Raw genomic sequence first — 144,179 nt, forward strand, 5'->3', positions numbered from 1 at the left:
ATGCAACTTTCCAAAATATATAAAAATTAGCAGTGAGCGCAACTCCAAGTTCTCCCCTGTATCAGCACCACAATGAAATTAGCTTCAGAGTTCAATCACAAAATCAATTCAAGGTCCTGTAAGGTTGTTGAGTCATTTTTGCATTTTAATTTAATATTTCAGTGTGAAAATACTAGAGAAAAAGTTTATCTGTAGACTGATCTCAGTTCTGCAAAAACCAAAGGGCTTTTTTGAATTTCATAGTTTTCGGCCCTACAGAAGTCTGACATGCATGAGAAACACTGTCTAAAATCAGGATCATTTGCACTTCCTTTGTGTATACACAGTTACATATGTACACACAGACAGACGGATACATACAAATATCACATATCCTGAGCTGACTAGCAGTTAGTTTCAGCTGCAACTACAACCACACAGGAGCTCTTCGGCATACATCATTCTGACTTGGCTGGGACAACAATTGCAAATCAGACAGGCGACATATGAGCTGGAGGCCTCTTAATCGTGACTTGAAGTCTTTTTGCTGCAAATGCACACCCACCATACCTAGATTTAACGAGAGAGTGACACCTCTTGAAACCCTGTACAGAAGTGCTGTAGGAAAAAAGAGAGTTCTCTTGTTTTTCGTGGATATCCTTTGAAACTGCCATTGTGGTTTTTGCCATCAAACACCACCAGGATCTATAAAGACACCAATTTTTACACACACCTACCTCTTTCCATTAACAAAATATTACACTGCAATTCCTACAACCCCAGCCACAGATTTAACATGTTTCCATTTCAGTGCCTGAACTTACCCGTACACTTTTCATATTTTCCCTTTGAAAGTTCAGAAGGAGAGGGGGGGTTTGGGGGGGGGAAGCGGAGCTCCAAGGATGTAGGTTAAAAAAAATATATCCATACATTCTGCTGTTAAGGTTAGGAATTCGTTTCATCCATTAAAGGAGATCCCTTCCAGCATAAAACAGTTTGAGTGGCACTCATCAAGGTCCTTTAAAGTGACACGACCAAAGTGTGTCAGTTGGCAGAAAGAACTGTACAGCTGTCACCAAATACAAAAAAAAGAGGGGCTGAATCCTCCTATTCTGTGTCTTGATCTTGAACCTAGAGCTACATGATCCACTTTTCATTTCAGCACAACAGGGATTACAAAATCCTGACCTGAGTTATATGCTATACAAAGAACTACGATCATTGAGAAAACTCAAACACTCCTGGTGCGGTTCACTGGAAAGACCCCATCGGCGTTATCACAAAGCTACAACAAAATATGCATTACAAAAAAATCATTCATCAGGAGGGGGAAATGGCACAGGGTCAGGTGGAGAAATATAAAAAAACAAAAAACAAAACCACCAACCAGTATAGACACAGGTTCATTGCATACTGTGAAAACAAGCAAAGAACCTAGCTTTTGAAAAACTCACAAAAGGTGTTTAAAAAACCCAGGCTCTACTGCTCCCTTCCCTCCTCCCCCCCCCAACATATTTTACTCCACACGCTCAGTGTGACACAGAGCTGGTATTCAACTGGGGCTCACAACAATGATGGGAGGGGAATGCACAAGCCCCTTAGCAGAACACTGCCTGCCCTCCATGTATACGGCAGCCAGGAACAGTACTCTTCCTCCCTCTCTGCTTTGGTTATGGTTCAGTGCGCCAAAGCAGCCTTTTGTCTGGCAGGTGATGAGTGTGGAGAGGGCTGAAGTCGATCGGCTGAAGCAGAGTTGCTCAGGCTAGACTGAAGGTAAACCGTCTTGTGAAAGAGTCTGTTGCTGAGGAAGACCACCAAGGAAAAGAGGCGCAGCTGGAAGTGGCTGGAACACAAGGGGGAGAAATGGCTATTAGCTCCCAGCCAAAGGCTTTCTGGTCCAAATTAAGATTTGAGCACTTTGACCTTTCACTGCAAGAGTTCTGCCTTGCATCAGTTAATGAAAAAAACAGCACAATTCATGTGCTTCTCTTCAGGCCACTCCCTCCCCAAGCCACACCCCTCATTCGCCCTGGCCCACACTCTAGTGCTTTTGCATGCCTGGCATGTCTCCTTGGAATGATGATTTCTCTTGTTTGCCTGGAGAGAGAGTGCATGTTTGCGTGCATGGGCGTAGGCAGGCGGGCAGTTGCCCCCCTTAGAAGCAGGGCCGCTGGCCAGCCTGCCCCGCTGCCTGGTGCCGTCTCCCTTCTCCCTGGCTGGCTGTGGGGCGGGTGGAGGGAAAGCCAGCCAAACGCTTTGCGCGGCTCTGGGGCTTTCCCTCCACCCACCCCACAGCCAGCCGGCTAGAAGGGACGCTTTCCCTCCACCCGCCCCGGTTGATCGCGGAGGGGGAGGAGGGGGTCGGAACAACCTGATTTCAGGCTGATCCTGGCGCCCCCTCGCCCCTGCCGGTCATTCCTGCATGGCTGGAATGAAGCTCCACTGTGCAAAAGTAAGAATCACATACTTTGTTCCACCCACTTTTGTCTCTGGTATGCGGCCTCTGGAAAACTGGCCCTAAGGGAATGCAGCCCTCGGCTGGAAAAAAGGTTTCTCAGCCCTGTTCTAAGGGGACCTAGCACTGAAATTCTGTCTTTTGAGTGCAATTGTTTAGGCTCAGAAATATTATACGCAGGTGCACATGCTCTTTTGTGCTTAACTTTCTGCAGCCCTACTCCCAAGCGGTCTAAAAGTAACACTTTCAAAACTGTTTATTTAATTAATTTGCATACTGCCCTTCATCTGAAGATCACAGGGCTGTTCACAACACAAAACATACAATATATGCCTATGTGCGTGCACTCTAAGGGCCATAACACAACCTAAGGGCATTTCACGCAGCCATAACTGAAGTACTTTATGAGCAGACTGTAGGACATTCAGGGTTTATAGATCTTTGTAGCTGAGCACAGTTGGGAGCAACTGTATACACTACGGTATGCATCAGATAGGATAGTGTCTTCAGCAATTTGCTTTACTGAGATTCAAGTCTCAGCGTTCCACAAAAGTCGTCTCCGCAAGTGGCACCTGTAGTCATTTTGGGAATCTTAACTCTGTCCCGGTTACTCTACACAGAAGATAAATGCCTCTTTTGACTCTCTCTCTCTCCACTCAACACTCCAGTTTCTGCTGGTCAAATAGCAAGCACACCCCACACCAGAAATACTGAGAATGTTAAACTTGCCATCAGGGCTCCCAAAGTTATCTAGTTCACCAACAGAGGGGTAAACAAAATCACAAAGATGGCAAGAAGCAGTTAGCCGCGTGAAGAACTGAACAGATTTCATAGCCAACTGGTAGACTTCTTTCCCATCATTTCATACAGGAAGAGAGAATACATACTATGCTTTCCCTGGTGTCTTTGCTTCATTGGCGCTGATGATAAACAGAGGGAAAAGAATGGAGAACAGGCAGCCACTAGAAAAGAAATAAGAAATTAATCAGAGCATTCTTATTATGAGATTGTTTCTGTTCACACACGTGCACCTATTGGCACAAGATACAGAACTACTGCTAGGGGGTATCTCTGTAGATCTGTGAAAGTCAACCTATGAGCAAATAACATTGTGCAAGTTGAACACAAGCATATATCCACATTGTGGAATTGGGTAGCGGAGACAAGACAACTGCGAATGCAGATTCGGGGCAAATTCTTATCGCACAAGCAAGTCTAATCATTGTCCTTTGCCACGTTTTGCTGCAACCCTTTTTAATGTTAAGAAATCCAACTATGAAATTGGTCAGAGATCCAGCTCTTTTCCCACACTCAATATTCACCAACACCAATTTGAGAAAACAATTAGAGGTACTAATCCTACTCAAACCACCACTATTAATGATTCACTCACACCTTGCAGTCCACTGCACTAATGCAAAGGCCTTAGAAGAGTTTCATGCTCAGTACACTCCTTCCCCAGGCAAGTGCCCAGCCCCCTATCTATGCTGATGCTACTCAATACACCACTATAAAGGGTAGGTGCAACAGCTGGATGCCAACCCCTTCACAAATCCATGGATCTCAGCACTACATCTGTGTGATCTTGGCCCAAGACACTGGTGGATCAGAATTTCTGTGAAAGAGCTGAAGTCCTCTTTCATACAAATCTTATTCTTAGATTCCACTTTTTCATTACCGGTAGCATGCTATGTGGTAAAGGGGAATAAAACTCTTGAAAGAGGGTATCTATTTTCCAGACCAGGCACCCCCAAACTCAGCCCTCCAGCTGTTTTGGGACTACAACTCCCATCATCCCCAGCTAACAGGACCAGTGGTCAGGGATGATGGGAACTGTAGTCCCAAAACAGCTGGAGGGCCGAGTTTGGGGGGGGGCCTGCTCTAGACTCAATAATTGTCTTTACACCTTATCTCCCTGCCCCACACCAGTATCATCTATTCTGTTTTCTTATCATTCACTCAATATTACTTGCACTAATCAGTTTTTCCCCAAACTGGTGCCCTCTAGATAGTTATTGAACTACCACTCCCATCAGACCCTGCCAGCATAGTCAATAGTCATGTATGATGCAAGTTGGATTCAAAAGTATCTTGAGGGCACCAGGTTGGGGGTGGCTGCTTTAACCCCACACCTTCCCTTCCTGTTCCACTGCTTTATCTTGTGTACATTTGATTTTACATTTGCCTGCTGTAATATCAAAATAAAATATACCCGAACAAATCACCTGATAATGTAAGAAGACTGCATTGCAGTGAGGAAGGCCAGTGGTAAGCCAAATCCAAAGTAATAAGGCCAGTTTCTTTCGATGTTGGATAATCGTTGATGCATTTCAATTCCTGACATGACAAAAGCCAATCACAATGTGTTAAAAGGAGGCAAAGACACATAGATACTGGATTTCACATTCCTAGATCTCTTTGCAACAACATCAAAAGGGCGGAAGCCCCTCAAACGCCATTTGCAAACTTGCGCAGTCGAACTCACAGTGTTTCGCAACAAATGGAAGTTTCACAACGATACCAAAAACTTGGGTCATACGTTGTGGTATGGTCTTTTGCCAGCACACAGCTGGGGCATGCTTACTAAGGAATGTGTCTCAATGAATTTGCAGGAATTACTTCTGGATAAGTACACACACACACACACTGCATTCCTCCATAAAGTTCAGAGTGACATTTTTAGAAACTCACGATAACCCAGTGAAGCAGATTAGACTGAAATACCGCAACATTCTCAACGTCTTTCCCAATCTGCTTCGCAGATCAGCAGAGAAAGGAACCTGACCTTGACCTGACCCCAACATCCTAGACACACCACCAGAGGGACAGTTCATAGATGATCAAAATCTCATTTGTGGTGGTAAACATTTATATCCATTAAGCACATGGGATGGGTGGATTGCACTAAAAGCTCCCATGACAGTGTCATAAATCTCGAGGGCTGGTGCTGAGACTCTTCCATATAAGTCACCCTCAACTGCCACGGAGACCCCAGGAACAAAAGAAAGGTAAATATGTATGGACCGGCCTAAAGCTTTAAAGAAAACTCAGCCATTTGAATAAGGAAGCAAAGAGAAGCACTTACCTTTGTTAAACCAACGATACTCAAAGCAGTACAGTGAGTAAAGCAGCGACATATGAAGCAGGCTAATTAACTGGCCAATGATATCAATGGGAAACAGGCTTACAATCATCCCCTGCATAAGGCAAGAAGGAATCAACTTAAAAAGAGGCATTCGTATCTGCAAAGCAGGTATCTTCCAATCACAACAGAAGCGCCATCATTTAGCCCCCCAAAAGCCAAAAAATTAAGGGACTAGAAGCTTTTGTTTCTCTCATCCATTAATTGCCACCCATACACTCTATTATTTGGGCACGACTAAAGTTTAAACCATCATTCCTGCAAGGCAACAGCTGCTTAAGTAATCATTCTTAAGAGGTTACAGCGGCAGCAGGAGAGGTACTCAGTTCACACCCTTGAGTCATCTGGAAATATTTTACCTGCATGCAGCTTCCTGAGCAGCTTTCTACTTTAGGTACCTCACGGTCTGAATCCAGAATTTGGTCTCTTAAAAGCCTGACTGATGCCAGGTTTTGCCTCATAGCTCACATCCACACTATTCATTTAAAGAATATGGCTTCCCTCCCCACCCCCAAATCCTGGGAACTGTCAGCTTTGCGAGGGATAAACTACAGTTCCCATAATGCTTGGGAGAAGTAATGACTGCGAAAAGTGGTATAAATATACTTTACATGTACAGTGTGGATGTACAAGGCCTAGGACCATATTCAGGTCCCAATTTTTACTATTCTGTTAAGTGTCTGTGCAGCCAGTCCAAGCCTTCCTTGCTATTTTTTAATTTAATTTTATTAACAACAACAACAACAACAACAACAACAACAACAACAAAAACGGTGCAAATCTAACAAAAAGAAAAGAAACAAAGAATCAAAAATGTAAACCATAAAGCTTCACAGCCTGGAAGGACAAAAATACAAAGATACACCGCAGCTCTAAAGGGACTATAAAGCATTAACTCATACAAATATTCCCTTTACAAATAAAAGATTCATAAAAACGAAAGTATTCTCCACCTATGAGTTCCATTATTACTGAGAATAAAAGTTTTATTTAGTCTTAAATTTGCCAGACATTTGCCAGACAGTACTAAGCAACTGGGTTGTTATTAAGAGATGCCAGGCCTTTCTTGCTCTTACCTGGATGAGGAAAAGAGCTTGCAGTAAGAGATTAAACAGCATGTCAGCAATGATTTTACTAACGCTGGGGAAAGGCTGGGGCTTTCTTCCTGATACCTCGAAAGCCAGATCAGCAATGTCCTGAAACACAGGGAAATGTTTTTGATCCTCTGACTACTTAGGATCACAGTCATCACAACGCAGCTTGTACAAGGAACAAAAACAGGCATAGTAAATATAAACCATCTTGGGTAAAACATCTGTAGTTGGTTTTTAAAAAAGAAAACACAGAATATCTCATCAGAAAACCAAGGATTTCATTCATGTTCTTTCCTAAGGTAAGAGTCAGTAGCATTTGTTACTGTCCTGCATTTCAACACTGCTGCTTTAGCTTCCAAGGTGCTGTTTCCCACTCTTAAGAAATGAAATATGAAAGCTTTCAATACACTACTCAAAACAGGCGGCAGTAAGGGCAGTAATAGACTTCTCCTAATACTATCACTTTACTTTGTTCTGCTTTGGAAACTGATGAGATTCCACCCTCCTCCAGGCCGCTCACAACCAATCATGAGGTGCACATCATCTGTACATAATCACACATGTATTCATTTTCCCTTTACATACTGCTGAATTTGCAATATGCACCCCGAAAGGGGGCCAAGCTGGGACAGCATACTTAGGGGGAGCGGCCTTAAAAATACTGGATGTATGTGTGTATATTTAAGTGTGTCTGATTGCATGCAGTGTGTGTGTGTGTGTGTGTGTGTGTGTGTGTGTGTGTGTGTGTGTGTACAGATATAAATAGATACAGTCATACCTCGGTTTAAGTCCGCTGCGGTTTGAGTACTTTTGGTTTGAGTACTCCGCAGACCCGGAAGTGTTTACTTCCAGGTTCTGCAGCGTGTGCATGAGCAGAAGTGATCTGCACAGTGTGCGCATGTGCAGAAGCAGTCTGCGCAGCATGCGCATGTGCAGAAGCGATCTGAGGAGCATGCGCATGCGCAGAAACACTCTATCGGCGCTTCGCACATGCACGCTATTACTGCTCCATTTAAGAACTTTTCTGGGAGCGAACGGCTCCCCAGAACCAATTGTGTACTTAAACCGCGGTACCACATTATGGACCAGCCAAATGAGATACACCCTTAAGCTACAATCCTAAACATACTAGAGAATAAGCACCACTGAATACAGTGTTCTTATTTCTGAATAAATTAGTAAAAGATTTTGCTGTTAGTGAGACAAGTACTGAGATCATCCATTGATAAGCATTGCACAAAAGGGAGTATCATCTTCCTGGCAAGGTCACCTACCTGAAACCAGATGGCATTGACGACTTTACTCAGCACAAAGAGGGGAAGAACCCAAAGGGCACTGAAGATGGAGGTGAGGATAAATTCCAGCCAGGACCAGACATCACCATGTAAGGAGGGGTCACCTTCCAGAGACAAAGATACAAAAATCAGCCACCCAATGTCCGGGACCAAAGTACTGTGAATTCTACAAGGCTCGTGACAGGAGCCAAAAAGCTACTTCAGGTGCACTGAAGGAGATGGCAAAAGCTAGCAGTTCCCACTCAGCCTGTTTTTGAGTGGCAGACGCCTGTATACCAGGTCCCAAATTATTTTTGAAGATTCCCATCAGTTTCCAAAGAGGTTTGGCATGCAGGGCTAGTAGCTGCTGTTCCAGAAACAAATCCACGGCCCCTCAGGTTGCCATGAGTTGATGACTGGCTAACCAAGATGCAAACAATTGTCTCCTGGCAGTTTTAATTGATTTAACGAAATTTATTTATATACACCACTTGATTGCAGTGAAACCTCTAACGGGTTCACAAGAAATGTTAAAATTATCAATAAAAAGTTTAAAACATTTAAAGGAAACTAAAATTAACAGCAAAAAAAAGATCAAAAACATATCGACATTTACTTGCCAGGATAGGCTTGCCTAAAGAAGAATATTCTAAGCAAGCACCAAAGAACTGTACAGGAAAGCCTGATACCAATAATCAACCACAGCAGATCTCTGAGCAGAGGTTATATGCTGATAGGGTCTCACTTCCATCACCAAGCATGTTGCAGCCTTCTGCACCAACTGAAGTTTCTAGGTCAAGCACCACTGAAGCCCCACACTGAGGGCATTGCAGTAATTCAATATTGAAGTCACCAGTGCCTGAACTACTGTGGTCAACAGTTAACGTTGTCTTACCAGGTGCAGCTAATAAAAGGCACTTCTAATACTTACCGATTATTTGTGCTGTGGCTGACTGAAGTACAGGTATAAATACCTGATAGAACAAGAGGAGACTAAGCTAAGAAGAAGAAGCAAAGAAGGAAATCAGTACAGTTTAACATGTTTGTACAGACATGCTCCATTCTACAATTTAGCAATAATTCTGAAATCCCCAATACCGAATATAAGCTGCACCTGCAAATAAGCCACACCTTTAAAATTGAAGGGGGGGGGGAGAAAAAAAAGACAATACCCAAATATAAGCCACTCCCTTAAAATTGGATTGCAGGCTGAAATTCGCTGCCATTGGTAGAACTGTAACTCCGTTCAATTTAAGCCTTTGATCTTGCAAGTCTGCAAAAGTTATTGTACAATCGCTAAAATCACAAATCGCTATTCAATTGCTACAATTCCGCAGGCACTCACACCCACAAATGGCAAATGAGCAGTCTCAAGCTCGCAAATGGGCAATAAAACATTTTTTGTTCCATTTTACCATATGTTGTTTTAGCAGCAATATCGTAAAAGCCCATTTTTATAAAGTCGTGAATTTAAGCCGCACTTTAACTTTTCGCAGTCAGAATTTGGGAATAAAGTGAGGCTTATATTCAGGCCAATACAGTATATTTGCAAATTAGTTTACCCTTTCAAAGCAGGCACCCCCAAACGTCAGCCCTCCAGATGTTTTGGACTACAATTCCCATCATCCCTGACCACTGGTCCTGTTAGCTAGGGATCATGGGAGTTGTTTGGGGATGCCTGCTTTCAAAGTCTACAGTTTCCTCCAGGTGTGTATTATTCTTCTCCACATACAGACAGGTGTACAAGAAGACACACACAAGGGATTGCCCATGCACCTTGAAGCACCTTGAACAACTCTTTTCTTCTTTTTTCTTTTGTTAAGGAAGTTGCTGGGAACATTTGGCCTTCCAGAAGTTACTGAACTACAACTCCAATCTGCCCCAACAAGTGTGGCCAATGGCCAGGGATGATGGGAGTTGTAATTCAGCAACTTCTGGAAAGAGCCAAAAGGTTCCCCAACCCTGTTTTAAGGAGAGGCAGTTACAGAGATGGCCGCCATGGGGGGGTTGTTGCCATGGCCCCCAAATTCTGCCCCCTGACCACTAGAAACCAGGCAGTAACACTCTTTACATTTTTATATGTCTTTAATATGTCTGCATGCACACAGCAGAGTAAGAGCTAGAAACAAAGAGCACCAGGAGTAGTGTTCTGACTTTTCCTCTAAATACAGCCAAAATCCATATTAGGTGGGTTCCTTTTTGGTGCTTCCATACTAAAACTTCACCAGCCAAGACACACTCTAAATGGAAATTTAAAACCCACAATAAATAATCAAGGCTGTGAACATCCATTATACTAACCACAAAGACAGAAGACTGAGCTGGTTCTTATACACAATTCAGTTCAGTGGTGTTCTTCCCAAGACCACTTCTAGATCTGAATGTGCAGAAGTTTTTGAGGTTTGAGAAAAAGGCTCACAAATGAAAGGACTGGTTTATGAAGGCAACGATTCCCCAAAAATGTAAGTCTAGACATTCTGGTGGCTCATATACATTTTGTAGGCTGGCCAGAAGGAAGCTGGCAATGATTACTGGCAACAAAGCAGCAGAAGAATTAAGTAGGGCACATATCCAAATCCCTTTTTCAGGAACCCTCTGAAAAAATAAAATGTGATTTGAGATAGTAAAACATTGGCAAACCAATCTAACATGGAAGATTTAAGTCACTTATTGGTTTGCTCCCCGATTTGCAAGATTCCTGCATGAAAGCCAGCAAACATGTAATGAAGCCACACAATCATTTCAAATGATGTTCAGATGTTTAAAACAACAAAAATATACTAACCCAGAATACACCGCCATTCCATGCACAACACTGAACTATTCGGCTTACTATCCGGGGCTCACTAGAGAGAAACAAGGGGAATGTGTGAGAGCTTCTGAAAAGTGATGATGTGAATGTACATTCTGCCCAATTCTCTCTCAAACAGGGTAAAAATCCAGAATACCTACCTTAAATTACTCTTGTCAAATTCCCACTTATCCACAACCTAGTGGTTGGTTTGATAACTTTAGATGTTGAAACTGAGCCGATGTGGACCAGATCAGTTCCGTGGATGGGAGACCACCAGGACACCCATTTCTGAGTAGAATAATAAATCTACTTTTTAATTCTCTTTTTGCCAAAGCCCACCATATTTAGAAATACACACAGGTCCTGCTATCCACACACTCACTATCCAAAAATTCACTTATCCATACTTAAAAAGAATTATGTCCAAGCCTCGCTATGCACTCCACTGATTCACTTATCTGAACAACCAGTTTCCTTTGTTCTGTGGTTTTTTCCTTGTCGGTAGCAGCAATGTTCAGGCAGAAACCATGGAGGTAGGGAGAGGGATTGGGTGAATCGGAGAGCAGGAGAGATAGGGCAAATTGGTTTTTTTCCCCCTTTTGTTGCAACCGCTTCAGAAAGAAACCAATGAAAATGCAGCGAGGGAGGCTTAGAAATATTTCCATAGGAAATAATGGAAATCACAGGCTCGTTATGCAAACACTCGCCTAACAAACGATCTCCATGGAAAACATTGTGTTTGGTAAGGGGGATATGCGTGTATAAAATACACGGTTCCAACTTCTATATATCCCATGGTGCCATTGCCATATATTTTCAGGCATTCCTACTTTGGTTTGTGAAATATTTCTTATCTTTGTATATTGAAAGTGGGAGTGTGATCCAACTCCAAACCCTCCCAAACTCACTTCTCCTGCTTCCTCTCTTCACTCTGTGCCCTTCGCTGGGCAAGAACACTGCTTGCTCTTCTTTTTCGCTGCTCTTCCCTTTTCTGCTGGATTCGAGCATCCAACTTGGAGATTGTCCAGATCCCCCATATGGAGTCTTTAATTCCCTATACAAAGAGGGAGAGAGAGAGAGAGAGAAAATGCAGTCGTATGCAGAACTCAAACACCTTATGACTCAAACGTTTTGGCTCCCGAACGCTGCAAACCCGGAAGTGACAGTTCCGGTTTGCGAACGTTCTTTGGAACCCGAACGTCCGGCGCAGGTTCCACGGCTTCCAATTGGCTGCAGGAGCTTCCCACAGCCAATCAGAAGCTGCACCTTGGTTTCTGAACGTTTTGGAAGTTGGACGGATTTCCGGAACGGATTCCATTCGACTTCCGAGATAGGACTGTAATCAGGCCCAAATTCAGCAAGTTTTTGGGAAACTGTGGAGGGAAAAATGAATAGGTGAGTTTTACAAATTAATCAATAACCTTGTGACAACTCTGATTTACGAACTACGGGATGAATTTAGGAAGAAGAAAGCTCACTTGTTTTACCAGCTCAAATATGAGCCATACCCTCTTCCCATCTTATTGACCAAATCCCAGTGGAGGTCTGACATGAATATTTACTCAGGGAAACCTACTTGGAGTGGGACAACTAAACCATGAGAATTTATACAGGTGAAACTTTATTTAAGAATGATAAGATTTTTGTTGAAAAATGGGTTTCCATTCTTAACAAATGTTTGAATGCTATGCCGGAGGCAAGAGAAAACACAAAAGCTAAGTATACAGTGGTACCTCAGGTTACAGACGCTTCAGGTTACAAACTGCGCTAATCCAGAAATAGTACCTCGGATTAAGAACTTTGCTTCAGGATGAGAATCGCGCAACGACAGCACGGCGGCAGTGGGAGGCCCCATTAGCTAAAGTGGTGCCTCAGGTTAAGAACAGTTTCAGGTTAAGAACGGACCTCCGGAACAAATTAAGTTCTTAACCCGAGGTACCGCTGTAAGGAGGACTTTGACAAACTTATTCTCAAGATGGATCGGGTTGTATTTCCTGTTCTAAATGTCGGTCCTTAATTGCCTCTCCTCAATTAGACAATGTGAAAAGAGTTGTGTTAGTTATGCTTATATGATGTACTGTATAAAGAATTTATATAGTCAAACACAGCCAGTTACGTTGTGGGTATATTTGATATTTGCCTGAGAGAAAGAGGCTTGCTTGGCACCTTAGAAAACTAGAATCCACAAATCTTAATATCCAACTGGAAATACTTGGTATCTAATTTTAGCCTATAAACACACTTTAAAAATAGGTGGCCATAATAAAAAGGAAACACTTACCCTGATGAGATCATTAAGGAAGATCTTGACACTGTCGGCCATCTCTACTCCAGCCTTGCCTCCACATCTAGAACTATCAACTACAGGGTGAAGTGAAGAAGTGAAGCCAGAACTGTCTCATTGTGGAGAGGTGGGAAACTGGTCGAGCCTTATAGGAGAGAGAAAAGCAGAGATTGCCATGACTGAATAAACAAAACACATTTGTGATGGATTATAAATAAAACAGTTGCATTCATTTGAATCATTCTCAGCTGCAGTGCATAACAGATGTTTAAAAGTGTTCCAACTCCCAAGACCAGGGGTCCCCAAACTAAGGCCCGGGGGCCGGATGCAGCCCAATCACCTTCTAAATCTGGCCCACAGACGGTCCGGGAATCAGCATGTTTTTACATGAGTATAATGTGTCCTTTTATATAAAATGCATCTCTGGGTTATTTGTGGGGCATAGGAATTCGTTCATATATTTTTTTTCAAAATATAGTCCGGCCCCCCACAAGGTCTAAGGGACAGTGGACTGGCCCCCTGCTGAAAAAGTTTGCTGACCCCTGCCCAAGACTATATGAGAAATAATGAGATCTCTGATTTGTATGAAGTTCTGAGATAATTTTTAACTTTGCTGCTTGCAACCTACACTCAAGTAGTGATGTCAAAGATTCTGCAAAACATTCCAGCTACTGTAACAACCACAAGTAATTGGGTATTCACACACTGCCCAAGCATTCAGCTGTTGTGGTTTGCATGTGGGGTGCTGTGAAGCATGTTGGCAGTGTTTTAGGAGGTGGTTTCCATCATAGGTGGGGAATTAATACCTACATGCAGTTCCCTCATCCACATGCAAAACCACTCCAAAACATTTGCGTCCTTTAACCTAACTCTCCAAATCTTCCTTTATCTCTACATCACTCTTTCCCTTCACCAAAAAAAATAATACATATGTTCCAAGGAGGCAGGGAGGTAAAGAGTCACAAAACGCGTTTTTCACGTACTTATTCTGAATCTCCGCTTTCTCAGCTATGAAATTACACGCATAATATAAAACAAAGCAATGGTCTATAGATGTCCTTGCACTTTTAAGACTAAAATAGTGGCCAAACCTAACCACGGAGAATATTTATTGTGAGTGCAGAAGGTGGCAAAGCGTATGGAAATCCCATTACACAACGGAGAAGGCTCTTCAATGAAAATAAACCTGAAGCCAACAAACGATAAATGTCTGTAATTAGTGAACACTTAAAAGGAAATAAAAGTCTTCCATATTCAAAATGGCTAAGCAATTTATTCTAGTGCGCATGAAATTCGAATAAAATGTAAGCTTCTAATATGTCAATGTTGTACACTCCTTGTGCTGCTTCTTCACACTGTATGCTCACTGTACATCTCACTTGACAAAATGGTGTAAAGAAAAAAAGGAAGCTCTCTGCCTCAAGTAATCTACAAACTACATTTAGACAGCAGACAGTGAATCAAGGTGGGGGGAGCGGGCAGAGGAGCACCACGAGAAATGTAATCTGGGCTAACTGTGAGTAAATGCATTTTAAAATGCTTAAACTAAGTCTGAATTCAGGCATCCAACCATGGGTAACAATGCTTTGTCATATTTTAGTGTGGTGTCTGAATTGACAAACTATCGTTTGGGGTTGGCTGGAAAGCTAGCATCAGAAAACATTGTTTTCAAACTATAGTTTGTGTGGTTTGGCATAATATCTGAACTGAAAAACTGCTAGGCTTCTGAAATCTCTGGAAATACTGTCAATTCATTAATTACCAAAAGAGTCAAATCAGCTCTGTGTGAAATGCTATTTCCATTGTTGTTGTTGTTTAGTCGTTTAGTCGTGTCCGACTCTTCGTGACCCCATGGACCAGAACACGCCAGGCACTCCTGTCTTGCACTGCCTCCCGCAGTTTGGTCAAATTCATGTTCGTAGCTTCGAGAACACTGTCCAACCATCTCATCCTCTGTCGTCCCCTTCTCCTTGTGCCCTCCATCTTTCCCAACATCAGGGTCTTTGCCACGGAGTCTTCTCTTCTTATGAGGTGGCCAAAGTATTGGAGCCTCAGCTTCAGGATCTGTCCTTCCAGTGAGCACTCAGGGCTGATTTCCTTCAGAATGGATAGGTTTGATCTTCTTGCAGTCCATGAGACTCTCAAGAGTCTCCTCCAGCACCATAATTCAAAAACATCAATTCTTCGGCGATCAGCCTTCTTTATGGTCCAGCTCTCACTTCCATACATCACTACTGGGAAAACCATAGCTTTAACTATACGGACCTTTGTCGGCAAGGTGATGTCTCTGCTTTTTAAGATGCTGTCTAGGTTTGTCATTGCTTTTCTCCCAAGAAGCAGGCGTCTTTTAATTTCGTGACTGCTGTCACCATCTTCAGTGATCAAGGAGCCCAAGAAAGTAAAATATCTCACTGCCTCCATTTCTTCCCCTTCTATTTGCCTGGAGGTGATGGGACCAGTGGCCATGATCTTGGTTTTTTTTTATGTTGAGCTTCACACCATATTTTGCGCTCTCCTCTTTCACCCTCATTAAAAGGTTCTTTAATTCCTCCTCACTTTCTGCCATCAAGGTTGTGTAATCTGCATATCTGAGGTTGTTGATATTTCTTCCGGCAATCTTAATTCCGGCTTGGGATTCATCTAGTCCAGCCTTTCGCATGATGAATGCTGCATATAAGTTAAATAAGCAGGGAGACAATATACAACCTTGTCGTACTCCTTTCCCAATTTTGAACCAATCAGTTGTTCCATATCCAGTTCTAACTGTAGCTTCTTGTCCCACATAGAGATTTCTCAGGAGACATTTCCATTGTAGTTCAAGTAAATAAAGGTAAAGGTAAAGGGACCCCTGACCATTAGGTCCAATCGTGACCGACTCTGGGGTTGCGGCACTCATCTTGCGTTATTGGCCAAGGGAGCCGGCATACAGCTTTCAGGTCTTGTGGCCAGCATGACAAAGCCACTTCTGGTGAACCAGAGCAGCACAAGGAAATGCCATTTACCTTCCCGCTGTAGCGGTACCTATTTATCTACTTGCAATTTGACATGGTTTCGAACTGCTAGGTTGGCAGGAGCTGGGACCGAACAACAGGAGCTCACCCCGTCTCGGGGATTCGAACTGCCGACCTTCTGATCAGCAAGCCCTAGGCTCTGTGGTTTAACCTACAGCGCCACCCGTGTCCCAAGTTTTACCTTTATTCAAATCACAACTAACATGATCTCTATCAGTGAAATCATTCTTTTTAGCAATTTTTGGAGATAAAGAAAATGGAAAAAAACAAACAACTGGCATTTATAAAGAAACTATTTGTAACCCATCTTGAACAAAATCATATTGTTCCTAGTCTTGCACTGGATTCTCAAGTTCCATATTAATATATGCCTTCATATACAGTCGTACCTCGGGTTACGACCACCTCTGTTTGTGAACAGTTCGGGTTACGAACTGCGCAAACCCGGAAGTGTTTTCGCCCCCCGCGCGCGTATAAGCCGCGATCGCGCGCTTTGCGCATGCGCAAAGCGCGAAAATCGCAAAAAACGCGCTTTGCGCATGCGCAAAATGGCGGCGCCCATCACGCTCGGTTTGCGAACTATTCGGGTTACGAACTGCGATCCGGAACGGATCGCGTTCGTAACCCGAGGTATTACTGTACACATTTTGCCTCCAGCGTTCCGCAAAAGGTAATTAGAAGGAATGTCAGGAAAGCACACGTTCCTGTTCAGAGCAGAATGTGTGTGTGCTTTCTTTGTGTTTCATTTGCTCAGCACAGGTTTAGACTTGTTAGACCACTAATGGTTCAGTCACTCCAAAGTGAACAATTAGACATAGAACCTCTATGTCATTAGAAAGTTTCTCTTTAGGGTATGTCTGCACTACTACAGACTGAAATCAGTTTTACACAGTTAGCGAAAGGCTCCCATCCAGAGCCCATGGGAAGCATAGTTCTGTGAAGGTACAAAGAATCTGTTAGCAAGTAAGTTTTTCATTCTCATAAAACTATTGTTCCCACAACCCCACTGGAGAATCTGGGTTCATTAGACCCCTTTCAAACTGGTTTAAAATGTTAATTGCCAAGAACTGGAAACTACAAACACTACCAACGATTGACGACTGGCAGATGAAGATGATGGAGTTTATGGAACTGGCTGAGATGACTGGGAGAATCCGCAACCAGGGAGAAGAAGCGATGGAAGAAGAGTGGAAAGATTTTAATTTATATCTTAAAAAAATATGCTAAAGTAAATTATTAAGATAGAAATTAAGTGTAAAAGAGCTGTGGAAATTTTTAATATATAAGATGATAGAGGAAAAATAGGACTTATAAGGTGATTAAAATGATATAGAATTTGCTAAACATAATTTTAACAAAGGACCACAGGGAGGGAAACCCGAGGGGGTCCCTATTGACAATGTGATGGGAATAAGGAATCAACAATTCGACTTTGTATTTTTCTTTTTTGTCTATTCTTTTTCTGTAGTGTTCCTTTTGTCTTGCTTTTTGTGCTTTTTCTTTTTGTGTACTTCGGAAAACTATAATAAAAAATATTATAAAAAACTGGTTTAAAATGAGCAGTATAAATTTGGCCTTAGCATCCCATACATATACAGCAATTCCATTAAGTTTAGTGAGCATAGTTTTGAATGACACATTTGTATTTGTTTTTGTTTAGTCGTTTAGTCGTGTCTGACTCTTTGTCACCCCATGGACCATAGCACACCAGGCACTCCTGTCTTCCACTGCCTCCCACAGTTTGGTCAAACTCATGTTAGTAGCTTCAAGAACACTGTCCAACCATCTCGTCCTCTGTTGTCCCCTTCTCCTTGTGTCCTCAATCTTTCCCAACATCAGGGTCTTTTCCAGGGAGTCTTCTCTTCTCATGAGGTGGCCAAAGTATTGGAGCCTCAGCTTCAGGATCTTTCCTTCCAGTGAGCACTCATATTGAATGGCAACTAAAATCCCTTCCAAATTAAGCCCCAGCTTGCTCATATTTTAAATAAGGATGGCACTACTTTCTCACCACTGCAAGGAGCTTTAATAGTTAGATGCAAAGCATGCTTATGAATTATAGGGTCTCACAGGTCCGCACTAATGGGCATTATCTCTTCCTAACAAAAGCTATTCAGTCTGAAACAAGTATTTGTCCATCTCCGGTATATGAAATACTGCCTAACACCACCTAGGGACTACAGTATGCAAGCACAGCTCACTGAATCATCCTACTTGAGAACAAAATTACTGTGTTGATCTCACTATCCATTCATCCTCTTGCCAAAAAAGAATTTGTGCTGTTCCTAGCAAGTTGCCAAGTGCTCCAGTTAAAATAATGTCCACAAAAACCTGAAGAAAGTTTCTTAGTAATCCTTACATTAGCCGTGTCTTTTAGATTTTTCCCATATTAGCCATGATGGGCTGAGAGAACCAAGCCCACGTAGCAAATTTGTGGCTGTGGCAATACTTGAACTAGGGACTTCCTGGTTCAGGCTAAAATCCTAGCCACACTTACCTGGGAGTAAGCCCCACTGATTTCAACAGGACTTACTTCTGAGTATATATGGTTAGGACTCAGTCTCCTAGTTGCTGTCAGAAGCTCAGATTTCACACAGGACAAACAGGCCACTCTGGAACCACGTGATGGAGGGTGGGGCTTATAAATTATACAAATAGGTGCTAGTTTCAGAAAATCATAAAACAATCAGCAGTGATATGCACCCCATCTTCCACCTTTAGCACCAAGGAACAGCCGCTCCACCTCAAAATGGCAATTTAGGTCATTTCATGAGAAAAAGCTGCACACTTCAACAGTAAATTGATCTCAGAAACACCCAGAAAAAGATGGGAATGGAGGTTGGGGGCAATGCAAAAAGAGGGTAAGATTCCAGCACTGAAGCTAAATTAGAGAGAAAAGGGGCAGCTCAACCACAGCAGACGAGGGGAACTGGGTGCAGCAGCGTTGGATTGCAGGGGGGCAGATGCAAGATTTAAAGGGTTTGGGTGTACATGGGAAGTGAATAGAAACAAAAGGTTTGAAGGGTGTGTGTGTTTTGTGGTCCTCCAAAACAGAAAAGACAGAAGGATGCCTGTCACAGCAAACAGAGAGAAGGTGCCAGAGCAACAAAGCAGCGACTGGAGGAGGAGTGTAAGGTTTAAATATGGGGAAAGATCTGGGGTTATGTATTGCAGGCCAGGGAGAAGAGATGGGATGGCGAGCACAAATAAAAAGGGCATTATGCTATTAAAGCAAAAGAAGGGGTGGGGGGTGGGGAGGTATTGCAGGTAACAATTGCATGCAATTATTAGAGAGAGTGTTTCTGAGAACAAGGTAATTTATTATACCCCAGAGGGGCGGGGTATAAATAATAAAATTATTATGATTAAAATTATGAATAGAAAAAAGGTGTGATGTTGTCAAAAAGGAAATAGTAGGAGGATATTTGCTTTAGGAGGCAGGCATGGAGGAACCGGATCGAGGGTCCCTAGTCTAAGCTTGCAACTAGGAAAGGAGGGACCGGGGAGGGGAAACCCCCAGAAGAGAGAATTAGGGGGAGAGGCGGGGGAGGGTAAAGGTGTGTCGCAAGCCACACACACACACACACACGGGGGGGGGGCCTTCGATACTTGCCGGCCTAGGGCGCTCGGAGTCCGTGGCGGCGGCGGCTGACCCGACCCAGGCAATTGACAAGCAGCTGCCTCGGCCGCCAGAAAAGGCTGACTGAGCTGAATAACAAGCTCCTTGGGCAGCGCCGACCGGGAAGCTACTGCGCAGGCGCGGCGCGCCGGGCACCAGCCCCCCGCCTCTCTCCGGATTACAAGGAGCGAGACGGCCGGCTTGGGTTTGATGGAGCCGCGCATGCGTCCTTCCGCGGATTCTCACCCGCACCCCCTTCCCCGAGGTAAAGAGCAAGCGCAGTAAAGGAGGAGGAGACGGAAGAGGGAAGTTCCTCAGCTCCTCAGAGGGCGGGGGGGGGGGAAGAGATGCAGCGTTGCTATGGAGACGCCCCTGCTCAGTCTCTCACAGACCTGCTTTGACAAATAAAAATAAAAATTAAGAGCATCGCAATGTGTGGTTCGTTTGCTTTTTGCTGTGCTCTTTTTTTGCAGGTTGTCTTAAAACACACATGCATAAAGTTCTCCCTGTTGAAATATTTATTCCTCCACCCCGTGCCAACAAGCCAAGCCTGAGAACTACATTGCTCTTTTATTTTGAAAGCTGTGGTAAATATTTGTAAAACGGTGACAGGGAAATCAATAATCAGGTGTCTTTGCAATCCTACGAAGTTTCATGTCTGGAGAAAATACGCACACGCACATATATAGCCTCTGCAATATTCGGTTGCATCCCCTTTGTAGAAAATAAGTAAATACAAGCCATATTAACTCAAGTACTAAGCGGTTGAAGTCGACAGCACTTTCTGTCAAGGCTGCATAGCATTGCTGCCTCAGCAAATAAAAAACCATTTGAACTCAGCTGGCCTTCTGAGTAAACATGTACTTGCACCGATGTTCTCCTGAAAACATTTCAATCCATGGGCAGAGGAAATACACGGGCCAATATTTAGTTCCATGTTAAACAGTAATACCAACCCATCTGTCATCTCAGAGTCATCATCACAAAAAAAAGTGGATTAAAATCCCAATTCCACAACAAGCATATATGCATTCAGCTCTTATATGCATTCAACTCATATATGCATTCCAACAGTTCAGCTTTTGGAGAGACACTATTGAATTGTACCCCTCCTGGAATATTACCAGTGGTTTTCAGCCTTTCTTTACTTTTAGGAAATCTCTGCAGCATCAACTTGTCTGCTATGGAGCCCCAGGTCCCCAAACATATTGTAGAGGAGACCGAAATACATTCTGGGGTGCAAATTAGAGCTCACAGTACCTACAGGGCCTATTGGGTTTCACCATAAACTTGTGTGAACAAAATAAGTCACACACACACACACACACACTTAAGATTTTCTTATGGCTGCAGGTTGTTGGAACCTTTCAGGGAAGCTTGTTTCTTATTACTGATCTTCCTTATTGAAAAAAATCCTTAAAAGTTTTTGAGAAATCCTATGATTTCCTACAACACAGTCTGAAAACTACCAGTGAATCTGTGTCAGAGAAGAAGGAAATTTTAGAAGTTGTGGCACCTAGCTAGATCTGCAATGTTTATCACTTGTTTAAGTAGCTTCTCTTGCATAGTATTCAGATACTGTATAACAAATATAAAGGAAGAATGGAAACCCAATATTGTCGACACCAACTGGCAGCAGCTCTCAGTTTTTTCAGGCAAGGGTCTCTTCCAGCCCTAGTTGGGAGATTCTGGAAACTGAACCTGGGACCCTATGCATCCAAGAGCTCTACCACAGAGCTACGACCTGTCCTGCTTCATTATCAGACCATTTCCATTTTATTTGTTAAATCTTTATTAAGTTTCTTTTGCATCTATTGCACAAAAGGAGCACATCATATTTTCTTAGCTGTACTAAATGAATGACATTTTTCATTGTCCACATGTGCAACAAGATACTGTATACCAGGCACCCCCAAACTTCGGCCCTCCAGATGTTTTGGACTAGAATTCCCATCATCCCTGACCACTGGTCCTCTTAGCTAGGGATCATGGGAGTTGTAGGCCAAAACATCTGGAGGGCCGCAGTTTGGGGGTGCCTGCTGTATACCATTAGTTTTTTGCAGCACTGTTTTAAATTCATCCACTATTTTTTTAAAAAAGGGGGGGGGCACAATCAATCTTGAGTTGGATTATAGCTACTAACAATGTACTTCTGTGTTTACTGAGAAGTAAAGCTCACTGTGTTCAGGGCTGCTTATCCCCAGGTAAATTGGTTTATATATAATCACATACCCTTTAACATTTCTCCGATGAAAATAGGGACATCCCATTCCATAATGATAATTTTACTATTTATACCCCACACATCTTACTGGGTTTCCCCAGACACTCTGGGCAGCTTTGAACATATATAAAAACATAATAAAACATTAAACATTAAGAAAAAATCTATACAGAATTGCCTTCAGGCTGCTGGGGGGGGGGTCGGATAACTTCATACCCTCCAACATTTCTCCAATGAAAATAGGGACATCCTAAGGAAAAGTGGGACATTCCGGGATCAAATCAGAAAATGGGACAGCTTCTGTAAATCAGCGATGTCCCTGGAAAATAGGGACACTTAGAGGGTCTGTAATCACCAGCACAAAAACACACACAGTTTATATTCCACCACGCATATGCACAAGATTCTCTAGCACAGCTCTGTAATGCGTAAAACCCGCACCCTTGCCCTGCCTGAGACACAACCTGCTTTTGCTTTAATCAAAAACTGAAAACGAAAGGACCCGTCAGTTTTCCGCCCTTAGAACCTCAGTACTGTGCTAACCGAGCCCCCGTTATTTACAGCCCCTCTTTCTCCTGGTCCAAACTTACCTCCGGAGGCTCTCCAAACAGACCTCATCCAGGTGTCCGCACACCTGTCAGTCTCTGCCGTTCTGTTCTGTGCAAACAGCTCCCCTGTCCAAGGCCAGAGACATCTTTGTACACAGCCAGTGCCCTCTGGGAAACGTAGTTCTGAGCCTTCCTTGCTTTGCATAACAGAAGGGTTGTGTCACTTTTACACAGCCTTGAGTGGCCGCAGAGAGCAATCTGGGAGCAGTAGTTCAATCTAATGGGTCCTTCTCCGCTTTCTCGGCGTCCAATGAGAAATCTTCTGCGCGTTGCCCCCAGGCATCCGGGATCCCATCGCAGCGCCGTGTTCTCTGCATAGATTGAGAGCGAGCACCGTCTGCTGCGGATACTTCCGCAATTGCTATCAATGCCCAAACCTTCCATTTTAGCATGCCTGAAAAGACCGGTTGGGGGGAATCCTCCGTTTAGGCTGTAATCCTACGCTCACCGGGATGGGGGAGGTAGTTCCCCGTTAATGGGACTTACTTCCGAGTAGGCATGCACAAGCTTGTGCTCTTAACCTACCTCTGAGTAGGGCTAGGTGATTCCCAGGTTCTCCCATGTGCGGATGGCATAACGATGTGCTTAAATATAGGAAGGAAGAAGGGAGGAGGAACAAGCTCAGAAATCCTTTGCACTTTTACCATATAGCCTGACCAGAGGGATAGCTAGCATGATTTGAACTGGCAGTGTGCTGAAATGGTTAGAGGACCAATGAGAAGACCCAGGTTTAAATTGTCACTTGAACATATTTTTCAAGTGACAATTTGAAATTCAGCTTTACCAGCTGAATCTGGGCCCCATTTAACGTGCTGTTTTTAATCTATGACTCCCAAAATGGCTTGGGACCAGGATACCTGAAATTATCCATGCACACCTTAATCCATCCATCTACTGTGTGGTTGAAGTTTGCTGGCAGCTACTGTTTCAGCAGAGTCCAGAATAACAGTATCTAATCCCCCTTTCAGGCCATCTAGCAGCTAATAGCTAAATTACACACACACACGTGTGTGTGTGTGTGTGTGTGTGTGTGTGTGTGTGTGTGGTAGCCAGAACAGTACACAGTACTGCAAATGAGATTTATATAAGGGCCAGGCCCGTCCTAGCCATAGCGGCTAGTGGCGCGGAGAACCATGGCGTCGGGCGCTGGAAGGGCGCCAAGTGAGCGCAGGGTTCTGGCGATCTGACCAGGACTGCGCTCCAGGAGCTGAGAGGCTGCACCGCATCTCTCTCCTTCTCCGAGGACTCCGTGCTGCGCCTCCTTCTCGTTTCCCCAGCGCTGGGTTCCGCTCAGTCGAACTTCGCCACCAGCGCGCGCACAGTGCACGAGCAGCTCTTGCTGGTCCCGCGGTGCGCGCGCTGGTGGCGAAGCTTGATTGAGCGGAACCCAGCGCTGGGGAAACAAGAAGGAGGCGCAGCGCGGAGTCCTTGGAGGTGGCCTCCCGCTGCTGCCACGGTCCGCTTGGCACTCCCTTGGAGAGGCTCTGGAGGGGGGCGCTGGAGGGACCTTAGCGCCAGGGTGCTGGATGGGCTTAAGACGGCCCTGATAAGGGCATTAAAATACTGGCAATCCCTTTCCTAATAATCCCAAGCATGGAATTTGCCTTTCTCAGACTTGCCACATACACTTGAGTTATTTTAATTGAGCTCATCCAGGGTGATCCCAAGATCTCTTTTGTAGTAAGTCACTGCCAGTAGCGGGCATTGAGGTGGTGCACAGCTGCTCACATGACTTCCAGGTGGTCACATTGCTTCACCTTCCTGGGAGGTAGAGAGGTGAGGTGTGGCAAGGTTGGTGCAGTTCAAGCCCACTGCCAGAACCAATCTGGACCTCCCACCAATGGGCTTGCTATGTTTGGGCTTCTGGTTGGCCTCTGTGAGAAGGGAATGCTGGACTACCTGGGCTACCTTTGGCCTGATACACATCACCACACTTTAATAGTTCACTGCACTTTGAACACCGTCAGAGTGAAATTCAGTTGGGATCCAAAAGCTTATCTGGTTGAAATTTGTGTTCCTGTATCTTCAACAGCATTGATATACCTGCACTACTGTTGAGTCTCCTTTAAAGCATCTGTGCATAATTTTTTTGATCTATGAAAAAATAAATTGAAACAAACTGAAGGGGAAGGGGCTTTTTAGAATTCTGTCTAGAGTTGCTGCCTCTTAACTGCTCCTGAGCAGGTATAACTTGACTTCTGATATAGGGGGAAATCGGTCAGGCCTCCTTCCCATTCTATGATATTACCTGCTGTCCAGGGTTTCAGACAGGAGTCTTTCCTAACCCTGCCTACTGATTCGAGGGCTTGAACGTGAGATCATGTGCATATACAGTACCTTTTTGGAAGGTGAAAAGGGGATAGATTAATTGGGTAATTCAATTGTCAGTTAGAAAGTAGAATCCATTTGGGACATAGGGATCTTCCTTATACTTTCAGATCATTTTTAATATTGTGGTGAAAGTGCCATCTACCTACTGCTGTTGAATGGCAATATCTTAAATTACAGCACCTTTTGGTGTCTATTTATGGACTGGCACCTCTGAGTGTTTGAGGAAAGAATTGGAAATTTACAGAAAGTTAAACCCATACTTGTTGTTGTTGTTTACTCGTTTAGTCGTGTCCGACTCTTCGTGACCCCATGGACCAGAGCACGCCAGGCACTCCTGTCTTCCACTGCCTCCTGCAGTTTGGTCAAATTCATTTTCGTGGTTTCAAGAACACTGTCCATACTACTTGTTTATTATGTTTGTTGGAAAGTTGTAGACGGGGCTCAAGTTCTTAGATGCTCAAGTTCCCTGTGCAGTAGGGTGTTACAATGTTAAAACCAGTCTAACCAATTGAAAGTTGCTTTAGCATCTATATGTATTGTTGCTTTAGTTTTAAAATTGAGAACAAGTCAATAAAAATGGATGTTTCTGGTAAGGAACAAGTTAGTTCAGAAAGATGCTCATGACAATGCCTCTCTGAGGCATAGTATGTGGGTTTTGATCAGAAATTGTTGTTTGCGTATTCATTGTTTTGGAAAAATCATTGATATTTGCCAGTGCTCTCATCTATATATATAAAAATGTAAAATGTCCATGTTTGTGTGTCTCCACTTTTCTCCGAAACCACTTGACCGATTGCGTTGAAATTTGGACATGTCACATACGAATACGTGAGTGTTTCCATATACTTAGATTATACAGATGTCACACCTGTCACAGGTAAAAACATTTCTTTTGGTAAGACAACAAAAACAGGAACAGGAGAGGTTGCAAAACATCACCCTCTAGCGATGTCTCCACTGGTACTGCAGCTACCAAAGCTTCCCTCTCCAAAGCAGCTCAGCTCAGGTTTGCAGGGACCCCCTGCTGGACAAGAGTGAAACTGCAGACTGAGCTAAGTGGAGGTGTCGGCTTGCCTGGGTGGGGGGTGGGGGGAAGACGGGGTCGGGACGAGGTGGGGGGGGGAGTCACAGAGATGAGCCACAGCAACGCGTGGCTGGGTACAGCTAGTATTCTTATATTTCTGTGATGTGGTGGACAGCAAAAGTAGATCCTTATAGTTGTGAAAAGACTTTTATATTTCAGTGTTGGAAGGATATACACCCATCATTTGCTTTTCAGTTGCCTTTTTATATTTGAAACATGTTATCTTATCATCAGTGCTATTTGGATATTTGTTTGGACATATGAACTGCTTATGGTATATTAATACATGTTTCAATTAGGATAGATGGGTTGTTCTTATACTGATGATGTGTTTTATGCTGTTTTTAAGTTGTTTTTAATCAATGTTTTTATATCTGTTGTTAGCTGCCCTGAGCCCGGTTTTTAAACTGGGAAGGGTGGGGTATAAATAAAAAAATTATTATTGTTTATTATTATTATTGCTAATGTAAGCTAATGTAAGCTGATTTCACTCCTTTCTTTTTTTTCCCCTTCCTGCTATATTTGCAACAAGGAAAAGTACTCTAAATATATGGAACAAGAAGAACAATTTGCCTGAGAAAATGGTTCTTCCCAGAGGTCTAATATTGGAAACTTTTGTTTAGGAAAATAGCTTGGAGCTTATACTTTATAAAAGTATAAAGGCATTGTGGCATTAACTCGGATTCCATAAGGTCCCCTCCATAGTACAGTAGCTGTTTCCCTATAACTCTGTTGGGTCTGGATGTAGTTAGATTGTTTATTCCTTTGAAGATTACATATTGAGGGGCCCCTCAGACTTCCTTTTTATTACACATTCATGATGATTTGTGCTCACAGTGCTAATGGGGTGGTCATACGCAATCTCACTTTGAATGCTGTTTCCACATGCAAAAGTTCTGGGGTGGTCACACCGCTTCATTTTGAAGCCGTGCATATCCTGTAACTGAAATCATTTTTGTCCTGCTTTTGTTGCACTATAGCTCCTCTGGACACCAGTAATGAGGTAGCATCAGGGAAGCCTCGCAGAACAAACAACTAATGAAACAAAATGGACATTTGATAAAAAAGAGACTGAGGACAGTGACACTCAAAGAGCAGACTACAATTTGCTGAAGAAAAGTTGAGTTCATTGGCAAGAAATTCCCACAAAGTTTGGTACAGCTGCAAGAGAGTCAGCATTCTTTCACTTGGTGCCTTTGTTCCATGAGAGGACACAATGAAAGATTAATCAGGGGTATCGTTGTCTGGGGTCATAGTTTTCACGTGGAGCTGAGGGGGGGAAAGGAGAGCTGGTCATAAAGGGCTGTACCCAACATTAGTCCAATTCAGATAATAGAAGCATTGAAATTAATGCACATGACCAACTTAGGTTCAGTGAGTCAACTGAGAGTAGAAATTAATTGGATACAACCTAAAGAAAACTGAAGGAAGGTTGCACATTGTTCTTAAATATGAAGGTGAGGCATAGGCTATTTCAACTCCTGAGCTCCAAGTAGCCATTAGGGGCTGGTCTTTTTATGGAGTTGGCATCAGTCCTCGTCTGTTAGCCCTTGCCCACAACACCATACCATACAATGAAAAACGACGACCACATTCCAGCTAATCACTGGAAACGTTCTACAATGGACAACACGGTGGCAAAAAAATTAACAAGAGGTTTTTTGCTCAAGTACCTTGATGTTACTAAGTAAAAAGAAAAGAAAAAGTCATTAGTTTTGTGTGTTGTTGTTTACTAGTCTGCTATTTTTCAACATTCCTTTGAGGCAATTCTCCATACTTTAGCCCTCGTCATACAGTAATAAGAATAAGAGTAAGAATAATTTTATTATTTATTCCCCGCCCATCTGGCTGGGTTTCCCCAGCCACTCTGGGTGGCTCCCAGCAGAATAATGAAAACACAATAAAACATCAAACATTAAAAACTTCCCTAAAGTAGCAGAACAAAACCCTGTTGATCTTGCTGCATTGTTCATTTGAAGACACTTACAAGTCTCCCTGCACTCTAGGGCTGCGTGCACACAATACTTTACATTCAAAACACAATCTTTCCCTCAAATAGTTCTGAACATTGTTGTTTACCCCTCACAGAGTTGCTATTCCCAGCAACCCTTACTACCATGCCCAGAATTATCTGGGGGAAAGAATGTACTTTAAAGGTGTTGCAAGAACATAGCCTAGATCACTGCAGTTTGCAGTTTATTTGGATCCCTTCCAGTCGGGATTCAGGCCTCACCATGGGACTGAAACTGCCTTGGTCGCACTGGTTGATGATCTCCGGCGGGCTAGGGACAAAGGTAAGAGCTGTTTCCTAGTCCTGCTGGATCTCTCAGCGGCTTTTGACACCATCGACCATAACATCCTTCTGGACCGTCTAGAGGGGCTGGGAGCTGGGGGCACTGTCATACAGTGGTTCCACTCATTCCTCCTGGGCCATGTTCAGAAAGTGGTGGTGGGGGATGCGTGTTCAGACCCCTGGGCTCTCACTTGTGGGATGCCTCAGGGATCTGTCCTCTCCATGCTTTTTAACATCTACATGCAGCCACTGGGAGAGATCATCAGGGGGTTTGGGCTGGATGTTCATCAGTATGCTGATGATACCCAGCTCTACCTCTCTTTCAAATCAGAACCAGTGAAGGCGGTGAAGGTCCTGTGTGAGTGTCTGGAGGCAATGGAGGATGGATGGCGGCTAACACATTGAGGTTGCATCCTGACAAGACAGAAGTCCTGTTTGTGGGGGACAGGATGTGGGCAGGTGTGAAGGACTTCCTGGTCCTGAGTGGGGTAACTGTGCCCCTGAAGGACCAAGTGTGCAGCCTGGGAGTCATTTTGGACTCACAGCTGTCCATGGAGGCTCAGGTCAATTCTGTGTCCAGGGCAGCTGTTTATCAGCTCCATCTGGTACGCAGGCCAAGACCCTACCTGCCTGCGGACTGTCTCGCCAGAGTGATGCATGCTCTAGTTATCTCTCGCTTGGACTACTGCAATGCGCTCTATGTGGGGTACCTTTGAAGGTGACCTGGAAACTACAATTAATCCAGAATGTGGCAGCTAGACTGGTGACTGGGAGCGGCCGCCGAGACCACATAACACCGGTCCTGAAGGACCTACATTGGCTCCCAGTACATTTCCAAGCACAATTCAAAGTGTTGGTTCTGACCTTTAAAGCCCTAAACGGCCTTGGTCCAGTATACCTGAAGGAGCGTCTCCACCCCCATTGTTCTACCCGGACACTAAGGTCCAGCGCCAAGGGCCTTCTGGAGGTTCTCTCGCTACGAGAAGCCAAGTTACAGGGAACCAGGCAGAGGGCCTTCTCGGTAGTGGCACCCACCCTGTGGAACGCCCTCCCACCAGAGGTCAAAGAGAACAAGGCAGCCCTGTTTAGGGAAGCTTTTAATGTTTGATGGATTTCTGTATTTTAATGTTTTGTTGGAAGCCCCCCAGAGTGGCTGGGGGAATTATTATTATTATTATTATTATTATTATTATTATTATTATTATTATTATTATTACAGAAGAGCTTCTCTTGCCAATTCCAAATATTATCAGAAGCCTGCTGCACAGAAACTCGGAGCAGGGCCTTGAGTGTGGCTGCCCCTGTTCTGTGGAATAGCATTGCTGTTGAGATACCCCAGGTGCCTGCTATCTGCACTTTTTGAAAAGAACGGAAAGCCTTTTCGTCCCAACAAGCTGTCCAGCCAGATGAATGGGTCTGTTTCTGAGTGTCTATTTTGCATTTCTTAAAAATTATTTTTAAATACATCTGCTTTGTTGTGTATTTTCAACTGCTTCTTGCTGTTTCAATTGTATATCGGGATGATTGTGTAGAATGTGATGAATAAAATGGATGACAATAATAATAATCGTCTGGGATCCTGTATGATTGGTGTTCCTGATTGCTGGGAAGGCTTATAGGCATGTCCAAGCAGATATGGACACAAGCTTCCTTCAGACCTTGCCGCTTCAAATGGTAAATACTGGAACAGAGCTGGCAAGAGAGCTGGACCAACACCTCCAACATAGTTTCACCTTAAATGTAAAGGGACCCCTAACCATTAGGTCCAATTGCGGATGACTCTGGGGTTGCGGCGCTCATCTCGCTTTACTCGCCGAGGGAGCCAGCGTACAGCTTCCAGGTCATGTGGCCAGCATGACTAAGCCACTTCTGGCAAACCAGAGCAGCACATGGAAATGCCATTTACCTTCCCACTGTAGCAGTACCTATTTATCTACTTGCACTTTGATGTGCTTTTGAACTGTTAGGTTGGCAGGAGCAGGGACCGAACAACGGGAGCTCGCCCCGTCACAGGGATTTGAACCGCCGACCTTCTGATCAGCAAGCCCTAGGCTCTGTGGTTAAATCAGGCCTTTTGGGACAGACAACAGCTCAACAAATACATGAGAGCCTCAAGCAGAACAATCCAGTCCCACATACCCGAGCACTTTATAAAAATGTTGATTTCATGAATTGCCATATTTTCCCATGTATAAGACATCCCCCATGTATAAGACGCCCCCTATTTTTTTGAACCCAAAATTAAGAAAATGAAACCCTAAAATAGAAGTGAAAATCTGGATGATTGGCAGTGGCAAGTTGTTGATCTTTTGGGGGGTGATCGCCCTCAAAGTTCCCAGTGCACCGTGGTGCAGAAGCAAAGGCAGCGACTGGGGGGGGCACCACATGCTTCCCCTTTATGGCAGCTGCTGCTGCGGGGAAGCAGGCTCCCAAGCAGGATGCCAAGGAAGAGCCGGGGGAAGCAGCGGCCGCTCTGCGTCGGGCCATGCCGTCAAGCAAACTGAACTGAGGAAGGAGGTGAGCGCACTGGGGGCAGGGTGGGAGTTTGAGAAGGGAAGAGGGGGGGAAGGAAAGAAGGGGGGCAAGGAGAGGTAGCTGAGGTAGCTCTCGGCGGCGGCTGCTCTTGATCCTTCAGAAGCTGAGCCAGTCACCAGCATGCAGGCCAAAGAGGGGGAAGAAGGGGCGGCAGCAGGGCAGGAGGGACCGCCTCAACCCGCCCTGGCCAAAATCCCAGACATATGCTTAAATATTTTAAAAGTTCCCCCAGATGCCCATGTTCCATGTACAAGATAACCCCCAATTTTTTTACTAATTTCAAAAAGCAAAAAACCTCATCTTATTCACGGGAAAATACGGTATCTTATTTTGTTCCTTAGAGGCTGGGCATTCCCATAGTCTACTGTACTAGAGCAACTCTAGGAATGCTCATGCAATGCTTCGGGGGTGGGGAGGAAGTGGCAAATTATCATCCCTGCAGCGGTGCCATGCCATTGCCTATGTGTTTCCCAACCTTGGGTCTCCAGCTGTTTTTGGACTACAACTCCCATCATCCCTAGCTAGCAAGACCAGCGGTCAGGATGATGGGAGTTGTAGTCTCAAAACATCTGGAGGGCCGAGGTTGGGAAACACCAACCTATACGAGGGATGGGCCTCCAGATTTTGTTGGAATCCAACTCCCATGATCCTGAGTGAGGATGGCTGATGGTACTAGATGATGTGAGTTGTAGTCCAACATCTGGAGGCCCACAGGTTCCCCATTCCTGGTCTAGACCTTGCACTGCTTACTTTATTTCTTTTTGGGAGGCTCTACACTCTACACGCCCTCCCCTCTGGCACTGTAGGCTTGCATGCCCCTTGGTACTCTTTTAAAAGCAGCAGTAAAAAGGAAGATGGCGAACCACACCCCCATACTCTATACTGAAACCGGGTGTCCATCCCACCAAACCCCAGCACACCTGTTACCTCTTCCATTAGATAAGGACAAAATACTGCATTGCTGGAAATAGAAGTTACAGGTAGGTAGCCATGTTGGTCTGCCGTAGTCGAAACAAAATTAAACAATTCCTTCCAGTAGTACCTTAGAGACCAGTGTACTGTTTCTGAAGAAGTGTGCATGCACACGAAAGCTCATACCAATAACAAACTTAGTTGGTCTCTAAGGTGCTACTGGAAGGGTTTTTTTATATTTTGTTTGGAAATATAAGTCTTACGGATAATACTAAAATAAAAGTAGGTGCTGTCGATTGTCTTTTTGTCTTACCATAACTTTCGCACTGACGGATGCAATCAATCCGTTCTGTAAAGTTGTTCTCATTGCCTTTACAGCCACCATAGATAAACAGCTCACATCTATTAGTCTTGGTATTATAGAAATAGCGACGAATGTAGAATCCACAGGGTCCGCTGACTACAGGGAGCATACATCTCCTAGGCATATATACTGGAGGGGGGAAGAAACAAAGGCAAAATGCTCATATATATAAGCACACCATTTGAAAAAGAGAACATTATGGCAAAAGCAAATTATTATTATAAAATATGATAGCCATAATCTTAAGGAACATTGCAGAAGGTTGTAATTGAAGTGGAAGCTTGCTGCTCAATATCTATATCTAACTTTTAAATATACAAAATATTTCAGTCATTTCCAACTAAATAAGGATCATTCCCAACTAACCTCTATTCTAGAATAGACCCATTGAAATTAATAGCACTATATCAGCCATATCAGCCATGTCTATTATGTTCAGTGGGTGTTCTCTGAGTAGGAGTAGTCTTGGATACAACCCTAAGTTTATATCCAAACACCTGCTGTAGCTATACTACTGAATAATGATTAGAACTCGTCTCACTGAAAGGATCTCTCGGTCTCAATGCAACGTGGTCTGCGTACAGTGCTATTCTGCTCTAGCTTTCTCCAGTTCCCTGTGCCCAGTGGTCACTGGTGCCCACTGGGACTTCTGGGGAGGAAGACATGGACTCCAACAGTATCACCAAATTGTAGAGTTGGAAGGGACCACGAGGGTCTCATCTAGTTCAACTTCCTGCAGTGCAGGAATCTTTTGCAGAACATGGGGCTCAAACCCACGACCCTGAGATTAAGGGCCTCACGCTCTGTCGACTGAGCTACCTCAGCAGTCAGCAGGTGGAGCCAGCGGCAAGGACAGCCAGTCCCATCTCCTGGATTGGTTGTAAGTATCACAATATGTAGGCAGCTGTGGGCTGGCTGATGGCTGTTGGACCAGGGTTTCCCCTGCCTTTGCGGCTGCAGTGGGCATTTTAGTGCAAAGATGAGGAAGCTGTGATGCTCCAGATGCCAGACTACAACAGCATGATGGGAGTTGTAGTCCAACAGCATCTGGAAAGCCACAGCTTCTTCTCCAGACTTGATTGAACAATTGCTAGAATCTCAATACTGAATATAAGGGCTGAGTTCAAGGGCTTTCCTTCTTTTTCTTTGAAACCTGTGTTTCTTCCTTTCCAGAACAATAAGATTAATCCCCTCTGAGGATTTTTAAAAAAGCGAATACAGTCAACTAGCTATCACCCCCCCCAAAAAAAAACATCTCATAGCAGAAGACTCTCTTCCTTTCCTATAGCAAGGCAACTCAGTTGGGGCCAAATTCACACCATGCATTTCAAGTGTTATGAGTCATGGCTTCCCCACTAAGAATCCTGGAAACTAGTTTGTTCAGGGTGCAGAGAGTTGTCAGGACACCCTACCCTCCTCAGAAAGCTAGTTTCCAAGGTTCCCTGTGAAGAAGGATTGGTTGTTAAATCTCTGCGAAGGGAGGAGGGTTCTTTTAACAACACTCAGCACCCTTAACAAACCACAGTTCCCAGAATTCTTTGGGGGAAGCCATGACACTTTAAAGTGGTATCATAGTGCTTTTTAAAATGCTTGGCATGGGTGTGGCCTAGGAAAGAACAGGCAATTGCATCGCTGGAGTTCGAACGACACTTGTCCATGACTAATGGTTAGAATAAAGTGTAGAACATTTGGGGCTGTTTGGGAAAGCCCACACATTTATTTGCGCTTACCAACATCTGCACACTCTCGAACACATTGTCTAAAATCCAGGAAGTTGTTGTTATTGCCTCCAGAGCCATAATAAAAGAACATTGTACACTTCTTCTTTTTGAAATTATAGAAATATCTTATTGAGGTTTTTCTGCCCCTTACTCCCCTGTTTAGCGGGAGTTTGCATTTATTAGGCAGCAAGTCTGGAAAAAAAGAAGAGAGAAGAAGGCAAGGCTCCTATCTGAAATTTCATCTTTTGAAACACAGAAGATGAACACAGTATTGGAAGATGTCATGTTTCTGATTCCAACCCCTGAGAAGTGAGAAATGAGGGACTTCTGGAAAGGGATCTAGTGCTGACCATGAGAGATGAGCAAAATCACTGGTGTGAGAGTTTGCTTTCCCTCCTCCCTCTACAGCCCCTTTTGCCCTTTGCGCCATGTTTCTTAGATTGTCATCATGTGGGCAGGGACTGTCTTGTTTTTGTTTTTTGTTTTTATTGATCTGAATGAAAGCCAATTTGGGTAAAAAATGCTTTTAATAAATAAAATCACACAGACCAAAAAGGGTTCTAGTTCTGAGTAGGCTGCATTCATGGATCTGCTATAACCATCTTTCATTTTATTTATTGTTTAAATGTCTGGTCCTACCTTTCCACATTATCTCCAATGCCATCATAGCATCTGGTGATTAGATACAGTGGTACCTTGGTTTACAAACACAATTGGTTCCGGAAGTCAGTACTTAACCTGAAGTGTACTTAACCTGAAGCGAACTTTCCCATTGAAAGTAATGGAAAGTGGATTAATCCGTTCCAGACAGGTCCGCGGAGTACTTAAACTGAAAATACTCAAACCGAGGCGTACTTAAACCGAGGTATGACTGTATATGGGGGAAAGTAGAGTTGCAAAAAAAGAATCCTGATTTTTTTTCTTGCCCCTTCTTCAGTAAGTGGCCCCATTTTTCCATATTGTATAGAAAAGAGAAAATAATGGAAGAAATGAGTAATTTAATAGCCCTTTCCTCCAGGAAAGAAAGTGGATTAAATGATGAGCAATTCATCAGAGATCTTCCAGGGGGACAGACCAGTGTGCCAATCAAACAGTCTGAAACTGGGGGGGGGGGAGGCACCAAGGGAAGACCTCAAGGGTGCTATTCCACCCAAGGGCATCATACTGGTGACCCCTGCAGTAGACTGCTCAGCATGTTAAGAATAACAGGCTCTTGGTTGTCCAGATGAGACCCCAAAGGTAGCATTCTCCCTTACCAAACCTTTCACATTCCCAAATGCAATCCACCGGATTCATGAAGTTATTGGCATTGCCTCCACAGCCACCGTAAACGAATACTTCACACTTCTTGGTATGGAGATCAAAGTAAAAACTTGGAAAGCTTGCTTTGCATCTTCCTGTTTCTGCAGGGAGTTTGCATTTTGACGGATATCCTCCTAGAGCCAAGAGAAAGAGAAAGAGAAACTTCCTTATCACATCCTGAGGAAGCTTCCACATGGAAGTTTATTGTGGACGCACTTGCTAATACATGCAAGTTTTACGTACAGTAGTTTCTATACAATTTTGTCCTCATTAAAATGCCATCACACATTCTTTTTCCGTTTAATCCAGATTTACCCTTTCTGTGGAAAATCCAAAAAAAGTCCCCCCCCCAAAAGAGAAACAGTACGGAAATTGTAGCTCTGGATTAAATTTAGGTGAGGGGTGGAGACATTGGATTGCAACACCCATGCAATTTTACCTCTGGTCACATCCACCACTAGGATGGAGCAGTTACAGGTAGGTAGCCGTGTTGGTCTGAGTCGAAATAAAATAAAAAATTTCCTTCAGTAGCACCTTAAAGACCAACTAAGTTTTTATTTTGGTATGAGCTTTCGTGTGCATGCACACTTCTCATTCAGCCCTTTGGCAGAAAGACAATTCCCAACCCCTGCAGCACAATGCCCATGGGTTGTATCCAATGTTAGCTCTACTCAGAGTAGACCCACTGAAGGTAATGGACATGGCTTAGTTAATTTCAGTGGGTCTACCCTTACTTTTACGTGATAAAATATATCCTTTTCTACAACAAAATGGTACTTGTTCCCAAGGAAATTGGTTTAGCATTAAGGCAGCAGAAACAAACTACAATTCATTTCTGTAGTCGTGATAGTGCTACCATTTGAATAAGGTTTGTAATCACACACACTCAGAAACTTTCTTGTTTTCTTTTATCACACTTGGCAAACTTTTGTTTGTTGCTCAGCCTGTCAGCAATGCAGAAGCATTTTTAAAGCATGAAAATGAGGGGGAGAAGAGAAATATAAAGTATGTGTGTTGCACCTGAACATGGCCATCCAAAAGAAAATTAAAAAAAATTCCTTCCAGTAGCACCTTAGAGACCAACTAAGTTTGTCATTAGTATGAGCTTTCGTGTGCAAACACACTTCTTCAGATACCATGCACACGAAAGCTCATACCAATGACAAACTTAGTTGGTCTCTAAGGTGCTACTGGAAGGATTTGTTTTGTTTTGTTTCGACTATGGCAGACCAACTCGGCTACCTACCTGTATCCAAAAGAAGTCTCCCATACAACAATTGAGGGGTTATCCACACTCCCTCTTGTACTGCTGCTTCCCCTGGGGTCACTTGTCCACCCATGGCGTTTGCTTGGGTGATCTGTGCAGTCACTCACTCACCCGGGCCGCCAGCCATCCATCCAGCCAGTCTCCCTCTTCTTGCCCTCCCAAGCTGCTGCAATGACTTAGTCACTTTTCAGAATTCTGTCATCAGACTGTAGTTTGCATCGCCATCTATCGCCATCCATATGAACTACTGCACAACAATACTTAACATTTTTAATGTATGCGAGATATACCGTAGTGCATTTTGCATGCCATTGTCACTGATATAGACCTTTTTATGCACACATTACCTTAGTATATACAGTTTGGTACACATTACTTGGCTGGAGAACTGCACTGTGTTTCAGTTCGCTTATTGTTTTGGGAAGTACAAATTCAGTAGATTTGCTTTTAAATGCAAACTAAATTGAGTTTCTACTCTGTTCCTACTGATGATGAGGCACCTATCCTGTTTGTCTGACTGATATTAATCTCAAGGGTTTTGACCAGCCACAAAGCTCAGCTCCAACCCTCTTGAGTCAGCTGGGATCAGTGGTGCAGGTCAGCAGCGTTAAACTCTGGGTTTAATGGTAATGTGTATTATTTCACTTACTTCAAAATGTCTTAAGACAGATCTACTGTGTTTGAGGACCCTCCCTGCTCAATCTGGAGCAGGGCCCTGGACGTCTGCCCCAAAGACCTGTGTTGATGGCGCAACTGGTTGGGATGGCTGGGTGAGTAGAGAGCCACTGCTCAATCTCATCCTTAGTCAAGCATAGAAGAATTGCTTAATTTCCCCAGAGCCTTGTGATTTCTGCTAAGCTCTAGGAGCTGCCTCTGAGCACAGTGAGTCCAACAGATGGTGGAAGCTGTGCGCTTTTGAACACATCCCACTGTGTCTTGGGAGAAAGGAAGCCCAGTGCTCTGGGATCCAGGTGGAAACTATCAAGTTGCAAAGAAACATTGAAAGGGGGCTTAAGAAGCAGGTAGCAATATTGAAGAAATGCAACAGAAGCGAGTAAGAAGACAGCCATTGAATTCTTACTTGTATTTCTCAAGGGTTTCTTACAGATTTTCCCTGTTATAATGAGAGAGAAAACAGTGTTAATATTTGATGTGAGTCCCCCCATGCTAACCAAAACCACTTTATATCGTGTTCCACATAGAAATGGGAAGCTTTGTTTGAGCAGCCAAAGCCCTTCGTTCCTTCCTAGACAAATGTTGTGGAGTCCAGTGTACTAGAAACATCCATTTTTGCTGGATCAATCTCAGCTTCAGGTTCAAGGACACATTCTGTATAGTTTCTAATGCAATTTTATATTGTTTAGGCTGTATGATACCTTTTTTTGGGGGGGGTTGTAGAATTCCACCCTGGGATCTTTTGCTAAAGGGCGGTATATAAATTGAATTCATCATCATCACCCACACCTCTCTGAGAGGGAACTCTTACCTTTTTGCGGAACTGCAGCCAGTGGCTCAAACCAGCATAGGAGAAGTTCCAGGATGAGGACAGCAAGGTGACTGCCCTGCATGACTGCTGTCTGGTGTGGGTGCTTAGTGAAGGCACTTTATACATTTTTGTATAGGGAAATGGAAGTGGGCATTCAAGCAGCCAAGACAGTCCATCAAAAAGTAGGAACATCCTGGTGCTTCTTTGAGTAGTTCAAGGTAATTTCCTGTTCTTTTATAAATACTATTCCACTTCAGGTAGGGGTATTCTGAAGCCAACTTCCTGTTCTTGTGTAAGTGTTCCACTTCAGCTAGGGATTTATTGGAGCCATAAAGCCTATCAGTATCATCTTGGCGTAGCTTGGGGGCCAAATGAGACTGTCCTTTATGCACACCACCATACCTGCCCTCCAAAAAGAGCTGCTTCTCCTCTGATAAATGCACGCCATTCCAAAGACAATACCTGTAATTATGTAGGGTTTTGCACGCTGACTGGACTTTTGTATTTTGAACGTCAGTGTACCTGGTAGCATTCCAGGAGAATTAACAGTCTGGTCACAAGTCAGAATAAGCGTCACTGATTGTCAGGAGCCAGAGTCAAGCATAGGTCCAACTCTTCCAGTAGGTTTTGCCCCAATGTGGCAGTTGTGAGAACTGAAGGTCCCTGCCTGTCCACAGCTGTCTAATACCTCTCTTCTCCAGGGTTCCCCCCCCCCTCCAAGCAGTTGCAGAGTGCACAACCAATCTCTGCTCTGTGCTCGTCATTTCCCTGTGTCTTCTAAGAGACCAGAGCTGGTTGCAGCAGGAGGGGGAGAGTCCCCAAATTCTTCAGCAGCCTGCCTCATTGCTGCCTCTTGGATCCCTTCCTCTCCTGCCTCCTCCTCCTCCTCTCTAGCCTCCTCTCCTGCCTCTGAGCTGGGACTGCTCTCTGCCCCAGCCTCTTCCTGCTCACTAAACCCTATTGCGTGTCAAGACCCCGAGGCCTCCCCCTTATGTTGAATAATAACACATGGACACCATGTATTAGGTTAATGGGCAAAACTTAGGCCACAACTTTATTGGTTACAGAATGTGAGCGGCATTGGCTTAGGCACTGGAATTGAACTGACTATATCCAACTCCTGTCCACCGTGCAGGAAGTCTCACAAGGGTTAACTACCAGTAGGGGCAGCCCTGTTAGTGTACATCAACTTGGAGCTCCCCCAGGGTCACTGGAAGGTCATGTCATGGCCCTAGCCTCCACCTGGGCTTTGGACAGGAACCATGACCCCCGGATTCCTTTAACAGAATACCCTTTAACATGGAGGGGCAGGTGATGGCCACACCTCCCCACCCCCAAACCAGGTTTTACCAATGCCTAACCTCCACTCGAGCCAAAAGCTCGCCGCCAATACCCTCACACCTGCAATCAACCTCTAATACCCTCAATGACCTTGGCCAACCAACACCTATTGCCCCTTCAGCTTCCAAAACCACCTTCTCCCAGTCTTCTTCCTCTGACCACTCATCATCGTCCCACCACCAATCCCCTGGTAGCCAATGTCATGGACTGGCTGGATACAGAGGAGTGGTGGGAGGACCCAGTTGGGGAACCCCCAACCATCCTAGTGCTAAGGGCTGGTTCAATTGTGAGGGCAAACAAAGAAAAGGAAAAAAAAAACACTGCTCACTGCCGAGTTCAAAACCTATAAGGAAAAATTCTCTTTCAAACCCTTTGTGTGATTTAATTTTCCTCAAAAATATGATACAAAACCCAACTGGAAGGAAAAGAACATGGAGCCAAGTCCAAGGATATAACCTCCTTCTCATGTTTTTACATTTTTATATATATAGATGCATCTCTGGGTTATTTGTGGGGCCTGCCTGGTGTTTTTACATGAGTAGAATGTGTCCTTTTATTTAAAATGCATCTCTGGGTTATTTGTGGGGCATAGGAATTTGTTCATATTTTTTTTTCAAAATATAGTCCGGCCCCCCACAAGGTCTGAGGGACAGTGGACCGGCCCCCTGCTGAAAAAGTTTCCTGACCCCTGGCATAGGACATACAGGGCCACAATATTTTTCTGGACCCATACCTGAACATCCCCCTGTTTTTATCTCTTTAGTTGAAGGCAGAGGCAAAGTAAGTGTTTAGCAGTTCCACTTTCTGTCACCCAATAGCATTTCTCCATCTTCTCCACACAGAGGACCTACTGCTTGTTTGTTCTTCCTCTTTCCTAGAACATAGCCAATGAAACATTTTTTATTTTATTTTAAACTTCTCTTACAAGCCTGGGCTCATCTGTGCTTTGGTCTGCCTTACCTTCTTCCTGCAACTTTTGGCTTCTCTTGTATCCTCTTACTTAACGATTTCCCCTTTCTTCCATTTCTTATACATGCCCTTTAAAAATCTGCAAGCTCCTTATGTAGCCACATTGGTTTCTTTCGATACCTCCCACTTTTCTTTCTTGTTGAAATTGTCTGCATTTGTGCCTCCAACATTTCACCTTTAAGAAATTCCTTCAACTCAATTGATATATGAGTTAAGGATCTCAGGAGACGGCTAATTAGATGATTGTCCAAGAAGAAATTACAAGACAGACAGACATATCCTAACATGACTTCTTCAAGTTCAGTGCATAGCAAAGCCTGGAGGCTGCTGAAATGCCAGTGTATGTATGTATACCCAACACAACTAGGGAAAGAAAAGCATTCAGTATGGCCATCACAAAGGCTTTTTGATTTATTACCATATGCAGATTGTTAAGGTAATAATGACAGAAGCCAACCAATATTGATGGGCAATATCTCAGAGCCCACAAGACCTTTTTGTAGACACAATGTCTTGGTTCAGACATCACTTTATACCATGGTCAGTCTTAACCATGGTTTACTGCAGAATGCTGGTACATGGGGCAAAGATGGTTGCTGTTTCAGTGCTCCTGCTGCTGCCATTCTGCTAAGAGCAGAACCATCAGTCCAAAGGCACCACATGTACACACCAATGCACATATGCAGTCACCTCCAAACTAAGAGGAATCTCAATTGTAGATCCCTGTCTTGCATGGAGGAGCAATGTGCACATACATCCATAAGCAGAACCAGTCCCTTCGCACTGATGCCAAATGCTCCAGAACACGAGGAAAGCTGTCGTATCTCTAAAGGAGTGAACATTAGGTGTACAAAGAAAATATTGAGAAGGGTCCAGGCTGTTAACTTTTGTGGTAAGTCAGGGGTGAGGCAAGGAGGGCAACTGGATTCAGTAAGGACCACTACACTGCAGAAAATAAAAGGAAGCGACCCTGTGATGAAAGGGGTGCCCTTTCTCAGTGTAAGCAGTTAAGAGGCACCCTGGAGCTGTGAGGATCCTAAGGACCTTGAATGATAGGGATCTTTCCACCTGCACTCCCTTGAATCAACACTCTGTTCCTTGGACTAGGACATGATGATAAGGAAAGAACGGAACCTGTTCCTCTTTAGATTCTCTCCTCCCACCTCCTCAAAGGCCTAAAGCCATCCAAGAAGCTTTGCCAACCATTCCACAATCCCTCTTTCTTTTCTCTTCCAATCTTTTTAAGAAGTCTCATAATTCAGTCTTTGTCTCATTTTTTTTATAAAAAAACCTGATTATCTGTGGAAGCTTCCGTCTCTTTTATGTTGCCCTTCCATGCTTCTCTGCTTTTCTGAGTGATTTCCCAAGCTGCATTCTTGCTCCATAGCAGCCTTCTCCAACATGATGGTCCCCAGTTGGTCTTCCAGGAGGTAAGCCCCTCTCCCCTCAACTGGCTGGAAGCAAAATACAGTAGCCAAGAGCTAGTCTTTGTTTCTAGTCAGGTCTTGGGGTGGAAGCTCGAGAGACACAGAGAATCTGAAGTTGCTCTCTGTGCTGACACAAGAACTATGACTTTGCGGGGGACTGAAAACCTAATGGGGAATGAAGATATCTGAAACAGCAGCGTGGGACTTGTGTCTGCCTACTGTAGGGCAGCTGAGGAAGAGGCAGTGGAGAGGCTCCAAGCCTTGGAGAGGCTCACGCCGCCCCCATGGGTGCAGATTGCCCCCCCCCGGGCTACAGTACATGCTCCTGCACCAAGCACCCGAGCGGCTAGCTATGCCGCTGTCCCCAGTGACCTTCATTCCAAAGAAATGGAACCCTGGCTAAGTGCTGGCAGTGGCACCTCTGAAGTCTCTTACCACTCAGAGATTGGGTTGGGTGCAATATTTGTGGGATCTGCAGCATATAGCATGACTTGCCTTGGAAAGTGATCCTCACCACTGTAGAACCGGTGTTATTTTCCTAGAGGAAGAGGTGCTGGAACTCACCATGAATGCCTCCCTTGTTCTTTTATAATGGCAATGGTGCCCACCTGAGAGGTGCTGGAACTGAGATCTGGTGAGTTCCAGCTGAATAAAAGCCCTGAGTAGAACTAGTTGTTTAAGCAAAGCTCACAGTCCAGAGACTGACTGACAGTACATTTAGAACATACTTACTGTGCTGACTGCTATATATTTTGTATTAAGTTGTTCTTCTGTCAATGCTTTCTGCCTTCGGGCATTTTTAAAGATAAAGGTAAAGGTAAAGGGACCCCTGACCATTAGGTCCAGTCGTGACCGACTCTGGGGTTGCGTGCTCATCTCGCTTTATTGGCCGAGGGAGCCAGCGTATAGCTTCTGGTTTGCCGCTTCTGGCAAACCAGAGCAGCACATGGAAACGCCGTTTACCTTCCCACTCTAGCGGTTCCTATTTATCTACTTGCATTTTGACATGCTTTCGAGCTGCTAGGTTGGCAGGAGCTGGGACCGAGCAACGGGAGCTCACCCCGTCACAGGGATTCGAACCGCCGACCTTCTGATCAGCAAGCCCTAGGCTCAGTGGTTTAACCACAGCGCCACCTGGGCTTTTTAAAGATACCATGGCCAAATTGTGCATGCTAGTTCCTAAGATCACAGAGCAGATTTTTGATTGTTTGGATGCTATTTTGAATCAAGATGGTGAACTGAACCTTTCATAACTGCATTTATTCGAGTGGGAGTATCCTTAGGATTCCCGAGCAACACTGGCTTACAGGGTTGCAATTCTATCATATACAGTAGTACCTTGGGTGACAAACGCTTCGGGTTACAAACGCTTCGGGTTACAAACTCCGCTAACCCGGAAGTAGTACCTCTGATTGAGAACTTTGGATGAGAACGGAAATCGCGCACCAGTGGTGCGGCGGCAGTGGGAGGCCCCATTTGCGAAAGTGCGCCTCAGGTTAAGAACGGTTTCGGGTTAAGAATGGACCTCCGGAACAAATTACGGTACTGTTATGTACTGAGCTGAATCCTAGAACAATAGGATTCAGAATCAGCGGGAGCTACCCAATCCAACTCCAGGTGGAAGTGAATCCGCAACCTGATTGGCCTGCTGGAGCAGCCAATCAGGCGGCTGGCAGAAGTGAATCTGCTACCTGATTGGCCTGTAGGAGCAGCCAATCAGGCTGCAGGCAGAAGTCAATCCACAATATAATTGGCCCACAGGTGTAGCCCTGAAGTAGCCAATCACGCAAGGCCCATTGTGTAAATAATGTATATAAGCAGATGGTTTTGGGAAAAGAGCCATTCGTCTTCTCTTCTCCTCCTTGATGACTATGAGCTGAATAAAGAGCATGAAATTCACTCTCGACTCCGAGTATATTTCACTGGCGACGAAGGTGGGATCCTGCTGAGCTGACCGCCACCACGCACTGCACCGCAGCACCGCCACCTGCTGCACCGCTGCATCGCACCGTGCATCCAGGCTTCAGCTCCAGGACCCAAGGAACCCAGAATGGCAACCGACAGCAGCTTCTCGCCATTCAAACCAGCATCAGGAGACTGGGAAGGGTACGCCGCCCGTTTCAACTTCCTCCTGCAAGCGAAAGAAGTCACCAACGATGCCATGAAGAGGGCGACATTCTTCAGCGTCTGTGGAGAGGAGACGTTTGAAATCGCCCGGGCTCTCCTTGCACCTAGAGATGTCGCTACCGTCTCTTACAAAACAATAATGGAACGGCTGAAGGAGCACTTCTCACCACAGCCCTCGGGGGTAGCTTGCCGAAATGCCTTCTACGCAAAGCGGCAAGCCCCGGGGGAAACCATAACTGGGTTTGTGACCTCCCTCCGCCAAGCCGCCCGGTTATGCAACTTCTCAGAATTGGAGAACATGCTTTGTGACCGCCTCGTCGGTGGCCTGAGGGACGAGATGTTGCAACGACGCCTCTACGCCAAAAAAGACCTCACGTTCCAGATTGCTCTGGAGGAAGCCCTGGCAACCGAAGCCGCCGAGAGGTCAACGCAAGAGGCACGACCGGCCCCGCCATCCCAACCGAGGGTCTACCACGAAGACCTCACCGACGAATCCGAATCTGACAGGGAGGAAGTACACCGAGTACAGCGGCGCACTCAAGCAGCACACACACCACAGCAGCCTCGACGAGGAGGGAACTGTGCAAGCTGCGGGGAGAACCACGAGAGGAGGACCTGTCGTTTCCGCAACGCAGAGTGCAGGCAGTGCAGAAAATTGGGACACATCGCCCGGGTGTGTCGGGCTCGACTCACCCGTCGACAAGCATCAGATGACCGACCCAGGAGCCCCAGGTCACACGGCACCATGCACCAAGGCAACTCAACGGAGATCACGGACTACCAGGTATTCCAGTTGCCCCATCCCAGCACAGAGAAAATTTATATAGAGGTACAGATAGAGGGAGCCCCATGCCGCATGGAGCTGGACACGGGTTCAACTCTATCCATAATCTCGGCCCGAACATTAAGGGAACTGTGCCCTAATGGGGGTCCCAAACTAAGGCCGGCCCCATTCACCCTCCGGGACTTCCAGAAACGTAAGGTCCCTACTATGGGGGTGGGGACCTTCAGGGTGCAATATCGAGGGCGAAAGCAACAATTGGACTTGCTGGTAGTTAAGGGCCCCTACGTTAGCTTACTGGGACTGGAATGGTTTGGACCTCTGGGGCTAGCCGTTACCGGGGTGAACCGCACTAGCTTACAAGTGGACGTGGACGCCATATGCAAAGAGTTTCCAGGGGTTTTCGATGGGGCATTGGGACGATATACAGGACCCCCCATTGCCCTACAGCTAGACCCCGCTGTACGACCCATCAGACACAAGGCCCGCCGGGTCCCGTTCGCCCTGAAACCCCGCATAGACGAGGAATTGGACCGGCTCGTGGAGCAAGGAGTGCTGGAGCCGGTGCCCAACGCCCCCTGGGAAACTCCAATTGTCACACCCGTCAAGCCTAACGGTTCGGTCCGCATCTGTGCAGACTACAAATGCACCATAAACAAGGCTCTCACGGCCCATGCATACCCAGTGCCAGTGGTCAGCCATGTCCTCGCCACCCTGGCTGGGTCAAAAATCTTTGGCAAACTGGACTTGGCCCAAGCGTATCAACAGTTGCCTGTGGACGAAGCCACAGCAGAGGCTCAGACGATTGTGACGCACAGAGGGGCATTCAGAGTAAAGCGGCTGCAATTTGGCGTTAGCGTGGCACCAGGCATATTCCAGAATCTAATGGACTCTCTCCTCAAAGGGATTCCTGGCGTCACCCCCTTCTTCGATGATGTACTGATCGCCGGGCCCACACCAGAGGAATTTGAGGACCGCCTCCGCTCCGTCCTGCACCGTTTCCAGACGGCGGGCCTCAAGGTGAAGCGGGAAAAGTGTTTACTGGGAGTGCCGCAGGTGGACTTTCTGGGATTTAAGGTGGACGCAGAAGGGGTCCATCCAACCGGTGACAAGGTACGGGCCATTTGTGAGGCCCCAGCGCCCAAGAGCAAGCCCGAACTTCAGTCATTCTTGGGACTATTGAACTTTTACCATGCCTTCCTTCCACATAAGGCAGCGGTAGCGGAGCCCCTACACAGACTCCTAGATAAAAGGGCCCCTTGGGTGTGGGGCCAGCGACAAAGGGCCGCATTCCAGGCAGTCAAGGACTTGCTCGTCTCGAACTCGGTCTTAGCACACTTCGACGAGAGGCTGCCAGTGGTGCTGGCATGCGACGCCTCTCCCTATGGCATCGGCGCTGTCCTGGGACACCAACTCCCGGATGGAAGAGAGGTGCCGGTGGCATACTTCTCCCAGACGCTTGCTGCAGCCGAACGAAACTACTCACAGATTGACAAGGAGGGTCTGGCAATCGTGAAGGGCGTAAAAAAATTCCATGATTTCTTGTACGGGCGGCCCTTTACCATAGTGACTGACCACAAGCCGTTGCTTGGCCTGTTTGCCCCTGAGAAGCAGACCCCCCAAGTGTTGTCTCCACGTGTCCTCAGGTGGTCAATTTTCCTTGCCGGCTACCAGTATGCACTAATCCACCGCCCTGGGAAGGCGATGGGCCACGCAGACGCCCTCAGCAGGCTACCACTACCAGAAACAGGCCCCGACCCAGCGCCTGCACAAGAGGTTATGACCCTGGAGCTGCTTCCCGACCGACCCATTCAGGCACAAGAAGTTGCGCACCATTCCACAAAAGATAGGGTCATCTCCCGGGTCCTGGACTGGGTGTGGCGAGGATGGCCCAGCAGCAGCCCCGGGCCAGAATTCGCTGGCTACACAAACCGCAAACATGAACTGTCGGCCCACAAGGGGTGCCTGTTATGGGGAAGCAGGGTTGTTGTTCCCCAGCCCCTCCGCAAAAGGGTCCTCACAGCCCTACACGAGACACACCCAGGGGTAGTGAGGATGAAGGCCCTTGCCAGGAGTTATGTGTGGTGGCCGGGGATTGACAGAGAGATAGAGGCCTGGGTCCAACACTGCCAGACCTGCCAAGAATCCCGCCCGGATCCCCCAAGGGCCCCAGTCCAGCCCTGGGAGTCCGCCCGACATCCATGGTCACGCTTGCACGTGGACTTCGCTGGCCCCTTCCAGGGAAAAACATTCTTCATAGTGGTGGATTCCTACACCAAATGGCTGGAGGTCGCACTGGTACCATCCACTTCTACGGCGGCAGCCATCAGGGTACTACGTAAGCTGTTTGCGACCCACGGGCTCCCTGACACCCTCGTCTCGGACAATGGAACCGCATTCACGTCAGAGGAGTTCCAGACCTTCACAGCGCAGAACGCCATCCGCCACATCCGCTCAGCACCATTCCACCCTGCCACCAATGGCCAAGCGGAGCGCATGGTGCGGACCACCAAGGACAGCCTCCGCCGCATGACACAAGGGGACTGGGAATACCGCCTTGCCACATTTCTTCTAGCACAGCACAGCACCCCAAGCACAACGACGGGCCGGAGCCCAGCTGAATTACTAATGGGCCGGCGCCTTGCAACTAGACTGGACCGACTTCACCCCGACAGAGCTCAGGATGAGGTAGTGGTGGGGAAAGGCAGGAACCCCCGGACATTTGTGGCCCAGGACCCAGTGTATGCAAAGAATTTTGGGGCAGGCCCAGCATGGGTACCCGCCACAGTCACCAAGGTGACCGGTCCCGTGTCGTACGAGGTACTAACGGAAGGGGGGCAATGTTGGCGCCGCCACTGCGACCAGCTACGGCGACGATTCCCAGGAGGAACCCGGGAGGAGAGCGGGACAGAGGGGTCCCAAGGGGACAGCAGGGCAGTGAGGCCTGTAGAGCAAGAGGGGTGGGCAGGGGAAGCAGAAGCAGTAGGCACAGAGGGGCGCCCCGAGGCTGGAAGGACACCGGAACCAGAGCTACAACCTAGTGGTTCAGTGGCGCCAGACCAGACAGCCCCGGCACAGCCAGCAGCCTCGGAACACGAGCCAGAACCAGAACCCCTGACCAAGGAACACCCCAGGCCACAACGCACACGGAGGCGGCCAGCAGACCTTGGGGACTACGAATGCAACTTCCCGGGCAGGACTGGAACTTAGAGGGGAGGGGTGTTATGTACTGAGCTGAATCCTAGAACAATAGGATTCAGAATCAGCGGGAGCTACCCAATCCAACTCCAGGTGGAAGTGAATCCGCAACCTGATTGGCCTGCTGGAGCAGCCAATCAGGCGGCTGGCAGAAGTGAATCTGCTACCTGATTGGCCTGTAGGAGCAGCCAATCAGGCTGCAGGCAGAAGTCAATCCACAATATAATTGGCCCACAGGTGTAGCCCTGAAGTAGCCAATCACGCAAGGCCCATTGTGTAAATAATGTATATAAGCAGATGGTTTTGGGAAAAGAGCCATTCGTCTTCTCTTCTCCTCCTTGATGACTATGAGCTGAATAAAGAGCATGAAATTCACTCTCGACTCCGAGTATATTTCAGGTACCTCTATAGATTTTCTGCATCTTTTGGCCGTGTGTGTCTCTGTGTGTTTTGTTTTGTTTTGTTTTAGCAGCTGGTCCCAGTAAAGTACCTTGATGCCCATGTTTAATGGATATCCATGAATGCTTCTTTCCAGGAGAGAAAATTTGGACCTTTCCCTTTTCTTGCTCTGATAACAGTGCTTTATATTGCATTGCCTTCTTAACCAAACCGATGCCATCTAGTTTGCACTGAGAGATTCCGTTTTGAGGCCGTGAAGTTCTGTTTACAAAAGGAGGCCATCGGTTTGAGGGAAAGGATCAGGCTCAGCCATTGCTTCTCCAAGCCTTAAGTCATTTTCTGTTCGATTTCCAGCGGGTCGAATCCAGGCAGAACAATGGCACAAGAGCTGCCACACACCTGTTGTCCAGCTGATTTTCCTTACCTTTATTATTAATCTCACTTCCCCACCCCCAGAAAGTAAAATATATGCTTGATGTTCCTCCAAATCTGCATGATTAATTAAGCCATTTAACTCACGGGAGGGGAGGGATTCTCTCAGGATTGACTAAATGCCATGGGGCTTTGATGCCACGTGGCCACCTGCCATGGATGCTTTCGCTGAGATTCCTGCCTTGCAGAGGGTTGGACTAGATGATCCTTGGGAGTACCTTCCAACTCTACAATTGTGTGATTCTATGATTGCAGGCACCTACCAAGTTGGAGTTTATGGACCTTGAGCGATGGTGTTTCGGGAACGTTTGGGATTCTTCGTCTAGCTCTTATATGGCAGGACTTTGTCTGTGAAACGCAGGCAACACAGACAGCCCGTCTCTGCTTTCCGACTCGAGTGATAAATTACACTCAAAAGATCCGATACCCTGCCGTCTCTGGCTGGGAACAACCGAAGGCAGCGCTAGCTAGTGGTTTCAGTGTTGATGATTATCGTCTTGTCTGCCAGTTGTGTGTGCCTGATATGCTGTATTTCTTAAATAAATATTCTTTTGATTTAATAATGCTAAAGAGTTTTTGTCCCAGTTGTTCTGGGGCTCTGCCCCAGGTCTCTCTATAAGAAGAGTACTAGAGCCATCTGCTACATTACATTGATATTTCGCCTTTTCTTCAAGGAGGTCCTTGCAACAACAACCCTGTGAAGTAGGTTAGGCTGAGAGTGAGTGACAGGCCCAAGGTTACCCAGTGAGCTTCCTGACTGAGTGGGGATTCGAACCCTAGTCTCCCAGGTCCTAGTCCTGCTTGTTAACATTGTTAACATTGTTTTATAGATTACTAGCTGGCCCTGCCACGTGTTGCTGTGGCTCAGTTTGTTAAATGGAGGCTCAGAGACCCCCTTCAGACTCCCCTGACCATGAGAGTCTCCCTGTTTCCCCCCCACCTGTATTCCTGTGTCTCCCCCCAACCTGTACCGACCCATCACCTATACCTGTCTCCTTTTCTGGCCTCCCGTACCCCACCCAGGCAAGGCTTGACCTATCCCTGACTCATATTCAGTCCCAGCCCCACCCCACCCAGGGAAGGGCTTACCTATCCCTGCCCCCTATTTCGGTCGCCCCTATCCCACCCAGGCAAGGTCTTACCTATCCCTGCCCCTGCAGTCTATCTCCTTGGGTGGGCTTGATTCTGGGGCAGGATTGATCTCAGGGGGCTGTTTGACCTGTGGAGAGGCATAAAGAAGGTCTAAATTAAAGGGAAGTGAAAAAAATGGGGAAACATAATAAAATTAGGATAAATTGTATGCATTTGTGTAATTTAAGTAGGGGTGTGTTAGGGATAGAGGGTATTGGGGAAGTTGTGATGGTTAGAGTTATGTGTGGTGGGGGGGATGTTGGGGGGTTGACATGATAGGAGATGGGAGTTGTGTATGTGGGGGGGGGGTCAGGGGTTAGTGTAGGACAGGCATCCCCAAACTTCGCCCCTCCAGATGTTTTGGACTACAATTCCCATCATCCCTGACCACTGGTCCTCTTAGCTAGGGATCATGGGAGTTGTAGGCCAAAACATCTGGAGGGCCGCAGTTTGGGGATGCCTGGTGTAGGAAATGTGGACTGTGTAAAGTTATGGAGGGTATGTCCAATATGTGTCATCTTACCTGGACAGCGGATTCGATCTGTCTCCCTGGGTGGGCAGGATCCTGGGGTGGGTTGGATCTCGGGGAGTTGTTTGACCTGTGCAGAGGCATAAAGGTGGTCTAAATTGAGGGGAATTTAAAAGGGGGGGGGAGTGGGCAGGATTTTGGCAGTATGTTGGATGTTGTTTGTTGGATGTCCACTGGAGGGGGCACTTTTTGTACAGAAATCCAGGTTTCTACCTGTCCTACGTGTGTCATCTGGCCAATGTAAGTGGATAGAAACACTCCCACATGAGCACCTGATGTTGTGGGCAAATTTGAGGGTGATCGGGGAGGTTAGGCAAGGAACTGGGTGAAACTGAGGCTCATGTAGTCCAACAGCCCTTCAGTGCAGGAATCTCAACACAGAATTATACAATGGTAGAGTTGGAAGGGACCCCCAAGGGTCATCCAGTCCAACCCACAGCAAGGCCAGGGATTGAACCCGCCACATTGGAGTCCTCTGCAGCAAGCAATACTTACAGACGGCAACAATCACTGCAAAGGGGAGGAAGCACATCCCGGCAGTTCCTGCGATGACAGGCGTCAGGTCCACCGGTGCAGCGCATCCTTGCTCTGTGAAGAAAACAACAGCCAGGCCAAAGTTTTAAGCTATGTTAAAAACCTTTTCCCCAAACCAGGGCTTTAGGGGCAGCGGACTCAGCTGGGAAGAGAGAAGAGGAGTACAGGGATATTTAAAAAATAAATAAATTAGGTTGGGTGTGTGACGAAATTGAAAATGTTCTGTTATATTTTTCTTTTGCAACCGGCCTATCAAGGGTTAACTCAGACTCCAGGTTGAACTGACTGAACATTCCATGAGGCTGAACAGCCGTTTTATCAGTTGAGAGGGTGCTTGGGAGCGGGAGTGTGAGGGTGGTTGAAAGGAAGGTCTGTGAGAGTAGGTTTAGGTTAGGTTTTTGTGAGGATATCAATTATACGATTAGCAAAGATATTAACACTGAAACTAAGCTTGTTCACAAGAAACCTTGATGCCACCATTACGAACTTAAGCAAATAAATCTACATCGTTAAAGTGCCAGTCATAAAGTCGACTGCGTTATTTTCCAGCAAAGGTACATGAAACTCATTTGTGTGGACACTCTTTAAAAAGACAAAACTTCCTTCAATAGTGGCATGGGTAGTTTATGTCTTTGAGGTGCACTAAAGGGGCGAAATAGGCAGACAGACCCAGGGGGTCACAAAGTTACCTCAGGGGAGAGGCAAGCTTTTACAGTAGGGGATTTCTAGTGGTTGAACCCCTTACACTGAGGACACAAGGGATAGTCTCGTTTATAGCCCAGAGTTTAAAAGGGTACCTGGTCACGCTTATGCTGGAAGAGGACTCTCTTTTATTTTAAAAACCCACGAGTGCTAGAGGGTTTAAAGAAAGGCTAGAGGGATAAGTGGGAGGTTTGATTTACCTCAGAAATCCCTGTTAGTTCTTTCCCCAAACCAGGGCTTTAGGGGCAGCCGACTCAGCTGGGAAGAGAGAAGAGGAATGCAGGGATATTAAAAAAATAATAATTTTAGGTTCTGTGTCCTTGCTTCTCCATTTGAGCCTACCTGCTTTTGTAGGTTTCATGGTATTTTGACAAACACACAAGCATAGCTGCCAAGTTTTCCCTTTTCTCGCGAGGAAGCCTATTCAGCATGAGGGAATTTCCCTTTAAAAAAGGGAGAACTTGGCAGCTATGCACACAAGACCTAACCGGTTGTGCTTTTATTCACTATATCATATCAAATAACTTATAGTTCAAGGGAAATAACTCATAAAGTTCAACGGAGGAAGCAGAAGACCCAGTAACTGTTATAAAAATAACTGTTATATTAACCCAGTTATTTGATATGACATAGTGAATAACATATTTTATTTATGTAAGAGCACAAGGAACCTCGGATCTGCAAGCCCCTCAGACTACAAGTGCATGGCGGTTTCTAGGAGTGCCTTACCTTTTTTTTCTTTTCATTTTTTATTTACTTTACTAGGTTTGCATAACAAAAGCATAAGTTCATTCCACAAATCTTTACAATTTGCCCCTTTCCCCCCCCCCCCAGACTGCAAGCGCATGGCAGTTTCTAGGAGTGCCTTACCTGCAGATGATGTGTTGCCATTGCTGAGCGAGATGCTTCACCTTCCTGTCCAAGTTGTGCAGATATAAGGTCAGGATCCTGCACAACCTAAGAAAAACTAGAGAAGCAGGGCAACATAAGAACATAATAAGAGTCTGCTGGATCAGGCCAGTGGTCCGTCTAGATGACTCTCAGTGTCTACAATTCTATGACCTTTGGGGAACTGGGACAGATTATGCTGTCCGTCTGATTTTTCATGGAATCACAGAATTGTAGAGTTGAAAGGGGACCCCCAAAGTCATCTAGTCGAACCCCCTGCACTTCAGGAATCAAGACTCGCCTGCATGCTGCTACATGGCGCTTTTTCTTCTTTTTGAGACGAAGAAGAATCTGTTGGAGAACAGCAAGGCAAAAAGAACAGAGCTGAAGGCAACAGAGGGACGGCAACAGAGGCAGGGGGGCGGGGAGGTGAACGGGTCTGAATCCTTTTCATAGTCTGCAGGGCCTGTTCAAGGCTTTCTGCCATCTGAAGCAGAGGACAAGGAGGTTCCTACTCCCAGGCAGATGGCTGAATCCTATTTCAACATCCTCCCTTACACCCCGAGGACAGCGGCTTGGTTTAGTGGGTGCAGGATCTGAGCCCAAGAGCACCCTTGCCTCCTGTGGATCCCAACAGCTTGAATTCACAAGCCTTCCTGCCTCCGAATGTGGAGGCAGAGCAGAGCCATTGTGGCTGGGAGCCAGCCATAGCCTTCTCCTCCTCCATGAACTTGTCCAATCCCCTTCTTTAAATTGGCCCTCACTGCTTCCTCTAAAAGCATCAGAACAGCACAGAGGGAGAGACAGGAGGGGGGTCATTTTGTCCAGGCAGGAGAAATGCCCGTACAAAGAGAGTGCGAAGATGCATCTGTCCCTCTGCCTCCACTGTCAGAGGTGATCTGCATCTGAAAGCCACTTGCAGCTACCGGCAGTAATCACAAGTGAGTAGAGGGCTAAAGATAAAGGGTCCCCTGACCATTAGGTCCAGTCGTGACCCACTTTGGGGTTGCGGAGCTCATCTTGCGTTCTTGGCCGAGGGAGCCAGCAGGACTAAGCCACTTCTGGCGAACCAGAGGAACACAGGGAAACATCGTTTACCTTCCCGCTTGGAGTGGTACCTATTTATCTGCTTGCACTTTGACGTGCTTTTGAACTGCTAGGTTGGCAGAAGCAGGAACCGAACAACAGGAGCTCACCAGGAGCTCACCCTGTCGTGGGAATTTGAACCGCCCGACCTTCTGATCGGCAAGCCCTAGGCTCAGAATTCTAGAGTTAGAAGGGACACCCAAGGGTCATCTAGTCCAACCCCCTATGAGGCAGGAATCTCAACTAAAAGCATCCATGACAGATGGCTGTCCAAGCTCTGCTTAAAAACTGTGCTGCGGCTTACTTACCCACAGGCAGGAAAGAAGCAGAAGAAGCCGCAACGACAACAAACGGTCTATGTCCTCCATCATGTTTGTCATTTGGGGCAACTGCTCTGCTGCTCTGACCGGACTTCAGGCAGGGAGTTCTGTTGTCTCCCGTGGTAACGCCTGCATCACAAATGTCTTCTGTGACATTCTGTGATGCTCAGGGCCTCTCTGTGATCAGTCAGCCAGCAGCAGAATGGGTGGCATTCATCCAGCCCTCTGAGCTGGGCTGGGCTGAGAGGCAACTGCCCCCTAACCCTGAGAATGAGGTTACGATTCTGAAATGAGAGGACCTGAAGCTCAAGCCGAAACAAAATAATAATAATAATAATAATAATAATAATAAATTCCTTCCGGTAGCACCTTTGTTGTTGTTTAGTCATTTAGTCATGTCCAACTCTTCGTGACCCCATGGACCAGAGCACGCCAGGCCCTCCTGTTTTCCACTGTCTCCCGCAGTTTGGTCAGACTCATGTTGGTGGCTTTGAGAACACTGTCCAACCATTTTATTCACATAGGGCGACTTTCTGGGCTGCTGGGGAAGCCTGCCTAGGCTGCTGCCTGTCCTTGGGGCCCCAATCCCCCTCCGGAAAGCCTCTGCTGCCCCCAAAAGTGGAGTGCGCAGAACAATGGCAACGCTGCCGCCCCATTTTGCTTGTGCATGGCGCCAGGAGGAGCAGCTCAGCGCCACCCTGGGCACTCGGCAAGCGGGCCTCCCCTTTGCCTCCAGCCTCCCCAGCATGAAGCTAGGACCAAGCAGTTGCGTAATTAAAAGAAGATGAGAAAAAAATCAGCAAAGCAATTCTGTGGCTAATTGACCAATTCCTTTAAATAGGGTCTATTAATGAAGTTCACACTTTTGACAACCAGTCTGATGCTTTTGGATCAAAATATTCCTAGACACAAGCATGGGCGGCCTACCCAGCATGGGGCGGGGGGGCAGCTGTCCCCCCAGAAGCATATAAATAAATAAATAAATAAATCGTCCTGCTTCACTGTGGCTGCAGCTGAGCTGGAGACGCGTCGGGTCCCGCAAGAAGAGCCTGAAGCAGCTCAGCAAGGCACAGCGGCATCACTAGCCTTCTGGCTGCCCGGGGCGGCAAATCAGAAGGCACCGGGGGCGGGGGGGGGGGCGTCCGTCACGCGCATAAACGCTAGCGACGCCGCTGGGAGGAAGGAACCCGCGCGAAGGGAAAGGAGGAGCAACAGGGAAGCGGCTTCCTCCTCTCCGTTTCTCCCTCCCCTCCTCGAGCTCCAGCGTGAGGGCAGCGTGGGAGCCGCGTCCCTAACCAGCCCAGCCCCAGCCCCAGCCGCAACGCCACCACCACTTACTGCTCCTGCTGGCTGCGGCCCAACGCCGTGCCCAACCCCTCTGGCCCCAACTCCGAGGGCTGCACATGGGCCGCTCCTGGCGGCTGCAACAATAGCCCATGGTGGCGGAGCGCCTCAGCAGCTTCCGGGTTGGCGCGCCCTCGGAGCGTGCAGCAGATGCCGCCACCGCTTCTGCTTGGGCTGCAGCGGCAGCAGGAGCCACGGAAAGGGGAGGGGGCTTCGCAGCAGGAGACGGAGAAGGCGGAGGGGCTCTAAGCCGCAGGCCTTGCCCCCAGGGAGGGACGGAGGGAAAGGAGGGCGGACCTCAGCTCGCGCCCCCGCTGGGTCTGTGGGAAGCGGAGGCAACTTGAGCACGCAGCTGCTCGGCTGCTTGGCCAGCTCTCCCTCCCTGTCTCCCTCCCTCCTCCTCCTTCTCAGGCAGGGCAGCCGTCGGTGGAGGTGGCGAGGGGGCGCCGCGCTGCCCCCCACAAAGTGGAGCCCGGGGGCCCCTACCCCCCTATTGTGACGCCCCTGACCGCACACGCATGCTCTCCCCTGGGGCGGTGCCCAGGATGAAACTTCTTCCCGGAGTCAGTTTCACCTGGGCTCCGTAGCTCCACCCACGTTCCCACTTTGTGGCCCCTCCCCGCCCGTGCCTAGGCCCCACCCATGAACGACCATGGCTTGCCCCCCCCCCCCAGTTTTGATCCTGGGTACGCCCCTGGTTCCTTCTCACTCAAAGCAAGGAACCCTGTTGCAACAGTTCTCTTCTAATCTGCAATAAAGATCAGGCTTAAAAGCCACCTTGCTTCAGTTTTTCTGGTCTGGTCTCTGTTCTTCATTCCCGACTGATAGGAGCCTAAAACGTGCCTTATTTAGTGATCCTATGTCCTTAAGGAAGGTGACATTTTGAGCAAAATTTCATAACAGATTGCTTCCCATGCTTTTCATTACACATTCACACTCACAAACACACACATACGGTACTTAGTAAGTTGTTGCATTGTAACATTTTCATTCAAAGGCTTCCTTGTCATTTTTGAATTGGGGAAAATCTGCTGCTGCCCTAAATGGATGGGAGTTATGATTTAGCAAACGGGACTTGATTCCGTGAAGAGAACTCCTAAAAGTCTGGTTGCTAATTCTTACTTAATTCGTTTTTAGCATGCTGGCAAATAACTTCAGAATGAAACAGCCTTGCCAACCTGGTGCCCTCTCTTTGCTAAAGACTACAACTCCCATCATCCCTGGCCAGGACATCTCCAGGTATGGTTGGGAAGACCCCCTGCCTGAAGACCTTGCAGAGCCACTGCCAGTCAGTGGAGGCAATGCTGACCTCGATGGACCTGGCAGAAGGCACCATCTGCGTGGTGGCAGCCCAGTTATGGAGTTCCTTCCCTAGATATGAATGCCTGACGCGACTTGGTTATTATTATTATTCAATATTACTACACAGTGTGAAGTCATCCTATATTCCTGATAAAGTGTGGTCCCTTGCAATGACTGAAAAGCCTGGAGGGCTTTAACAGAGGATTAGATAAAATCCCTGGAGGACAAGACTTTGGATGCTTATATGCTCTGCCTCTGTGGTTGAAAGCAATAATGCTCCTGAATAGTGGTTGCTGGAGACTCTAAAAAGGGAGAGGCTCTTGTGCCCACATCCTCCTTAGGGGTTTCCCACACACATACGGTAAGTTTGTAACCCGAGGTACCACGGTATTTTGGAAAGCTATTCATATGATATGTGTTTGGACACCACTTCAGATATTGTGTCTAAATGCTATTTAATATTTCCTGAGGTCAAGGAGCAAGTTTTCTTCAATGTTTAGATTCAGTTGGTTGCCATTTTGAATCAAGATGGCAGACTGAAGCTTTCAAAACTGCACTGATGTTAAACAGTGATTTCAAAACTGCACTGGGGTTCCGCTTTTTTGGTTTCTTAGAATTCACGAGCAACAGCAGGTACAAGGCTACTAGTTCGTTCGTATTTTGCATATAACTCATCTAGACTTACCCGGAGCAGGAAACATTTATATGCACTTATCGGAACTCTGTGTATTGGGGTAAAACCCTCCTTTAAAAGACTGTCACCCCTCATTCTCCCCATACTGAAACAAGGGTGAATGGGCTTCAGAAAACAAAGACATCTAAGATAACAATGATAACAACTGTATCTGAAGAAGTGTGCATGCACACGAAAGCTCATACCAAAATAAAAACTTAGTTGGTCTTTAAGGTGCTACTGAAGGAATTTTTTTATTTTACTTCGATCCAGACCAACACGGCTACCTACCTGTAATGATAACAACAACACCTGAGAAATGGAGCCCACTGTATGCAGAAGAATAGGTGAGTTTATTGGCAAGCATGTAAGAAATTTCACCAACTGCTGGTCTTCTTCTTCTTTGGCGATCTCTCGTAGCCGAGTAAGATTGTCTTCCATAAACAGAGTTTCAACAATGAGTCCGTAAGTGACTGTGGAGGCCAATTCTGGATCCGCACATCCTTCCACAGTGGGGACATTGGTTTCCGGGCGGGAGTTGATCACAGTGTGGATTTGCCAAGCGTGCCTTCCTCTTAGCACATTTCTCCCTTGCGTCCTGAGATCAAGTGTCTTCAAAGCCCACAACATGAAAGGTATCCTTCTTTGGATGAACACATGGTTGAGAAGAAGAAGACAGCATTCTGGCTTCCACTGATGCCTCTATTCTACAGGACCCAGGGACATGTTCATGGGTCTGAAAATATTACACGCTGATTTCTGCACAAGAACTCAAGGTGAACCTGAAGAAAGAAGGGAGGCATCCGTACAATTAAATGTGATGGTACATCAGGGATGAATGACTGCTTTGGGGACTCCTGCTTTAGGAAAAAAAGATTGAGTTAGGGGAAATATGATAGAGCATTTTGTGTTCTTATTTTGCATTTTTCTGTTGTGAACCATCCTGTGATCTTCAGATGAAGGGTGGTAAATAAATTTAATGAATGAATGAATGAATGAATGAATGTTGTTCATAGTAAGGAGAGAGTGCACAGGGAATAGGTTTTCCTTCTCTTACACAAGGCTGGAAAAAGCCAATGAGACTGAATGGTGGGAGTGTCAGATCATCCTCCTGCCGCTGAAGTGGCCAATGGCAGCAGGAATTTAGGAGGCATTCCCCTGGGCGCTGTGCCAACTTGACCAGTAGTGGTGCTTGGCGCCATGCCCAGGGGAAGGTTAAATACCCAAAGGCCTAGGAAAAGACCGCAACCTCTTTTCATAGTAAAAACTCCCATCCAAATGTTCATACTCCCTGAAGCCCATAGACATCAGGTGACTACTTGAAATGTCAAGCTAGCATGACCACATGTGCTGTACATTTAAGGTATAATGTGCTTTCCCAAAGGATCCTGTAATTTACTCCTCAAAGAGTTACAAATCCTAGCATGCTTAACAAGCTACACTTCTCAGGAATTTAAAGATGTGATTTAAATGTATGGTGTGTGTATACAGCCTGTAAACAGGGTGTAGAATGTGCTTATATGAGTGCCATTGCCCCCAACGAAATCACACACTATAAATGAATGTGCTTTTCTCTTCTCTTCTCCCTCTCCTCTCACTGTTATTCTACTGATCTTTCAAGAGCATTGCTCTAATTTGTCATTATTATTCATGATCATTATATGGATGGGCTGAGGGTTTATTTCATACCAGCTAAGGGGAAACATGATAATCTAATCTGTTGGCGAGAAGGTAGTTTGCATGGAAAAACATACCATCAAACAGAGTGCATCTCATTACCTCCCTCCTGAACTCGGAGGCTATCCCCTGGAACAAAACTTCTCCTTCTCCCGTGAAGTCAGGATATTGTATTCTTGCCTTCGGTAATGGCCTCGGTCCAGTATACCTGAAGGAGCATCTCCACCCCCATCGTTCTGCCCGGACACTGAGGTCCAGCGCTGAGGGTCTTCTGGCGGTTCCCTCGCTACGAGAAGCCAAGTTACAGGGAACCAGGCAGAGGGCCTTCTCGGTAGTGGCACCCCCCCTGTGGAATGCCCTCCCACCAGAGGTCAAAGAGAACAACCATTACCAGACCTTTAGAAGGCATCTCAAGGCAGCCCTGTTTAGGGAAGCTTTTAATGTTTGATGGATTTTTGTATTTTAATATTTTGTTGGAAACCGCCCAGAGTGGCTGGGGAACCCGGCCAGATGGGCGGGGTATAAATAATAAATTATTATTATTATTTGGAACAGAACCATTGTATGAATTGCATTAAGAGGGAAAGGAAGGTTCTCTGGGTTCCCTGGAAAAGTTCTAAAGAAATCTGTGATCTTACCAGCGCCTACTTGCATTCGTGCATGCATTCCTCTTCAGTTTCAAAGTTATTTTTGTTGCCATTACAACCACCGTATATGAAAGGCTTACACGTCTTGCTTTGGGAATCATAGTAAAAACGAGGATAGGCTGCTTTGCAAGGTCCTGTGTTTCGTGGTTGTTTGCATGTCTCAAGCAGAGATTCTGGCATTACAGGAGAGAAAGAAGAACAAACAGGGCCTGCTCAAGGGGTAGTCTGGGTGGCCCTGCGCCCGCCCACCAGCCGCGGCAAGAAACGGGGCGGAGCAGGGGCGCTGAAGCGATCTCCGCACCACGGCGCCCGAGCGCCTGACATGCTTGAGACAGCCCTCAGCACTAAGACAAGTTTCATTCGTGTGTGTGTGTGTGTGTGTGTGTGTGTGTGTGTGTGTGTGTGTCATAGTTTGAAGAGCAAAGAAGAGGACACATTTGCCAACTTATAGGTCAGTATTGTCTACACTGACTGGCAGCAGCTCTTCAGGGTTTCAGCCAGGGACTCTTTTTCCCAGCTTCACCTGGAGATGCCTGGGATTGAATCTGGGGCCTTCTGCACTCAGAGCAGATGCTCTGCCACTGAGCTATGGCCCTAAAACAAACAGAAGGTTGCATGAGCAGAGAGAGAGGTTTAAAGAGATGGACAGACCCTGGATGAGGCTCTCGCCCACAGGAAGTCATTAGACAGAGGCTGGGCAGCCACTATAGTGTAGGGGGTAGACCTGTGGACTTGAAGGAGGAGGGAAGAAAAGGGACACAGCAGGCAACAGAGAGGGGAGGGGGAAGCGGAGAAAGGGGAGAAAATGGGAGAGGGATCCAGACAGATGGAGAGAGAGGGAAGGAAAGGAAGAGGTTCCAGAGGAGGAGGAGAGGGGAGTGCTGGGGCATCCAGGAAGGAGGCAAAGGACTGAAAAAGCCATGCAGTGGTGAAAGCCCAGGGTGGGGGCAGTGTGTGTGTGTGTGTGTGTGTGTGTGTGTGTGTGTGTGTGTTTAGGGGTCCTCTCATTTTCCTACTCATATTGAAGTACTGCCCCTCAATGAGACCAAACTTAGATTCACAAAATCTTTAGGGGTATGCGTATCCCTGTGTCCCCCCAGAAAAAGAAGCACTGGGGGAGGGGAACACAGCAGCTGAGAAAGGGAGATGGAGCGAGGGGGGAGCGATCAGAAATCGCAGCAGGAGGAAAACCTCTTTGGGGGGATAAAGGGGGGAGCGCAGCAGAGATGCGGTAACGGAGGGAGGGGGGAGAATTAAATCAATAAATCCTAGCTGGGAGAAAGGAGGGTCTCCCTGAGCCAAAGAGAGCCTCGTTTTCTGGAGGGCGCACAGAAAAGGGAGGAGAAGGGTGGTTGGGGGGGGGGGGTAATTGTTGAATGGGAAAAGGGAGTGGGAGAGGGGGGATATGGAGGAGGCCCACCAGGGGAGGGGGGGGAGAGAGAGGCTGCAACCGATTGGGGGGGGGCTTTGATCAGGAAGTGATGCCACAGTGTGGTGGCTGCCTGTTCCTCTGTCTCCCTCCCTCCTGATCTTTCCCCCTTCCTCTCTCACACGTTTGCACACTCACACAAACACACAGGCTGGCACTCCTGGGGATGGGACGGGCAGGCAAGTCCTCCTGTGCCAAGGGCCCTTTTCTGCTGAGGACAAACGAAAAACCCCAGACATTTTGCAACATTTTAGAATTCCGCCTGGACATAAACTTAAAACATGGAAAAGAGGATGTGTCTGGCAAAATACAGATGTATTGCAACCCTAATACACTCTCTCTCTCACACACATATATTATATTATATTATATTATATTATATTATATTATATTATATTATATTATATTATTATTTGGGAGAGGAAGAAGACAAAATTTGAAGGTGTTGTGCTCGTGACTGCAACGAGATTATCTCAAGGAACATTATGATAACTCTGCCCTGGGGTGCAGTAGTCATATTGGCAAAGTGGTAAAATCACAGGAAAAAGAGACCAGAAGAAGTTAGGTAAGGCAAGACAATAATTTCTGTCACTCCTTAATGCAGATTTAGTATACTGCAGAAGAAAATTCACCAACAACTCTTAAGATTTGGTGCAGCCTGGTTTGGGAGGCCTTCATAGAGAAAGGGTGTGAAATGAGAACCTTGAATTCCTGCCTGTCCTTGATGCATTCTGGGATAGTGGGGAGCTGCATCACATGCCACCTGCTTCCTCCAGGCTCCTCCTTTCTCCTCCCATGCCCATCTTCTATGGTGTCAAAAGGGGAGTCCTGCTTGCTACGGCAGATGAGGAAGGATGGTGGGCATGGAGATCAGCAGAAGAACATGGCCATAGGTGCATATGCTTCCGCTCTTTCAGAATGTTTCAGTAGGGAGGCCCTTGAACCCAAGAGAAAGGAAGGAAGTAGGGGAAGTGTTCCGAGATTCGTGGACAGAGAGGCCAATATGCAGGATGTGGGAGAAAAACATAAGTAGGGAAGAACGTGGCTGAGGGTTTTGGGTTCAGAATTGAATGACCCATGCAGAGGATGGCTGTCCTCTTGGGGCATGATCCACTCCATAAATACTGATGACAGTAGACTCTTGTGAATGGCCAGTGGTTGAGTACAGAAGACCAATTAACCAGAATGTGACTTCCAGGGAGAGCTCTGCTCCAGGGCTCCAAGTCAGTTGGGATGGCTGGATGGCTGAGTAGAGAGGAGCACAGCGTCGTCTGAAACACCACCATCTCCCTCACTCATCCACCTGAGCATCACTGGAACTCCATGAAGCTTCACGATCTCAGCTAGATCTCTGCTGTAGTCCCTGCTCAGTGTAGCTCAGTCCAGGGGATGGGGGCTAGGCTGTGTGTTTATGACCAGATCCCACTGTGTCTTGGGAGGAAACAAGCCCTGGGACCCAGGTGGAAATGACAAAGTAGTACAGATAGAGTGGGGAAAGACCTTAAGAAGTGAGCTGCTAAACTGAAGAAAGCCAGCAGGAGTGGAAGGCAGAAGGCATATGAGGGTCAGAAGGGAAATGCCACGGAGCTGTTACCTTTGCTCAGTTCTTCTTACCTTCAGTCTCCGTAGGATTAAACTTGTGTCCTATTAAATGGATAAGGAGAACAATGTTACTGTATTGCAGGTGTGAGGGACCTTTTCTGCCTGAAGCTTCCAATTTTAAGGTGACATCATTAGTGGGAGTGAGCATGGCTGGAAGCAAAAGTGAGAGATGCTAGTGCTGGTGGGAATTTCAGCAGCCAAAACCATTTTCCAGATGCTTCAGTGCTACTCTTAACCCCAAGTTACTATCCCTTTTTTAATAAGCATTATGCCATTTCCAGACCCTCCAAGTGTCTCTATTTTTCAAGGACAGTCCCAGATTTACAGAAGCCGTCACGGTTTCTGATTTGATCCCGGAATGTCCCTCTTTTCCTTACTACATCTCTATTTTCAGAGAAATGTTGGAGGCTATGGTAAGATGTCCCTCTTTTCATTAGAGAAATGTTAGAGGGTATGGACTTATGCGAGCCCCAAGCCAAGGAGATAAGTAATGATACAACCTTTAGAAAATATCTGAAGGCAGCCGAGTATAGGGAAGTGTTTAAATTTAAACCTTTTATAATATGTTTACATATGTTGGAAACCACCCAGAATGGGAAAGCCACCCAGTTGGAAGCCACCCAGAATGGCTGGGGGAGCCAGATGGGTGGGGCAACAACAGCAACAGCAACAGCAACAGCAACAGCAACAGCAACAACAACAACAACAACAACAACAACAACAACAACAGAATAGGACACCCCTATTTTCATCAGAGAAATGTTGAAGGGTATATATTTCAGCTAAGGGCTTATTGGAGCTCAACATAAAGCTCCCCAGTAAAAAGTGCTGCTTTGCCTTTCCCATGATTCTACCTAGACATGAACACCTTCCCTTTTCCATGTGCCATCTGTCTGATACATTATTCACACAGGCATCCACTTGATTTTTTGCTTCTGTTTTCAAATTGTAACTTATACTGCATATACACTGTACATTTCCTTACACTGTATATACACTGTACATTTACAATACTTAAAACACATCCATTTGCCCCGAGTGCCCTAGGAGCTGTAGTTTACCCCTTGCAGACCTATAATCCCCACCACCCTTAGCAAACTGCAGTTCCCAGGATCCTTTGCAGAAGAACATGTCTGTATGAGTAGGGTTACTTTATCATAGGCTGCTTTACCTTGCTTGTACTAGCCATTGGCAGCAATCCTGGTGTAATCTTACTGGGAGAGAGTGGTAAACACTAGAAAACTACCACCAATGCTGAACATTTTCTGGACTCCACCCCCACCCACCCCCCTTTGAAAACTATGCACTTTCCCTATTCTAGCATCAAAAGCTGGATGGCTTCTGACATTTTAGAAAGCAAGAATGGGAGGACCCATTCCTCAGGATGCTGACAGCTCCAGTCCCACCACTCCCTTGATTAAAGTTAAGATTGTTCAGTTTTGGAGCTAAAATGCATGAGTAATGGTAGCAAAAACTGCAGGTTCTTTTTGTTGTCTATTAAAACCATTAAAAGTGGCTCATTCTTACCAGGGTTTTCACACACCAAATAACATTCCAGGTATAATTTGAAATTGTTCTCGTTGCCACCACAGCCACCATATATGAAGTTCGTACATTTCTTGTCCCAAATATCATAATAATATCGTGGCATTACAGCTCTGCATGGTCCTGTTCGTTTCGGCTGTTCGCATTTCACAGGTATGTCTGGAGGAGAAAGGGGTGCATAGAAGTCTTGCACACACACACACACACACACATTTCCACAGCTAATGTAAATCCTATTTCAAAGTCCTGTATCTATTATTCAAACTGCTGAGATTTATCTCTTCCAAGTGGGCTGTGACAGGAGCTCTGCAGTAGTCAGGAGGTTAAAATCATGAAACAGAGAGTCCAGCTGAGGTTAAACTGCTACTGCAGGAGAAATTTGTGGAACCACAATGGGATATCAGCTCCGCCCAAGGCATGATGGATACAGCAACAAGGCCGGAGGGGGGGGGGGACATAACATCTTACAAGGACAGGAAGAAAAACCATGGACAGAGTAATTGCCACACACAGGAAGAACAAGGATCTAGTTTGAGTTCCTCACTTGTAGTTTTATAAATCACTAGCTGGCCCTGCACGCGTTGCTGTGCATTAGTCTGTGAAATGGAGAGTAATAGCCCCCCTTCAGATCTCCCTGAGCCTCAGAGTCCCCCTGAGTCGAGGCGAGATACTGTGGAGAGGGGAGGTTTCATCCCTGTGTCTCCCCTCACCCTGTTCTGACCCATTACGTATCCCTGCCCTCTATTTGGCCCCCCACCCCACCCCCAGGCAGGCCCCTAACTCCACTTGGCAATGTTGGGCCTTGTTGCTGGAAAAGGCCTGTTTTCAGTGGGTTTGGTCTTCAACACCTCTGCCGGATGGATGGATGTGAGTGGTGGATCTCATGGTGGAGGCGGGGTGGTGTAGATTTCAAGGAAGGGAGGGGGTGTAGTGTGGAAGGAAATCCACTTGAGGGCGCTGTTTTACTTTGTTGAAAAAAAGGTTTGTCCCTGCGGAGGTGTGAGATTTGAGGGATTTTTTTTCTTCTAACAATGCTCGGGGAGTGGCCTGGATCGTTGTGTCAAAATTTCAGGACGATCGGTCAAGCGGTTACGGAGAAAAGTGAATCCCGCACTTTCACATTTTTTACATTTTATATATATATAGATTTAATGTGTCAACACAAATAGAAGTTATTAATATTGCAGTTGTTGTATAAGGGATTATTATTATGACTGGAATGTAAGGGAAATTAATAAGATTTTGGAATGCAGAAATAAAGAAAATCATCAAATCCAGCACGCAGGGGGCCACTTTATCTAAATCATATAATTTGGTATTTGAACGATTGGTATTAATCGTTGTATTATAAATTGGTATTGTTATAATGAGACTATTATTGGACTGTAATTAAAAACTAATAAAAATCATTATTAAAAAATAAAAATAAACTGCCACTGCAGTTCATAGCAGTTCCCATTTCACCACAACAGCAATGACTGACCAGGGCTGACTGACGATAACGAGATTTATGGGGAAATGTGGGGTCATGAGATAACAACAACCTTGAAATTGTGGTTGCCCCTTGAAATATTATGTGGCAGCAAGAAGTAGGAAGCAAGAAGTAGGCAAGGGGGCAGAGAAACTCTAGAGTTGTATCCAGTTACCAAATCACAGAACAGACGAGTCCAGGAGGGACGAGGCTGCTATTGCCATTTAGAAAAATCTAGCACATCACCACAGCAACTTTCATGAACACCTGTTAGAGCTTCATGGAGCAGAGCTCACTAGGCATAATGAGGTACATGGAGCAGTGTAGAATCATGAGATAATAGCCCTGAAGCTGTGCTTGGCCTTTGAAATTTTCTGTGGCAGCCAGAGAGTAGGAAGCTGCTGCAACTTCTGCCTCATTTGTCTACATCAGTGGTGGCTAGACTGTGGCCCTCCTGGAGAAGATGGATTACAGCTCCCATCAGCCACCACCACCATGGCCAATGGTCAGGGATGATGGGAATTGTAGTCCAGCAATATCTGGAGAGCCACAGCTCATCCACCCCATTCTACGTGTTCTGTCAGCCACCTTCCTTTCTCGCCTTCTGTCATGTAAAACTAAACTAATGCCTCTCAGTGAGGTATGGGCAAAGCACTAAGCTGAGAAACAAGTAAATGAGAAGGTGAGTAAATAAGCGAGATGCTCATGATTGGCTTATCTATGTCCACGACTTTATTAAACTCAATAGAAACTAGAGAATCTACAAGTATTATTTGAGTGGTTTGGGGCACTTTATAAAGTGGGAGCCACCATGTGACCTCCCTACTGAAGTGGTTGAGGAGCTGACTTGACCATAAATTGGAAACAGTATACTGCCTGGTTCCATTCTATTGAGCCACACAACTTTAACTGTTGAAGGAGCCCAACTTGCAGCTCACAACCCCTTGAACCCCAAAATTCTGGATGTGTGAACCATGAAAGACCCCAACAGGCTTCGCTTCCTTGCCCACAAGTCCCAAAGAACTGAGTGGCAAACTGAAGGGGTCCCTGCTCAACATTTTGGTGCTTAAGCGCTCAGCACACACCTGCCCGTTGTAGCTGGCTTACCTCCCATGTATGTAGGCATTCTCACTGCACTAATCGTGAATCCCACTGAGATATGCAATGCAGAAAAGAACAGGACATCTCACCTTTCTTATGGGTTATGGGATTTAACCAATTGTCCGACTTGCCTATGAAAAGTAAAACGATAACTATGTTATGGCATGACATGGTTGATGTGGGTGCTGAGTTAAACCACTTTAATACAGGGTTTTAAAGGAAGATAAAACAGGTAGCTGAAACAATTAGCTAGACCCTCACTCAGGAATTGCTCTTATCCCAAGTTACCATTCTGTTATTAATTAAAATATTGATATACCACTAATTCATTTCTTTCTTTCTTTTTAAATCAAAGTAGTTCACAACAGCTATACATCAAACCAGCCAATAAAAGCTATATGAATCAGAAAGTAGATGAACTTTGTGGAAATATATATTCTTAATTGCCTGCATAATAAAAGTTTTCAGCGGTCTTTAAAAAGGTGTTATGGAGGAATGCAGCTGTGTGTCATCAGGATACTGGTGCTCCAAATCTCCTAATGACTATTGTGAGTCGAGGACCCGCCACCCGCTTGAGGAAAGAAAGACACGAGGACACAATGTATTAAGGTTAATGGGCGAAAAAGGCCACAACTTTTAGTGGTTACAGCATGTGTTGCATTGGCTTAGGCATTGGATCAAACTACTGTATTCATGACTCCACCCTGCACAGCGGGGAGCTATTCAAGGGTTAACAACCAGAAGGTGGAGCTTGTTGATGCAAATACGAATGGAAGCTCCCCCTGATGTCACCGGGGGTCGTGCCATGGCCCTAGCCACCAGCAGGGCGTCCGACAGGATCCACGACCGCCGGATTCCTTTAACAGAATACCCAATAAGTGGAGGGGTAGGCGATGGGCCGAACCTGCCCTCCAATACGCCACACATATTCCAATGCCTTACTGCCAATACCAAAAAGTTGTGACGATTTTCTACGAGGCAGGCAAAAAACCAAGAGGCTGGAGCCAATTTGCCAAATGGATAAAAATTCCTACCAGGCCCCTTGGGCAACCAGCTGGGCACCATGTGCTCCAGAGGTCCACCCCCCTGGTCAGGAATAACAAACCTCCAGAATACGGGCTCATCCCCACTTTCACTTGTCCTGTGCCTAGAAAACACTGGTCCAGGTGGTTTCCCCTTTGCCCCCACTCCTTTCCAAGGAAACACCAACTCTTTAGCAGTAGATCGGAAGAAATGGCAATCCAGGTAAAACTGGAACTGGCATTTGCTCCAACTGAGCACTAAAGAGCGGTTTTCTCCAGGGGAGAGGAGCTGGACAAAAGGATAAGCCCTACCTCTGCTGGTTGGCTCCTCAAGGAAGCATACCCTCCAAAATTTCTCCGATAGAAATAGGGATGTCCTAAGGAAAAGTGGGACATTCCAGGATTAAATCAGAAACTGGGACAGCTTCTGTAAATCCTAGGACTGACCCTGGAAAATAGGGACACTTGGAGGGTCTCAGGATATACCGGTAATGGAGGCAGCAAAAGTAGGATGTCTTCACTGACCTCAAACCCATGCAGTATGCCCTGTTTTGAGCCTGAACATGAACTCAGCTCAGTCAACTTTGTTTGTTTGTTTGTTTGTTTGTTTGTTTGTTTGTTTGTTAACCTCCCTTTCAGTGTTCCCTACTCTCCCAAATCAATTTAAATTTTATTTTATTTTTTTTAAAAAAATAACAGCGTGAAATCCAACAGTACAGACACTATTGGCAGAACAGATTCCCCCTCACCTCAGGACCTCCCCACATCTGCTTCAGTAGATTTGAGGCCCCTCCAAAGTACCTTCAATGGGGCATGGGGAGCTGTGGGGCAGCGGTGGGGAACCTGTGACCCTCCAGATATTGCTGGACTATGATTCCCATTAACAGTTTTTAAAAGAACCTTACAGCATGAAACCTCCAGCAGCAGGGAATCAAACCAGCAAGAGAATGACTCACTAGTAGCAAAAAGAGAAATTCTGAACAGGTTTTCACTTGTCAATTTTTAAGGATCAGGAAGAGAAAGAAAAAAAGAATTGTCCTTACCAAACCATACACACGTGGCTTCACAGTCAATGAGATGTAGAAAGTTGTTTCGATTGCCTCCACAGCCACTGTAACTGAAGGTCCTGCACCTGCCACTCACAGTATCGTAGTAAAAATTTCGGTAAATTGAATGGCACCTTCCATATCTTGGACGTAATCTGCATTTGGCAGGCAGCTCCGCTTGAGGAAAGGTGAGAAGAAAAGCAATGACAAGTTCCTTATATGCCATCTCATCTTTTGAAACTCAAAAGAAGATGCCATTTGAAGATGTGACATTTGTGAATCCAACACCTGATGTCATCTCTGCCGAGTAGCCAAAGATGGACCTTCCCAAATGGGATCCAAGAGTCACCTAGAACAAAGAACCCAACTGGGAGCCTTGTTGCAAAGAGTCCAGTTGTGGTTTCTCCAAACAGCCCTGAAAAAGACTATAGCACACAACCATAATAAAGAGAGGACTCACCCTGACAATGAGGCTGCTGCACCTCCTTCCCTCTCCCTCCACTGGTCCCTTCATAGCTATTTCTTTCCCACATGCTCTAGTTTCATAGCTGCCAAGTTTTCACTTTTCTCGCGAGGAAGCCTATTCAGCTTAAGGGAAAATCCCTGTAAAAAAGGGATAACTTGGCAGCTATGTAGTTTAAGAAAACCATCCCACATGCTATACCATCAGGAGAGCTAGAAGGTGAGCAAAGGCATGAATGGAGGAACGAGGCAGCAGACCCTGACTTGGAATGTGTTATACGCTGTTGAATATAGTATGTCCCTAATCTGCAAATCAAATGTATGTACAACTTGCCTGGACTTTGATCTCGTGAAGTTTGCTGCTGTCATCCAAACGGAGTGTGTGAAATAATATACATTTTCCACCCGGTGGGGTGGAGAGTCCAAGGGCTTTTATTTTCTTTAACATTCTTAAAGATAAACATCTCTCCTAGAGGCTAGTAAGTGTGACTCTTGCTGCATACTCAAAAAAAGGTCACTTGAAATATCCCCGAAAGGGGCAATATGAGATCACATTAATTTCGACTGCATACACCATACCTGCCAACATTTATCCAATGAAAATACAGATGATGATGATGATGATGATGATAGCCTAATAATAATAATAGCCCACCCTTCTGACTGGGTTGCCTCAGCCACTCTGGGCGGCTTCCAACATGTAAAATAATATTAATTAACTATTAAATATGTTTTTTTTTTAAAGCTTCTCTTTACAGTACTGCTTCCAGGTGTCTTCTAAAGGTTGTATCTCTTTGCTCAGGATTTGCATAACTCGAACTCCTAAGAGGGACATTTCAAGGCCAAATCAGAAACTGGGACACTCCCTGGAAAACAGGGACAATGGGAAGGTCTGATACCCACCACACATTTAAAGATCACGACTTCCCACAAAGATTCCTGGGAACTGTACTTTGTTAAAGCTTCTGGGTGCTGTAGCTCTGTGACCTACAGTGCAGTTATCAGGATTCTTTGGGGGGGGGGAAGCATTGTGCGTTAAAACATCTGGTGTGGGGTAAGCAATTGTTTCCAAGGAATGAATGGGGGAAAGTATGGGAGCTCCTGTGTTGTGATCTGAGGGAACATTCTTTTTTTTAAAAAAAATTGCATGTTTTCCCTGGAAATAACTTCATGTGGTCACAAAGCCCTCTTTCAAGAGATCATTTTGGTTCTGTTTTGAAAATGCACTAAATATATTGCACTTCCTAGCCTCTTCAAGATGTTGCCTTTTTTTAGAAAGTTAAAGAGAATGAAGAACATGGTTTAAAATCCCTCTGAACACCTTATAAAACTGTGAATGTAAATATCAAAATACTTCAAAGCATGAATTTATATTTTAAAAAGGGAGAACTCAGAAGACAGATTGTGAATTTTGATAGGGTTGGGCTGCCAGTCACTAGTTCATAGCTGCCAAGTTTACCCTTTTCTCACGAGGAAGCCTATTCAGCATAAGGGAAAATCCCTTAAAATAAGGGATAACTTGGCAGCTATGCACTAGTTACTGGGTGGAAGGACTGAACCCTGTACGGAAACATCCACACTAAACTCTGAAAGCAATATTATACCACTTTAAACTGCTGTGGCTTCTCCAAAACTATTTTAAAAGCTGAAGCTTTTTTTCAAAATTATTTTAAAGGTGCTTAGAAACATGTGATAAAATGCACCTTCCCCAATGCAGATAGTTCAGCATACTCAGGAATCAAACGTTTTCTGTCTCTTTTGTAGGGAATGTAGGGAATATATATATATATACACATTCTGCAATGTCCATTTTTAGGAAGCCTCTATTTTCCCCGCCCCCAGAGCCCAGACCCTCCAAGTGTCCCTATTTTCCAGGGACTGTTCTGAATTTACAGAAGTCGTCCTGGTTTCTGATTTGATCCTGGAATGTCCTGCTTTTCCTTAGGATGCCCCTATTTTCATCAGACAAATTTTGGAGGGTATTATAGGTGCCAACTCCCTGGGGCCCAGGGCGCCAGAGCACCCACAAATTTCGATGCCAGGACCATGCACACTACATGGCACCACGGACCTGGGCACCCACGGTCATGATGCCAAGCTGGCACTCTTGGAACATACAGAATAGGACATTCCCGTGGCTTTTTTTCAGCTGGAACATACTGAAACACAGTTCCGGCACCTCTCAGGTGGGCACCATTGCCATTCTAAGAGAACGAGGGAGGCATTCATGGTGAGTTGTGGCACCTCTTTTTCTAGAAAAATAGCACTTCATCAGAGAAATGTTGGAGGGATTCACTGTTAAACGGCTATGGCTGTTTAAAGTGGTATAACACTCAGTTAAAGGTATAGTGCAGATGGGACTATACCTAATGTATCCATTAGGACGAAAGTCCCAAGCTGAGAGGCAAGTATACAGGCAGGGTGAACAGAATGCGAAAAGGCAGAGCATTTGTCGCCCAGTGTTGGAGGTGAGTGGCGCACGCCACAGAACTGTTCTCATGATATTAGCGCAAAGCCTGTGCCTCCAAATCCCATTCCATTCTGTGTTGGATGCCTAACTTGCAGAGAGCCCTGGCAGACCTGAGGCATATGAGGGCCAGAACAATGGAAGTCTTACCATCCATAGAGGCGTGGAAACTGTGCCCCTTAGACCAAGGTGCCAATAATCCCATGATGAAGACCAGGAATACAATGATATTGCACTGCATGGTGGCTGCTTGATGCGAATGCTCGGTGCTGAGAGGAAGAACTTTATACAGTGATGTAGAGCAAGATAGTCATCCGGACACCAAGCACAAGTTAATAGGCAGGAACACTCTGAAGCACCTCTGCTTAGAGCAAGATAACCTTCTGTTCTTGAATGAGGACTGTTCCAAACTCGGGACATCAAGTTCTTCAGCCAGAGGCGTAGGAAGGTCAGGTGGTACCTGGTGCGGAAAATTTCTTGTCACCCCCCCACACACACACATTGATTTTTTATTTTTATTTTGCCTGCAAAAATGGTTTTACGTTATTTCATATTTTCTTACAAAGGAATGTGAATTCTGGGCCTCTGATAACAAGTAGGCGACTGTGGACAGATACTTAAATCTACAAGATGGATTGTGTTTTGGCTTGTGTTATTTTATTTATATTTATTGTTTATTTATTTAATAAAATTCGATTTAAAAAACCCTGCAAAGTGGTTTACCAAAACAAAAAAAAGCACCACAGCAGTAAGAAATTAACAATCCTACTTTAAAACATACAAAATCTAAAATATGAAGATTAAAATTACTTCAACTTCCTAAGCATCTAGGTATGCTTGCCTAAAGAAGAATGCTTTTAGCAGGTGCCTGAAAAGAGTCTAGCAAAGGCACGTGCTTTGTTGCAATAGGCGGGGAGTTCCAAAGTGCAGGTGCTGTCACAGTAAACAATGCAGTACAGATATTATGTGGAACCTTTAGAAGTGCTTGAAACTACTGAAGGGGAGGTTTTATTTATTGTGATTTCGCCATGCTCTGTATTATCTGAAAAGGAAAACATTTATTTAAAAAACAGGACTGCATAGCAGCAATCTAGTCTCATCATGATCACTGGGAGCCAACGTTACATAAGATGGGCTGCATTCCTATGCACCCCTTGCATCCAACTTGTACCTAAAACTCTGCACAAGCCAAACCCCCCCGGGGCAATGCAGGAATCTCAACTAGACCATCCCTGACCGATGGCCATCCGTCTTCTGTTTTTCCCCTCAGCCAGGACACACAACAACTGAGATTGGAGGTGGGGGGGAAAGATAAATTTTGACATTGGGGCAGATTTGTCAGGCACGCAAAGGAACAGCTTGAAGACTTTACACAGAGAGGAACCCCACACGGGTTTTCCCGCATGCAACATAACAGGCAGGGAGCCAGCTCAGATAGAGAGAAAGACATTGGGGGAGGGGAGGATAAAACAATACCAAAGTCTGCCCATTTTATCCTCTTTGGGATGGTGGCTCTAGGGCTCTGGGACCACCCTCCCCAAATTATTTACTTGTCTTCAATTTATTGTTACCACTGTTTTCTACAGTATAGATCCTTTTTAAATTAAGCACTTTCTCTAAAATTAAAACAGCAGAAGTAATCAGTAGCAAAGATATCAAAGGAAAGGCGAGAGAATAGTCCCTAATAGATACAAGGGAGACACAGATACACAAGCATACAGAAGTAGATAATCCAGCCTTGGGGAGAGGGGTGGGAATGTACAGTTTGCTGTATTTAGCCTCGAGATGGGAGACTGAAAGGGCTTAAAAAATAAAAAATAAAAGTCTTGTGTCTAGGAATATTTTGATCCAAAAGCATCAGACTGGTTGTCAAAAGTGAGAACTTCATTAATAGTCCATATTTAAAGGAATTGGTGAATTTGCCACAGAGTTGCTTTGCTGATTTTTTTTCTCATCTTCTTTTAATTACACAACTGGTTTTTTTTGGGGGGGGGTCCTAGCTTCATGCAGGGGAGGCAGGGGGCAAAGGGGAGGCATGCCTGCCGAGTGTTCAGGGCGGCGCTGAGCTGCTCCTCCCGGCGCCACACACGAGCAAAATGGGGCGGCAGCGCTGGCATTGTCCCGCACACTCCACTTTCGGGGGCAGAAGAGGCTTTCTGGAGGGGGATTGGGGCCCAAAGGACAGGCAGCAGCCTAGGCAGGCTTCCCCAGCAGCCCAGAAAGTCAGCCTATGTGAATAAAATTAGACTAGGCTGAGTAGTAGGTTATGGTGCTGCAGGAGACTCTTGAGAGTCCCATGGACTGCAAGAAGATCAAACCTCTCCATTCTGAAGGAAATCAGCCCTGAGTGCTCACTGGAAGGACAGATCCTGAAGCTGAGGCTCCATAACTTTGGCCCCCTCATGAGAAGAGAAGACTCCCTGGAAAAGACCCTGATGTTGGGAAAGATGGAGGGCACAAGGAGAAGGGGATGACAGAGGACGAGATGGTTGGACAGTGTTCTCTAAGCCACCAACATGAGTCTGTCCAAACTGCGGGAGACAGTGGAAGACAGGAGGGCCTGGCGTGCTCTGGTCCATGGGGTCACGAAGAGTTGGACACGACTAAATGACTAAACAACAACAAAGGTGCTACTGGAAGGAATTTTTATTATTATTTTGTTTCGGCTTGAGCTTCAGGTCCTCTCATTTCAGAATCGTAACCTCATTCTCAGGGTTAGGGGGCAGTTGCCTCTCAGCCCAGCCCAGCTCAGAGGGCTGGATGAATGCCACCCATTCTGCTGCTGGCTGACTGATCACAGAGAGGCCCTGAGCATCACAGAATGTCACAGAAGACATTTGTGATGCAGGCGTTACCACGGGAGACAACAGAACTCCCTTCCTGAAGTCCGGTCAGAGCAGCAGAGCAGTTGCCCCAACTGGCAAACATGATGGAGGACATTGACCGTAGGTTGTCATTGCTTCTTCTTCTGCTTCTTTCCTGCCTGTGGGTAAGTAAGCCACAGCGCAGTTTTTAAGCAGAGCTTGAACAGCCATGTGTCATGGATGCTTTTAGTTGAGATTCCTGCCTCACAGGGGGTTGGACTAGATGACCCTTGGGTGTCCCTTCTAACTCTAGAATCCAGAGCCTAGGGCTTGCTGATCAGAAGGTCGGGCGGTTCGAATTCCCACGACGGGGTGAGCTCCTGTTGTTCGGTCCCTGCTCCTGCCAACCTAGCAGTTCAAAAGCACGTCAAAGTGCAAGCAGATAAATAGGTACCGCTCCAAGCGGGAAGGTAAACGACGTTTCCCTGTGCTCCTCTGGTTCGCCAGAAGTGGCTTAGTCCTGCTGGCCACATGACCTGGAAGCTGTATGCTGGCTCCCTCGGCCAAGAACGCGAGATGAGCTCCGCAACCCCAAAGTGGGTCACGACTGGACCTAATGGTCAGGGGACCATTTATCTTTAGCCCTCTACTCACTTGTGATTACTGCCGGTAGCTGTAAGGGAGGATGGTGTAAGGGAGTGTAAGGGAGGATGTCGAAATAGGATTCAGCCATCTGCCTGGGAGGAGGAAATTCCTTGCCCTTTGCTTCAGGTGGCAGAAAGCCTTGAACAGGCCCTGCAGACTATGAAAAGGATTCAGACCCGTTCACCTCCCTGCCCCCCCTGCCTCTGTTGCTGTCGCTCTGTTGCCTTCAGCTCTGTTCTTTTTGCGTTGCTGTTCTGCAACAGGTTCTTCTTCGTCTCAAAAAGAAGAAAAAGCACCATGCAGCAGCATGCAGGTGAGTCTTGATTCCTGAAGTGCAGGGGGTTGGACTAGATTACTTTGAGGGTCCCCTTTCAACTCTACAATTCTGTGATTCCATGAAAAATCAGACGGGCAGCACCATCTGTCCCAGTTCCCCAAAGGTCATAGAATTGTAGACACTGAGAGTCATCTAGACGGACCACTGGCCTGATCCAGCAGACTCTTATTATGTTCTTATGTTGCCCTGCTTCTCTAGTTTTTCTTAGGTCGTGCAGGATCCTGACCTTATATCTGCACAACTTGGACAGGAAGGTGAAGCATCTCGCTCAGCAATGGCAACGCATCATCTGCAGGTAAGGCACTACTAGAAACTGCCATGCGCTTGCAGTCTGGGGGGAAAAAAGGGCAAATTGTAAAGATTTGTGGAATGAACTTATGCTTTTGTTTTGCAAACCTAGTAAAGTAAATAAAAAATGAAAAGAAAAAAAAGGTAAGGCACTCCTAGAAACCGCCATGCACTTGTAGTCTGAGGGGCTTGCAGATCCGAGGTTCCTTGTGCTCTTACATAAATAATATATGTTATTCACTATATCATATCAAATAACTGGGTTAATATAACAGTTATTTATATAATATAACAGTTACTGGGTCTTCTGCTTACTCCGTTGAACTTTATGAGTTATTTCCCTTAAACTCTAAGTTATTTGATATGATATAGTGAATAAGAGCACAACCGGTTACGTCTTGTGTGTTTGTCAAAATACCATGAAACGTACAAAAGCAGGCAGGCTCAAATGGAGAAGCAAGGACACAGAACCTAAAATTATTATTTTTTTAATATCCCTGCACTCCTCTTCTCTCTTCTCAGCTGAGTCTGCTGCCCCTAAAGCCCTGGTTTGGGGAAAAGGTTTTTAACATATCTTAAAACTTTGGCCGGGCTGTTGTTTTCTTCACAGAGCAAGGATGCGCTGCACCGGTGGACCTGATGCCTGTCATCGCAGGAACTGCCGGGATGTGCTTCCTCCCCTTTGCAGTGATTGTTGCCATCTGTAAGTAACACCACCATTGCTTGCTGCAGAGGACTCCAATGTGGCGGATTCAACATGGTTTGGGGAAAGAACTAACAGGTATTTCTGAGGTAAATCAAACCTCCCACTTATCCCTCTAGCTTTTCTTTAAACCCTCTAGCACTCGTGGGTTTTTAAAATAAAAGAGTCCTCTTCCAGCATAAGCGTGACCAGGTACCCTTTTAAACTCTGGGCTATAAACGAGACTATCCCTTGTGTCCTCAGTGTAAGGGGTTCAACCACTAGAAATCCCCTACTGTAAAAGCTTGCCTCTCCCCTGAGGTAACTTTGTGACCCCCTGGGTCTGTCTGCCTATTTCGCCCCTTTAGTGCACCTCAAAGACATAAACTAACCATGCCACTATTGAAGGAAGTTTTGTCTTTTTAAAGAGTGTCCACACAAATGAGTTTCATGTACCTTTGCTGGAAAATAACACAGTCGACTTTATGACTGGCACTTTTAACGATGGAAATTTAATTGCTTAAGTTCGTAATGGTGGCATCAAGGTTTCTTGTGAACAAGCTTAGTTTCAGTGTTAATATCTTTGCTAATCATATAATTGATATCCTCACAAAAACCTAACCTAAACCTACTCTCACAGACCTTCCTTTCAACCACCCTCACACTCCCGCTCCCAAGCACCCTCTCAACTGACAAAACGGCTGTTCAGCCTCATGGAATGTTCAGTCAGTTCAACCTGGAGTCTGAGTTAACCCTTGATAGGCCGGTTGCAAAAGAAAAATATAACAGAACATTTTCAATTTCGTCACACACCCAACCTAAAATTATTATTTTTTTAATATCCCTGCACTCCTCTTCTCTCTTCCCAGCTGAGTCCGCTGCCCCTAAAGCCCTGGTTTGGGGAAAAGGTTTTTAACATATCTTAAAACTTTGGCCTGGCTGTTGTTTTCTTCACAGAGCAAGGAGTGGACAGTGGACAGGAGCTGGGACCGAGCAAGGGGAGCTCACCCCGTCACAGGGATTCGAACCGCGACCTTCTGATAGGCAAGCCCTAGGCTCTATTGTTTAACCCACAGTGCCACCCGTGTCCCAAAACTCATTTAAGACTTTGGGATAATCACCATTGTTGGGATATCACCATTGGGAGGTCCAGCCGACAGCCCCCTCTTCTCCTCTGTCCCGGTGATTCCCATGGAACACGACTCAGGGTCTCAGTAACCTGAGCACGCAATCAGCAGAGATGTCCACGCAGTTTCAGCGGAGATGTTAAGGCAGCAGAGAGGCATTTTAAAGCAGTTTATTTACAGCGTATCTGAAGAGAGAGCGAAACGATGCTTTCTCTCTTCCATCAGTTCAAACAGTACAGTACAGTACAGGAAAAGTACAAACGGAAATGCATAGACAAGTGACATACAGCAGCATGCCTAAACCTTAAGGTGGAACTGAATCTCCTAACAAAACTCCCCCATTCTGTGTAACCTTAAGCCCAGCAGTTCCAAACTGTAGCTTTTGCAAATAACTGTGCAATTGTTCTTTATTTACAACCTTGGACAACATATCAGCCGGAATTTCATTACCTGGCATGTAGGATATTTGGACTAGTCCTTTTTTTATGCATTCCCTTGCACGATGTAATTTAATCTGCAAGTATTTGGTCCTTTGCTTACAACTCTCTGAAACTAGCAAAGCCAAACAGGACTGGTTGTCTTGATACACCTGAATAGGACAAGACACATTGACTCCAATATCCTTAAACAGTTGCAATAACCACTCACAATCCATTAGAGAGAATGAGAGAGCGTTGAGCTCCGCTTCACAGGAACTCTGACAAACTGTTGTCTGTTTCCTGCACATCCAATCAAAAAGACAATGGTTGTACATGTAACAAATACCCGAAGTGCTTTTACTATCTGTGACATCGCTAGCAAAACTTGCATCTGCAAAGATTTCTAGACCTCCAGTCTTTTGACTTGTGAAACGCAATCTGTAGTGCATAGTGCCTTTTAAATAACGGCAAATGCGTTTCAGAGCACGCCAATCCTGAACAGTAGGATTGTTGGCATGTCTGCTCAGCAAATTACAGCTAACAGCAATGTCAGGTCTTGAAACTCTTGCGATGAAGTTTAACTTACCTAAAACACATCTATACAGTGTAGTATCAGAAAATGCCTCTGCATCATCATCTACCCGATAACCTTGTACCATAGGTGTGTCAACAGGATTTGCATCATTTAAATTCAGTTTATTCAGCACATCAGTAATCTTTTGGGTTTGATGTACCAGAAAAGTACCTTATTTGTCTCTCTCAACCTGTAGAGAAAGATAATTGGAAACCTCACCAAGGTCCTTCATGTTGAAGTGTTCCTTCAACTGAGTAAGTGTACGCTGGTATAACTCTTTGTTCCTTCAGAAGAACAGCAAATCATCCACAAAACAAATGCAATGCAGTTTTTGCTCCCCCTCTTGCTTGACAAACACACACGGATCAGCGATACCTTGCTTAAATCCTAAAGAAAGCAATGTTTCCGTTAGTTTGGTGTTCCAGCACCTGGCACTCTGCTTGAGCCCATGCAGTGATTTCTTTAGTTGCATACCATTCCCTTTGGTACATCCACACCAGCAGGGGGCAGTAAAAACAAATTTTCTTCTAAAATCCCGTATAAAAAAGTGGTATCAATTTCATGATGGGACACCTGAAGCTTTCTTTCAGACGCAATTTTAAGCATAAGTCTTACAGTCTCATATTTCACAGTGGGAGCAAAGACTTCATGGAATTCCTCCCCCAGTACTTTCGAAAATCCTCTGGCGACCAACCTTGCTTTGTGTCTCACAATCTTTCCATTCTAGTCAGTCTTGGCCTTAAAGACCCATTTGCTGTCTACAAGCCTCATTCCTGGGACTACTGGAACTAGCTCTCAGGTTTGATTGCTATCTAAGGAGTCAATTTCAGCTTTCATGGCTTCTAGCCATGGCTGATCCTGCTTAGGGTTCAATTCCTGAACCTCTTGTAAACTTGCAGGTTCAAAAATCTTTTCAGACCCGCCCGTTGCGCTGGGAAACTGGCCGGGAGGGCGCCGGAGGTGCTTAAGACGGCCCTGAGTACTTTCTTACTTCCTTTTACATCCTAACAATTAGGATGTAACAATTAGGATGCAACCCCTCGTTTCCTTTTAAAATCACTCAAACGCTTTCATGGATACTGCATTTTTACTATATTTCTGAACATATTTCTTGTACCCAAGCCTAAGAGGAAGGGCCCCGGGGGAAGTTGGACTGCGGACTCAACTCTAGAGCCCAAACTGGTGTTCTCAATTCGGGTTTGGCATTTCTGGGACCAGAACAGGAAGATAACCCCAGGTGCCTAAACACACCTGCTGCAGAAGCCTACAAACTGAAGCTTTCACTTTCAGCCTTGTTCAGAAAAGGCTGTGTTGGCCCATGAGACGAATCCCAATATCTGTATCAAGGTAACACTTTAATGGGCATTACCTCTACACCAGGTTAACACTTTAATGGGCATTACCTCTACACCAGGGTTTTCTAAAGCTGGGTCTCCAGCTGGTTTTGGACTACAATCCCCAACGCTGCCCACTGGGTCCTGCTAGCTAGGGATGATGGGAGTCGTAGTCCAAAACCAGTTGGAGACCCAAGTTCAGGGAACCCTGATCTAGACCAATTCACAAACACAGAGGCACAGAGAGACTGAGAATTTCACTACATTGCTTCTCAGCCTTAGATTTTCTACCTTCCCCAGAAACACGACTGCTAAAACTCAATACCAGCGTGACAGGTGTTGCATAGGACATGGGTAGGCAAACTAAGGCTCGGGAGCTGGATCTGGCCCAACTGCCTTCTCAAGCCAGCCCGCCAACGGTCTGGGAACCAGCGTGTTTTTACATGATGTGTGCTTTTATTTAAAATGCACCTCTGGGTTATTTGTGGGGCCTGCCTGGTGTTTTTACACGAGTAGAATGTGTGCTTTTATTTAAAATGCACCTCTGGGTTATTTGTGGGGCATAGGAATTTGTTCATTTCTTTTTCTCAAGATATAGTCCGGCCCCCACAAGATCTGAGGGACAGTGGACCGGCCCTCTGCTGAAAACGTTTGCTGACCCCTGGCATAGGACATACAGGGAGGGGCATGATCCCTACCCAAGACTGAAGAGGCATTGAAAATGAAGCACAGGACTTGCAGGGCTTGTATGAAACAGCAGCCGCAGCAGCAGTTACAAGGTCAGGAATGTGGATTCTGGGCCTCTGATAACAAGTAGGCGACTGTGGACAGTTACTTAAATCTACAGGATGGATTGTGTTTTGGCTTGTGTTATTTTATTTATATTTATTGTTTATTTATTTAATAAAAATTAATTTTAAAAACCCTGCAAAGTGGTTTACCAAAACAAAAAAAGCACCACAGCAGTAAGAATTTAACAATCCTACTTTAAAACATACAAAATCTAAAATATGAAGATTAAAATTACTTCAACTTCCTAAGCATCTAGGTATGCTTGCCTAAAGAAGAATGCTTTTAGCAGGTGCCTGAAAAGAGTCTAGCAAAGGCATGTGCTTTGTTGCAATAGGCGGGGAGTTCCAAAGCTGTCACAGTAAACAATGCAGTACAGATATTATGTGGAACCTTTAGAAGTGCTTGAAACTACTGAAGGGGAGGTTTTATTTATTGTGATTTCGCCATGCTCTGATTTATCTGAAAAGGAAAACATTTATTTAAAAAACAGGACTGCACAGCATGTGTAGTCATGATCATCATGATAAGTGGGACTTATTCCCGAGCCGATGGCCTGGACTTTGATCTCATGGCCCAGAGGACTCCAGAGGACTTTCTGGAGACAGAAAGATGATGCCAGGAACGACTGAGGGCAGAATTCCTACTTTGCAGAGGGTTGGACTTGATAACCCCAAGGGGTCCTTTCAATTCTATGAGTCTACGTATTCCTCTGAACACACTGTCTGGCACGAGGGGTGCATGGACTTTAGAAAACAAAGACATCTAGGATACTACTGCTAAACCAGCAGCAATAATAAGGAAGAAACAGAGCCACAAAGTTACAGGTAGCTTTATTGGCAAGCATGCAAAAGATTTCTGCAAAGACTGGTACAGCAGGATGAAAGGCATCCATGTTTAGATGCAGGAATGGTTGAGAAAAATTGCATTCTCGTTTCCTCTAGTGTGTTTTTCCATAGGATTCAATGAGATGTTAATTCTGGCTGAAAACATAACAGGCCCAGCTGTGCCTAAAATTATTCATGGTGTGAGGAAAGTGGGTAGAGAGCCGTACTTCTTACTGTCTTACAAAACTTGAAAGAAAGAAAAAAAAACCAATGAGACTGAATGGTGGGAGATTTAGGAGAAAGAAGAGGAAGGACATCTTGACAGTGTGAAGAACTGAATGGTGGCATTTCCTACCCCAGAAGGAGAGGGTGGTCATCTGCTGAGATGGTTCTGAGAGAAGAATTGGTCAAGAAGGGGGTGCCGTATATTCCACCCTAAAGAAACAAAACCACGTATTGATTAGACCTACACATCAGTTGCCAAAAAAAACAACAACAATCAAAGACACAGAAACTTTTAACATATGAGGAAAACCTCTTTCCAGCTCCATGCCATGGAGCACAATGGCTTAGTAGACTACCAATGCGTGGCATTCCTTGGCACAACACCAGGTCATTCTACTAATCTTTCAAAAACTTTGCTTCAGTTATTCTTTGCTATCATTCTGGACAGGGTTAGCAAGCCATGGGGAATGGCGTTCATCTAGCCTACTAGGGAAAAAGTAGTTTGCAGCCAAGCCAAAAAAACAAAAAAACAACCTCTCCAGCAATTCCTGGGGGGCATTTTGTGGGTGTTTTTTTTTAAGGGCTCTGCACTTTTCTTTCACGACTTCTCCCTCCACCAGCAACCTGTCCTTTGACATTTCTTAAAGGAATCAAGTAAGCGAAAAAATCCCACGGACTCAGGCCAATGTGACAATTTATTATATATATTATTTTCAAGTCTTAAGTGAAATATTCCTTATGAGATGAAAACTCCAGGACAAGGCCCTGTTTCGATATTCTTCCTCAGCTATTGAAACAGGGCCTTGTCCTGGAGTTTTCATGTCATAAGGAATAAGGAATATTTCACTTAAGACTTGAAAATAATATATATAATAAATCATCACATTGGCCTAGATCCTTGGGATTTTTTCGCTTACTTGATTGCAAGTTCCACCAAGAACTCCAGTTTCTCTAATTTCTTCTATCCTGATCCATATTTCAAGAAGAAAAAGTTTTCTCTCTCCTATGAAATAAGGACATTGAGTTAATGCAGTAGGAACAGAACCATAGCAATACATAAAGTTAACAGGAAAAAAGCAGGTCCTTTGGACTCTCTCAAGAAGTTCTAAATACTTCTAAGGCTTACTAGCGCGTGGGCCACATGTGTCAATGCATTCTCCTTTGGTCCGAAAGTTATTTTTGTTGCCATTGCAGCCACCATATTTGAACGGCTTGCACTCCCTGGTTTCGGCATCATAGTAAAAGTGAAGAAGGCTTTTTTCGCATGATCCTGTGTTTAGTGGTTGTTGGCATGTGGAAAGCCCAAATTCTGGAATTACAGGAGCAAGAGAAGGACGGAGACAAGAAAGACACCAATTATCTCACTGTTTGAACGACAAAAGAAAACAACATCTGAAGGCGTGATGTTTGCGATCGCCACTCTTAAGATGATCTCAATGACATTAATGACATCTCTGCTTTGAGATCCAGCAGTTATACTGATGGAGGGGTAAAATCATATACCAAAGGAGACTGGCTGAAACTAGCTAGGTGCGACTATGATTTCTGTACTTCCATAAGGCAGATTTAGCATGGTACCATGGAAAAATCACAAACAGCCTTCAGGATTTGGTGTAGCCTGGTTTCAGGTAGCTTTATAGGGAGAAGTCAGGGTGTGAAATGAGAACATTGAATTCCAGGCTGTCCTTGCTACATTCTGAGGTAGTGTGAACAATGGCGGAGCTTCATGCTCTGGCACCGGGGGGGGGGGGTGTGGAGAGCAGGCAGTGCGGGGCTGGGGCGCGTCCTGGGGTGGGTAGTGCTGCCTGCAGGGGCAGCCGCAATGGCACCCTGCCACGCCGGGGTCGCACTGCCAGGGGCAGTGCGCTCCTCCCACACTCCTCTTCCTCCGCCAGTAAGTGTGAAACTGCTGTACATCCCACCCGGTTTCCTTCAGGCAACAGTGTCACATTCTTTTCTGGCGTCTGGGGCGCACACATCTGCACACACACTGGGCAGGGATGGGGCACAAAAAGTCAATAGAACCCACTGTGAAAGGCCAGCTCTCGCCACCAAAGCCACCAATGACAGATCAAGATGTGAAATGAGAGTCTTGGGTTTCCTGCCTGTCCTTAATACATTCTGAGGCAGTGGGGAGAGTGGGGTGTTTCCTCACATCCCACCCCTTTGCTTCAGGGACCCTCTTTCCCCTTCCATGCCCACCTTCTATGGTATAAGTAAGGGGAGCCTTGCTTGCTATGGCAGGTGAGGAAGCATGGTGGGCAAGGAGATCAGTTGAAGGACATAACAATAGGGGCGGTAGTCTGCATACTCATACACTGCTTCAGATACTCTTCCACTGTCAATGAATAAGCCCTTGAACCTATAAGGAAGGAAGGAAGGAAGGAAGGAAGGAAGGAAGGAAGGAAGGAAGGAAGGAAGGAAGGAAGGAAGGAGGGGGTTTCCTAAGCTTCTTGGAGTGAGAGACAAATATGTAGTTTAGAGAAGAACTGGGTGAGAACCTTGAGTTCAGAACTGAATGACACATGCAGAAGATAACTGTCCTCTTGGGACATGATCCTGTCTTTCCCCAATCCATAAGTTGTGCAACCGATGATAGCCTCTTCTGAGTGATGACAAACCCAGTGGTTGAGTGCAGAAGACGAATGAACCAGAATGTGGCTTGCAAGTGGAGCCCTCTTCCAGTTGTGCTGTGAGAATAATGGACGTTCCAGGCTGCATTCTGATGGCCAGATCCCTTTGTATCTTGGGAGGAAATAAGCCCTAGAGTCTTTGGACGTTGGTGGAAAATACCAAGTAGTTCAGACACAGTGAAGAAAAGCCTTAAGAAGTAGTATTCCGTACTGAAGAAAGCCAGCAGAAGGGAACAATGCATATGAGGGTCAATTCTTACCATCCAATAAGTCAGGATTTATCAGGAATTCAGGGCTACCTATAATAAAAAGGTAAAGAAAGGTAAGGACAAGGAGGACCATGAGAGATATAAGAACCCTTTTTTCAGATGGAAGGTGGCAGTCCCTCCTGTCCAATCTAGAACTACTCTTTGCCTCAAGTTATATCCTGTTATAAGCACAATGTTGTTTCAGCTTAGGACCTATTAATCAGAAATACTGCCTTGCCTTTGCCCATGAATCTGCCCATAAATTAACATCTTCCCTTCTCCATGTGCCATCAGATATTAGGTGGAAGGCAATCAGATTAGAAACAGTTCCCAGCCTACCTTGCCATGGTGTCCTAAGGTATACTCCCCTGCTCAGCTAGGCAGTAAGTTTACTTTTGTTGCTGTTTCCAAACAATAACTTGAAAAAACAAAAAAGCATCCTGCCTAGTTCTTCTTAGTGCTTCTTCTTCAGAAGCTCTATTCACTCACACGATCCTATTTGGAAAGGGGAGTAAAAAGGGGAGTACCAGAAAACCACCACCCATGCAGGGCATTCTCTAGACTTCTTTTCCCACTTTGAAGCCTGGGCACTTTTCCTATTCTAGCATCAAAAGTTGTATTTCTTCTCACTTCTCAAAAAGCTTCAACTTGAGAACCCATTCCCCAAGAGGAGGCCTGCCCTCTCACTCCCAAAGCTAACCTTCCCCAATGTTTATTGCAGAGTAATAATGCTACTACAGCATGATTAATGTTTAGAGAAAAGGGTTTTGTTCTTACCATACTTTTGACACTCCTCATAGCATTCCCTCAAAGAGGTAAAATGGTTCCTGCTGGCTCCACAGCCACTATACCGATATTGGTGACATATCTTCATCCTGTTGTCATAATAATAGGCTTTCCCCAGAGCCTTGCAGGGTCCACTTTTCACTCGCTCCTTACATTTCGGAGGTAGCCCTGGAGGAAGAAAGTGTGTGTGCAAAGCGTGCATTTATACAATCCGTATATAACAGCTGATGTAAGAGGCAAGATGCTTGTCATTGGGTTAACTATGGCCACAGCTTACTTAAATGTTTCCAAACAAGGCGATCTATTATTATTATTATTATTATTCTAAAATGTCAACCACTTTTTAAAGCCTTTGGACTGACGCAGTCTGACCCCAGGATTACCCTCCCCTAAGGTTTTATCTCATAATGGTTTCATCTTATTTGTAGATTTTTAATTTTAAAATTGAATTTTAACATTGTGTTAATCTGCATTTTAACTGAATTGTTTCTTTTATACTTGTGTTGATATTTTTGTTGTTAGCCGCCCTGAGCCCGGTCTTGACTGGGAAGGGCGGGGTAAAAATAAAATAATAATAATAATAATAATAATAATAATAATAATAATAATAATAATAATGGGAGCAACCATGTGAAGGCAAACCTGACTGGCCCATGAATTCCATGAAGTGGAAGAAGTGTACAACCTGGTTCTATCCTATTGAGTTGAGCTACCCCCAGTGTTGAAGGAGCCCCTACCCAACTCCCAACCCCTTGATCCTCAAGGTTCTGGATGTGTGGACCATGAAGGGCCACTACAGGGCTGTCCTTCTCTGCTCCCACGTCCCACAGAAGTGGCTGCCTGAAGGGGGCCCTGCTCATCATACTGGTGCTTATTGTTAAATATACTGTACATAGTTTAATGTGCATAAAATGCAATGTTTGTATGCACAGAAGTCTGAAAAACTGACGCAAATGTTGGCATTTGCAAAGTAGAGAAGTTTGCATTAGGCAGGAGGTTGATTGACTGTCAACCTCCTGCCTGAGAACTCAGCTTCTTTGTCAGCAATGGAGGCAGTAGCCAGAGTAACAATATACTGTAGTGGCTCTATAGTAATGAACGAACAAATTGCTCAAGATCTCTCTCTTGCTGGGAAGAGAGAGAGGAAAATTTATTGAATGGTACTAAGGCCAAAAAGGAAGAAGAATAATGTGGGGCCTCATTGTTGCTTGTTGCAGAGCAATGTGTTACTTTGCATCTTATAACCTTTAATTGTAACTATTTTAAGACTGTTCGCAGCAAAGTTTCAAAACCCATTCTTGTAGTGGAGAGCAAATCCCCCCCCCTTTTTTTACTCTTTGCTGGGTCCAGACCAGGCATTCCCTTGCAGAAACACATTCATGTCCTGCCTCTTCTGCTGTGCCTTTTTTCCTGGGGGTGCTCTATAGTATGCAGCACCAGCACCTTTTAAAAATGTTTAAAGTGTAGCACTCAGGCCATTTTTCAGCCTGAATTTGCCTGCACTCAGATCCACCACCTCTCAGGTGGGCACCATAGCCATTATAAGAGAAAAAGGGAGGCATTCATTGTGAGTTCCAGCACCTCTTTTTCTAGAAAAATAGTACTGGTTGCACTTTCAGTAACAACTTCATGATGAGTACAGACACCTTTTCTATTTTAAAAAAAGGCACAGCTCTTCTGAGTGACTTACCTCTTGAACTAAAATGGCACAATTTGTGTGACAACAATAGGAACTCTTACCTTGTATTAAGTTAGTCTCACCTTTGGGGCTTAGCCAGGATGCAGGAACTCCTATGAAAAGGAGAAAAAAAATGACACACTATGGCCAGTAATGCCAGTGTGAGAGCACTTTAATAATATGAAGAAGGGGTATTTGGGGAGCTGAGACTATATGCTGCACACTCATTCAGGAACTGTTCTTCATCCAGTTCTTAATTAAATATTATGCTGTTTTAACTAGGGACATATTGGAACCTTGAAATGCGGCCCAGGCACCCTTATGGCAAAATGTGACATCGAATTAGCCTTCCGCCTGCTACCAGTTAATCCACAGGATTTTTGGTTGTTGGGTTTCAAATTTCAGGACCGTTGGCAACACCTCCCCAGGCAGGATTGGACGCTGGGCTTGGGTAGGCGGAGACCCCTGGCATCCTACCTGGGAAGGCGATGCCAGCCCCAAACTACCAGGGAGTCGCCTCAGGGATCAGGGGGCAGCGCACGTTCACACAAAAGTTGCCCCTCATTGATGTGTGGACCGGTCATTTTACTAACATGTATTTATTTTTTTTAAGTGTAACATAAATACTGCAATATCCAAAAAATGAATTCAGTCGAACACCCTAGCAAAACAAGAGGGGCTTCTAAATGGATTTTCACTTCAAACATTGGATAATTTTAAAGGTTTATTCATCCTTACCAAACCTTTTACACTCTTGTAAGGCACTTGATGAGAAAAATAAAGTTGTTTCCGTTGCCTCCGCAGCCACTGTAAGTGAAGGTTCTGCACATCTTGCTCTTAACATCATAGTAATAATTTTCATAGAAGTTACCGGTATTACATTTTCCATATTCTGGAGGAAATGTGCATTTCATAGGCATAGTTTCTAGGGGAAGGGTGGGAAGAGGATGAATTAGAAGATCCATAAAAGTTATCCATTCTTGTGAAACACAGAGGAAAATGCCATTCCCTCAAATAATCCTGGGAACTGTAGTTTCTAGGGTATGAGGAATCATACCTGTATAGACCACTACAGGACTCTTTTGTGTGAGGGGAGCCATGTGCTCTTGATGTGCTTTCAATGTTTGGTGTGTGCAAAGCCATTCTTTCCAAAGGCTTTATGGGAGGTGGGATGGGTGCTCCCATGTCATGATTTGGGAGAACAGTAACTTCAACTAACTCTTTAGCACTGTTTCCAGAGACTTTCCTGCCTCTGTTATGAAAGCACACTACAGAAACTGCACTTCCTGGCCTCCAGGAAATGCTGCTTTTACCTTTAGGAAGGCTATCTATACTGTATATATATTTAAAATGTAAACTGAGCATGTTTGTGGGTCTCCACTTTTCTCTTGAACCCCTTGACCGATTCCGTTGAAATTTGGACACAACGTCCCAATGCAATGTCCGAGTATATGCATAACCTTAGATTGTAGAGATAATACACCTAGCACAGGTAAATTTCAGAGAAAGAGAGTTCATACCTGTGTCTGACGCAGAGATGCCCAGCATCTCAGGCCAGGGCGTGAAAAGGCACACAATGAGAGACAGGAGGATGAACGGACCGCACTGCATGGTGACTCTTCAATGGGAATGTCCAGTGCCAAGGGAAGGCATGCTATATTGTGTTCTTCAAGGAAATGGAGGCAGTCATCTGGGCATGAAAAAGCAGGTTAGCAATATCTAGGGACAATCTGGATCTACTCTATTAATTACAAGGTAATTTTCTGTTCTCAATAAAGTATTCTTCTACCTCAGCTCAGGACATGTTGGAGCACTGAATTATATCCGCAGAAGACCGAAACAGCCTGGAAGAATTTCAGTTCCGTGTCATGGTATTGATATAAACCTGTTCTTTGGTCATGCATAAAACTGTTCTTTTGTTCTTCAAGGAAATAGAGCCCATCAATTGGGCATGAAAAAATGAATTACCAATATCTAGGGACACTGATATTGTTCCTAGGGGCACTGATATGCTGGCCACATGACCTGGAAGCTGTCCGTGAAATGAGCGCCGCAACCCCAGAGTCGGTCACGACTGGACCTAATGGTCAGGGGTCCCATTACCTTTATATTTAGGTACACTCTGGATCTACTCTGTTGATTCCAATGTAATTTCCTGTTCTCAATAAAGTCTTCTTCCACATCTAATAGGGACACATTGGAACTCTCAAAAGTTTCAGTTCCGTGATATGATGTTGATACAAACCTGATCTTTGGTCATGTAAAGTTTATGGCCTTCATTTGGTGTCCCCCCCCCCCAACTGCATCTAGCGTGACCTGATAACAGATCATAAGAGTGCTTATGGTCGACAGCAGTGTTCGCCAACTTGGTGCCCTCGAGATGTATTCAACTACAACTCCCACCAGCCCCTGCCAGCTCAGATCAGCAAAGGTTGGTCCACAGACTCTTAATGTCAGTGCGAACATGAAGTTCATTCAATATGTAATGCACACATACCTCATTGGGCGGGGGGGGGGATAGATTTGGAACTATTTAGTCCATTTTTAATTCAGCCAGAGAAAAAGAGCAGTCTTGACCTGCCTGGAAAAGATAGTTATTTAATCTCTGGGTGGCCACATGAGCATTCTATTCAAACGTTCAGCCTCATGGAATGTTCAGTCAGTTCAACCTGGAGTCTGAGTTAACCCTTTGCAAAAGAAAAATATAACAGAACATTTTCAATTTCGTCACACACCCAACCTAAAATTATTATTTTTTAATATCCCTGTACTCCTCTTCTCTCTTCCCAGCTGAGTCTGCTGCCCCTAAAGCCCTGGTTTGGGGAAAAGGTTTCCAACATACAGTATCTTAAAACTTTGGCCTGGCTGTTGATTTCTTCACAGAGCAAGGATGCGCTGCACATGCGCTGGACCTGATGCCTGTCATCGCAGGAACTGCCGATATGTGCTTCCTCCCCTTTGCAGTGATTGTTGCCGTCTGTAAGTAACACCACCATTGCTTGTTGCAGAGGACTGCAATGCGGCGGGTTCAATCCCTGGTCTTGCTGTGGGTTGGAATGGATGACCCTTGGGGGTCCCTTCCAACTCTACCATTGTATAATTCTGTGTTGAGATTCCTGCACTGAAGGGCAGTTGGACTACATGAGCCTCAGTTTCGCCCAGTTCCTTGCCTAACCTCCCCGATCACACTCAAATTTGCCCACAATATCAGGTGCTCATGTGGGAGTGTTTCTATCCACTTACATTGGCCAGATGACACAAGTAGGACAGGTAGAAACCTGTATTTCTGTACAAAAGAGTGCCCCCTCCAGTGGACATCCAACAAACAACATCCAACATACTGCCAAAATCCTGCCCACTCCCCCCCCTTTTAAATTCCCCTCAATTTAGACCACCTTTATGCCTCTGCACAGGTCAAACAACTCCCCAAGATCCAACCCACCCCAGGAGCCTGCCCGCCCAGGGAGACAGATCGAATCCACTGTCCAGGTAAGATGACACATATTGGACATACCCTCCAAAACTTTACACAGTCCACATTTCCTACATTAACCCCTGACACCCCCCCCCCCACATACACAACTCCCATCTCCTATCATGTCAACCCCCCAACATCCCCCACCACCACACATAACTCTAACCATCACAACTTCCCCAATACCCTCTATCCCTAACACACCCCTACTTAAATCAGCGTTTCTCAACCACTGTTCCGTGGCACACTAGTGTGCCGCGAGACGCTGGCTGGTGTGCCGCGACGTGCAGCGACGAGAAGGGCGATTTGCATTGTCACGTGCCTGGCGGCCGCCAATACACATCACTGACCCGCCGGAAAGCAATATTTCTCCTCCTCTTTCCCAAAGCTCAGTGCAAACGAGCCTGGCGGCCGTCAATACACAACGCTGACGCGCCGGAAAGCAATATTTCTCCTCCTCTTTCCCAAAGCTCAGTGCAAATGAGCCGGGCGGCCGCCAATACACAACGCTGACCCACCGGAAATCAATATTTGGCAAGTGTTTCTTACAGTCAGAATTATAATATAGGGCGGCACAGAGTTAAATTTTTTAACTTTTTTAATGGTGGTGTGCCTCGTGATTTTTTTCACGGAACATGTGTGCCGTGGCCCAAAAAAGGTTGAGAAACACTGACTTAAATTACACAAATGCATACAATTTATCCCAATTTCATTATGTTTCCCCATTTTTTTCACTTCCCTTTAATTTAGACCTTTAATTTAGAACCCGTAAAAAGTAAATATAATTCCTCGTGTATATACTTATACTTTTAATTCCTCGTGTATATACTTATTCTTTATAATTGAATGTAAATAACTTAGTACAAATATCTTTAGCGAATAATCTAGTACATTCAGGGCCGGCCCTACGGTCAAGCTGGGTGGGGCAGGGCGCCACATCGCCGGCCCGCCAGGGGGGCGCATCGCAGCTGCGCCCGCCCGCCGCTCTTCCACGCAGCAGCGCCCTCGGCAGTAGCGCTGCACGCTGAGCCCGCCCGCCCGTTGCGCAGCAGTGCCCTCGGCAGCCACGCTGCGCCTGCCCATACGCCCACCGCGCTGTGAAACGGGGCGGGGGGGCGCCAGAGGGATCCATCGCACCACGGTGCCAGGGCTTTCTAAAGCTGGGTCTCCAGCTGTTTTTGGACTACAATCCCCATCAACGCTGACCACTGGGTCCTGCTAGCTAGGTATGATGGGAGTCGTAGTCCAAAACCAGCTGGAGACCCAAGTTCAGGGAACCCTGATCTAGACCAATTCACAAACACAGAGGCACAGAGAGACTGAGAATTTCACTACATTGCTTCTCAGCCTTAGATTTAATACCTTCCCCAGAAACACGACTGCTAAAACTCAATACCAGCGTGACAGGTGTTGCACAATATCAGTGTCCCTAGATATTGGAAATTCATTTTTTCATGCCCAATTGATGGGCTCTATTTCCTTGAAGAACAAAAGAACAGTTTTACCGGTATGCATGACAAAAGAACAGGTTTATATCAATACCATGGCACGGAACTGAAATTCTTCCAGGCTGTTTCGGTCTTCTGCCGATATAATTCAGAGCTCCAACATGTCCCGAGCTGAGGTAGAAGAATACTTTATTGAGAACAGAAAATTACCTTGTAATTAATAGAATAGATCCAGATTGTCCCTAGATATTGCTAACCTGCTTTTTCATGCCCAGATGACTGCCTCCAATTCCTTAAAGAACACAATATAGCTTCCCTTCCCTTGGCACTGGACATTCCCATTGAAGAGTCACCATGCAGTGTGGTCCCCTCATCCTCCTGTCTCTCATTAAGGGCCTTTTCACGCCCTGGCCTGAAATGCTGGGCATCTCTGCGTCAGATACAGGTATGAACTCTCTTTTTACAACTTCTAAATCTTATGTGTATCATGGCTGTTCCTCCCCCTATGTCTCTCCAATTCTTTAATCTGCCCCTCTACATAGGGTTGCCCCCTTCCATTAGGCCCAAGTGATGTGGAGCTTACTTTTTTATAAGCAACACATGCACCCAATTATATTGATCACTAGCTGTACCCTGCCACGCATTGCTGTGGGTCAGTGGATTAAAATGCAGGCTAAGGCGGTACATTGGGAAGTTTTGGAGGGTGGGTAGTGTTGGAGATTCAGTGTAACATGGAGGCAGTTATGGGTCTGGAGGTGGGAGTTTTGTGTGTGGTGGGGGGTGGGGGGGTAGTGGGTCAAGGCGTTATGATACGAAGTTATGGAGGGTGGGTAGTGTTGGAGATTCAGTGTAACATGGAGGCAGTTATGGGTCCGGAGGTGGGAGTTTTGTTGGGGGGGATTGGGGTAGTGGGGCAAGGTGGTAAGGGTCAAAGTTTTGGAAGGTGGGTAACATGGAGACACTCAGGGGTGGTGAGGTAGGAGTTTTGTTTGTAGGGGGGTGATGGGGTAGTGGGTCAAGGCATTACGATACGAAGTTTTGGAGGGTGGGTAGTGTTGGAGATTCAGTGTAACATGGAGGCAGTTATGGGTCCGGAGGTGGGAGTTTTGTTGGGGGGGTTGGGGGGGCAGTGGGGAAAGGTGGGAATGGTCTAGGTTTTGGAGGGTGGGTAAAATGGAGGTAGTGAGGGGTGTTGAGGTGGGAGATTTGTGGGGGGTAGCGGGGTAGGGGGAAAGTCTGCATGGTGTAAAGTTATGGAGGTTGGACGTGCTATGTCGCGTCTTACCTAGGCACTCTTCCATGGAATGGAAGAAGTATGGGGGTCCGAGCGATGCTGCGGGGTGGTCTACAGAGCAGCCCAACCTCTGTGCCAGGTTGGCTCTGGGGCAGTGTGTTCTCTGGGGGGCCCGGCCTCTGGGTCAGGGTGGCTGTGGGTTGGAGCAGTTTCTGGGGCAGCACGGCCTGTGAATTGGTCTGGCTTTGGGGCGGCGAGGCCTCTGGAGCGGCAAGGCCTCTGCATCGGCCTGGGTCTGTGCCATGCAGCGTGGTCTGAGGTGCGGCAAGGCCTCTCCGTTGGCCTGGCTCTGGGGCAGCGTAGTCTCTGGGGCGACGCAACCTCTGGGTCAGGCTGGCTCTGGGTCTGCACGGTCTCTGGGGAGTTGTGGCCTCTGGGTTAGGCTGGGTCTGGGTCGGCACAGTCTCTAGGACGCCGTGGCCTCTGGGGCGGTCTGACTCTTGGGCCGTTGCCTCCATCATTGGAGGCAGAGTCTTCAGGGTCCGGTGTAGTCTCGATTGGGAGGTAGGACCAAAGGACGTCCACTTGAGGGTGCGATATTATTTTTCACAAAATGAAATTTACCTGTGTTAGGTGTGGTATCTCTACAATCTAAGGTTATGCATATACTCAGACATTGCATTGGGACGTTGTGTCCAAATTTCAACGGAATCGGTCAAGTGGTTCCAGAGAAAAGTGGAGACCAACAAACATGCTCAGTTTACATTTTAAATGTATATACAGTATAGAGAGCCTTCCTAAAGGTAAAAGCAGCATCTCCTGGAGGCCAGGAAGTGCAGTTTCTGTAGTGTGCTTTCAAAACAGAGGCTGGAAAGTCCAACCCTCTGCAAAGTAGGAATTCTGCCCTCATTCGTTCCTGGCATCATCTTTCGTTCATCACTACAGAGCCACTACATTATATTGTTACTCTGGCTACTGCCTCCATTGCTGACAAAGAAGCTGAGTTCTCAGGCAGGAGGTTGATTGACAGTCAATCAACCTCCTGCCTAATGCAAACTTCTCTACTTTGCAAATGCCAACATTTGCGTTAGTTTTTCAGACTTCTGTGCATACAAACATTGCATTTTATGCACGTTAAACTATGCATATTTAACAAAGCACCAGTATGATGAGCAGGGCCCTTTTCCGACTGCCACTTCTGTGGGACTTGGTAGCAGAGAAGGACAGCCCTGTTGTGGCCCTTCATGGTCCACACATACAGAACCTTGAGGATCAAGGGGTTGGGAGTTGGGTAGGGGCTCCTTCAACACTGGGGGTAGCTCAACTCAATAGGATAGAACCAGGTTGTACACTGCTTCCACTTCATGGAATTCATGGGCCAGTCAGGTTTGCCTTTCTATGGTTGCTCCCACTATAATAATAATAATAATAATAATAATAATAATAATAATAATAATTTTATTTTCACCCCGCCCTTCCCAGTCAAGACCGGGCTCAGGCCAGCTAACAACAAAAATATCAACACAAGTATAAAAGAAACGATTCAGTTAAAATGCAGATTAATGCAATGTTAAAATTCAATTTTAAAATTAAAAATCTACAAATAAGACAAAACCATTATGAGATAAAACCTTAGGGGAGGGTAATCCCGGGGTCAGACTGCGTCAGTCCAAAGGCTTTAGAAAGTGGTTGACATTTTTGAATAATAATAATAATAATAATAATAGATCGCCTTTTTTGGAAACATTTAAGTAAGCTGTGGCCATAGTTAACCCAATGACAAGCATTTTGCCTCTTTACTCAAGATGCGGGTTGGATATTCAGTCCTGTCCCCAGAGGCACTTTAGCAAGCAGGACTTCATTTTCCCATGACAGAAGATGGGAATGAAAGATGGGAGAGGGAACATGTCACACAAATGGGTTTCCACATGTTATTGGACTACAGTTTCCATTGTTCCTGACCATTGGCCATGGTGGCAGTAGCTGCTGTGTGTTGTAGTCCAACATCATCTGGAAGGCACAGTTTACCTGCCACCAATGTAGAATAATGTGGCTGAAGGTCAAGGGCCAAGCACAATTTCAGGTTTTTTATTATTTCATAATCCTACATTTCCCTCATATACCTCCTCATCTCCAGTCTGCATGCAATCCTAACAGGTTTCCATTAAACTTGCCTCTGTGGTGGAATGCTAAATGCTTCTGAATTGCAGTAGCAGTTTAACCCCACTTGGGCTTTGTTTTAGGATTTCAACCCCCTGGCATCGTGACCACGGATGCCCCTCTAGACTTCCTGCTGCTGCCCACTTGGAAGAGATAATCTCAGCAGATTGAATCATAGATGCAAGACTTTGAAATAGAATTTACATCAGCTGTTATATACGGATTGTATAAATGCAAGCTTTGCACACACACTTTTTTCCTCCAGGGCTACCTCCGAAATGTAAGGAGCGAGTGACAGATGGACCCTGCAAAGCTTTGGGGAAAGCCTATTATTATGACAACAGGATGAAGATATGTCAGGAATATGAGTATGGTGGCTGTGGAGCCAGCAGGAACCATTTTAAATCTTTCAGAGAATGCTATGAGGAGTGTCAAAAGTATGGTAAGAACAAAACCCTTTTCTCTAAACATTAATCATGCTGTAGTAGCATTATTACTCTGCAATAAACATTGGGGAAGGTTAGCTTTGGGAGTGAGGGGGCGGGTCTCCTCTTGGGGAATGGGTTCTCAAGTTGATGCTTTTTGAGAAGTGAGAAGAAATACAACTTTTGATGCTAGAATAGGAAAAGTGCCCAGGCTTCAAAGTCGGAAAAGAAGTCTAGAGAATGCCCTGCATGGGTGGTGGTTTTCTGGTACTCCCCTTTTTACTCCCCTTTCCGAATAGGATTGTATGAGTGAATAGAGCTTTTGAAGAAGAAACACTAAGAAGAACTAGGCAGGATGCTTTTTTGTTTTTTCAAGTTATTGTTTGGAAACAGCAACAAAAGTAAATTTACTGCCTAGCTGAGCAGGGGAGTATCCCTTAGGACAGTGTTTCTCAACCTTTTTTGGGCCACGGCACACTTGTTCCGTGAAAAAAATCACGAGGCACAGCACCATTAAAAAAGTTTTAAAAATTAACTGTGCCGCCCTATATTATAATTATGACTGTAAGAAACACTTGCCAAATATTGCTTTCCGGCGGATTAGTGAATAGTATTGGCGGCCGCCAGGCTCGTTTGCACTGAGCTTTGTTAAAGAGGAGGAGAAATATTGCTTTCCTGCGATTTAGTGCTGGCTTTTGGCGGTCGCCAGGCATGTGACAATGCAAATCGCCCTTCTCGTCGCCGCACGTCGCAGCACACCAGCCAGCGTCTCGCGGCACACTAGTGCCGTAACTTTGTGGCTCTGTTTCTTCCTTATTATTGCTGCTGGCATAGCAGTAGTATCCTAGATGTCTTGGTTTTCTAAAGTCCATGCACCCCTCATGCCAGACAGAGTGTTCAGAGGAATACGTAGACTCATAGAATTGAAAGGACCCCTTGGGGTTATCAAGTCCAACCCTCTGCAAAGTAGGAATTCTGCCCTCATTCGTTCCTGGCATCATCTTTCTGTCTCCAGAAAGTCCTCTGGAGTCCTCTGGGCCATGAGATCAAAGTCCAGGCCATCGGCTCGGGAATAAGTCCCACTGATCATGATGATCATGACTACGCATGCTGTGCAGTCCTGTTTTTTAAATAAATGTTTTCCTTTTCTGATAAAACAGAGCATGGCGAAATCACAATAAATAAAACCTCCCCTTCAGTAGTTTCAAGCACTTCTAAAGGTTCCACATAATATCTGTACTGCATCGTTTACTGTGACAGCACCTGCACTTTGGAACTCCCCAAGATCCAACCCACCCCAGGATCCCGCCCGCCCAGGGAGACAGATCGAATCCACTGTCCAGGTAAGATGACACATATTGGACATACCCTCCAAAACTTTACACAGTCCACATTTCCTACACTAACCCCTTACCCCCCCCCCCCACATACACAACTCCCGTCTCCTATCATGTCAACCCCCCAACATCCCCCACCACCACACATAACTCTAACCACAACAACTTCCCCAATACCCTCTATCCCTAACACACCCCTACTTAAACTACACAAATGCATACAATTTATCCCAATTTTATTATGTTTCCCCATTTTTTCACTTCCCTTTAATTTAGACCTTTAATTTAGAACCCGTAAAAAGTAAATATAATAAAATTAAAAATTAAAGAGTTAAATAAAAGTATGTATATATAATAAAAGTAAAAATAAAAGCTTTGGACTTTAATTCCTCGTGTATATACTTATTCGTTATAATTGAATGTAAATAACTTAGTACAAATATCTTTAGCGAATAATCTAGTACATTCAGGGCCGGCCCTACGGTCAAGCTGGGTGGCGCAGGGCACCACGTTGCCGGCCCGCCAGGGGGGTGCATCGCAGCTGCGCCTGCCCACCGCTCATCCACGCAGCAGCGCCCTCGGCAGTAGCGCTGCATGCTGAGCCCGCCCGCCCGTTGCGCAGCAGTGCCCTCGGCAGCTGCGCTGCGCCTGCCTACCCTCCCGCAGCTCTGTGAAATGGGGCGTGGGGGCGCCGGAGGGATCCATCGCACCACGGCGCCAGGGCGCCAGAGGTGCTTAAGACGGCCCTGAGTACATTCATACTTTCTTTTACATCCTAACAATTAGGATGCAACCCCTCGTTTCCTTTCAAAATCACTCAAACACTTTCATGGATACTGCATTTTTACTATATTTCTGAACATATTTCTTGTACCCAAGCCTAAGAGGAAGGGCTCCTGGGGAAGCTGGACTGCGGACTCAACTTTAGAGCCCAAACTGGTGTTCTCAATTCGGGTTTGGCATTTCTGGGACCAGAACAGGAAGATAACCCCAGGTGCCTAAACACACCTGTTGCGGAAGCCTACAAACTGAAATTTCACTTTCAGCCTTGTACAGAACAGGCTGTGTTGGCCCGTGAGGCAAATCCCAATATCTGCATCAAGGTAACACTTTAGTGGGTATTACCTCTACACCAGGGTTTTCTAAAGCTGGGTCTCCAGCTGTTTTTGGACTACAATCCCCATCAACGCTGGGTCCTGCTAGCTAGGGATGATGGGAGTCGTAGTCCAAAACCAGCTGGAGACCCAGGTTCAGGGAACCCTGATCTAGACCAATTCACAAACACAGAGGCACAGAGAGACTGAGAATTTCACTACATTGCTTCTCAGTCTTAGATTTTCTACCTTCCCCAGAAACACAACTGCTAAAACTCAATACCAGCGTGACAGGTGTTGCATAGGACATGGGTAGGCAAACTAAGGCCCGGGAGCCGGATCTGGCCCAACCGCCTTCTCGATTCAGCCCGCGGACAGTCTGGGAACCAGCGTGTTTTTACATGTTGTGTGCTTTTATTTAAAATGCACCTCTGGGTTATTTGTGGGGCCTGCCTGGTGTTTTTATACGAGTAGAATGCGTGCTTTTATTTAATATGCATCTCTGAGTTATTTGTGGGGCATAGGAATTTGTTCATTTCTTTTTCTCAAGATATAGTCCGGCCCCCACAAGGTCTGAGGGACAGTGGACCGGCCCTCTGCTGAAAACGTTTGCTGACCCCTGGCATAGGACATACAGGGAGGGGCATGATCCCTACCCAAGACTGAAGAGGCATTGAAAATGAAGCACAGGACTTGCAGGGCTTGTATGAAACAGCAGCCGCAGCAGCAGTTACAAGGTCAGGAATGTGGATTCTGGGCCTCTGATAACAAGTAGGCGACTGTGGAAAGATACTTTAATCTACAGGATGGATTGTGTTTTGGCTTGTGTTATTTTCTTTATATTTATTGTTTATTTATTTTTTTTAAATTTAATTTTAAAAACCCTGCAAAGTCGTTTACCAAAACAAAAAACACACCACAGCAGTAAAAATTTAGCAATCCTACTTTAAAACATACAAAATCTAAAATATGAAGATTAAAAGTACTTCAACTTCCTAAGCATCTAGGCATGCTTGCCAAAAGAAGAATGCTTTTAGCAGGTGCCTGAAAAGAGTCTTGCAAAGGCACGTGCTTTGTTGCAATAGGCGGGTGCTGTCACAGTAAACAATGCAGTACAGATATTATGTGGAACCTTTAGAAGTGCTTGAAACTACTGAAGGGGAGGTTTTATTTATTGTGATTTCGCCATGCTCTGTATTATCTGAAAAGGAAAACATTAATTTAAAAAACAGGACTGCACAGCATGCGTAGTCATGATCATCATGATCAGTGGGACTTATTCCCGAGCCGATGGCCTGGACTTTGATCTCATGGCCCAGAGGACTCCAGAGGACTTTCTGGAGACAGAAAGATGATGCCAGGAACGACTGAGGGTAGAATTCCTACTTTGCAGAGGGTTGGACTTGATAACTCCAAGGGTTCCTTTCAATTCTATGAGTCTACGTCAGGCATCCCCAAACTGCGGCCCTCCAGATGTTTTGGCCTACAACTCCCATGATCCCTAGCTAACAGGACCAGTGGTCAGGGATGATGGGAATTGTAGTCCAAAACATCTGGAGGGCCGAAGTTTAGGGATGCCTGGTCTACGTATTCCTCTGAACACTCTGTCTGGCACGAGGGGTGCATGGACTTTAGAAAACCAAGACATCTAGGATACTACTGCTAAACCAGCAGCAATAATAAGGAAGAAACAGAGCCACAAAGTTACAGGTAGCTTTATTGGCAAGCATGCAAAAGATTTCTGCAAAGACTGGTACAGCAGGATGTAAGGCACCCATGTTTAGATGCAGGCATGGTTGAGAAAAATTGCATTCTGGTTTCCTCTAGTGTGTTTTTCCATAGGATTCAATGAGATGTTAATTCTGGCTGAAAACATAACAGGCCCAGCTGTTCTTCTTACTGTCTTACAAAACTTGAAAGAAAGAAGAAAACCCAATGAGACTGAATGGTGGGAGATTTAGGAGAAAGAAGAGGAAGGACATCTTGACAGTGTGAAGAACTGAATGATGGCATTTCCTACTCCAGAAGGAGAGGGTGGTCATCTGCTGAGATGGTTCTGAGAGAAGAATAGGCCAATGGCTCCTGGTAACATTTTGAGTTGGCGAGGCTTAAATTTTTAACCTTGCTGCTTCCATCACAATAGGACTTGTGTGGCACTTATTTAGGAAAGTGTGCCATTACCAAAAAAAGCGGCGTCGTATTTTGAACCCTAAAGAAACAAAACCAGGTATTGATTAGACCTACACATCAGTTGCCAAAAACAACAACAACAACCAAAGACACAGAAACTTTTAACATATGAGGAAAACCTCTTTCCAGCTCCATGCCATGGAGCACAATGGCTTAGTACACTACCAATACGTGGCATGCCTTGGCACAACACCAGGTCATTGTACTAATCTTTCAAAAACTTTGCTTCGGTTATTCTTTGCTATCATTCTGGACAGGGTTAGCAAGCCATGGGTAATGGCGTTCATATCTAGCCTACAAGGGAAAAAGTAGTTTGCAGCCAAGCCAAAAAAACAAAAAACAACAACCTCTCCAGCAATTCCTGGGGGGCATTTTGTGGGTGTTTTTTTTTAAGGGCTCTGCACTTTTCTTTCTCGACTTCTCCCTCCACCAGCAACCTGTCCTTTGACATTTCTTCAAGGAATCAACTAAGCGAAAAAATCCCACGGACTCAGGCCAATGTGACAATTTATAATATATATTATTTTCAAGTCTTAAGTGAAATATTCCTTATGAGATGAAAACTCCAGGACAAGGCCCTGTTTCGATATTCTTCCTCAGCTATCGAAACAGGGCCTTGTCCTGGAGTTTTCATCTCATAAGGAATAAGGAATATTTCACTTAAGACTTGAAAATAATATCTATAATAAATCATCACATTGGCCTAGGTCCTTGGGATTTTTTCACTTACTTGATTGCAAGTTCCACCAAGAACTCCAGTTTCTCTAATTTCTTAAAGGAAGGCATCAAACCGAGTGCATCTGCTTCTATCCTGATCCATAATTCAAGAAGAAAAACTTTTCTCTCTCCTATGAAATAAGGACATTGAGTTAATGCAGTAGGAACAGAACCATTGCAATACATAAAGTTAACAGGAAAAAAGCAGGTCCTTTGGACTCTCTCAAGAAGTTCTAAAAACTTCTAAGCCTTACTAGCGCTTGGGCCACATGTGTCAGTGCATTCTTCTTTGTTCCGAAAGTTGTTTTCGTTGCCATTGCAGCCACCATATTTGAACGGCTTGCACTTCTCGGTTTGGGCATCATAGTAAAAGCGATGAAGGCTTTTTTCGCATGATCCTGTGTTTAGTGGTTGTTGGCATATGGGAAGCCCAAATTCTGGAATTACAGGAGCAAGAGAAGGACAGAGACAAGAACGACACTTATTATTTCACTGTTTGAACGACAAAAGAAAACAACGTCTGAAGGCGTCATGTTTGCGATCGCCACTCTTAAGATGATCTCAATGACATTAATGACATCTCTGCTTTGAGATCCAGCAGTTATACTGATGGAGGGGTATAATCATATACCAAAGGAGACTGGCTGAAACTAGCTAGGTTCGACTATGATTTCTATAGTTCCATAAGGCAGATTTAGCATGGTACCATGGAAAAATCACAAACAGCCTTCAGAATTTGGTGCAGCCTGGTTTCAGGTAGCTTTATAGGGAGAAGTCAGGGTGTGAAATGAGAACATTGAATTCCAGGTTGTCCTTGCTACATTCTGAGGTAGTGTAAACAGTGGCGGAACTTCATGCTCTGGCCCCGGGGGTGGGGGGTGGAGAGCAGGCAGTGCGGGGCTGGGGCGCGTCCTGGGGTGGGGAGTGCTGCCTGCAGGAGCAGCCGCAATGGCACCCTGCCCGCACTCCTCTTCCTCCTCCAGTAAGTGTGAAGCTGCTGTACAACCCACCCGGTTTCCTTCAGGCAACAGCGTCACATCCTTTTCTGGCGTCTGGGGCGCACACATCTGCACACACACCGGGCAGGGATGGGGCACAAAAGGTCAATAGAACCCGCTGTGCTAGGTCAGCGCAACACCTCCAGGCATGCATGCCTAGGGTGGCTGTGTGCCAGCTCAGGATGGGGCACAAAGGCTCAATGGAACTCACTGCGCTAGGCCAGCTCTCGCCACCAATGCCACCAATGACAGATCAAGATGTGAAATGAGAGTCTTGGGTTTCCTGCCTGTCCTTAATGCATTCTGAGGCAGTGGGGAGAGTGGGGTGTTTCCTCACATCCCACCCTCTTTGCTTCAGGAACCCTCTTTCCCCTTCCATGCCCACCTTCTATGGTATAAGTAAGGGGAGCCTTGCTTGCTATGGCAGGTGAGGAAGCATGGTGGGCAAGGAGATCAGTTGAAGGACATAACAAAAGGGGCAGTAGGCTGCATACTCATACAATGCTTCAGATACTCTTCCACTGTCAATGAATAGGCCCTTGAACCTAAAAGGAAGGAAGGAAGGAAGGAAGGAAGGAAGGAAGGAAGGAAGGAAGGAAGGAAGGAAGGAAGGAAGGAAGGAAGGAGGGGGTTTCCTAAGCTTCTTGCAGTGAGAGACCAATATGTAGTTTAGAGAAGAAAAGAGTGAGAAGTGATTGGCTGAGAACCTTGAGTTCAGAACTGAATGACACATGCAGAAGATAACTGTCCTCTTGGGACATGATCCTGTCTTTCCCCAATCCATAAGTTGTGCAACTGATGATAGCCTCTTCTGAGTGATGACAAACCCAGTGGTTGAGTGCAGAAGACGAATGAACCAGAATGTGGCTTGCAAGTGGAGCCCTCTTCCAGTTGTGCTGTGAAGTTCCAGGAAGTTTCAGGCTGCATTCTGATGGCCAGATCCCTTTTCATCTTGGGAGGAAATAAGCCCTAGAGTCTTTGGACGTTGGTGGAAAATACCAAGTAGTTCAGAAACAGTGAAGAAAAGCCTTAAGAAGTAGGATTCTGTACTGAAGAAAGCCAGCAGAAGGGAACAATGCATATGAGGGTCAATTCTTACCATCCAATAAGTCAGGATTTATCAGGAATACAGGGCTACCTATAATAAAAAGGTAAAGAAAGGTAAGGACAAGGAGGACCATGAGAGACATGAGAACCCTTTTTCAGATGGAAGGTGGCAGTCCCTCCTGTCCAATCTAGAACTACTCTTTGCCTCAAGTTATAGCCTGTTATAAGCACAACGTTGTTTCAGCTTAGGACCTATTAATCAGAAATACTGCCTTGCCTTTGCCCATGAATCTGTTACTTTTGTTGCTGATTCCAAACAATAACTTGAAAAAACAAAAAAGCAGCCTGCCTAGTTCTTCTTAGTGTTTCTTCTTCCGAAGCTCTATTCACTCATACAATCCTATTTGGAAAGGGGAGTAAAAAGGGGAGTACCAGAAAACCACCACCCATGCAGGGCATTCTCTAGACTTCTTTTCCCACTTTGAAGCCTGGGCACTTTTCCTATTCCAGCATCAAAAGTTGTATTTCTTCTCACTTCTCAAAAAGCATCAACTTGAGAACCCATTCCCCAAGAGGAGACCCGCCCCCTCACTCCCAAAGCTAACCTTCCCCAATGTTTATTGCAGAGTAATAATGCTACTACAGTGAAATATACTTCCTCCCTGTCAGATTCGGATTCGTCGGTGAGGTCTTCGTGGTAGACCCTCGGTTGGGATGGCGGGGCCGGTCGTGCCTCTTGCGTTGACCTCTCGGCGGCTTCGGTTGCCAGGGCTTCCTCCAGAGCAATCTGGAACGTGAGGTCTTTTTTGGCGTAGAGGCGTCGTTGCAACATCTCGTCCCTCAGGCCACCGACGAGGCGGTCACGAAGCATGTTCTCCAACTCTGAGAAGTTGCATAACCGGGCGGCTTGGCGGAGGGAGGTCACAAACCCAGTTATGGTTTCCCCTGGGGCTTGCCGCTTTGCGTAGAAGGCATTTCGGCAAGCTACCACCGAGGGCTGTGGTGAAAAGTGCTCCTTCAGCCGTTCCATTATTGTTTTGTAAGAGACGGTAGCGACATCTCTAGGTGCAAGGAGAGCCCGGGCGATTTCAAACGTCTCCTCTCCACAGACGCTGAAGAATGTCGCCCTCTTCATGGCATCGTTGGTGACTTCTTTCGCTTGCAGGAGGAAGTTGAAACGGGCGGCGTACCCTTCCCAGTCTCCTGATGCTGGTTTGAATGGCAAGAAGCTGCTGTCGGTTGCCATTCTGGGTTCCTTGGGTCCTGGAGCTGAAGCCTGGATGCACGGTGCGATGCAGCGGTGCAGCAGGTGGCGGTGCTGCGGTGCAGTGCGTGGTGGCGGTCAGCTCAGCAGGATCCCACCTTCGTCGCCAGTGAAATATACTCGGAGTCGAGAGTGAATTTCATGCTCTTTATTCAGCTCATATTCATCAAGGAGAAGAAGAGAAGACGAATGCTCTTTTCCCAAAACCATCTGCTTATATACATTATTTACACAATGGGCCTTGCGTGATTGGCTACTTCAGGGCTACACCTGTGGGCCAATTATATTGTGGATTGACTTCTGCCTGCAGCCTGATTGGCTGCTCCTACAGGCCAATCAGGTAGCAGATTCACTTCTGCCAGCCGCCTGATTGGCTGCTCCAGCAGGCCAATCAGGTTGCGGATTCACTTCCACCTGGAGTTGGATTGGGTAGCTCCCGCTGATTCTGAATCCTATTGTTCTAGGATTCAGCTCAGTACATAACATACAGCATGATTAATGTTTAGAGAAAAGGGTTTTGTTCTTACCATACTTTTGACACTCCTCATAGCATTCCCTGAAAGATTTAAAATGGTTCCTGCTGGCTCCACAGCCACCATACTCATATTCCTGACATATCTTCATTCTGTTGTCATAATAATAGGCTTTCCCCAAAGCCAGGCAGGGTCCATTTCTCACTTGCTCCTTACATTTTGGAGGTAGCCCTGGAGGAAGAAAGTGTGTGTGCAAAGCTTGCATTTATACAATCTGTATATAACAGCTGATGTAAATTCTATTTCAAAGTCTTGCATCTATGATTCAATCTGCTGAGATTATCTCTTCCAAGTGGGCAGCAGCAGGAAGTCTAGAGGGGCATCCGTGGTCACGATGCCAGGGGGTTGAAATCCTAAAACAAAGCCCAAGTGGGGTTAAACTGCTACTGCAATTCAGAAGCATTTAGCATTCCACCACAGAGGCAAGTTTAATGGAAACCTGTTAGAGTTGCATGCAGACTGGAGATGAGGAGGTATATGAGGGAAATGTAGGATTATGAAATAATAAAAAACCTGAAATTGTGCTTGGCCCTTGACCTTCAGCCACATTATTCTACATTGGTGGCAGGTAAACTGTGCCTTCCAGATGATGTTGGACTACAACACACAGCAGCTACTGCCACCATGGCCAATGGTCAGGAACGATGGGAACTGTAGTCCAATAACATGTGGAAACCCATTTGTGTGACATGTTCCCTCTCCCATCTTTCATTCCCATCTTCTGTCATGGGAAAATGAAGTCCTGCTTGCTAAAGTGCCTCTGGGGACAGGACTGAATATCCAACCCGCATCTTGAGTAAAGAGGCAAAATGCTTGTCATTGGGTTAACTATGGCCACAGCTTACTTAAATGTTTCCAAAAAAGGCGATCTATTATTATTATTATTATTATTATTATTATTCAAAAATGTCAACCACTTTCTAAAGCCTTTGGACTGACGCAGTCTGACCCCAGGATTACCCTCCCCTAAGGTTTTATCTCATAATGGTTTTATCTTATTTGTAGATTTTTAATTTTAAAATTGAATTTTAACATTGCATTAATCTGCATTTTAACTGAATTGTTTCTTTTATACTTGTGTTGATATTTTTGTTGTTAGCCGCCCTGAGCCCGGTCTTGTCTGGAAAGGGCGGGGTAAAAATAAAATTGTTGTTGTTGTTGTTGTTGTTAAAGTGGGAGCAACCATGTGAAGGCAAACCTGACTGGCCCATGAATTCCATGAAGTGGAAGCAGTGTACAACCTGGTTCTATCCTATTGAGCATAGCTGCCAAGTGCTCCCTTTTTTAAAGGGAAATTCCCTTATGCTGAATAGGCTTCCTCGCGAGAAAAGGGAAAACTTGGCAGCTATGCCTATTGAGTTGAGCTACCCCCAGTGTTGAAGGAGGCCCCACCCAACTCCCAACCCCTTGATCCTCAAGGTTCTGGATGTGTGGACCATGAAGGGCCACAACAGGGCTGTCCTTCTCTGCTCCCAAGTCCCACAAAAGTGGCAGCCTGAAGGGGGCCCTGCTCATCATACTGGTGCTTATTGTTAAATATACATAGTTTAATGTGTATAAAATGCAATGTTTGTATGCACAGAAGTCTGAAAAACTTAGGCAAATGTTGGCATTTGCAAAGTAGAGAAGTTTGCATTAGGCAGAAGGTTGATTGACTGTCAATCAACCTCCTGCCTGAGAACTCAGCTTCTTTGTCAGCAGTGGAGGCAGTAGCCAGAGTAACAATATAATGTAGTGGCTCTGTAGTGATGAACCAATGAATTGCTCAAGATCTCTCTCTGGCTGGGAAGAGAGAGAGGAAAATTTATTGAATGGTACTAAGGTCAATAAAGAAGAAGAATGTGGGGCCTCATTGTTGCTTGTGCAGAGCAATGTGTTACTTTGCATCTTATAACCTTTAATTGTAACTATTTTAAGACTGTTTGCAGCAAAGTTTCAAAACCCATTCTTGTAGTGGAGAGCAAATTCTCCCCCCCCCTTTTTTTTACTCTATGCTGGGTCCAGACCAGGCATTCCCTTGCAGAAACACATACATGTCCTGCCTCTTCTGCTGTGCCTTTTTTTCCTGGGGGTGCTCTATAGTATGCAGTACCGTCACCTTTTAACAGGGGTCCCCAGACTTACCGGGCTTTGGGCCGGTTCCCACCGCGCCAATCACGCGGCGGGCCGGAGGGCGGGGGAGTGCAGCGGCGCTCTTCCAGGTCGAAAAAAGTGCCGGAAATCATTTGTGCGCATGCGTATGGGCCTCCCCCGACCCGGAAGTGCACCAGAAATGACCTCTTCTGGGTTTGGAGAGGCCCACATGCATGCGCACAAAGGATTTTCGGCGCTATTTTCCGACCTGGAAGAGCGCCGCCGCGCTGCGCGCCGTAAGAGCGAACGGCGGGGGCGAGGGTCGCCGCGGGCTGGATTGGGAGGCCAATTGGGCCGCATCCGGCCCCCGGGCCATAGTTTGGAAACCCTGCCTTTTAATAAATGTTTAAAGTGTAGCACTCCGGCCATTTTTCAGCCTGAATTTGCCTGCACTCAGATCCACCACCTCTCAGGTGGGCACCATTGACATTATAAGAGAACAAGGGAGGCATTCATGGTGAGTTCCAGCACCTCTTTTTCTAGAAAAATAGCACTGGTTGCACTTTCAGTAACAACTTCATGGTGAGTACAGACACCTTTTCTATTTTAAAAAAAGCTCTTCTGAGTGACTTACCTCTTGAACTAAAATGGCACAATTTGTGTGACAACAATAGGAACTCTTACCAGTACCTTGTATTAAGTTAGTCTCACCTTTGGGGCTTTGCCAGGATGCAGGAACTCCTATGAAAAGGAGAAAAAAATGACACACTATGGCATAAGTAATGCCAGTGTAAGAGCACTTTAATAATATGAAGAAGGGGTATTTGGGGAGCTGAGACTATATGCTGCACACTCATTCAGGAACTGTTCTTCATCCAGTTCTTAATAAAATATTATGCTGTTTTAACTAGGGACATATTGGAACCTTGAAATGCAGCCCAGGCGCCCTTATGGCAAAATGTGACATCGAATCAGCCTTCCGCCTTCTACCAGTTAATCCAAGGATTTTTGGTTGTTGGGTTTCAAATTTCAGGACCGTTGGCAACACCTCCCCAGGCAGGATTGGACGCTGGGCTTGGGTAGGCGGAGACCCCTGGCATCCTACCTGGGAAGGCGATGCCAGCCCCAAACTACCAGGGAGTCGCCTCTGGGATCAGGGGGCCGCGCACGTTCACACAAAATTGGCCCCTCATTGATGTGTGGAGCGGTCATTTTACTAACATGTATTTTTTTTTAAGTGTAACAAAATACTGCAATATCAAAAAATTAATTCAGTCAAACACCCTAGCAAAACAAGAGGGGCTTCTAAATGGATTTTCACTTCAAACATTGGATAATTTTAAAGGTTTATTCATCCTTACCAAACCTTTTACACTCTTCAAGGCAATTGAGAAAATTAAAGTTGTTTCCGTTGCCTCCACAGCCACTGTAAATGAAGGTTCTGCACATCTTGCTCTTAACATCATAGTAATAAGCTTCATAGGGCCTATTACAGCTTCCATATTCTGGAGGAAGTGTGCATTTGCTAGGCATAGTTTCTAGGGGAAGGGTGGGAAGAGGATGAATTAGAAGATCCATAAAAGTTATCCATTCTTGTGAAACACAGAGGAAAATGCCATTCCCTCAAATAATCCTGGGAACTGTAGTTTCTAGGGTATGAGGAATCATACCTGTATAGACCACTACAGGACTCTTTTGTGTGAGGGGAGCCATGTGCTCTTGATGTGCTTTCAATGTTTGGTGTGTGCAAAGCCATTCTTTCCAAAGGCTTTATGGGGGGGGGGTATGGGTGCTCCCATGTCATGAATTGGGAGAACAGTAACTTCAACTAACTCTTTAGCACTGTTTCCAGAGACTTTCCTGCCTCTGTTATGAAAGCACACTACAGAAACTGCACTTCCTGGCCTCCAGGAAATGCTGCTTTTACCTTTAGGAAGGCTATCTATACTGTATATACATTTGAAATGTAAACTGAGCATGTTTGTGGGTCTCCACTTTTCTCAGGAACCGCTTGACCGATTCCGTTGAAATTTGGACACAACGTCCCAATGCAATGTCCGAATATATGCATAACCTTAGATTGTAGAGATACCACACCTAGCACAGGTAAATTTCAGAGAAAGAGAGTTCATACCTGTATCCGACGCAGAGATGCCCAGCATCTCAGGCCAGGGCGTGAAAAGGCACACAATGAGAGACAGGAGGATGAACGGACCACACTGCATGGTGACTCTTCAATGGGAATGTCCAGTGCCAAGGGAAGGGATGCTATATTGTGTTCTTTAAGGAAATGGAGGCAGTCATCTGGGCATGAAAAAGCAGGTTAGCAATATCTAGAGACAATCTGGATCTACTCTATTAATTACAAGGTAATTTTCTGTTCTCAATAAAGTATTATTCGACCTCAGCTCAGGACATGTTGGAGCACTGAATTATATCCGCAGAAGACCGAAACATCCTGGAAGAATTTGAGTTCCGCGTCATGGTATTGATATAAACCTGTTCTTTTGTCATGCATAAAACTGTTCTTTTGTTCTTCAAGGAAATAGAGCCCATCAATTGGGCATGAAAAAATGAATTACCAATATCTAGGGACACTGATATTGTTCCTAGGGACACTGATATGCGTCCCTAGGGACGCGGGTGTCACTGTGGGTTAAACCACAGAGCCTCGGGCTTGCCGATCAGAAGGTCGGCGGTTCGAATGCCCACAACGGGATGAGCTCCCGTTGTTTGTTCCCAACTCCTGCCCACCTAGCAGTTCGAAAGCACATCAAAGTGCAAGTAGATAAATAGCTACCGTTACAGCGGGAAGGTAAACGGTGTTTCCGTGTGCTGCTCTGGTTCACCATAAGCAGCTTTGTCATGCTGGCCACATGACCTGGAAGCTGTCCGCTGGCTCCCTCAGCCAATAACGCGAGATGAGCGCCGCAACCCCAGAGTCGGTCACGACTGGACCTAATGGTCAGGGGTCCCATTACCTTTATCTTTAGGTACACTCTGGATCTACTCTGTTGATTCCAATGTAATTTCCTGTTCTCAATAAAGTCTTCTTCCACATCTAATAGGGACACATTGGAACTCTCAAAAGTTTCAGTTCCGTGATATGATGTTGATACAAACCTGATCTTTGGTCATGCAAAGTTTATGGCCTTCATCTGGTGTCCCCCCCCCCAACTGCATCTAGCGTGACCTGATAACAGATCATAAGAGTGCTTATGGTCGACAGCAGTGTTCGCCAACTTGGTGCCCTCCAGATGTATTCAACTACAACTCCTACCAGCCCCTGCCAGCTCAGATCAGCAAAGGTTGGTCCACAGACTCTTAATGTCAGTGCGAATATGAAGCTCATTCAATATGTAATGCACACATACCTCATTGGGCGGGGGGGGGGATAGATTTGGAACTATTTATTCCATTTTTAATTCAGCCAGAGAAAAAGAACAGTCTTGACCTGCCTGGAAAAGATAGTTATTTAATCTCTGGGTGGCCACATGATCATTCTATTCAAACGTTCAGCCTCATGGAATGTTCAGTCAACTCAACCTGGAGTCTGAGTTAACCCTTGATAGGTCGGTTGCAAAAGAAAAATATAACGGAACATTTTCAATTTCGTCACACACCCAACCTAAAATTATTATTTTTTAATATCCCTGTACTCCTCTTCTCTCTTCCCAGCTGAGTCTGCTGCCCCTAAAGCCCTGGTTTGGGGAAAAGGTTTTTAAAATATCTTAAAACTTTGGCCTGGCTGTTGATTTCTTCACAGAGCAAGGATGCGCTGCACATGCGCTGGACCTGATGCCTGTCATCGCAGGAACTGCCGATATGTGCTTCCTCCCCTTTGCAGTGATTGTTGCCGTCTGTAAGTAACACCACCATTGCTTGCTGCAGAGGACTGCAATGTGGCGGGTTCAATCCCTGGTCTTGCTGTGGGTTGGACTGGATGACCCTTGGGGGTCCCTTCAAACTCTACCATTGTATAATTCTGTGTTGAGATTCCTGCACTGAAGGGCAGTTGGACTACCTAGGGCCTCAGTTTCGCCCAGTTCCTTGCCTAACCTCCCTGATCACCCTCAAATTAGCCCACAACATCAGGTGCTCATGTGGGAGTGTTTCTATCCACTTACATTGGCCAGATGACACACGTAGGACAGGTAGAAACCTGGATTTCTGTACAAAAAGTGCCCCCTCCAGTGGACATCCAACAAACAACAAACAACATACTGCCAAAATCCCGCCCACTCCCCCACTTTTTTAATTCCCCCTAATTTAGACCACCTTTATGCCTCTGCACAGGTCAAACAACTCCCCGAGATCCAACCCACCCCAGGAGCCCGCCCGCCCAGGGAGACAGATCGAATCCACTGTCCAGGTAAGATGACACATATTGGACATACCCTCCATAACTTAACACAGTCCACATTTCCTACACTAACCCCTTACCCCCCCCCCCGCATACACAACTCCCATCTCCTATCATGTCAACCCCCCAACATCCCCCACCACCACACATAACTCTAACCACAACAACTTCCCCAATACCCTCTATCCCTAACACACCCCTACTTAAACTACACAAATGCATACAGTTTATCCCAATTTTATTATGTTTCCCCATTTTTTTCACTTCCCTTTAATTTAGACCTTTAATTTAGAATCCGTAAAAAGTAAATATAATAAAATTAAAAATTAAAGAGTTAAATAAAAGTATGTATATATAATAAAAGTAAAAATAAAAGCTTTAGACTTCCTTTTAATTCCTCGTGTAAATACTTATTCTTTATAATTGAATGTAAATAACTTAGTACAAATATCTTTAGGGAATGATCTAGTACATTCAGGGCCGGCCCTACGGTCAAGCTGGGTGGGGCAGGGCGCCACATCACCGGCCCGCCAGGGGGGCGCATCGCAGCTGCGCCCGCCCGGCGCGCTTCCACGCAGCAGCGCCCTCGGCAGTAGCGTTGCGCACTGAGCCCGCCCGCCCGTTGCGCAGCAGTACCCTCGGCTGCTGCGCTGCGCCTGCACACCCACCCGCCCGTTGCGCTGTGAAATGGGGCGGGGGGCGCTGGAGGGATACGTCGCACCACGGCGCCTGAGCGCCAGAGTTGCTTAAGACGTTCCTGAGTACATTCTTACTTCCTTTTACATCCTAACAATTAGGATGCAACCCCTCGTTTCCTTTTTAAATCACTCATTTTTTAAATCACTCATTTTTAAATCACTGCATTTTTACTATATTTCTGAACATATTTCTTGTACCCAAGCCTAAGAGGAAGGGCCCCTGGGGAAGTTGGACTGTGGACTCAACTCTAGAGTCCAAACTGGTGTTCTCAATTCGGGTTTGACATTTCTGGGACCAGAACAGGAAGATAACCCCAGGTGCCTAAACACACCTATTGCGGAAGCCTACAAACTGAAATTTCACTTTCAGCCTTGTACAGAACAGGCTGTGTTGGCCCGTGAGGCAAATCCCAATATCTGCATCAAGGTAACACTTTAGTGGGTATTACCTCTACACCAGGGTTTTCTAAAGCTGGGTCTCCAGCTGGTTTTGGACTACAATCCCCATCAACGCTGGGTCCTGCTAGCTAGGGATGATGGGAGTCGTAGTCCAAAACCAGCTGGAGACCCAAGTTCAGGGAACCCTGATCTAGACCAATTCACAAACACAGAGGCACAGAGAGACTGAGAATTTCACTACATTGCTTCTCAGTCTTAGATTTTCTACCTTCCCCAGAAACACGACTGCTAAAACTCAATACCAGCGTGACAGGTGTTGCATAGGACATGGGTAGGCAAACTAAGGCCCGGGAGCCGGATCTGGCCCAACCGCCTTCTCGATTCAGCCCGCGGACGGTCTTGGAACCAGCGTGTTTTTACATGTTGTGTGCTTTTATTTAAAATGCACCTCTGGGTTATTTGTGGGGCCTGCCTGGTGTTTTTATACGAGTAGAATGCGTGCTTTTATTTAATATGCATCTCTGAGTTATTTGTGGGGCATAGGAATTTGTTCATTTCTTTTTCTCAAGATATAGTCCGGCCCCCACAAGGTCTGAGGGACAGTGGACCGGCCCTCTGCTGAAAACGTTTGCTGACCCCTGGCATAGGACATACAGGGAGGGGCATGATCCCTACCCAAGACTGAAGAGGCATTGAAAATGAAGCACAGGACTTGCAGGGCTTGTATGAAACAGCAGCCGCAGCAGCAGTTACAAGGTCAGGAATGTGGATTCTGGGCCTCTGATAACAAGTAGGCGACTGTGGACAGTTACTTAAATCTACAGGATGGATTGTATTTTGGCTTGTGTTATTTTATTTATATTTATTGTTTATTTATTTAATAAAATTCGATTTTAAAAACCCTGCAAAGTGGTTTACCAAAACAAAAAAAACACCACAGCAGTAAAAATTTAGCAATCCTACTTTAAAACATACAAAATCTAAAATATGAAGATTAAAAGTACTTCAACTTCCTAAGCATCTAGGCATGCTTGCCTAAAGAAGAATGCTTTTAGCAGGTGCCTGAAAAGAGTCTAGCAAAGGCACGTGCTTTGTTGCAATAGGCGGGGAGTTCCAAAGTGCAGGTGCTGTCACAGTAAACAATGCAGTACAGATATTATGTGGAACCTTTAGAAGTGCTTGAAACTACTGAAGGGGAGGTTTTATTTATTGTGATTTCGCCATGCTCTGTATTATCTGAAAAGGAAAACATTTATTTAAAAAACAGGAGTGCACAGCATGCGTAGTCATGAGCATCATGATCAGTGGGACTTATTCCCGAGCCGATGGCCTGGACTTTGATCTCATGGCCCAGAGGACTACAGAGGACTTTCTGGAGACAGAAAGATGATGCCAGAAACGAATGAGGGCAGAATTCCTACTTTGCAGAGGGTTGGACTTGATAACCCCAAGGGTTCCTTTCAATTCTATGAGTCTACGTCAGGCATCCCCAAACTGCGGCCCTCCAGATGTTTTGGCCTACAACTCCCATGATCCCTAGCTAACAGGACCAGTGGTCAGGGATGATGGGAATTGTAGTTCAAAACATCTGGAGGGCCGAAGTTTGGGGATGCCTGATCTATGTATTCCTCTGAACACTCTGTCTGGCACGAGGGGTGCATGGACTTTAGAAAACCAAGACATCTAGGATACTACTGCTAAACCAGCAGCAATGATAAGGAAGAAACAGAGCCACAAAGTTACAGGTAGCTTTATTGGCAAGCATGCAAATGATTTCTGCAACGACTGGTACAGCAGGATGAAAGGCACCCATGTTTAGATGCAGGCATGGTTGAGAAAAATTGCATTCTGGTTTCCTCTAGTGCAGGGGTGTCAAACTCAAATTCATCGGGGGCCGCATCAGCAGTTTGGTCACCCTCAAAGGGCCGGTTGTGTCTGTAGGACTATCTGTCCACTCTTTATTATCATAAATTATTGTCACTGCATTCAATCATTACTGTTTTTTTTTTTATTATTATTATTATAGAAAACTTTATTATATACAGTCAATACCATAAAATGAGTAATACATCTAATAGTTACATTGTTCTTATTCCGTTCTCACCCGATTATATCCCCTCAAATCCCTCCCCCCCCCTAACCCACCCGTTGACTTCACAACCGTTTCTAAACTCATCCCACTATTCCTTTTGGTTGTTCTGCATACCTTACTTTACGGTTTTGTGATGTTACATAATTTCATTTAAATTTTCTTTATATCCTTGTTTGCTAGCTTTATTTATTAAAGAGCCCTTTAAATATCCAAAAAAATTTGTGGAATTTCTAACTTTTTTTGCAAATAATTTAGAAATGGTTTCCAATTACTTTTGGATTCTTTGTTTTTTTTACTACTGATTTCATCGTGTTTTATCGCCAAATTATAATAGTTAAGAAGTTTTCCTTGCCATTCTTCTTTGCTGGGGGCGCTTGTGGTTTTCCAGTTTTTTGCAATTAGTATTCTCGCAGCGGCTACCGCATAGCTGACACAGCATCTATCACTGGGTTTGATATCATTGGGCATCATCCCCAAAAGGAATAGTTTCGGGCATTTCTTAAATGAGTACTTCAACATTTTCTTTAATTCCTTATAAATCGAATCCCAATACACCCTGATTATCTTACAATTCCACCACATATGTATGTTAGTTCCTACTTCTTGGTTGCATTTCCAGCAGATGTTGCTTGACCCCGGGTAGAATCTGGCCATTTTAATTGGTGTAATATACCATCTGCTTTGCATCTTTAATATATTTTCTCTCAAATCGTAATTTGGTGTGAAATAAAGATCTCTTTTCCAAAGACTTTCCCAATCCTTCATTATTATTGGTTGTCCTATGTCTTGGCTCCATTTTATCATATAATCTTTGGTCATTTCCTCCTCTGTTTTCCATTTTAAAATGATTTGATATAAATTTGATATAAATTTATCTTTATTCACCAATAATATTTCTTCTAATTTGGATGGTTCTTTATTAAATCCTATTTTTCTGTCAATTTGTAGCCTTTGATTTATTTGAAAATATTCTAGCCAAGTGTTTAATAATCCCTTTATTTCCGAATATTCTTTTATCTGCCAATTCCCGTCTTTTTGAATTAATAACTCTTTGTATGTCGGCCAATTTGATTCCATGTTCCTTCTCCTCACCGCAACTACCTCTAATGGTGAAATCCACCAGGGTGTATTGGGCTCGAAATATCTTCTATATTTCTGCCATGTTAAGTATAGCGATTTTCGAATGATGTTATACATGAAAGTATTCCTTTTAACTATTTTTTCCTTTAACATATAATGATGCCAGCCGAATCCCAGCCCTTGTCCCTCCAGGTCTAATAGGTCAGTATCTTTAAGTTGAATCCATTCTTTAATCCACCATATCGCTGCCGCGTCATGGTAACTTTCTAAATCTGGTAGACCATACCCCCCTCTCTGTCTAGAATCTATCATAATTTTGTATCTTACTCTAGGTTTCTTTCCGTTCCAAACAAATTTAGCGATGTCCTTTTTCCAATCTTTGAATATTTTTTTCTGATCCCCTAATATAGGTAAATTTTGAAACAAATAATTCATCTTTGAGGTCACAAACATTTTAATTGCTGATATTCTCCCCAATATAGACAATTTCAACTTGTTCCATACCTCTAGCTTTTGTTTGATTGTTTTCCAAATCTCCTTATAATTTTCTTGTATTAAGTCGATTCCTTTTACAGTTGTTTGAATTCCCAGGTATTTTATTTTTTTTACTATTTTTAGTCCAGTTTTTTCTTGAAGTTCTATTTTTTCTTTCCCCTCCAAATTTTTCACTAAGAGTTTTGATTTTTCAAGATTTATTTTAAAGCCAGCTAGGTCTCCAAATTCTCTTATCTTTTCCATTGCTGCGGGGATGCCCTCGACAGGGTCTTCAGTAGTTACTATTACATCATCGGCAAACGCTTTTACTTTAAATTTTTTCCTTCCAATTACAATTCCTTTAATTTTCTCTTCTTCTCTTATATTTTTTAATAGAATTTCTAAAGTAATTATAAAAAGAATTGGAGATAGGGGGCATCCCTGTCTGGTGCCCCTCATAATGTTAAATTTGTCTGTTAATTTGCCATTTATAGATATTCTGGCTTCTTGCGTTTTATATATTGCCTTGATTGCGTTATCCATTTTCTTTCCTAAATTTAAACTATCTAATGTTTTTGTCATAAAAAGCCATGATACCCTATCGAAGGCTTTTTCCGCATCAATGGAAAGAAGGGCTGCTTTTTTATCTCTTCTGTCCTCTAAACATTCCAGGATATTTACCACTGTTCTGATATTATCTTTAGCATATCTTCCCTTTATGAACCCTACCTGATCTTTATGAATAATTTCTTCAAGAATATTATTTAATCTTTTCGCTATTATTTTAGTAAAAATTTTATAATCACTATTTAGGAGTGAAATTGGTCTATAGTTGCCTGGGATATCCAAATCTGCTTGTGGCTTCGGTATTAATGTTATCTGAGCTTCTTTCCATGATTGAGGTATACTACCTCTCTGGAGAATCAAATTCATTAAATCTTTTAACGGATTTAATAATGCTTCTTGTAGCTCCTTATAAAATTCTATTGGGAGCCCATCCGGGCCTGGGGTTTTCCCTTTTTTCATATCTTTAATTGCATTTGTTATTTCCAAGATTGTTATTTCATTGTTTAATTGGCTTAATTTTTCTTTTGAGATCTTTGGTAATTTATATTTCTTTAGAAAATCGTCAATTTGTTGGGGGGAATTTTCTTCTTTTTGATATAAAATTTCATAATATTTTTGAAAGATTTTTAAAATTTCTTCGGTTTTATATATATAATTTCCTTCTGATTTAATTCTATTTATTATTTTTTCATTTTTCCTTTTTTTTATTTGCCAAATTAATAATTTGCCAGGTTTGTTGGCCCATTCAAAGTTTTTATATTTCCAATATTGCAATTGTCGTTCCAATTCTTGATCAATTAGATTTTCAAATTGCATTCTCAATATTTTAACTTCTTGTTCTAACGTTTTATTATACTTTTTATATAGAAGGTTTTGCTTTTTCTTTATCTCTAGCAAGAGTTTTTCTTTGTTTTGTTCTCTGACTTTTGTAATTTTGGCCCCTTGTGCAATAAAATAACCCCGCATTACCGCCTTTGCTGCATCCCAAACAACTAGTGGGTCAACTCCACTATTATTATTAAGTTTGAAATATTCCTTTAATCTTTCTATTGCTTCCTGAGTGATCTTATCATTATTTAATAAAAAAACATTTAACCTCCATTGTCTGTCTTTTTGGTCATTTTTTAATATCATAGTAACCGGGTTGTGGTCTGATAGGATATTTGGTCCTATTTCGGATTTTTGAATCCTTGATGACAATTCTTTCGGGATCCATATTGAATCTATTCTACTCGCAGAGTGGTGTCGGGCGGATATGTGTGTATATTCTTTTTTTAACGGGTTTTTAAACCTCCATACATCTATTAGGTTTAAATTTCCCATTATCTCCATGAATTTTTTTGGTAATTTTGTCTTATTTGTACCTTTCTTTGTACTATTTCTATCTAGTTCTGGGTCAATGACTCCGTTCATATCGCCCATTATTATTATTTTTTGTCCCATATAATTCATCAGATGGCTCTCTAATTTTTTCAAATATTCCATCTTGCTCCCATTAGGTATATAGATGCCCACCCAGTACCAGTGTTCTCCTTCTATCATCGTTCTTACTATTACCGTTCTACCTTCTCTATCTGACCATATCATCTCTGGATTCCATTTATTTTTAATATAGATTACAACTCCTTTTTTTTTTTTCTTATCAGCTGCTATAAACTCTTTTCCTAACTTTTCATTTTTCAAAACTCTCATATGTTTTTTATTAATATGTGTCTCTTGGAGACATATGATGTCCCAATTTTTCTTCTTTAATATATGTTCCACTTTGTTCCTTTTTTTTTTGTTATTTAAACCGTTCACATTCCATGAAATCACTCTCAAATTCATATTTATTAATCGTTACTTATCACTTTAAAAAGAGATAGAAAAAGAGAAGAGAAAAGAAAAGGAAAAAGGCAAAAGAAGAAAAGAAAAGGTAATTACAATTAGTTCTAGAATCATTCAATTTGACTAAGCAGGGTCTAGGCAATTATCTTACTCAATGCATTGAGAAGTGATTCCTTAATTAATTAATACAAATGGTTAATTCTAAAAACTATTATTTAGCTTACAGTGTCTCTATCTTAAGTTACATTATCAATTCAGTGATCATTCTTTCGTTTCTCCTTCTTCCTCAATCTCTCCATCCTCGTCTTCGTCTTTGCTGGGGTCATCTGCCTCTTCTTCTTTATCCAATTCAGATACAGATTTTGGTTTTAGTCCACCTAGTTCATTTGAGTAAGTCCTGAAGAATCTGTCCGCTGAGTCTTGGTTATCAAACCTTCTCCACCTCCCTTTAAAAGAGAACGCCATTCCCTCTGGATATTCCCATTTAAAAAAGATTTTCTTCGCTTTCAATGGCTTGGCTAGGAATTGGTATTTCTTTCTTTTGTGCACCAGCCGTGGCGGAATTTCTTTCAGGATGATGATTTCTGTCTCTTCCATTATCAGTTTCTTTTTTCCTTTAAGTTTTAAGACCTTGTTTCTTAACCACATCGATGTAAAAGTAACCAGGCAGTCCCCTGGCCAGTTATTAGCTTTGGCCTTTTTAGAATTAACTCTGAACACTTCCTCTATATTTGATTCAATTTCCTGTTCATCTAAATCCATCCATTCTGCTAGTGCACTTATTATTCTCTTTTCTATATCTTCGTTTACAATCTCAGGTATATTCCGGAACCTCAAGATCTTCTCTCTCATTTTCATCTGCATCATTGCGAGGGCATCCTGTGAGGCTTCCAATGCTGCTTGATGTTCTTCTATATCCTTCTTCATTTTATCAGACTCTTTTTTCCCTTCTCTCTTTTCCTTTGCCATATTTTTCAATGCTGTTTCTAATGCCAAGTTCTTATTCTGTAATTCTTGAATCAATTCCATTGCCTTATCTGTTTTTTCTTCGGTTTTGTGTAGTTGTTCTTTTATTTCCTGTCTATCTACTTCGCCTGAAGTCATCTTCACTTCCATGTTATCCACCTTGCCCTCTATGCTCTTAATTCTTTCATTCATTTCCTTTTTTATCTCTGTGAGATCTTGTTTGATTTTTCCTATGTCATTTTTGAAATCTTGTTTGATCTCTCCTATATCAGATTTAAGACTTAAAATTAATTCTTTGAGGTCCAGTTCATGATCCGCATTTGATGTTCTTCTCTGTTGCCCATTTCCTGAGCCAGATGTCTTTTGTTTATTCATTTTAGCAGTTGATGTGCAATTTCTTGTTTGTCCAGAGGGTGTCGCTCTTTACTTATTTTCTATTGAGCAGTGTCCTTAGCACGGTTATTGTCTTTGTATCCACTTGGAGTCACTGTATCACTATTTACTAAGACCTCTTTAGATTCTTTGTTTCTTGCTGTTTCTTGCTGTCGTCACTTCTGGCTTCTTTGTAGCCTCGCCTGCTTAGTCCTTGATTGATTAAAACGCCGGCGCCATTTTATTTTCACTTCGTCTTAATTTTCCTAGTTGTCACTGCGGGCATGAAAGTGTCCTTTTTATTGAAAAAAAAAATTGCTCCACGCAGTGTCTGTTAGAAAGTTAGATTTGTCTTTCCTCCTTAGCACAGGTTCTTATTTCGCAATGATTAATCAAGCTCTTTAAAACTGTATGCAGACTCCACCAGGTCAGAGTTTAGACGGTTCCTCTGTTTTTGTTCTGTTTTAATTCCCCAGCATAATCATTTCTTAGGCTATCCCTGACGGCGTCTTTTGCAATATGTTACTGTCCTTTTATATTCCTTCCCTCTCCCCACTCGCGCCTTATCTTTATCTTCCGGTTTTAAAGTCCAAGTTAGTGGGGGGGACTCCTCTACGTTTCTTTACTTCCTTTTATTTTCTAACGCCCGGGGTTGTTATTTTTAAAAGGGTTTGATTAAAAGGAGCTTTACCGTCTGTGAACGCGTCAGGCTTCGGCTTCGCGGGCTGTGTTAGATACGTTCTCCGTCGCAGCGCCCAGCTTCTCCCCCTCCTTCAGCTTTTGCGAAGGTTTCCGGGAGAACCTTTGGGGAACAGCCGACGTCTCAGCAGGGGATCGCCTCCCCGGCCTTTTCTGGGGGTCGCTCAGCCTCGCGAACCCCCCCTTCGCCCAGCTTTTTAGCGCGGAGCTGCAGAGCTCCGCTTTTTTGCCTGATCGCGATCCGCGGCCAGAACCGGAAGTCATTACTGTTTTTTGTAATAATGTAAGCTCATTCCCGCCCCCACGCGGATCACATTCCTGCGTCGTGGCGCGTGTGTGGGAGGGGATGTAAACGAGGGAAATTTGAACAAAAGGTGGGGATCGACGGCTTCCGGGGGGGGGGGAGCTCAACCAAACCTTCGGCAGGAAGGAGAAAGCCACTGCTGGGATTAAAAACCTGCAGATGGAAAGAGGGCTTCCCTCTCCCGCCCTGCGCACACCCAAACCCCGCTAGGCAGGATGCCACACGCTGCAACCCACCCCATGCTTTGGAGAGGGGCAGGAACATGCGGTGCAGTGCCAACTCCCTGCTTTGCTTTTGCATCCTCCCTCCTCAGCGCCAGAGTCCCTTCCCCTCGCGCTGAGGGAGGGCAGCGGATTTCCCGAGGAGGAAGGCGGCAGCAGCCCCAGCGGACGTGCATCTTCGCCTCAGAGCTGCTCTTCCCCCCACCCGCGCTGTTGTCGTCTTCGCCGCCGCCTCTCCCTACCGGGACGGCAGGCAGAGGAGGCTTGAAAACCTCCCCCCCCCAAAAAAAATTCCCCTCCCACCTACTCAAACTGCGAGGCGACTCCATCTGGAGACCTACATCATGAGGGGCTGAGAGGAGACGGCGGCAGAGCGGGAAGAGCAGGAACCCGTGCCGTCGCCGCCGCCTCCCTCCCGACCGCCCCCCGGGGAGCAGCTCCGCCGGAACTGAGAAGCCAAAGGGCGGCTCGGGGGTGGGGGGCAGAGCAAAAGCCAGGCACCCTCCCGAGTGTCTATGAGGAGAAAACTGGGGAAAGAGGGAAGAGAAACCTGGCTCCATCAAGAGAGCGGCTGTTGCGCTTCGCCTACTTCCCCCTCAGGCTCACTCCGCGTCCCTTTCGCCCGCTCGCTCGCCCACCTCCCGGATGCAGCCGAGGAGAGGAAGGGAAGTGGCGGGCGGCGGCTCCCCAGTGCCGCCTCACTCGCTCTCGGAGACAACAGCAAAGCCCGCCAAAAAAAAATCCAGCGCTGCTCCGTCCCGGCACCAACTTTGCCGGTGGCGCCTGTAGGGCTTTCCTACCTCCTCGGCGGGCTTCCTCCTCCTGCATCTCACTTCCCCGTCTGGCCGCTGTGCCACCGCCTCCCTCAGCCTCATTCAAAATTGAAATTCCCTGGGCCAAGGCCGTCAGCGCGGCTCCAGCGCCCCGGCCTCCGCCTGCAGCCCCGCCCCCGGTTTTGACCCTCGGCCAATCGCAGGCTCCAGAACTACTGTCAGCGGATGTCGGTGGTGGCTACGCGGGCCACATGACGAGGTCTGGCGGGCTGGATTAGGCCCCCGGGCCTTGTGTTTGACACCCGTGCTCTAGTGTGTTTTTCCATAGGATTCAATGAGATGTTAATTCTGGCTGAAAACATAACAGGCCCAGCTGTGCCTAAAATTATTCATGGTGTGAGGAAAGTGGGTAGAGAGCCATACTTCTTACTGTCTTACAAAACTAGAAAGAAAGAAGACAACCCAATGAGACTGAATGGTGGGAGATTTTTGGAGAAAGAAGAGGAAGGACATCTTGACAGTGTGAAGAACTGAATGATGGCATTTCCTACTCCAGAAGGAGAGGGTGGTCATCTGCTGAGATGGTTCTGAGAGAAGAATAGGCCAATGCCTCCTGGTAATATTTTGAGTTGGCGAGGCTTAAATTTTTAACCTTGCTGCTTCCATCACAATAGGACTTGTGTGGTACTTATTTAGGAAAGTGTGCCATTACCCAATAATGTGGTGCCGTATTATCCACCCTAAAAAAACAAAACCAGGTATTGATTAGACCTACACATCAGTTGTCAAACAAACAAACAAACAAACAAAGACACAGAAACTTTTAACATATGAGGAAAACCTCTTTCCAGCTCCATGCCATGGAGCACAATGGCTTAGTAGACTACCAATACGTGGCATGCCTTGGCACAACACCAGGTCATTGTACTAATCTTTCAAAAACTTTGCTTCAGTTATTCTTTGCTATCATTCTGGACAGGGTTAGCAAGCCATGGGGAATGGTGTTCATCTCTAGCCTACTAGTGAAAAAGTAGTTTGCAGCCAAGCCAAAAAAACAAAAAAACAACCTCTCCAGCAATTCCTGGGGGGCAGTTTGTGGGGTTTTTTTTTTAAGGGCTCTGCACTTTTCTTTCTCGACTTCTCCCTCCACCAGCAACCTGTCCTTTGACATTTCTTAAAGGAATCAGGTAAGCGAAAAAATCCCACGGACTCGGGCCAATATGACGATTTATTCTATATATTATTTTAAAGTCTTAAGTGAAACATTCCTTATTCCTTATGAGATGAAAACTCCAGGACAAGGCCCTGTTTCGATATTCTTCCTCAGCTATCGAATAATATATATAATAAATCATCACATTGGCCTAGGTCCTTGGGATTTTTTCGCTTACTTGATTGCAAGTTCCACCAAGAACTCCAGTTTCTCTAATTTTTTAAAGGAAGGCATCAAACCGAGTGCATCTGCTTCTATCCTGATCCATATTTCAAGAAGAAAAACTTTTCTCTCTCCTATGAAATAAGGACATTGAGTTAATGCAGTAGGAACAGAACCATAGCAATACATAAAGTTAATAGGAAAAAAGCAGGTCCTTTGGACTCTCTCAAGAAGTTCTAAAAACTTTGATGCCTTACGTCCGCGTCGGCCACATGTGTCACTGCATTCTTCTTTGGTCCGAAAGTTATTTTCGTTGCCATTGCAGCCACCATATTTGAACTGCTTGCACTTCCTGGTTTCGGCATCATAGTAAAAGCGAAGAAGGCTTTTTTCGCATGATCCTGTGTTTAGTGGTTGTTGGCATGTGGGAAGCCCAAATTCTGGAATTACAGGAACAGGAGAGGGACAGAGACAAGAAAGACACCTATTATTTCACTGTTTGAACGACAAAAGAAAACAACGTCTGAAGGCGTCATGTTTGCGATCGCCACTCTTAAGATGATCTCAATGACATTAATGACATCGCTGCTTTGAGATCCAGCAGTTATACTGATGGAGGGGTATAATCATATACCAAAGGAGACTGGCTGAAACTAGCTAGGTGCGACTATGATTTCTGTAGTTTCATAAGGCAGATATAGCATGGTACCATGGAAAAATCACAAACAGCCTTCAGGATTTGGTGTAGCCTGGTTTCAGGTAGCTCCGGCACTGGGGGGGGGTGGAGGCAGGCGGTGCGGGGCTGGGGCGTGTCCTGGGGTGGGGCGTGCTGCCTGCAGGGGCAGCCGCAATGGCACCCTGCCCGCACTCCTCTTCCTCCGCCAATAAGTGTGAAGCTGCTGTACATCCCACCCGGTTTCCTTCAGGCAACAGCATCACATCCTTTTCTGGCGTCTGGGGCGCACACATCTGCACACACACTGGGCAGGGATGGGGCACAAAAGGTCAATAGAACCCACTGTGCTAGGTCAGCGCTATGGGAATGTTAGGGATGTGGATTAGGATATATTATTAGATAGATCCTATCCAAGCTTGTGTTAGCAAGCTTCCAATATTAGCAGAGTGACATTCCCCTTTTGTGCGCAGCAAAGCATGTGCGTTAGATTCGCTAGAATCTCTATAACAATATTACACTTTATAGTTCAATATTACACTTCCTGGCAAAGGTCCCCTTTGTCCCTCTTAAAAGAAATACACAACACAGTGTTTATAAAATAAGATAGAGTTTACTTACAGTTTCATCCTGAGTTACAGCATAATCTCAGAAAGGCAGGCTTGCTTAGAAAAGTTACAAGTATATATACATCTAGAGACTACTTAGTAAAGTAAGACTCCATTTGGCCTCACTCTTGGCTGCAGGCCTAGAGTGAGAACCATGCTAACTGGAGATCCTCTGGAGATGTGTCCTCATCGAGGGAGGAAGTAGCTAAGAGAGAGAGTGATTGCAGGCTAGGGCTTTTGTCTAATCCAACTCATTTGCATGTCTGAGGGAACAGGAACTGACCTGTAGTCAGGTGTCCCTCCAGGTGAGTTCCTGTTAGTGGACACTCTAGGAACTGTTGTGACTTGTCTGCCCCAGTGTTCCATCCCACAAACCCCTTCTCAGGCAATTCACAACATTCATTACATACAAAACAAAACATAAGCAACTTTATTCAACCACCCAAGAGTCCCAGCTTGACACGCAGGTTCTGGAAACTCTGTCTTGGCAGGGGTTTTGTTAGGATGTCTGCTGTCATCTCCGATGTGCAGCAGTACGACAGTTCGACAAGTCCATCTTGTATCATCTGGCGAACGTAGTGGTACCTGACCCCAATGTGCTTTGAGCGTGCTAGGAACTTCTCATTCTGCGCCAGCTTTAGACAGCTTTGGTTGTCCTCCAGCAGGCTTATAGGTTCCTTTCTCTCCACGCCAAAGTCTGTTAGGAGTTGGTCCAGCCAGGAAATCTCTCTGCACGCTTCTGTAGCCGCAACATATTCCGATTCTGTAGACGATAAAGCTATACATTTCTGTTTATAACTGCCCCATGTGATAGCTCCGCCCCCATACATAAAAACATGCCCGCTTGTGGATTTATAATCAGAATTATCACCCGCCCAGTCAGCATCAGTGTACCCAATGAGCTTAGGGTCACTGACAGCTGGTAACTTTAATTTACAATCCATTGTACCCTTAAGATATCGAACCACCCTCTTCACACCAACCCAATCATGCTCAGTGGGACTACTCACTTTCCTGCTGAGAATCCCTACTGCATTGGCTAAATCAGGTCTGCACGTGGTAACTAAATACAAAAGTTTACCAATCGCTGAACGATACTCTGTGTTGTTTGGCAGCAGCTTCGAATCCTCTTGGTTCTTTAAGAAGTCTGTAGCCATCGGGGTGTCGACGGGTTTTGCATCCTGCAATTGCATACTCTCCAACAGTTCAATTATCTTTTGCTTCTGATTGAGTAGAAATGAACCATCCTGTTCTCTTTCCACTTGAATCCCGAGGTAATACTCAACTGGTCCTAATTCCTTCACTTGCACTTCCCTGTTGAGGTGCTGGACTACATTTTTATAATCCCTGTCATTTGACGTTGCGATTAAAAGGTCGTCAACGAAGGCAAGAATATAAGAAAATTGTCCATTACTCTGCTTAGTGTACAAACACTTGTCAGCTTCACCTTGCTTGTACCCAAGTTTCACCAGCATTCCATGCAATTTCAAGTTCCAGGCTCTGGCTGCTTGTTTTAAACCATACAGTCCCTTTTGAAGCTTGCAAACCAAATGTGCCTCATTTGGCTTTATAAAACCTTTAGGCTGCTTCATGTAAATTTCTTCAGAAATTTCCCCATGCAAAAACGCAGTAGCTATATCGATGTGTTTCACCTCCATCCCTTTTGATGCTGCGATGCTTAAAAGTAATCTTACGCTACTGTATCTCACTGTCGGTGCAAAGACTTGGTCATAGTCGTGGCCATATTGCTGTGAAAAACCTTGTGCCACTAGTCTTGCTTTGTAACGTTGCACCTCCCCTTCTGAACCCCTTTTAACCTTGAACACCCATTTGCTCCCAATTGCTTTCTTACCAGCAGGTAATTCTGTGAGTGTCCAGGTCTTGTTCTTGTGCAGTGCGTCAATCTCCTCCTGCGCGGCTTTCCTCCAGAGACTGGCTTCGGTGGCTGGCATCTGCTCTACCTCTTCCCAAGTGGAAGGTTCTGGTGGAGACGCCGACCCTGCAAAGTAGGACAGTCGTAGTGGCGGAACGCCCTTGTTGGTTCTGGATGAGCATCTGACCTCTGGTTGTGCAACCGCATCAGCATCCTCATCCTCCTCCAACGCTGGCATGTCCACGTACAGCTCCTCCTCTTCGTCTCTGGTGCCGCCAGGGGCCTGGACCTCTGCGTCTTCTGGGGTGTCGCCTGTAGGGGGTGTTGTGACACTAGAAGGTATATTAGTTCCTTGTGCTAAAGGAAAACTTATAAACTCTTCATCTGGTGACTCTCTAGAACAGTCAATAACAGTGTTCTTTGTATCAAACTTTCCTAGTTCATCAAAATGAACCACATGGTATGGGTCTACTCTGCCACTCTTTGGATCTAGAACTCTATATCCCTTTCCTCCAGGAGCATATCCAACCAGGATACCTGCTTTTGCTCTGGAGTCAAGCTTGTGTCTGCGCTCTTTGGGCACGTGGTAATAACAGACACTTCCAAACACACGTATGTGCTGCAGACTTGGGACTCTCCCGTGCCAAAGTTCAAATGGTGTGCGTTCTGCACCCTTTGTAGGCAATCTGTTTTGCAAATAAATCGCCGTATTCGCCGCTTCACCCCATAGCTTCTGTGACAAGTTGGCCTCTTTTAACATGCACCTTGTCATCTCCATAATAGACCTAAACTTTCTCTCAGCAATGGAGTTCTGTTGAGGCGTGTAAGCAACTGTAGTTACATGTGCTATGCCTTCTTGTGCCATGATGGCCTTCATCTGCCGTGAGCAAAACTCTCCACCATTATCCGAAATTAAGGTGGAAGGAGCTCTCTGGAATTTGTTCTTCACCATGTTTAAGTACAGTTTGAACAATTCCGGTGTCTGACTCTTTTCCTCTAGAAAATATCCAACACAATATCTTGAGAAGTCATCTATAAATATCAGAATGTACTTATTGTTTCCTAGGGAAGGTACATTCAGCGGACCACATAGGTCAGTATGAACAGTGTCCATGACTTTTGTGCTTCTCTTCTCTGTACAACGTGGGAAGGAAGGCTTGACTGCCTTTTCAGTTATGCAAGTTGTACAGTTTGGCATTGGTGTACTGCAATTCTTTACCTGTAGACCTTTTACCAGATTTTCCTTCTGCATTTTCAGGATAAGGTTGGTATCCCTGTGTCCAAGCCTTTTGTGCCAGAGTTCCAGATCTGGTTGATCCTTTCTGCTGGGTTGTGCAACCCTTGCAGACTCATTCTCTGAAATATCAATCTCATACACATCATTGATTAGTTTGGCTTGAATAAACACTTCACCATCTTTTATCACATTGCATTGTCCATTTTTAAATATAATTTCAAAACCTTTCTTGTCCAAGCTAGACACACTTATTAGATTACAGTTCAGCTTTGGTGCATACTTAACATTACTCACTGTAGTATCAAAAGACTCATTGTTCACTTTGAAATTCAAGTTCAAAGATCCTGCACCTATTGACTTTATAACATTTCCATCAGCAATTTCAATCTCAGACTGTTTATTATTGTCTATTTCATTGAAATATTCCCTTTTATAACAGAAGTGGCTGCTTGCTGCACTGTCCAGAAGCCACTTATTGCGCTTTCCTTCACAGCTCTGGAAAGCTACATTTCTTTCTTGCAATATCGTTGCACGCCCACGACCCCCCTTCTTTTCGCCTTTTGGTGGAAAGGGGCGGGATTTATTCCTAGGTGCCCGGCATTCCTTTGCCATGTGCCCCTTTAAATTGCAGTTAAAGCAAATTATTTCCTTTGGCGTTTGTCTGGACCTTTGAAAATGCTTGGAAGCATAATTAGTGTCCTTTCTCCCTGTATTCCTTTCTGAAGAATCAAGGTAATCTCTGCATTCCTCTCTCAAATGATCAATCAGTTCTTCAAAAGTCAGGTCCTTTTTGTGATCCATGCAACTCTTGAATGAACTGAAGCTTGGTCCTAGAGATGCTATCAAAAATGAAACCTTTGTTTCTTCATCAAGGGCTTTAGGAGTAAGATCAATCCTCTGAACAATTTCACTAAATTTGCTGATATGGTCAGTGAATTCTTCTCTTGAATTCATCCTCAGCGCAGTTAATTTGCTCATCAAATTCCTGTAGGAGTTCTTAGTAGATGCTCCATACCTGCGCTCAATATCTTTTAAGATTTTAGCTGCATCATCTTTGCTATTAACTGATGTTAGATGCCTGTTGCGAAGTCCACTCAAAATTATGTATCTGGCCTCGCTGTTCATGCGTTTCCAAGTTGCTATCTTAGCTAAATCCTCTTCTGTTTCGCCAGTAGGCATAGGATTTTCAATGGCATCCAAAACATTCCTTGCATCTAAAAATGCTATCAGGCGTTGTTTCCAAAATACATAATTGTCATCATCTAGAGCCATGAATCCTGGCTTAACTCCACTATCAAAATCTGCAAAAGCCATCTTGGAATCTCAAAATTCTAAAATTTTCTCAAAATTCAAAAATTTGCCAAAAATTCCAAAATCAAAATCTCTAAAAATATCTCAAAATGCAAAATAATCTTCACTGCCTCTGAGTTCTCAGTGCTGTAAACTCTGAGGGAGGGGAGGGGTAGCTAATCCCCTAGGCACACTGGATAACAATAGACCATGTGCTTACCAGGAAGTTCTAACTGAAAAAATCCTACTCAGTTCAAAATCACAATCCAAAGCAATCCTTCAAAAATACACAAAAATACGCAGTCCTGGGCCGTAATAACCCTTTATGGGAATGTTAGGGATGTGGATTAGGATATATTATTAGATAGATCCTATCCAAGCTTGTGTTAGCAAGCTTCCAATATTAGCAGAGTGACATTCCCCTTTTGTGCGCAGCAAAGAATGTGCGTTAGATTCGCTAGAATCTCTATAACAATATTACACTTTATAGTTCAATATTACACTTCCTGGCAAAGGTCCCCTTTGTCCCTCTTAAAAGAAATACACAACACAGTGTTTATAAAATAAGATAGAGTTTACTTACAGTTTCATCCTGAGTTACAGCATAATCTCAGAAAGGCAGGCTTGCTTAGAAAAGTTACAAGTATATATACATCTAGAGACTACTTAGTAAAGTAAGACTCCATTTGGCCTCACTCTTGGCTGCAGGCCTAGAGTGAGAACCATGCTAACTGGAGATCCTCTGGAGATGTGTCCTCATCGAGGGAGGAAGTAGCTAAGAGAGAGAGTGATTGCAGGCTAGGGCTTTTGTCTAATCCAACTCATTTGCATGTCTGAGGGAACAGGAACTGACCTGTAGTCAGGTGTCCCTCCAGGTGAGTTCCTGTTAGTGGACACTCTAGGAACTGTTGTGACTTGTCTGCCCCAGTGTTCCATCCCACAAGCGCAACACCTCCAGGCATGCATGCCTAGGGTGGCTGTGTGCCAGCTCAGGATGGGACACAAAGGCTCAATGGAACTCACTGCGCTAGGCCAGCTCTCACCACCAAAGCCACCAATGACAGATCAAGATGTGAAATGAGAGTCTTGGGTTTCCTGCCTGTCCTTAATGCATTCTGAGGCAGTGGGGAGAGTGGGGTGTTTCCTCACATCCCACCCTTTTTGCTTCAGGGACCCTCTTTCCCCTTCCATGCCCACCTTCTATGGTATAAGTAAGGGGAGCCTTGCTTGCTATGGCAGGTAAGGAAGCATGGTGGGCAAGGAGATTAGTTGAAGGACATAACAATAGGGGCACTAGGCTTCAGATACTCTTTCTCTGTCAATGAATAGGCCCTTGAACCTAAAAGGAAGGAAGGAAGGAAGGAAGGAAGGAAGGAAGGAAGGAAGGAAGGAAGGAAGGAAGGAAGGAAGGAAGGAAGGAAGGAGGGGGTTTCCTAAGCTTCTTGGAGTGAGTGACCAATGTGTAGTTTAGAGAAGAAAAGAGTGAGAAGTGATTAACTGAGAACCTTGAGTTCAGAACTGAATGACACATGCAGAAGATAACTGTCCTCTTGGGACATGATCCTGTCTTTCCCCAATCCATAAGTTGTGCAACTGATGATAGCCTCTTCTGAGTGATGACAAACCCAGTGGTTGAGTGCAGAAGACGAATGAACCAGAATGTGGCTTCCAAGTGGAGCCCTGTTCCAGTTGTGCTGTGAGAATAATGGAGGTTCCAGGCTGCATTCTTATGGCCAGATCCCTTTGTATCTTGGGAGGAAATAAGTCCTAGAGTCTTTGGACGTTGGTGGAAAATACCAAGTAGTTCAGAAACAGTGAAGAAAAGCCTTAAGAAGTAGGATTCTGTACTGAAGAAAGCCAGCAGAAGGGAACAATGCATATGAGGGTCAATTCTTACCATCCAACAAGTCAGGATTTATCAGGAATTCAGGGCTACCTATAATAAAAAGGTAATAGAGGTAAGGACAAGGAGGACCATGAGAGAGATAAGAACCCTTTTTCAGATGGAAGGTTGCAGTCCCTCCTGTCCAATCTAGAACTACTCTTTGCCTCAAGTTGTATCCAACGTTGTTTCAGCTTAGGACCTATTAATCAGAAATACTGCCTTGCCTTTGCCCATGAATCTGTCCATAAATTAGCATCTTCCCTTCTCCATGTGCCATCAGATATTAGGTGGAAGGCAATCAGATTAGATACAGTTCCCAGCCTACATTGCCATGGTGTCCTAAGGGATACTCCCCTGCTCAGCTAGGCAGTAAATTTACTTTTGTTGCTGTTTCCAAACAATAACTTGAAAAAATAAAAAAGCATCCAGCCTAGTTCTTCTTAGTGTTTCTTCTTCAGAAGCTCTATTCACTCATACAATCCTATTTGGAAAGGGGAGTAAAAAGGGGAGTACCAGAAAACCACCACCCATGCAGGGCATTCTCTAGACTTCTTCTTTTTATATATATATATATAAAATATTTTTATTAAATTTTGAAAAAACAACAAAAAGGAGCAAAAAAGAAAATATACATAACATGATTTGGTTCCACCAACTTCCGTCCTCCCCTCCACAAACCCCCTCCTGCCACAAGCGGGTCCCATGAAGGTGAACAGCCGATGATGGTTCATTTTAGGATTGGGTTTGTCCTCCCCCCCTCTCCCCCGTCCCAAAGCCCCCCCTGCCACCGAGGAGCCTCAGAAATACAAGGGAAAAGCCAGAGGAGTGTCCGCCCAACCACTTTTCCATAAAGAAAAATCAAAAAAGAAAGGAAAAAGAGAAAAAAGCAGAATAAAAAGAAAAAAGAAAAATACATATTCATTTCCATAAACATTGTTGTAGGGGCTTCCCCAACCTCCCCTTTCCCGGTTTTCCTTTGCAAATCATTTTTGACAATTTCTTTTTTCCAAATCTTAATCTACATACAAATTTTTAAACATAATTTTTATCACTATCATAGACTATCTTAATTCAATTTAATCACAATCTATTTTTCTTCCCTGGTCTGATTTTTCCCTCAATTGACCTCCTTAATTTCAAACCTTTTTTCCATACCCAATTCAAATTTACAATATATTATTCTAACAACCCTCCTCTCCCTAAGATCCGACACTCCCTCTCCTCCAGCAAAATCCCCAATCCACAGTCCAGTTTTCAGCCTTTTAATCCGTCCTAATAATCACCAATCTATTTCTCTTTTCACCCCACCCCTTTGCCCCCATGTTTTATCACCCCACTCTTTTTACATCCCCCCTGAGTTTTCATTCTTTCTTGATTGTCTTTTTCCTTTCCCATGTGATGAATCTGAAGATCTATCAACTCCTGGCATTCCCTCCACAAAAGAGGGAATGTCTTCATATCATTTTGCCTTGAAGAATCCTTTTCTCCGTCATGGTGGACCTCATTCTGTTTTGTAATTTCCTCATTATTTTCATTATTGTCATTATTGTCATCGTCACTGTCTTTGCATTCGATTTCCATACCTTCTTCATCAACATTGTCTTCTAGAAAATCATTCTCACTGTCCACCACCTGTGATTGCTGTGTTGATTCCTGCAATTGTATCTCTTCTTCGCATGATTCAGAGGTTAGGCATCTTAAAAGTTTTAAGACAGTCCGCTGGAACTCCGGGGAATATCTTTTTGTTGACATGATTCAGACCTGTCAAGGTCAACACTTATCTCGAATGGTGGGAAATAGTCACTGTTAATTTTCTCAAACACATTTTAGCCAACTGGCTGCATTTTCCAAGTACATGAAAAGTTCCAATTAATGTTCAATAGATTTGTAACATAAAATCCAAAAAATCCGAAGATAAAAACAAAGTCTTTTCTTATACAATATATCACCTCATCCTTTCGCTGGAATGATTGGGTCGCCTGCTCCCGGGAAGGAAAAGGGCTTTTCCAAATTTTCTTTTTAACTCTTTGCAGGGAATTTCAAACAAAATTTCTTCTCCCCCTTTTACCCTGCCTCCAAGGGGGACTCCTTTAAGTCTTTGAGGTTATCTTTATGCACCAAAATCTTTAAATCACTGTGTCGGGTATTTTACTGATTGACTCTTAAATTTACCGGTGGGAGGAGGTGGCTTCCGTTTTTTTTCCTTCTCTCACCTAATTTTCTAATTAAATTCCAATCAGATATTTGCCGATATTACTTACAATCCTGCTTTTCGATTTCTTCTTTTGGGAGAATCCAGCGCTCCCGGCCTCCGGCTCGGAGCTTCTCTCCGCTAGAGCAATGATGGCGCTCAAAATGGCCCCCGCAACTTCGACCCTTCTCGCTCCGGCGCTCTTACTAGGGCTACCAAAGAGTTGGGGAGTCCGGATTGGGGCTCCGCTGAGCAATTTCGTCCCCGGAAAGCTCGACCCGAGGTTCTATGGGGAGCAGCGTCGCTCGCGCTGCCCTCCCCCCTCTAGCGAAGACGGGCTGTCTCCGAGCGAGACAAAAACCCCGCCGATCGGCGCTGGCGCTGGACCGGAAGCCCGGGCATTCTCTAGACTTCTTTTCCCACTTTGAAGCCTGGGCACTTTTCCTATTCTAGCATGGAAAGTTGTATTTCTTCTCACTTCTCAAAAAGCATCAACTTGAGAACCCATTCCCCAAGAGGAGACCCGCCCCCTCATTCCCAAAGCTAACCTTCCCCAATGTTTATTGCAGAGTAATAATGCTACTACAGCATGATTAATGTTTAGAGAAAAGGGTTTTGTTCTTACCATACTTTTGACACTCCTCATAGCATTGCCTCAAAGACCTAAAATGGTTCCTGCTGGCTCCACAGCCACTATACTGATATTCCTGACACATCTTCATGCTGTTGTCATAATAATAGGCTTTCCCCAAAGCCTTTCAGGGTCCATCTCTCACTTGCTCCTTACATTTCGGAGGTAGCCCTGGAGGAAGAAAATGTGTGTGCAAAGCTTGCATTTATACAATCTGTATAAAAAGCTGATGTAAATTCTATTTCAAAGTCTTGCATCTATGATTCAATCTGCTGAAATTATCTCTTCCAAGTGGGCAGCAGCAGGAAGTCTAGAGGGGCATCCGTGGTCACGATGCCAGGGGGTTAAAATCCTAAAACAAAGCCCAAGTGGGGTTAAACTGCTACTGCAATTCAGAAGCATTTAGCATTCCACCACAGAGGCAAGTTTAATGGAAACCTGTTAGGGTTGCATGCAGACTGGAGATGAGGAGGTATATGAGGGAAATGTAGGATTATGAAATAATAAAAAACCTGAAATTGTGCTTGGCCCTTGACCTTCATCCACATTATTCTACATTGGTGGCAGGTAAACTGTGCCTTCCAGATGATGTTGGACTACAACACACAGCAGCTACTGCCACCATGGCCAATGGTCAGGAACGATGGGAACTGTAGTCCGATAACATTTGGAAACCCATTTGTGTAGCATGTTCCCTCTCCCATCTTTCATTCCCATCTTCTGTCATGGGAAAATGAAGTCCTGCTTGCAAAAGTGCCTCTGGGGACAGGACAGAATATCCAACCCGCATCTTGAGTAAAGAGGCAAAATGCTTGTCATTGGGTTAACTATGGCCACAGCTTACTTAAATGTTTCCAAACAAGGCGATCTATTATTATTATTATTATTATTATTATTATTATTATTATTATTATTATTATTATTATTATTCTACAATGTCAACCACTTTCTAAAGCCTTTGGACTGACGCAGTCTGACCCCAGGATTACCCTCCCCTAAGGTTTTATCTCATAATGGTTTTATCTTATTTGTAGATTTTTAACTTTAAAATTGAATTTTAACATTGCATTAATCTGCATTTTAACTGAATTGTTTCTTTTATACTTTTGTTGATATTTTTGTTGTTAGCCGCCCTGAGCCCGGTCTTGACTGGAAAGGGCGGGGTAAAAATAAAATTGTTGTTGTTGTTGTTGTTGTTGTTGTTGTTGTTGTTGTTGTTGTTGTTAAAGTGGGAGCAACCATGTGAAGGCAAACCTGACTGGCCCATGAATTCCATGAAGTGGAAGCAGTGTACAACCTGGTTCTATCCTATTGAGCATAGCTGCCAAGTTCTCCCTTTTTTAAAGGGAAATTCCCTTATGCTGAATAGGCTTCCTCGCGAGAAAAGGGAAAACTTGGCAGCTATGCCTATTGAGTTGAGCTACCCCCAGTGTTGAAGGAGGCCCCACCCAACTCCCAAGCCCTCGATCCTCAAGGTTCTGGATGTGTGGACCATGAAGGGCCACAACAGGGCTGTCCTTCTCTGCTCCCAAGTCCCACAAAAGTGGCAGCCTGAAGGGGGCCCTGCTCATCATACTGGTGCTTATTGTTAAATATACATAGTTTAATGTGTATAAAATGCAATGTTTGTATGCACAGAAGTCTGAAAAACTTACGCAAATGTTGGCATTTGCAAAGTAGAGAAGTTTGCATTAGGCAGGAGGTTGATTGACTGTCAATCAACCTCCTGCCTGAGAACTCAGCTTCTTTGTCAGCAATGGAGGCAGTAGCCAGAGTAACAATATAATGTAGTGGCTCTGTAGTGATGAACGAACAAATTGCTCAAGATCTCTCTCTGGCTGGGAAGAGAGAGAGGAAAATTTATTGAATGGTACTAAGGTCAATAAAGAAGAAGAATGTGGGGCCTCATTGTTGCTTGTGCAGAGCAATGTGTTACTTTGCATCTTATAACCTTTAATTGTAACTATTTTAAGACTGTTTGCAGCAAAGTTTCAAAACCCATTCTTGTAGTGGAGAGCAAATTCTCCCCCCCTTTTTTTTTACTCTATGCTGGGTCCAGACCAGGCATTCCCTTGCAGAAACACATACATGTCCTGCCTCTTCTGCTGTGCCTTTTTTTCCTGGGGGTGCTCTATAGTATGCAGTACCGTCACCTTTTAACAGGGGTCCCCAGACTTACCGGGCTTTGGGCCGGTTCCAAAGACTTACCGGGCTTTGGGCCGGTTCCAAAGCCCGGGCTGGAGGGCGGGGGAGTGCGCGCCCGTGCGCATGCGCACGGGCGCTTACTGGCGCAGCGGCGCTCTTCCAGGTCGAAAAAAGTGCCGGAAATCATTTGTGCGCATGCGTATGGGCCTCCCCCGACCCGGAAGTGCACCAGAAATGACCTCTTCTGGGTCGGGAGAGGCCCATATGCATGCGCACAAAGGATTTTCGGCGCTATTTTCCGACCTGGAAGAGCGCCGCCGCGCTGCGCGCCGTAAGAGCGGACGGCGGGGGCGAGGGTCGCCGCGGGCTGGATTGGGAGGCCAATTGGGCCGCATCCGGCCCCAGGGCCATAGTTTGGAAACCCTGCCTTTTAATAAATGTTTAAAGTGTAGCACTCCGGCCATTTTTCAGCCTGAATTTGCCTGCACTCAGATCCACCACCTCTCAGGTGGGCACCATTGACATTATAAGAGAACAAGGGAGGCATTCATGGTGAGTTCCAGCACCTCTTTTTCTAGAAAAATAGCACTGGTTGCACTTTCAGTAACAACTTCATGGTGAGTACAGACACCTTTTCTATTTTAGAAAAAGCACAGCTCTTCTGAGTGACTTACCTCTTGAACTAAAATGGCACAATTTGTGTGACAACAATAGGAACTCTTACCAGTACCTTGTATTAAGTTAGTCTCACCTTTGGGGCTTTGCCAGGATGCAGGAACTCCTATGAAAAGGAGAAAAAAATGACACACTATGGCATAAGTAATGCCAGTGTAAGAGCACTTTAATAATATGAAGAAGGGGTATTTGGGGAGCTGAGACTATATGCTGCACACTCATTCAGGAACTGTTCTTCATCCAGTTCTTAATAAAATATTATGCTGTTTTAACTAGGGACATATTGGAACCTTGAAATGCAGCCCAGGCGCCCTTATGGCAAAATGTGACATCGAATCAGCCTTCCGCCTGCTACCAGTTAATCCAAGGATTTTTGGTTGTTGGGTTTCAAATTTCAGGACCGTTGGCAACACCTCCCCAGGCAGGATTGGACGCTGGGCTTGGGTAGGCAGAGACCCCTGGCATTCTACCTGGGAAGGCGATGCCAGCCCCAAACTACCAGGGAGTCGCCTCTGGGATCAGGGGGCCGCGCACGTTCACACAAAAGTCGCCCCTCATTGATGTGTGGAGCGGTCATTTTACTAACATGTATTTTTTTTAAGTGTAACATAAATACTGCAATATCAAAAAATTAATTCAGTCAAACACCCTAGCAAAACAAGAGGGGCTTCTAAATGGATTTTCACTTCAAACATTGGATAATTTTAAAGGTTTATTCATCCTTACCAAACCTTTTACACTCTTCAAGGCAATTGAGAAAATTAAAGTTGTTTCCGTTGCCTCCACAGCCACTGTAAATGAAGGTTCTGCACATCTTGCTCTTAACATCATAGTAATAAGCTTCATAGGGCCTATTACAGCTTCCATATTCTGGAGGAAGTGTGCATTTGCTAGGCATAGTTTCTGGGGGAAGGGTGGGAAGAGGATGAATTAGAAGATCCATAAAAGTTATCCATTCTTGTGAAACACAGAGGAAAATGCCATTCCCTCAAATAATCCTGGGAACTGTAGTTTCTAGAGTATGAGGAATCATACCTGTATAAACCACTACAGGACTCTTTTGTGTGAGGGGAGCCATGTGCTCTTGATGTGCTTTCAATGTTTGGTGTGTGCAAAGCCATTCTTTCCAAAGGCTTTATTGGGGGGGGGGTATGGGTGCTCCCATGTCATGATTTGGGAGAACAGTAACTTCAACTAACTCTTTAGCACTGTTTCCAGAGACTTTCCTGCCTCTGTTATGAAAGCACACTACAGAAACTGCACTTCCTGGCCTCCAGGAAATGCTGCTTTTACCTTTAGGAAGGTTATCTATACTGTAAGGTAAAGGTAAAGGGACCCCTGACCATTAGGTCCAGTCATGACCGACTCTGGGGTTGCGTGCTCATCTCGCATTATTGGCCGAGGGAGCCGGCGTATAGCTTCCAGGTCATGTGGCCAGCATGAGAAAGCCGCTTCTGGCAAACCAGAGCAGCACATGGAAACACCGTTTACCTTCCCGCTGTAGCGGTACCTATTTATCTACTTGCATTTTGACGTGCTTTCGAACTGCTAGGTTGGCAGGAGCTGGGACCGAGCAATGGGAGCTCACCCCGTCACAGGGATTCGAACCGCCGACCTTCTGATCAGCAAGCCCTAGGCTCAGTGGTTTAACCACAGCGCCACCTGGGTCCCCCAATCTATACTGTATATACATTTAAAATGTAAACTGAGCATGTTTGTGGGTCTCCACTTTTCTCAGGAACCGCTTGACCGATTCCGTTGAAATTTGGACACAACGTCCCAATGCAATGTCCGAATATATGCATAACCTTAGATTGTAGAGATACCACACCTAGCACAGGTAAATTTCAGAGAAAGAGAGTTCATACCTGTATCCGACGCAGAGATGCCCAGCATCTCAGGCCAGGGCGTGAAAAGGCACACAATGAGAGACAGGAGGATGAACGGACCACACTGCATGGTGACTCTTCAATGGGAATGTCCAGTGCCAAGGGAAGGGATGCTATATTGTGTTCTTTAAGGAAATGGAGGCAGTCATCTGGGCATGAAAAAGCAGGTTAGCAATATCTAGAGACAATCTGGATCTACTCTATTAATTACAAGGTAATTTTCTGTTCTCAATAAAGTATTATTCTACCTCAGCTCAGGACATGTTGGAGCACTGAATTATATCGGCAGAAGACCGAAACATCCTGGAAGAATTTCAGTTCCGCGTCATGGTATTGATATAAACCTGTTCTTTTGTCATGCATAAAACTGTTCTTTTGTTCTTCAAGGAAATAGAGCCCATCAATTGGGCATGAAAAAATGAATTACCAATATCTAGGTACACTGATATGTGTCCCTAGGAACGCGGGTGGCACTGTGGGTTAAACCACAGAGCCTCGGGCTTGCCGATCAGAAGGTCGGCGGTTCGAATGCCCACAATGGGATGAGCTCCCGTTGCTTGGTCCCAGCTCCTGCCCACCTAGCAGTTCGAAAGCACATCAAAGTGCAAGTAGATAAATAGGTACTGTTACAGCGGGAAGGTAAACGGTGTTTCCGTGTGCTGCTCTGGTTCACCATAAGCAGCTTTGTCATGCTGGCCACATGACCTGGAAGCTGTCCGCTGGCTCCCTCAGCCAATAACGCGAGATGAGCGCCGCAACCCCAGAGTCGCTCACGACTGGACCTAATGGTCAGGGGTCCCATTACCTTTATATTTAGGTACACTCTGTATCTACTCTGTTGATTCCAATGTAATTTCCTGTTCTCAATAAAGTCTTCTTCCACATCTAATAGGGACACATTGGAACTCTCAAAAGTTTCAGTTCCGTGATATGATGTTGATACAAACCTGATCTTTGGTCATGCAAAGTTTATGGCCTTCATCCGGTGTCCCCCCCCCCCCAACTGCATCTAGCGTGACCTGATAACAGATCATAAGAGTGCTTATGGTCGACAGCAGTGTTCGCCAACTTGGTGCCCTCCAGATGTATTCAACTACAACTCCCACCAGCCCCTGTCAGCTCAGATCAGCAAAGGTTGGTCCACATACTCTTAATGTAAGTGGGAATATGAAGTTCATTCAATATGTAATGCACACATACCTGATTGGGCGGCGGGGGGGGGATAGATTTGGAACTATTTATTCCATTTTTAATTCAGCCAGAGAAAAAGAAAAGTTTTGACCTGCCTGGAAAAGATAGTTATTTAATCTCTGGGTGGCCACATGATCATTCTATTCAAACGTTCAGCCTCATGGAATGTTCAGTCAGTTCAACCTGGAGTCTGAGTTAACCCTTGATAGGTCGGTTGCCAAAGAAAAATATAACAGGACATTTTCAATTTCGTCACACACCCAACCTAAAATTATTATTTTTTAATATCCCTGTACTCCTCTTCTCTCTTCCCAGCTGAGTCTGCTGCCCCTAAAGCCCTGGTTTGGGGAAAAGGTTTTTAAAATATCTTAAAACTTTGGCCTGGCTGTTGATTTCTTCACAGAGCAAGGATGCGCTGCACATGCGCTGGACCTGATGCCTGTCATCGCAGGAACTGCCGATATGTGCTTCCTCCCCTTTGCAGTGATTGTTGCCATCTGTAAGTAACACCACCATTGCTTAATGCAGAGGACTGCAATGTGGCGGGTTCAATCCCTGGTCTTGCTGCGGGTTGGACTGGATGACCCTTGGGGGTCCCTTCCAACTCTACCATTGTATAATTCTGTGTTGAGATTCCTGCACTGAAGGGCAGTTGGACTACATGAGCCTCAGTTTCGCCCAGTTCCTTGCCTAACCTCCCTGATCACCCTCAAATTTGCCCACAACATCAGGTGCTCATGTGGGAGTGTTTCTATCCACTTACATTGGCCAGATGACACACGTAGGACAGGTAGAAACCTGGATTTCTGTACAAAAAAGTGCCCCCTCCAGTGGACATCCAACAAACAACATCCAACATACTGCCAAAATCCCGCCCACTCCCCCCCTTTTTTAATTCCCCTTAATTTAGACCACCTTTATGCCTCTGCACAGGTCAAACAACTCCCCGAGATCCAACCCACCCCAGGATCCCGCCCGCCCAGGGAGACAGATCGAATCCACTGTCCAGGTAAGATGACACATATTAGACATACCCTCCATAACTTTACACAGTCCACATTTCCTACACTAACCCCTGACCCCCCCCCCCACATACACAACTCCCATCTCCTATCATGTCAACCCCCCAACATCCCCCCCCACCACACATAACTCTAACCATCACAACTTCCCCAATACCCTCTATCCCTAACACACCCCTACTTAAATTACACAAATGCATACAATTTATCCCAATTTTATTATGTTTCCCCATTTTTTTCACTTCCCTTTAATTTAGACCTTTAATTTAGAACCCGTAAAAAGTAAATATAATAAAATTAAAGATTAAAGAGTTAAATAAAAGTATGTATATATAATAAAAGTAAAAATAAAAGCTTTGGACTTCCTTTTAATTCCTCGTGGAAATACTTATTCTTTATAATCGAATGTAAATAACTTAGTACAAATATCTTTAGGGAATAATCTAGTACATTCAGGGCCGGCCCTACGGTCAAGCTGGGTGGGGCAGGGCGCCACATCACCGGCCCGCCAGGGGGGCGCATCGCAGCTGCGCCCGCCCGCCGCGCGTCCACGCAGCAGCGCCCTCGGCAGTAGCGTTGCGCACTGAGCCCGCCCGCCCGTTGCGCAGCGAGCCCGCCCGCCCGTTGCGCAGCAGTACCCTCGGCTGCTGCGCTGCGCCTGCATACCCACCCGCCCGTTGCGCTGTGAAATGGGGCGGGGGGCGCTGGAGGGATACGTCGCACCACGGCGCCTGAGCGCCAGAGTTGCTTAAGACGTTCCTGAGTACATTCATACTTCCTTTTACATCCTAACAATTAGGATGTAACAATTAGGATGCAACCCCTCGTTTCCTTTTTAAATCACTCATTTTTAAATCACTGCATTTTTACTATATTTCTGAACATATTTCTTGTACCCAAGCCTAAGAGGAAGGGCCCCTGGGGAAGTTGGACTGCGGACTCAACTCTAGAGTCCAAACTGGTGTTCTCAATTTGGGTTTGACATTTCTGGGACCAGAACAGGAAGATAACCCCAGGTGCCTAAACACACCTATTGCGGAAGCCTACAAACTGAAATTTCACTTTCAGCCTTGTACAGAACAGGCTGTGTTGGCCCGTGAGACAAATCCCAATATCTGCATCAAGGTAACACTTTAGTGGGTATTACCTCTACACCAGGGTTTTCTAAAGCTGGGTCTCCAGCTGTTTTTGGACTACAATCCCCATCAACGCTGGGTCCTGCTAGCTAGGGATGATGGGAGTCGTAGTCCAAAACCAGCTGGAGACCCAAGTTCAGGGAACCCTGATCTAGACCAATTCACAAACACAGAGGCACAGAGAGACTGAGAATTTCACTACATTGCTTCTCAGTCTTAGATTTTCTACCTTCCCCAGAAACACGACTGCTAAAACTCAATACCAGCGTGACAGGTGTTGCATAGGACATGGGTAGGCAAACTAAGGCCCGGGAGCCGGATCTGGCCCAACCGCCTTCTCGATTCAGCCCGCGGACGGTCTTGGAACCAGCGTGTTTTTACATGTTGTGTGCTTTTATTTCAAATGCATCTCTGGGTTATTTGTGAGGCATAGGAATTTGTTCATTTCTTTGAAAGACTGACGCAACAGGACACTCCAGACAGAAGATTTTGGGGGGGCCCAGAACGATTAAAACTCACACAGGAGAAAGAATATATGTGAAATCTCGTTTGATACTTATTTCAGCAGCTGTGAAAAAATCGGATGAAAGAAGAAAACATTTTAGTGACTGGTGGGGAAAGATCGGGATTATTTTGGACTTTGAGTGAAGATTTGGACTTTAGAAAAAGACGGCAGTAGACGGTTGCAAAGAATCCCCAAATTTTTGAAGCATGGGGACTCCAGAAAATATTATATGATTTGGCATAATATTCGGTTTAATGGATATGTATTTGTATAATTTGAAATAATGAATGTGATATAATTGTGTTTTAATTGGAAAATTAATAAAAATAGATTATATAAAAAAAGGAATTTGTTCATTTCTTTTTCTCAAAGTATAGTCCGGCCCCCACAAGGTCTGAGGGACAGTGGACCGGCCCTCTGCTGAAAACGTTTGCTGACCCCTGGCATAGGACATACAGGGAGGGGCATGATCCCTACCAAGACTGAAGAGGCATTGAAAATGAAGCACAGGACTTGCAGGGCTTGTATGAAACAGCAGCCGCAGCACCAGTTACAAGGTCAGGAATGTGGATTCTGGGCCTCTGATAACAAGTAGGCGACTGTGGACAGTTACTTAAATCTACAGGATGGATTGTATTTTGGCTTGTGTTATTTTATTTATATTTATTGTTTATTTATTTAATAAAATTCGATTTTAAAAACCCTGCAAAGTGGTTTACCAAAACAAAAAAAGCACCACAGCAGTAAGAATTTAACAATCCTACTTTAAAACATACAAAATCTAAAATATGAAGATTAAAAGTACTTCAACTTCCTAAGCATCTAGGCATGCTTGCCTAAAGAAGAATGCTTTTAGCAGGTGCCTGAAAAGAGTCTTGCAAAGGCACGTGCTTTGTTGCAATAGTCGGGGAGTTCCAAAGTGCAGGTGCTGTCACAGTAAACAATGCAGTACAGATATTATGTGGAACCTTTAGAAGTGCTTGAAACTACTGAAGGGGAGGTTTTATTTATTGTGATTTCGCCATGCTCTGTTTTATCTGAAAAGGAAAACATTTATTTAAAAAACAGGAGTGCACAGCATGCGTAGTCATGATCATCATGATCAGTGGGACTTATTCCCGAGCCGATGGCCTGGACTTTGATCTCATGGCCCAGAGGACTCCAGAGGACTTTCTGGAGACAGAAAGATGATGCCAGAAACGAATGAGGGCAGAATTCCTACTTTGCAGAGGGTTGGACTTGATAACCCCAAGGGTTCCTTTCAATTCTATGAGTCTACGTCAGGCATCCCCAAACTGCGGCCCTCCAGATGTTTTGGCCTACAACTCCCATGATCCCTAGCTAACAGGACCAGTGGTCAGGGATGATGGGAATTGTAGTTCAAAACATCTGGAGGGCCGAAGTTTGGGGATGCCTGGTCTACGTATTCCTCTGAACACTCTGTCTGGCACGAGGGGTGCATGGACTTTAGAAAACCAAGACATCTAGGATACTACTGCTAAACCAGCAGCAATAATAAGGAAGAAACAGAGCCACAAAGTTACAGGTAGCTTTATTGGCAAGCATGCAAAAGATTTCTGCAAAGACTGGTACAGCAGGATGAAAGGCACCCATGTTTAGATGCAGGCATGGTTGAGAAAAATTGCATTCTGGTTTCCTCTAGTGCAGGGGTGTCAAACTCAAATTCATCGGGGGCCGCATCAGCAGTTTGGTCACCCTCAAAGGGCCGGTTGTGTCTGTAGGACTATCTGTCCACTCTTTATTATCATAAATTATTGTCACTGCATTCAATCATTACTGTTTTTTGTAATAATGTAAGCTCATTCCCGCCCCCACGCGGATCACATTCCTGCGTCGTGGCGCGTGTGTGGGAGGGGATGTAAACGAGGGAAATTTGAACAAAAGGTGGGGATCGACGGCTTCCGGGGGGGGGGAGCTCAACCAAACCTTCGGCAGGAAGGAGAAAGCCACTGCTGGGATTAAAAACCTGCAGGTGGAAAGAGGGCTTCCCTCTCCCGCCCTGCGCACACCCAAACCCCGCTAGGCAGGATGCCACACGCTGCAACCCACCCCATGCTTTGGAGAGGGGCAGGAACATGTGGTGCAGCGCCAACTCCCTGCTTTGCTTTTGCATCCTCCCTCCTCAGCGCCAGAGTCCCTTCCCCTCGCGCTGAGGGAGGGCAGCGGATTTCCCGAGGA

At 45.2% G+C, this 144,179-nt stretch overlaps 2 protein-coding genes and 2 long non-coding RNA genes across 12 annotated transcripts; all 4 read right to left on the reverse strand.

The window, feature by feature from the left end:
• Positions 1–124: 124 nt before the first annotated feature.
• Positions 125–22,577, reverse strand: EI24 (EI24 autophagy associated transmembrane protein). Of its 2 annotated transcripts, none has more exons than XM_035139596.3 (11): positions 22,464–22,577; positions 13,020–13,167; positions 11,647–11,792; positions 10,730–10,790; positions 8,876–8,942; positions 7,945–8,069; positions 6,653–6,772; positions 5,520–5,631; positions 4,660–4,771; positions 3,322–3,396; positions 125–1,822 (listed from the first exon to the last, which is right to left on the reverse strand). In XM_035139596.3, the coding sequence occupies exons 2-11, from the start codon at positions 13,059–13,061 to the stop codon at positions 1,657–1,659; spliced, it is 1,026 nt and encodes a 341-aa protein (XP_034995487.1). In that variant the 5' UTR covers positions 13,062–13,167; positions 22,464–22,577; the 3' UTR covers positions 125–1,656. The 2 variants fall into 2 exon arrangements, with proteins under 2 accessions (XP_034995487.1, XP_034995488.1); XM_035139597.3 differs by lacking the exon at positions 22,464–22,577 and adding an exon at positions 19,644–19,720.
• A 4,424-nt stretch (positions 22,578–27,001) lies between these two features.
• Positions 27,002–55,559, reverse strand: LOC118097204 (carboxypeptidase inhibitor SmCI-like). Of its 8 annotated transcripts, XR_015946958.1 has the most exons (8): positions 53,629–55,558; positions 52,536–52,585; positions 52,217–52,313; positions 51,547–51,604; positions 50,606–50,698; positions 39,851–39,991; positions 37,372–37,404; positions 35,054–35,157 (listed from the first exon to the last, which is right to left on the reverse strand). XR_015946958.1 is itself a non-coding variant. In XM_088657586.1 (7 exons), the coding sequence occupies exons 1-7, from the start codon at positions 55,076–55,078 to the stop codon at positions 35,082–35,084; spliced, it is 660 nt and encodes a 219-aa protein (XP_088513712.1). In that variant the 5' UTR covers positions 55,079–55,559; the 3' UTR covers positions 35,024–35,081. The 8 variants fall into 8 exon arrangements, 6 of the variants coding, with proteins under 6 accessions (XP_088513710.1, XP_088513711.1, XP_088513714.1 ...); XM_088657586.1 differs by lacking the exons at positions 37,372–37,404; positions 39,851–39,991; positions 51,547–51,604; positions 52,536–52,585 and adding exons at positions 49,593–49,669; positions 50,105–50,180 and having other exon boundaries at positions 35,024–35,157; positions 53,629–53,769; positions 54,979–55,559; XR_015946959.1 differs by lacking the exon at positions 51,547–51,604 and having other exon boundaries at positions 53,629–55,557.
• An 18,509-nt stretch (positions 55,560–74,068) lies between these two features.
• On the reverse strand, positions 74,069–78,278 carry LOC148683501 (uncharacterized). The gene is made up of 2 exons (XR_015946974.1): positions 77,306–78,278; positions 74,069–75,545 (listed from the first exon to the last, which is right to left on the reverse strand). It is a non-coding gene; the product is annotated as an uncharacterized LOC148683501 (long non-coding RNA).
• A 3,289-nt stretch (positions 78,279–81,567) lies between these two features.
• LOC148683502 (uncharacterized) lies at positions 81,568–85,300 on the reverse strand. The gene is made up of 4 exons (XR_015947111.1): positions 85,138–85,300; positions 84,373–84,411; positions 82,606–82,788; positions 81,568–81,689 (listed from the first exon to the last, which is right to left on the reverse strand). It is a non-coding gene; the product is annotated as an uncharacterized LOC148683502 (long non-coding RNA).
• Between the last annotated feature and the right edge of the window lie 58,879 nt (positions 85,301–144,179).

The sequence above is a fragment of the Zootoca vivipara genome, chromosome 14 (assembly GCF_965207765.1).
Source record: "Zootoca vivipara chromosome 14, rZooViv2.hap1.1, whole genome shotgun sequence".
Classification (NCBI taxonomy): domain Eukaryota; kingdom Metazoa; phylum Chordata; class Lepidosauria; order Squamata; family Lacertidae; genus Zootoca; species Zootoca vivipara.

What these genes read in the sequence shown, in the direction of transcription:
- EI24 (XM_035139596.3), bottom strand. Translation starts at nt 13,061, where the DNA reads ATGGCCGACAGTGTCAAGATCTTCCTTAATGATCTCATCAGG. An exon ending in TCCTTAATGATCTCATCAGG is followed by an intron (nt 11,793 to 13,019) that starts GTAAGTGTTTCC and finishes CTCTTTGTATAG; the next exon opens with GGAATTAAAGACTCCATATG. An exon ending in GGAATGGCGGTGTATTCTGG is followed by an intron (nt 8,943 to 10,729) that starts GTTAGTATATTT and finishes TCTTCTTCTTAG; the next exon opens with CTTAGTCTCCTCTTGTTCTA.
- LOC118097204 (XM_088657584.1), bottom strand. Translation starts at nt 37,858, where the DNA reads ATGCAGGGCAGTCACCTTGCTGTCCTCATCCTGGAACTTCTCCTATGC. An exon ending in GAAACCCTTGAGAAATACAA is followed by an intron (nt 35,158 to 37,371) that starts GTAAGAATTCAA and finishes TCTTGGCTCTAG; the next exon opens with GAGGATATCCGTCAAAATGC. An exon ending in TTGGGAATGTGAAAGGTTTG is followed by an intron (nt 33,914 to 34,977) that starts GTAAGGGAGAAT and finishes CTTTTTTTCCAG; the next exon opens with ACTTGCTGCCTAATAAATGC.